The sequence below is a fragment of the Manacus vitellinus genome, unplaced genomic scaffold (assembly GCF_001715985.3).
Source record: "Manacus vitellinus isolate BGI_N305 unplaced genomic scaffold, ASM171598v3 scaffold_7_pilon, whole genome shotgun sequence".
In the NCBI taxonomy this organism is placed as follows: domain Eukaryota; kingdom Metazoa; phylum Chordata; class Aves; order Passeriformes; family Pipridae; genus Manacus; species Manacus vitellinus.
The window spans coordinates 28,417,786-28,561,964 of record NW_021940813.1 but is presented as its reverse complement, the minus strand read 5'-3'; the positions used below and the strand labels follow the sequence as shown (position 1 = coordinate 28,561,964).

General features: G+C 40.7%; 2 protein-coding genes and 1 long non-coding RNA gene across 8 annotated transcripts; 1 reads left to right on the top strand and 2 right to left on the bottom strand.

Moving 5' to 3' along the window:
• Positions 1–25,507: 25,507 nt before the first annotated feature.
• LOC108641589 lies at positions 25,508–33,295 on the bottom strand. Of its 4 annotated transcripts, none has more exons than XR_001922104.2 (4): positions 33,180–33,284; positions 30,594–30,671; positions 29,356–29,463; positions 25,508–25,609 (listed from the first exon to the last, which is right to left on the bottom strand). It is a non-coding gene; the product is annotated as an uncharacterized LOC108641589 (long non-coding RNA). The 4 variants fall into 4 exon arrangements; XR_001922105.2 differs by lacking the exon at positions 25,508–25,609 and adding an exon at positions 27,146–28,162 and having other exon boundaries at positions 29,356–29,466; positions 33,180–33,295; XR_001922102.2 differs by lacking the exon at positions 25,508–25,609 and adding an exon at positions 27,158–28,162.
• A 21,369-nt stretch (positions 33,296–54,664) lies between these two features.
• UBE3A (ubiquitin protein ligase E3A) lies at positions 54,665–104,482 on the top strand. Of its 3 annotated transcripts, XM_018084154.1 has the most exons (14): positions 54,665–54,776; positions 59,928–59,995; positions 67,627–67,773; positions 68,383–68,501; positions 71,904–71,948; positions 81,750–82,060; positions 85,912–87,167; positions 94,827–94,971; positions 98,312–98,517; positions 100,591–100,755; positions 101,641–101,796; positions 101,890–101,963; positions 102,452–102,595; positions 102,836–104,482. In XM_018084154.1, the coding sequence occupies exons 4-14, from the start codon at positions 68,482–68,484 to the stop codon at positions 102,954–102,956; spliced, it is 2,643 nt and encodes an 880-aa protein (XP_017939643.1). In that variant the 5' UTR covers positions 54,665–54,776; positions 59,928–59,995; positions 67,627–67,773; positions 68,383–68,481; the 3' UTR covers positions 102,957–104,482. The 3 variants fall into 3 exon arrangements, with proteins under 3 accessions (XP_017939643.1, XP_008930199.1, XP_017939644.1); XM_008931951.2 differs by lacking the exon at positions 67,627–67,773; XM_018084155.1 differs by lacking the exons at positions 54,665–54,776; positions 59,928–59,995; positions 67,627–67,773 and having other exon boundaries at positions 68,459–68,501; positions 81,946–82,060.
• Positions 104,483–114,188: 9,706 nt separating this feature from the next.
• CNGA3 (cyclic nucleotide gated channel subunit alpha 3) lies at positions 114,189–142,325 on the bottom strand. Its single transcript, XM_008931950.3, has 9 exons — positions 142,223–142,325; positions 132,949–133,080; positions 129,643–129,759; positions 128,026–128,205; positions 126,369–126,422; positions 121,989–122,120; positions 120,754–120,861; positions 119,910–120,016; positions 114,189–116,641 (listed from the first exon to the last, which is right to left on the bottom strand). The coding sequence occupies exons 2-9, from the start codon at positions 133,047–133,049 to the stop codon at positions 115,236–115,238; spliced, it is 2,205 nt and encodes a 734-aa protein (XP_008930198.1). The 5' UTR covers positions 133,050–133,080; positions 142,223–142,325; the 3' UTR covers positions 114,189–115,235.
• Between the last annotated feature and the right edge of the window lie 1,854 nt (positions 142,326–144,179).

Here is a 144,179-nt window from a genome sequence, read left to right as displayed (position 1 = left end):
TGGGTAAAACTGCAGAGTCCAAAGGAAATTATTAAAATCTCAGTCAAAATAAGATATTGCAGTTAACAGAGGATTTCTTTTTTTTCCAAGCTTAAGCAACCCAGATAAGCACCTGAGCATATAGGCTTTAGAAGAGGTAGAAGCCAGGTTTACCACTAGGTCTGGCAATACATCATCAAACTGAAAGAGGGCAGAATTAGATTAGATATTAGAAAGAAATTCTTTGCTACAAGGGTCGTGAGACACTGGAACAGGTTGCCCAGAGAAGTTGTGGAATCCCCATCCCTAGAAGTGTTCAAGGCCAGGTTGGATGGAGCTCTGAGCAGCCTAGTCTAGTGGAAAGTGTCCCTGCCCATGGCAGGGGGGTTGGAACTAGATGACCTTTAAGGTCCCTTCCAACCAAACCATTCTATGGTTCTGTGGTGTAGTGTAACTGAGTATGAAACTATGTGGGAGTAACTGAGTTACTGCAAATTGCACCTTCTACTTATGTGACACTTCATGTATCATCTGATACATAGGAAGTTTTCAGGAGAAATCATGGGATTATGTGGCTAATAAACCCTAGGAACAAAACAAAGATATGTATTTTTACTAGTCTTAAAAGCCTGAATAAAAATCACAGAATCTTATGATGTTAAATTAATGAAGCATTAAAGTGTCAAAACAGTTACCTGGGCAATACATTTATATACTATTTTAAGAAATTAAAAACCTTGGATATTCATCATATCATGAGGAAGAAAATCACATGAAAGACAATAAAGTGCTGACACTGCACACTTCTGTCAGTAGAATGGTACAAGAAAAATATAAAGCCCACTGAAAACTGACACTTTTTTGAGAAAAAAATACGGCCCCAAGGGTAGTACTCTGAGATAGCAGATAGAATGTGCCACCTGAGGTCAGCTTAATGAAGGTGAGAGTTGATTAGACCTGTAACTACTTCCATAGCTTTATACTTTTATATGACTCTTTCTTATTGGTTGAATATTCTTAAAATTCATATTGTACTTTATAAGTCTGAGAATTTGTTCTGATTTTCTTTCTTTTTTTTATCATCACAGTTTTTAGACTGGAAGCAGTTTTTAGACTGGAAGCAGTTTTTGTAGCTAACCAAGTGAATGCAAAACTTAGCTTTGAAAGTTGTACAAATATTGCTAATTTATTGCAGTTATGTTAGTATCTCCCTAAAGGATGGGGTATCAGGTTGTTTTCCCTCCTTTGGAAAACTAGCCCGTCTCTTATCTCCTAATCCCCATGGGAGGGTCCTTCTGGCACAGTGGTGTCCTGGAAGGGTCTCTTCACCACACCCTCTACTTTGCCTAAGAAAGATTCATCAGGAAGAGAGGTGACAGAAGAGGGTTTGACTTTATGTCCTAGCAGCTAGATGCTTATCTTGGACATGAAAGTCATAAGCCTGTTCCAGAAATAGGTAGATGATAGATAAATAGATAGATAGATAGATAGATAGATAGATAGATAGATAGATCCATGCTCCAGAACTATATGTATTTTTTTATACAGTCATTTCTTAAAAGCTTGAAATGCATAAAATCCATTAAAATAAAGGGAGCAGAAGTGCCTTATCTTGCCTTGCCTTGCCTTATACTGAATCCCTTACCCCAGGCTGTGGAGCCAGACTACTTTACAGTGTGTGTTTGAGGCAGGCAAGACCCCTAAACCTACAACACTCAAAAAAGGACATAGCAAAGCACAAGTCCTCATGCTAAGGGCATGGTCACCAACCAGCACTTCTCTCATCATAGCCAAGCGCCTGGACATGTGGCTTCTGCCTGCAGTGCTGAACAGCCTCACCTCCCCGCCTGACGCTGCTCGCAGCTCAGGAGCAGTGGTTGTCAGCTCCTCTGGCTCCCCTGGAGTAAGACCCTCCTGCAGGATCCGCTCCTGCAGCCCCTTTCAGCAGTAGTCTGGATACAGGGCACCTATGATCTCATCCTGTTCAGGAATTTTGCTAAATCCCCGAAGGCACTGGTGGCATGTTTAGACGCCTAAACAGCCTTATTAATCAGATCAATGACTAAGGACAGCTTGCTGTCTGTACTAGTAACATAAAGGAATCATGTCTATTAGCACATTAAGAACTGAGTGTACCTTGTCCTAACATATGAAATGCTCAATAAGAAAACCTGATGGGGACAGGTTCACCCAACCAATTCCAGCTCACGCAACCAATTCCAGCTATCTCTGGCCTTGTCCTGGAAAGGGACAAGGAAAAGACCAGGTTTCTGAGGTCAAACACAAGGGATGTTGGAGGAGGAAAATTTTCAAGTGAGTCACTGAGGTTCTGTGAAAACTAAGAAAAGAAAAAAAATGTAACAGCAAATCCCTTCAAGAATACGTTTAATGATCTCGTTTCTCAGGCTATTCATAGATTGTGTCATTAAAAAACCCTGCTTGAGGCTCTGCTCCCCCAGCTCTCTCCTGGAGGATCTCCTCTGCTTTCTGTTTTTTTGTGTAAGGAGTATATATTTTGGTCAGGGATAGTGCTGACACAGTGGCACCTACCAGCTGTCCAAATGCTGGCATGGCCAGCTGGGTAAGCCAAAAGCCCTCGAGCTGTGCAGCTTCATCTGGGGGTCTGGCAGTGGAGATGCAGAGTAACTAGCATTACTTTAAAGGAGAAAAAGTTCTTCTGTTGTTTTTCACAAACAGCATTTGCCTTTGTTTTTGCTTTCTCTGCCTTATCCCATTTTAAGGCTCATCCTGCTCTTACTGTCATCATGGCCCCCACCGAGACTCAGCATAGTTCACAGTAAAACTTAACCTTTCAATTTGTCACTGGCAATACAGTGGTTAAAATCTCAAACACCCAATTGGGAAGTCACACAAAAGCTGAAAGCTTTTGTAGTTGTTGGCAGAATGCTGTGCTGGTAAGATGTGGTGGGTTCACCTCAGCTGGCTGCCAGACACCGACCCAGATGCTGTCTCACTCCAGAGGGAGAAAATAAGATAGAGAAGCTCATGGGTTGAGTAAGAAAATCAAAATCTGTGCGTGGAAACAAAACAAAAAGACAATTTTATTCACTACTTCCCATCAGCAGGCAGAGGTCCATGCACTCCCTAGAAAACATGGCTTCAGTACATATAGCAGTTTCTTAGGAACATAAACATCATAACTCTGATGTCTCCTCATTCTCCCCCTTTATTTCCTCATTATCCCCCTTCTATTGCTGAGTACAATGTCATATGGTATGGAACATCCCTTTGGTCACCTGTCTCATCTAGCCCCTTGCCCAGACTAGGCTTTTTTGTGGTGAGAGGATTGTCAAGACAGCCTTGATGCTGTACAGTCATTGCTCAGCAGTAGCCAGAACACTGGTATCTTCTCAGTACTGTTCCAGCCACAAATGCAAAACCCAGGACTATACAGTGCCACGGTCCGAGGGGGGATGGGGCCGTGACACAGCACGGACAGGTCCGGAGACAAGGTAGAGGTGCAACTGGAATACTTTATTGAGGTGTCCAGAGGTATTGTGGGTTTCAGGCGGGGAAAGGGCTAGAACATGGGGTGGAGCATGAGACAGACAAATGGGGGAACAAATCGGGGTAGGGACACAGGCAAAGGGGAAGGAATGTGGGAGGAACTGGGGAAGGAGAGGGCGAATGGTAACTGTCTCCTCTCTGCAGCTTCTGCAGCCTATCAGAGAGGGGAGCAGGAAAGCAGGGAGCAGGCAAACTCGTGGCAAGCCCGAGTATGCCCAGGCTGTGCACTGTGTAGTGTGGATGCAATGAAACCACATAAAAACAGTAAAGTCCGTATAATAACTGTAAGATCCATATAATAAAGTCCTGTCAATTGCTGTATGTTTTTCTCTATGCCTGGAACCTCTCCCATCCTGAATCTTGTTCCTTCACAATACAGATTGGTGTGAAGAAAGCTAACTTCATCCCAAACAGAGCCAGTAAGAGCTGAAAGAATCTAATTGTCCATATTACGAAAGAAAAGGAAAAACAAACAAACAAACCCAAACCCTGACTACTTGTCTAGTACAGACAATGACTGTTCTACAACTAATCCAACTTCATAGATGGCTACGATTCCAGCACCAATTAGTTCACTTGCAATACAGAAGAACTAGCTCCAAAGTTGGGATTTATATATCCTCTGTCATGGACACATGGAAGTTCAAAAAGATTTTTATTTGTCTGTAGGATTATGGTTCTTCTTGTCTCACGTAGTACTCAAAAATAGGTGGATTGTTTTGTCATTTCTTTTTGCAACAATAATTGAAAGCTGATTATACATTCATTTTGGAAAGGATATTCAATCGGAGAAATTATATGGAAAGGCTTAAACCCTACAGACTAACTCTGATTCTTTCTTCACTCTGGAAGCATGAGTACCTGCAGAGCTGCATGAGCTGTGAAGGCGATCAGATGCTGTGCCTTGTTTGTAGTCAGCTTGCCAGACAAGACCTCAGGAGCACTACTTCTTCTTTGCATGCTCAGATGTGATTTTGCACTGAGAAGCCATAGGTAGGAAAAAATCCCCTGGAAAGGGGCAAAGAAAAAATCTCCTCTCAGATGTTGTAAAGCACTGAGGACTTTGGTCTTAGTATAAACTTAGCGAAGATTGGTTCTGTTTTCTAAACAGCAAAGCCTAGCTGAAGCCACATGGAGTACCAATAACCAGGAAAAAAGGCTGAAGAGGGAATGGGTCTGAAAACCATGGGAAGCAAGGCATGGTTTCACCTCACATAACATCATCATGCTGGAAACACAGCATGCCTAGGTCCCACTGCAGCCACCAGAGAGGCACTTTTGAAAACCATCACATTGGCTTATTTCCCTTTGGGTTTGCCTACCACTCTCCACTGACGCTGGAATCACTTTAGTACATAATTTTAAGGCGTGGAGAGCCAGAGCCAGTCCTCTGAGAAATTTTTTTTTCTCGTGCTTAATTTCATTTTGATGGCTAACAAGTGAAAGCATAAGAGTCTTAAATTATAGCTACTCTCCTTTGAACTTGGCTAATACTGGGCTCTTCAATGGAGCAAAGAAATTACACGTGGATTGGCAGAGGCAAAGCAGCAGATCAAATTGAGGGCACTGCACCGAAGGCACACTGCATTGCTACAACATTCACACACCAGAAGCTAATCATGAAAATTCATCATAATCATGTGTCTTTTGTGGTCCTCTCAAAGCTGAATAAATGTTCATTCACTACCTGGTAATAGCTGACAAAGTCCTGGATACTGGAACAAAGCATTCAGCCCTATTTAGTCGTATTCCGGAAAGCCATTTATGTCTTTTTTTTTAATTATTATTAACACTGCACCATTAAGAATCATGATCATCATTTGCAAACTAAAGAAGTGGTAAATATGTCTGGGTGTAAAATTTATTACTGAGAAGTTATTGCCTGATGTGAGAGAGGGTGCAGTAATTCCTGATTTTTCACACAAAACCTCACTTCCAACAGAGAATTGTTGAAAACGTTAATAAATCATTGCTATGATATATTTAAAGGCTCCTAGTGAACACTGCAAGACATAAATCACAGAAGGTGGCATTTTAAACTAGTAAATAAAAAGTAAATGAAAATATCATCACATAGATTTAGAGGGTGTTTGGCAACACGGACCTGTGAGTGATTTTTTTTTTTTTTTAAGTGCTCTAAATGGGAAGTAGCAAATACTGGGAGTCTACAGTATGACTCGGCATTTCTAAGGCAGCACCCTGTCACCAAAACTTGAATTATGACCATCTTCAACTGAGAAGAATGACAGAATCTAGCCCACCGTGTGTATCAGTATCAACTCTGCTCAATTGTAAAAGAATCTGGAGGACAAAGCACGAAGTGGTTTGGAGGAATGGAATCAAACAGACCCATTCATAGGGCTCAGAGTTTGTCCTAAGTAAGGGATAAATCTTACACCTGTGTTGGCAAAAAAACACAAAGCAAACGGATACAAAGTTGGGGATGTGCTGGCTGGAAAATGCCAGACTCAAGCTGCAGATAAAAATAATAAGCTGCAATCTGCCACTATCATTGAGTAGTGCCTATGTTATTTTTGAGTCTGCAGGGTGAAAATTATCTAATCTAGAATTTCCCCTCACACCAGTAAGATGTAGATAGTACTCCACATATATGACCCTCAGAACAAGCCAGGTATTTTTGCATGCATTGCAAGTTGGGATATAACAGCACAAAGTGCCCAAAGGTGACCTCCCACTCTTTTCTGTTATTGATGTTAAATGCTGGAGCGACATCGTTCTGAAGCCCCTCTCTAACACAGCTCCTCCCAGGGCACGGAGACGCTGGGAGAGGAAGACACTGGAATACATCCTCCTACCATCGCTCAGTCTGCACACGTGGCCATGGGAAGTGTGGTTACAGTTAGTGTACTGTCAACACCTATCAAGGAAGACAGCAATTTTTACTCTTTAAAGAGATGTAAGGCAGCTTTTTTGAACCATGTGCAACTGGATTTACAGTTTCTTACAGATACGTTCTGCTGGAATATATCCAATTCATTTCATAAATATCTTTACCATATGGACTATTTAAGATGTTTAGAAACTAATTCGAAATATAAAGCTTTTCTATCTTAAAGTCTGTTTTCAGGTCTGGTGCTGCCTGTACTAAGAAAGATGTTTCTCACTAGCAGGACTATCAGTAAACCTCTGGAAAAAGAATTAACTAGAACAACTTAGCTTTTTGGTTCAATAGTCCCATAAGCATTAGAGTAGGATTAGATTTTCTGCCACAAACACTCTTATCTGAGACATTGTGTATCATGATACATATATTACATTCTAGAGCCTACAATGAAAAACAAAGTTTGCCCTACTCTGTGGAAGAAGGTGGATTCCAGGCAAATTTCATGTTGTTGCAGTTGTGAAAGGGTAGTTTTCCCCACTTTTCTACTGCCATGCATTGAATCAAGCTTTTGTGTTTCAAAATCAAATTCTTTGCTTGGAGTGGTGAAGAACTGTATGAGTCTGTGTCCTAGTTAGAACAGCTGGGACCAATTCATCACTGGATGGGTTTAACCCAAAACTGTGTATTCTATAGCCTTCCATGCTGTTTCCCAGAAACTGTTATCAATAGACCATTTACACTATCTGCACATAGAGCCTGACTCCTCAGGCTATAAACTGGGTGTTAAGAGGCCTGTGAGATAGGAGGGTGCTCTTGTCCTCACACCCTTTGTGGAACTCCCCGCCCTGAGGGAGGTACTGGGCATTCCTGCCTGAACTGGAGAATATATAATCTTGGAGTCTTGGGACCTTTTTAACCACTCGTGGGATCAGAGGAAGACTGCAGACCACCGCTCTCGACTGGACTGCAACCACCACTTTTCAACCAGACTGCAACCATCACTCTCGACTGGACTGCAATCACCACTCTTGACCAGACTGCAACAGCACTCTCACCAACAGGTTTTCCCCTCTCCTTTTACTTTGGACTTAGGGGGCCCAATGAACACCACTCTGTTCATGCCCCAGGGTGCTGGGTTATATATTTGGGTTTTGTGGGTTAAAACCAACTGTTTGTCTGTATAATTGCACTTATTGTATTATTTTATTACATTGTTATTCTGACTTATAATCTCTCTTTTGAGTTGGGTTCATTTCCCCTGCTGGTTTACCTTTAAACCAGCAGAGTCTGGATTTCCCTGGTAGAAAAAAACTAACAAATCCCACATTTTCAGTAAATCAGCCCACATTTTTACTGCACTGTCCTTTAACAGCATCAAGGAAGGATATAAGGCAGTAGAGCTCTGTCTTCAGTTCTATTTTCTTCATTTGGTTTAAATGGTGTCACAAACATTTCTTTTTTTTTTAAATAAACACAGATAGGCTTTTTTATTAGCACCAAGTTTCTAGTTGAGGGAAAGGATGAGGGAAAGTTAAATTGAGTTTGCTTCATTAGAACATTAGTTGCATAATTGCTGAGATTACGCAGCTGTTACTGTCTGCAGGTGTTAAGTGCTGGGCAAGACTTTTGTGTCACTACTAGGAAAATTTTAAAATGCAAATTTTTAGTAGCAACACTGTGCATTTTTAATTATTTTAGGTAAGCTTCCATTTCTGATTATTTTGGTCCACTTATGGTTTCATATGTTTGTAAAACTGAGTATCACACACCAAAATGCTTCTTGTACTGTGATGCCACACTCACAGCAGGAGAGCAAGAACATTAACTGCCTCAGTGTGTCCTGAACAATGCATGACCTTTCTCTGTCTCTTCACATCCTTTGTAAAAGACACTTTTAAACTATCACCTCGAGAGGCTGTGACCTGTTTTGGCTACTTAACATCCACAAAGCAAGTTGAGGTCCATCTTAGTCCAGTGGGAGGCTCGGCGGGCCCATCTATTGATGTGAACATTATAGGTTTACTATTAGCCTGAAGGAAACAAGGCTAACACAATCGGATGGTTTTCCTGTATGTCCATTTTTTCTTAGCAAAGAATGTTCTTCTGAACATATTGACCAATTTCCTCTGGACTGAGGCAGCAGTAGTCTCTTCTGTGCTTCACACATACTTCATCAAGACAGGTGGTAAAGTAAAGGAGAGAACTCTTTTAATGATCCCTCCCACAGAGGAATGGCAGGAACAGTACAGCTGGTTTTTGTTTCACCTGGTAGCTGTGCCTTGATTTTCTCAGTCACCTTCACATATAGAGCTTTTAAAAAACCGTGTATATTCTCACAGAAAGTTCCTTTGTGAACCCTGTAATTCACTTTTCCAAGCCCCTCAAAGCCCATTTCTCCCCCCATTAGTTCATTTTATCTCTGCTTTCAGCCACCTATGAAAAGATGTTATCTTGTCTGCATGTAAGGCCAACCTCTGTGCTTCCCCCTCTGCCTGGTGTTTGTAAGTCTCCCCTGTAACTCCAGGTTGGATGCTGATGACCACTGCCATCTGAAACACATGACTGCTCCTGCCTTCTGCTTTGCTGAACACCAGCTGGAGTCCTTGCCTCTTCCAGGATGGTCCTCCCAAAGGCTGGCCACAAAACAAACTATTTTCTCAATCAAAATGTAAATAAATGAAAAGGTTTTATGGATATTTCCACAGAAATGTTCAGACAAAATATGAGCTTTCCTCTGAAATTTTGGCTGTGAGTATTGCTGTGTTTCACAACAGCACTGATTCAGGAGCCTCCTTTTTCTGCTGCTACTATGGTATGAGCAGCTAGCTAAGACGATCCACCCCACAAGACAACCCAGCATCCCACATGAAGAAATCCTTGTACCTTGTCTCTGTGCTCATTTTCTGTAACCTGGCTTTTGACAACAAAAATCTGCATTTTACTGTAAGAAGGTAGTATTTTTCATTAAACGGTACAATTTAGCAAAGCACAAGCTTTCCATCAAAAACAATTTACATACTTTTTTTTTACATTAGTTTGCTAGTCCAAAACCTTTCCCTTGGGTCATCCTCAGGATGTGCAGGAGCCCAGGGCATCCGCTGACAGACTTCTTCCACCTAAACCCACCAACGGAGCCTGCAGCACTTCAGGAGTGTTCAGCCGACCACAACTTGCTTTAATTGAGTAAATGTCCATACAGGAGTTTTTGAAGATGCAGCAGTGGCCTCATTTCACTGTATTTTGATTACAATGTGGGTGAGATTCCTCCATCCAGGTACCTCAATGTGAGTTAGGGTGGGGTTAGTGCCATTGCCAGGACCACTTCAGATGCCTTCAGCTGTCACTCCAGAAGGACCTGGGTCTACCATGGGTCCCAATACCTGTATTGAGAGGCCTGAATTTAGCGCTTGAACTCCAAGAGCAGAAGAGGACTTGGGCACCCATTTCACAGTTGGGTGTACACATGTACACGTCTAACTACAAATCACTGAACCTTAGAGCTGAGGCCCATACTATGTCTTTAGTGTGATGCTATTTAGATCCAGTCTGATAACACAGCTAAAGTCAGTGGGTTATGCTGTGCCTTATACCAAATCCTCTTTGGAAAGCCAAACTCTTCCTGGTGCTGCCAGAGGAGCACACACTGTACCAACATGATGTGCAGGTGCTGATCTTCCCCTCTCCACTGACTCCAGGTCTTCACTGCATTTAATTTACACCTCCAACACTGATAAATTCCTCTCCCAAACAAGGTGCTCTCCAGGGGCTGATTTATTCACTACAGTGTATTTTAGTCACAGCAAAACCCAAGGAACAGAATATGTCTTCTCTAGCTCTGCCAGACAAGCATTTTGCATTTGATGAGGGGCAATTTATGATGGTTCTTGGCTGAGCTGAGAGCCAGCAAGTGTGGCAATCTGATTTCAGGCAGGGTAAGACTCAGGTGATGAGGGAGTGCCTTATCACTTCACAGCCTCAGTAAAATAATCTGCCACTTTCTGAGAAAATGAGCTTTGAAGTGGTTCACCCACTATCCAGTGAGACACAGGCAGGAGGAGAGTTACCCTGGACCCCGAGAGCACCTGAAAATCACCCTGCTCCTCCTTCCTTCACCTTGGAGAGAACCAGCTCTGTCCTCTTCTCCTTCATCAGTATCTCACAGGCATCTCCTCCCTGCCCCCAAAATGATCTGCCTTCAATGTTTTCTGTAACAAACTCTTCCTGCTCCTGCCAGAGTTGATGGAAACCCCTTATGAGTTAGAGGGAAGGTCAGAGCCCATGGCAGGAATCCAGCCCTGTGGTTTACAGAGTTTGGGTACTCAATGACTCTTTTGCTTAACCAATTGTTTTTCTATTGAGGCTTCATGAACAATGAAAAAAATAGCAATGGTTGAGCCCATCCATGGTATGTTTTGCACGTCTCATCTTCCACACAGAGTCACCCTCATTGCTGTTGCATAATGTCAAAAATAGAGTTTACTGTCAGGACACGCCAAATAGATGAAGCACGATTTGGAGTGGAGAATGAAGCAGCTCCATAAGGAGAGCTCTCAGGCTAAGAGGGAATCACCAGTGCAGTTCCTCAAGGAAATCACATTTGAGGCAATCTCGTGGAGTGTCTTAGCAATGGCTTTCAGTCTGAATACAGATACTTGCTTTCAGACATCATCAACAGCTCAAACTTTTCCATCAAGAGCTCTTTAGAGGAATAAAATATGCCTGGTACAGGATACAGGTGAGCACAACATTCCACTTCTGCTCATCCCCCTTACAAGGAGGAACATGAAATACCCACATGAGCCTGCTAAGAGGGCCTGTGCTGGGGAGCCAGTCCAACAAGCAGAGACCGAGAGAGGCCAGGTTGTTTATCCTGTGGAGGAAAGGCAGAGGGGGATTCTATTGCTTTTCTAGAAATGTCTGCTGAAGGGCAGAGGAGTTCCTCACCTGAAAAGACAATGCTGACACAAGTTTAAATGACTATGAATAATTCAGTCTGGAAACTGAGATGAGAGGAGGGATTCAGCATCAAATTTCATGTAGGGCAGTGGGGGAAAGAGTCTAAACTTCTTCCCGGCTGGAGCCTGCTATGGTTATGAAAGTACAAGGGTGTCATTGGGGTGAGGAGACAAGGGAGTTTTGGCTGGAGGGAAAAGCCAGGATTTTGGAACTGAAAAAAATTGAACACTTTTTCAGGTAAAGAAGCCCTTCTTCAAGGCATTTTGTAGCATCAAGAGTGCTCTGCACCCAGGGGGGCTGAAATAAGCAGTGTAGCACACAGCTTTGCCCTTTGTCAGTCTGTGCTGTGTGCCCCTACACGTTAGAGGCTAATGATATCCCAGCAGTAAGATGATTGCTTTTCTCTTGATGCACGCCTTCTCGCCTGTTTTAAAATGCAAAATCGACAAGGCTGAAATTTGCAACTACAGGATTGTGAACATTTCTGATGTCCCATGTTGAACACACCCTTTATCCCATTTGCAGCCCCATCATTAGGCCAGCAAGATCCCGGCTACCCATCATCTCCTGTGTGCAGTGCAGCATTTCTGCTCATCTGTCACTCGGGAGTCTGAGCCTCTTTATTGTTGTATCTGCATATCTCTGCAGTGATACTTTGCTTGTGTGCCAGGCACAGCTCTGTCATACTGCATGGAAAACAAAGCTCTCCTAATAGCCTTTCTCGTGATGAGTACTGAACGGTATCCCTGAAAACCTTTAAAAGAGAATAAGGATGTAAGTTGCTTCTAGTAGAAATTGCCTAGTTTCAAATTGCTCATGGCTAATATATGTACTGAGGGAGAGTTCAGCTCCTCCAATACTGAATATGAATTTTGTATCTATATAATATCATAAGGACCTATATATTGAATAAATAAAGCGTGGTCAGGGCTAGTCATGATTTAATACTACAAAATTATGTCATGATTAAATCACTAAATTATTAGTCATTATTAAATCCTACTAAACCTTCCAGTGCAGGAACATTAGTGAGACCAGCTAAAACTTTCCTCATCCACCCTCCAAGGTGCCCATCCACCTCCCGTCACTCACCCTAAAGCTGTGTGCTAGGTATGGCAGTGCAGGGCTGGGGGCTGCTGCAGGCACAGCTCTCCCAGAAATGCTCTCCTCCAGGTTTACAGCAAATTTCCATCCCATACCATCTTTATAAAAATAAACTGCTCTCTCTCTTAGCCCCAAGTGGAAATGTTCTTCTAAGGCAGTGTATTTCATTTTTAAGTAATAGTCTGCAGTGGCTTTTTCCAAAGGTCCTTTACTGCCTGGGATTGGTTTTATTTGATGGGTGAACAGTGACATCTGCTGGGAAAAATCCCCGGGAGGCGGACTGGGTTCTCGAGGTGCCCAGCATCCATGCACTCCTCCATCCCCTGCACCCCCTGCATCCCTCCCTCCACTCCCCCTCCCCTGCCAGAGGGGGCAGACAGGGCTCTTCCACTGCCCATAGGGCTCATTAGCTGCACACCAATCATTCCAGTTTGGAACAATTAAGCCTATACCCGTCTGACTGTATAAGGAGCAATTGATAAAATTCAATAGGTTTGTATCTATTTTCTTATTGCTTTTTCAAGTGATAAAGGTTGCATGTGTGCATGGGGCATGGGGTCGTGGCACGCAGTGGCTGAGCGCTCAGAGCTTTTATCCACGTCTCTCTGAGCATTGCAGTCCTTTATCTCTCTCCCATCCTGCACTATGATTTCCTGCTGCCTTCCCTTTTATTAAATTATATCTACAAGAGTACTTATCTAAAAGTGAAATTCCCTGGCAGAATTGCAAGCAGTAACTGACAGCAAGGACTGTGTTACTACAGGCACTGGGGTGTCTCTTCAGCTGGAGTGAAGCATGTCTCTGATGTCCCATATAAATGACACAATATTATACTCTCTGTAAAATTCCCTCCCCTTCAAAAAAAAAATATAAAAAATCTTTACATTAGGAAAAATACAATCTGTCACTCCAAGTGAAGCACTGGACCTGTCATGTAACTAGCTGTGCACTTTCTTGGGTTGTTTGAGGCATTAGCAGTACACCTCTGGATCATGCAGGATCCAGACAATTTAAAGGACCCTCATTATGGTCAGGAGCCCTCTGACTGTATCATAGTGGTTAGGTGATTTTGCAAGAGCTCTGTCTTCCAGTTTCCCTGGGAGAGGTGTGTGGCTAAAAGCCCAGCAGCAGGCACCAGTGATATGTCTTGTACATATCATTTAACTCTTCTGCACGATTTTCTCATGTTATTGAACACAAGAGCTATTGCAACTTAAGAGTGTCAGCTCATGTTGATCATTATGTAACTGTAAAAAAGAAAATTACTAACATCTTGACCCTAAAGCACATCCTTTTGCAGGGAAACTGAGCTGCTCACCAAATCGAGCTGCTTCTTCTGGCCTAGAAATACAGTGGTGCAAGAAGTGCTTGCTTTTAGCTGAAGGAAGAGGAAAATACAGTGCATCTGAATTTGCTTCACTACACCTGAACTTGCTAGGCAACACATGGTACCAGGACCCAAGCCCAAATTTGCCTTCAGCTCAAGCTGTCTTCCTTCCACCACAGAGCCCTCATCATCCAGTCCTTCCTCCATGAAGGTCCCTACACTTCCTGTTCTCCCACCCCAAGGCTCAGACACCCCCATCTCAACCCCATCAGGGATTTCTGCTCTGAAGTTCCCATGACTCAGCCTCTTCTCCCTGAGAACCCTGCTAATATCACCACATTACTTGAAGAAAAGTACCAAGATCAGTGTTTACAGAGCCACAGTGCTGTCTACTCTCTTGTATGGTTCCGAATCATGGGTCATCTACGGCCACCACCTGCGTCTCCTAGAACGCTTCCATCAACGCTGTCTCCGAACAATCTTAAACATCCACTGGTCAGATTATGTGACCAATACATCTGTTCTAGAGCAAGCAGCAGTCACAAGTATAGAAGCCATGTTGATGAGAATGCAGCTGCGATGGGCAGGGCACGTCTCCAGGATGAAGGACCACCGCCTCCCTAAGATCTTGCTTTATGGTGAACTTACCACTGGCTGCTGCAAGAGAGGAGCCCCGAAGAAAAGATACAAGGACTCCCTGAAACAACATCTCAGCCTTGGTCATATTGATCACCATAACTGGTCTACTCTGGCCTCCAGTTGGGAGGTCTGGATACACACCATCTATAACGCAGCTGTCTCCTTTAAGAACACACGCAGGATCACTCTCGAGAAGAAAAGACAACGCAGAAAGAACCATGTTCTGCAGAATATACCATCTAAAGAGTCTTTCTACTGTGCCTTTTGCAATCGGATATGTCTGTCTCGTACTGGCCTCATAAGTCACCAACATGCCTGTAACAAATGTGGATAGAGCCTTCCCAAATCTTCGTTCGCGAAGCCCAGCCATGATGAAAATATTTCCAGGAATCATGTTTCTTTTCCTCTTCTGCATGTCCCTGCTGCCCAAGGAAACATGATCTAAAATAAATGCGCTGTTCAAAGATAAAAGAAGGTCTCACCAAGTGCATAACTCAGCCAGTAATTTATGTACTTCCCTCTGCAAATGTGAATAATACTTTACAAAACTCAGGTCATGAGGCTGGAGAAATTCACTGGTCCACAAATCACCAGAACAGAAGAGGAAGTAATGGCAAATTGTATGCACGTGCCACATAGGCAATTGCCACTCTGCAACTCCCTCCCACGCCTGAACACATTTGCTTTCAGAACCCCCAGCCGACAATGGATGGCATCCTCTGGCTCTTGGGCATTGAAGCAAGTGGCAGATGCTCCCTGATGCCAAGGAGGAAGAAAAAGGCAATCCCCCATGGACTGCCTGACAGAGGACTCAGGCAGCATGCTGCTGCCAGCCCAGGAGAAATAATGGCTTTCCCAGAACAAATATGATTTGTCCAAGCATGTATGTAGGTAATGCATCCAGAATGAGATTCTATCCCTATGCTGCTGTCCACTTCCTTCCCATGCTGGTTTTCTCTGGTCTTATGGAGGATACAGACAAAGCACAAATTTTGAATACAAGTTTTCTGTGGAGGGTAGCTCTGAATGACTCTTCCTACTGTATCCCCAAAAGCCTTCTGACTTGAAGATATCGTTACGTAAGACAACCTGCTTTCTTGCTTTGTTTAGCAAAGCCTAACCTACAGAAAGGTACAGAGATGTCTCAAGGTGAGAAACATCCCCAGAGAAACTACTAAGAGAGGTCTGCAGTGAGGCAAACACCACGAGGTGGGGTGAAATGTTCAGAGCCAGGAAGAAGCAGAATGGGAAGCAAGTGGAATCTTTGGGAGACTCTCCCCTTTTGGAGAGACAGAGAGATGACGAAGAGAGGAAGACCTTTGGGATGTTGGGGAAGAGAGAGACAGTGAAAGAAAGAAATACTGAAATAAGCACCACTATAAAAGCTCCTTTACTATTTTCCTAACTTGGAAGAGGGCTTTTCACCTGAAATTACACTTGAAACTATAATTTTTAAGCTAGTAAAAAAAATAATAAACACATCTAACTTTCTGTTTGTGATCTGGAGAAGGAAATAAAAGATTTTCAAAGAAATCAAAGTAAAACCTTGCAAAACATTCTTTGGGAAAAAAAATAACCTTCATTTTCATATTACTGATCTGTGACTCTTCCTACATAGCTGAGCATATTCATATGAATCACCAGTTTACTCAGAAGAGTCAATATCCAGCTCACAGCACTGAGAAGGAAAGCTGGGACAGCCAGAGCCACAGCCTTGCTTGTTTTAGACCACAGAGCTGGAGATGATATAGCAGGTGTCAGGAATCTCTTTTGCACTCATGCACTGATACAGGGGGAGACCTGACAGGGACCCACAAGGAAAAGACAACTGAATGAAGTGCTTAAGAAAGCACCAGAAAAATACTTGTTTTTGCACAGGCAGGACTAACTTCTCTTACTGTGAAGCAATCACCTTGCATCTGCTAGGCAAAAGCTGGAGTTGAAAGCAAGCAGAATGATTGCTAAACAACTCTGCACCAAGAAGGAGGCTGAGTAACTGAGCCCTGAAGAACTGTACATATATGCATATGTTTGGGTGTGTGTTCAAATTTAGCATACTGGCAATAACACTTCTGCAAAGCAGTCAAAATCTTGAAGTTAGCACCAAAAGAATGAGGTTCAAAAAACAGCCTGGGGAATCTTTCTGCTGTCTGTGCCATTATGGTATATACCTTCTTCACATTTCCAAGATTTTCCCATCAGCTAGACAGAGTTGACTCTCTTTCTTGAACTGAAACAAGAGATATTCTGGTGTTTGTTTTGATTGTAGCAGCTTTATAAAGACTGAGCACTGTAATCAGGTGACCAGAGGGTAAGAAATGGCAGGCTTTACTCCTTTTGACTGTATGAATAACTTCACCAAAGGACAAAAGAGAAACAAAAGCAATAAATAGCCTCCTCTGTCCAGGGACAAGAAAACCTAAAGCAACGTCATGAGGAAAGCAAAGCTGAAAGGTAAAATGCTGCACTTCTGAAACATGGTGTGAAACAGGGACTAAGTGTCTCTCCACTCTTTCATCTTAACCAGCAGCTTCTGAAGAGGACACCCTGGTCAGCCTCTCCAGGCTATGTTGTGAAAGGAGAAACCTCTAAGGATTTATGTGAGGCAGCTGTGCTATCTGTAGTATCCCAATTACATCTAACTTTCAATACAGCTTGGTCATGTTCTATTTTATGTTCTGCTTCAGAACATATGAAGTCTAGAAACTAGGAACAGAAGTATATATGCTGGGATTGTAACAGGCTTGCTCTCTACTCAAAATTTCAGAGCTACCCTACTGCTGACAAGCACTCAGGAGACTGCCTTGTAACGGTCTAATAAAGCTATCATGACTCCAGATACAGAGGCAAAAAACTGGAATGATTTATTGAACACGTGAGTGCTATTTAAGGGTCTTGGGGGCTTCCATGCTAATGAGGAGGCAGGGTTTTTCCAAACAGGGGATTCCACAATTTATTAGCATTTCCAGTAACAGGGATGACATAAGGGGAAAAATTGATTTACATTTCTTGGATACAGTATTTACATTTGGGGGAAAAGGATTTGATATTTCCAGTAAGCAAGATTATACTGGGGAAGGGTGGTCAGCTTTTCCCAAAATAAGGATTTACAGAGGGAGGGAGAAAACAAGGGGATAACTGATAGCATCATGCAAAGTCTCTCTACATCCTCCTGGAGTTGATCAGGACAATCCACACGACATGAATGTCAATTGCTCTTGTCTGGTCTTTTAGGTGATGTTTTTTTCCCCAGCCTCTGTGCTCCAAGGTTTCCAGCTTAAGCCCACCAAGCCTCCTCCTGATGACAGCTGAGGTTCGACTCTTACACTGCCTGGTTGAAGTGAAAGCTCAAAGCTTGTTTTAAATTCGTGAGCACTATCTGTACTCACTCCAAGCCTCCTTATCCATAGTTCACCACACTAAGAATACCTTGTCCCTCTAGTATTGTCCCTACACCTTCACTGCTCCCAAGGGATTGCATTCTCCCAGATTGTCAAGATAAACAGTGCAAAACAAGCCTTTAAAGTACTGAAAGAAAAGCTTCCCAGCATACCCAGCTAGCATAGAGAGAGCACAGACACAGTGCTTCTGCAATCTCCACAATTACAAGCATCTCAGCATTGCCTCTCAGTGTATTACACTTGACACTGCAGTCTTTTGAAATACAGGGATTTTATCCTTCTCACAAGGAGAGATTAAAAAACAAGCTGCAGTCTTACAGTGACTTACTCCTACTGCAACAACTGCTGTTAGAAATGTTAACCCTGCCTGAGCAGACTGGAAAAAGGGAAACAAGGTAAGTAACAGTGAGGCATGGAGTCAAACCTGGTTTTTGAACTAATAAGTTCATTTTCTCCCTCTCCTCTCTTCTGCAGTCTCCTTTTCATAAGGGAATGGTCAGACTGTGCCAGCTTTCTTCTCTTCTTCAATGTGAAGTTATTCTATTGTCAACCAAGCTGCCTTTTTTTCCCTTAAACTATGGGGCCAACTTGCAGAGGATGTACTAAAGGACTGGCAAACACTCTCCATTTTCTTCTTGATCTAACTGCAGAAAAAACAGCAGGCACAAGGAGCTGCCTTGGTATCACCTGATAACCTTCTGGAAACAGAGGGAAGGGAAGGGAAGGAAAGGGAAGGGAAGGGCTTCATTAAGCGTCATTCTATTTGAATTTGACAGGTATAGGAACACCTCATTGATTTTTCTGCCACTTTCAAACACCCACTTTATGTCTTCAAACTGTCCCAAATAAACAGGCAGGGTTGACTCTTTCTTAAAATTAAGTAAAAGGTACTGAGGCATTCACTTTGATTCTAGCAACTTCTAAGAAGATCAAACTTGTTTTTATTAAAACAACCAAGAGTAGACAGGGTCCTGTTTTCTTCAGCAGGATGGCATAGTTTCACCAAAGGACCAGAAAGAAGCAAAACCATCAAGAAGTCCTCTCTGATAATGTTTCTCTATCTTGTTTCTGCTGCATCCAAGCAGTTCAACTGGTGGATTCAACTTCCAGGGCTCATAAGCAGATTGTACTTAGGTGGGGAAACATTCCTGTGGTAACAGCCTATATGCTTTTCAGCAGTTTTCATAATATGTGATGCAAAGTGGCACGGAGCTGCACAGGGAAAAAGACTACCAAGCTAAAGGCAAGAGCATATGTATAAGTGTGAGTTGTGGCTATCTGTACATAATGAAACAACATGGGGTGTTATCCTCTCTCTTCCTCCACTCCAACTCAGTGGAGTGGAGTGCAGCTATATATGATGTGTCTAGATGTTCTCATGGCTTTCCAACTCTGGAGATATCTCCAGAATCATACCTAGGTGTGATTAATACATATCCTTAACACAGCTAGGAAAGGAGTAAGAAAGGACTGGCAGATATTCTTTAAGAATAAGAATGTCTTTCTTCTTTTCTCACTTAAGTAATGAAATATTAACTCACAATAATTAGAAATATACATGACAAGAGCTTGCCCCTTTTTAGTAGTCAGTCCTTCTGCAATAAAACAAAAAATCAAAATGCAGGAAGATTATATTTCAAGTGCACTATCAATGTGACAGAAATGGAAAATTCAGTCTATTCATTATATCATGCTTTTGGTGGATGAGGCAGCTACTTCATTTTAAGTAAAGAACTTCCTGTGTCTTTGACTATAGCTATTTCTGGGATAAATCCTTTTTAAAACTGTTAATCATGCACTGACAGTAGAAAAATAAAGGTCAACTTTGAGTAACATATAACCAAAATATGTCACCTGTCATTCCCCTTTTCAGCCTGGAGTTTCATAACAAGAGTTAGTTCTGTTTGTCTGCTCCTGTTTGGATATATAACTCACTGCAAACTCCATGACTTCTTACTGGTTGTACAACTAGTGCAACTAATATGCCTCTTTTAATGACAGTACAGATGGTTTTACTGTGTGTTTCAAAAAATATTACTTTTATGAATCACAAAAGAGCATATTGTCTCTTTAAAAAACCTGAAAAAAAATCTTTTAAAATCTTTGAAAAATATATTGGCATTGCAATACTTAGAGCCTAGTCTTTCCTTGAAGAAGTGTTTTTTAACACCAGATTCCATGTCAACTAACTACTGACACTAGGTTAGCTATCCCTGCCTGATCTAAATCCTAAAACTTCTGAGCTAACATATCCAACATGTTTTTAAAAGCACAATTTTATCCTTATTTGGACAATCCTGAAGAAAAAGTGTATTACTAAAGCAACAAAGAACACTAGGAAATTCAGCAATGTTATTCATAATTGGTTCTGGAGTTATGCTCCCATGAGCTCCAGTTCTTCAAGTGTGGGAATGAAGCTAACCATGAAATAATTTCACTGGGTTTAGTTCCAGTAAAAACATCAGGAGTGTGACTAATATATAAACGTACAAGTTCCTAACTCATTCCATGCTCAGATGATGTGTTAGCACAAGTATAAAACAGAAGATATATATACAATGGCAAGGAAAATACAGCTGTTCTAGCCATGCTTTTTTATGCTAAATTATAATAATATCAAAGTCATAGCAATATCCTGGGAAGCAGTGCATCATTTTCAGGCCTGAATTCCTCTTCCACTTTAAGGTCTAGTCATTCAGCATGGCACCAACTTGAAAGTGCTAAAGTGTACAACACGAGAACTGTCTTTGCCATCAGTTAAAGAAGATTCACCGTGGAAAGGTTTATCCCCTCTTTTGAATGGATCAGTTATTTATGCTTAAGAACTATTTTAGATTTAGTTTTGCAGGCTTCCAGAATACTTCTTATTCAGATGCATGTAGCATGTTCTGAAAATTCCTTGGTTTTAATTAAAAGGAGAAATTCCACCAGGACTGTGAGACTAGTGATTCTGGAAAAACATATCTCTGAAGTTTTTGTTCGCTGATCCAAGATGACTGTTTTATTCCCAAACTTTGTTTCCTCATCCCTTAAAGAAATAATTTCTTTAAATTACCAAATTATTTGAAAAAAAAATATGTTCTTTTGGGGAAAAGGAATTTCCACATGTTTCTTGCACACTGAATTAGAAGAAGCTACTCTGAGTTTTCACAAATACTACTGGGGTGCAAGTGTGTCATTTGACATCCCACAAGAAGAGAAAATACTCATATTTGCAACATGGGGATTTGCAACATCAGTCAAGGGGAGGAAATTTAGAAATATCTGCTTGCTACTGTCCTCGTTTACTGCCATTGACAGTCCATGACTCCTGAGAAGCTACTGAAAGGCATGTCAGGACAACTGTCATTATTTGAGGAAGTCTCCAGCACACTTGGGACAAATTCTGGGGACTGATGGCACAGTGATGCCCCACTCTGGGACAGCAGACCATAAGAAGTTGCAGAGCTGGGGCTTCCTAACTGCTGGTTCGAACTATTAGGGTATGTCTGCTCTCAAATAACACAGTTTAAGCCCTGGCCTTTGATGATCTTCTACACTGGATAAATGTTTGTTTGCTCTCTGCTTTGGGTGACAGCAGGCTCCTGGAGCAGCTCCCACCAGGCAGTTTGAAAGTAGTGACACCAGCTTTGTGTCTGTCTACCCACCACCACCCTCCAGCATGACCCCAGCCCATTCTTGATCTCCCTGTGGTCCTGAAAGCTTTGATGCCCCAACTTGGGGCATGAATCTTGCATCTACAATTTCTTGCCATTAAAGTGTGCTGTGGTATGTTAGAGCAGAGTCTTAAGATTGTTTTGAAGGTTGGAAGCTCAGAAAGTCACACATCATCATCATCATCACCACAATAACAGTAACAGCGGCAGCAGCAACAATCACAGAGGCAAAAGGGCAGCACGTTGTGCCCAGCTGTTCCACAGGGCAGGCTTCTATAGAGGCAGTCAGCTCTGAGCCATCTGAACAGGACTGTTTTATGTGCCCTTTATACTTCTTTGGGAGCATCCTGCCCTAGAGCAGCCAGAGCACATTTGATCTCTTAGCAGTCACCTACTGGTTTGTCTGGACTGGTAAAATGGGCTGTGCTCTGGCACTGTGGACAAATGGCAGTCCCCGGTTCTCCCCTGCATGGCAGACACTTCTCCCAAAATCAAGGTGGTCATATCCAGACTGCCTGGCAGGAAAGGTCCTTGGTATCTGCTGCTCTCCTCACAGTGCCCAGTACCAGCAGCCGGTAGTCAGTACCACCCTCAAAACCACGCCAGCAGCCAGGATAACCCAGCCAAACAATGTGGGAAACCACAGGGCAGTGCTCAAACATATGCCCCAACCCTTACAAACCGCAAATGGAGCTCAGATGCTCCGCTGATGGGCACATCCTGCAGTGTAGCAATCCAAAATTCAGATATCAGCAGAAAAGGAACTGTTAGGATTATGTAGCAGGCCGTGGACAACAGGAGCTGAGGGAAATTTCATCATCTAAGGGCCAGACAAGACCCACTGATATTCAACCGTGTGGACTGTCCTATCTCCTGCAGCAGGATATGGAAAGACTTTGTGATGATGCTATCAGTCCATGCAGAAGCCCATTTGTTTTCTCTCCTCCCTTGTAATCCTCGTTTCAGGAAATGTTAACCAATGTTAACCACAGTGTAATCCTGGTTACTGGAAATATTAATCCTCTTCCCCCCACATGTAATCCTGGATATGGGAAATGTTAATCATTTTTCCCCCCTATGTAATCCTTGTTACTGGAAATGCTAATCAATTGCGTAGTTCCCTAGTTGGCATAACCCGGCCTCCTCATTAGTGTGTTCTGCCCCTGAGACCCCTAAATAGCATTTCATGTGTTCAATAAAGATTCCAGTTTTCACCCCCAAAACCTGAGATCGTTTAGTTTTTGGACCTTTACACTGCAGTGCCCCCTTGTCTGGTTCCTGCCAGGGAACCTTGGACACATTTTCTAAGAATATAAAACTTGAAAGCTATCAGAAGTGCAGGACCACTGGCCAGAAGCCTGAGCTTGAGAGCTGGTGGGAAACCAGGCATATTGTCATTGGAGCTAGGCTTTCCAACAGCTTAACAGTCCAGGAATTGCAAGCACCTGGCATTGCTAAAATATACATCAAAAATAGCCAGGCATTGCCTATACCTCTCCCCATAGGTGTATGTTCCTATGGAGAGAGTGCTCCAGAGGGGAATGCAATGGGAAAGGAAATAATCTGATGGCTTTGTAGGCAGAAAAATAGATTGACCTTGAAGCTCCAGAGAGGTAAGGGAAACAATTAAGAAAGTTCTCCAGGTACCTTGAATCAACCTCCATAAATTTTTATAACGAAATGCTGTGGCACTGCTCTTGATGTAAAATCTGGTAGCCTATTGCCGTATCAACACAGTACAGGAAGCTCAGAGGGAACAGCTTGAGCCACCAGAAAAGGCTGAATGTGTTGCTTGTGAAAAGTACCCGGACTGACAGCTCCGGAAGCTAAAGGGCTTTACCTCTCTTTTCCCGTACGTGGCATTAACAACAGTGGGACACGTGTTGAACAGCCCACCCCAACCTCATAAAAGAAGGGAACTCTGAACTGGGACCCATATGCTATGATAAGTCTTGAGCTGAATAGCAGTGAGGTTAAGAAAAGTCAGAGGGAAAGGTCAGAGAGGAAAGACAAATCCCTGAGAGTCTTTGAAGCTGCTCATCCCAACACTTGGGAATAGCAGAGCTGAACCTAAATTTTTCAAGAACTGTTACGTTCATCCCAAGTCCCTCAAAGGGCAAACTACTCTTACACATATTACCCTAGAAAATGTTATTCATGTTGTTCCAAAGGAATGCCCAAAAAAACAAAGCAGGAATTAGATCTCCAAGCCTACACAGATATTACTCATTTTTTTACTCTTATTTTTTTCTGATGTCTTAGACGAGCCAACAATAAGTGACTTTTTGTGATGTAGACTACAAAACTGGCTGTAATCACATACTTGGAGTAAAAAGTAAAGAAGTGTTTTTAAAGAAAAACAGACATTTTTTTTATCTAAATAACGTGACAGCCCTGAGGTAGAAGGGATCTTAGTCCACCTGCCCTACTACTTTCATTCTCAGGTGTTCAGGTATTCCCCATATCCCTCCTCCATGTCAGGACCCCCGGTGGTCTAGTGGTTAGGATGCAGCGCTCTCACCGCCGCGGCCCAGGGTTCGATTCCTGGTCGGGGAACTCCTCCAGGCAGATGGAGCTCATCAGCCCTGTAAGGCCATCCATCTAAGAGAAGGTCACTCTAAAACATAAAACCTACATCCTGAGGACCTCGCTGCCACCGTCTGAGCTCACTTGGCCCCAGCAGATGAACCTTAGGATTAAAGGGTGGGCTCAGTTCAGCGCACACTGTGTCTCACCTAAAAAATCCACTGTGCAGGCTCAAAGGGTAAAGACCCTTCCCAAATCTTCGTTCGTGAAGACTGGCCTCCATGTCAAAACTGCCATAAGCTGGAACACCAGCAGCTGTTGTATCCCATAAAAAATATTCTCCTAGCATTGGTCATTTCACCTATACTAGTCAGTGCTGTGTAGCCACAAAACCAGCTAACATTGGCAGTTTTTTTCCCTTAGCCAAGAGCCTTTCAGGGGGGCTACTTCCAAGCTTTGCTATGGCTGAGAGATTCCTACCTGTGAATACTGAAAGACCATGAACCCTTAGATGTGTCCATGAAATATTCTGGGTTCAAATAACTATTTTTTATCAGTAGCATGCTTCACTGGAAAATGTCTGGTTAGCTAAAGGGAAGCACATTGACTGATGTTATTAGTTGTCCAGTCACCCTAAGCTACCCCTTTAGTGCTTCCATCTTAAAAGCCCAAATGTGCTATGCTTTTCTTTTCCCACTCTTCAATCTTATGTATGACATCAGCCAATGATACACAGATAAATTAGTTTTAAAATAATATGGTGTATACTCATCCCATTATAATCACATTATAACTGACACTGAATCATTGCTCCACAAAGAGGTAAGCATAGGAAGGAGCAGGGCCTCAAATAGTCCCAACATTTCATAACTTAAAATTCCAGAAGTCTGAGTCACCCCATGTCTTACCAGAGGACCAACACTGGAACGTCCAAGAGTTGCCTGTTTGACCTCATACGCTAAGTATCTAACATCATCTTAACACAGGACTTCAGCTAGAGAGTGAGAAAAGCTGTTATTTAAATTATTTTAAAATTAAAGATGATTTAATGACTAAAGATTTTGATTGGTGTCAAGAATTAACTCCAGAAGTAACCACCAAAGCCTACTTCTTGTGTTGAAAGGTGGCATGTTTTGAGCACCAGACCCACCCAGCTCCTGGTTATGGCGAAGCAAAGCATTTGCAAATGTCCTCATGGCCTCAGGGGGCAACTGAGTTCTGGCACAAGTTTTGTGCTAGGGGAAAGTGGTTTTACAATTTAGAAAATAAAGCTGCTCCAACAAAAGGTGGTTATTTAATTATAATACTTTAATAGAGATGCTTTATCTGTAATAAACAAAGCGTGTGCATGCAATTACATTATTTAGAATATCGACTACCTGTGCAGTGCAAAAATATTGCTCTCAGTTGCTTTGTTAAAATACAGCTCAGCTCCATGCATGTGGTTTTTCTGCTCTCCAGGGTGTGGAACTACTCCCTGAAAACTGAAATAAATATTCACAGGAGATAGGACCAAATTGCCTCAAGTGTTTCACAGGGATATACTGGCATCTCTCCAATGCTAAGTGAAGTCTCTAAGGGCTTCCTGGTGAATTCAGTGAGCTCCATGTAGAGTTGCTTACCCACTCCTCTGTGAGTAACCACATCTCTAAACCAGAGACAGTAAGAGACAGTAAGAAAATGTTGCTTATCTGTATAAAGAAGAACATCTTTAAGCTATGACAAAACATATAATTATATTTATCCAATATTGATGTTTCTATTTACCAGAGCAGAGAGGATGAGGCACAAAGTTTCAGTGAGTTACCAGGGCTCACCTAAAGCTACAGTTTCTAACCAATAATGTGGGCTTCAGAGATGAGGAACGAGCATATTTTATCTGAACCATAGCCCAGTTCCCAAGCTAGCAGTCCCACAAGCCCAGTGTGGGCTCCACACAGACTTGTTGGGCTCAGGGACATGGTAGTGAAAGCTGGGAGTCACTGCTCCAGTGGAGTGTATGTACCTGAAGGTCCTTGTATCAGAAGACCTAAGGTATAAGGGGGTTATTTTGGTTTAAAAAACCATCATTTATTTACCACACTAAAAAACCCACGGGTATTTCAAGAAGTTATTATGTAAAGTTAGATACGTATTTTTTTTCTTGTAACTCAAAATCTTCTCTCTTTTGACACCAGAGCAAGGGACAATGTGTGTTATGGTATTTTGGATCTACGCATGGCCAAAAAGGACATGTATATTGACCAGTCATCTGCCATCTACAAGCATGGATAATGGTCCACTTCTCTCATGCATTATTTGTGGATTTTCTGCCCTCCCCAACCAAAAAACAACAGACTGATTGACAAACAGACTTTTCACTGAGAAATCAGATTAAAAAATATTTCACCAAACTCTGTGTAGTCTAAAACTCCAAAGAGAGCTTGGGGCTGCCACACTACATTTTCAGAATATCTGACAGCCAGGGCCAATCATAGCCTAAAATTACAGAAAAGAACAACAATTTCAGAAATTAGCAAGCAAAGAGCTGCCCTGGACACCCAAAAGGAAATACCAACTAGACACAGGCTACCGGATCCTTATCCCCAAAAGTATTTGAACCCTTCTCTCTGATCAGTATTCCCAGCAAAGATATTTCTGCCGGACTTATGCTTATAACCAGGTTGGCTTTTTCCCATGAAAAAAACAGGGAGGAAAAAGGACTTTTTTCCAATCCTATTTAGCAAATACGCAAGTGGCCTTTCTTCTAATCTGTTTAGTTTTGGGTGTCTCTCTTATTGACATAACACAAAGGATGAAATCTTCATTAGAAGAAAGGTTCAAAACTGGCTGGCACAGACCTGAGGTTTGCAACACAAGCCAAAGGCAGAGGCAGACTCACCTCTCTTCCCTCACCTCCCTCTCTCCCTTCCTCCCTCATCTGGGAGCACAACTGAGGCAGAATTTATCCCATATTAATCTGCTGGTTCTCACCTAATGAATCAGTAGGCACAAGGATTTTGAATTAAGCAAATGAAGCAGAACACAGATTTTAAAACAACAAAATGCCCTGACTGCTCACGGGTGCAAGAGGGTACTTGGGTAAGTCAGTTCTTGCCCTTTCATGGCTCTTTTTTTTTGCATGAGACTGATGTGGCAGAGTCAGACCCAACTGTTGTGGGAAGACCCAGAAACTGGAGTGACTTGGTTTGCAGGAATGTCTACTCTGAGAATCCCCTGGGCCTTGGAGAGGACTGAGAGCCCGATTAGCTCAGCAGACTCCCCATGATGTACCTTATCCCGAAGTAGCTCCAGGCAATCCCGGGATACTACGGGCAGGTACAGACAAACCTGGACTTGTTCCACTTGGCGGGGCGCTGGGATGGGAAGGACAGGAGCATGGTGTGGATGGGAGCTGGCTCAGACATGCCAGATCAGTGCATTAACCCAGGGTTGAACCCGAGCTCTGCTCCAAAAATACTTGGCTTTACTCTGTACTAACACAGGTTTATGGCTTCCAGAGCTAAGCCTGTAAATCCATATGGAGAGGGACGCTTCACAGATTGACAAACTCAGGTCTCTGGCAGTTTGGGAATCCTTTTGCTATCTTCTGTCTCACACTGCAAATGACTAAAACCTGAGACAAGGTTTAGAGCAATGCCTAAATTGTGAAAGTAACCCAGAAAATTACCAGCTGAGTAACAACTGTGCAGTGGAACTGACATTTCACAGGAGTATATGTAGGGAACAGAGGTTTTAAGGCAAGTCCAAGAGAGCAGCTGTTTTCATCCTGTTACTGCTCAACTCTGGGGCTGCTGAGCATTTTCTATAACATTACCTGAGCAGAGGCCAGGATCCATCAAGATTAATATGGCTTGTTTCTTGGCTTTTCTGAGCCATGGCTTAATGAAATAAACTGGAATAGATTGGACAGAGTTGGCTAAGTGCCCAACACAAGCCTCGTTGTCACTTGGGAAGAGTAGCAGGCATCAGTATGAGAGGCTACAGGCTTTTGCTGCCAAGGGTTTTATTCTATCGTTCCTGATTTACCGGGTCAGGCTTGGGAGGTAGCCTGACTCTGCAGCTCCATCTCTTGGCAAACATCAGGTATCAAAGATACTGCACAGGCTCCACGTACTTCAGGCAGAGATGCGCAGTAAATACTTTTCAGTGCAAGATACTCCTCATTTCCTTAGTGATAATGGAGGGACACAACTCTCACCTAAAGTAGAAGAGGGAATTATCTCGTGTACTTCCTTCAGTGTTTGTTATATTATCAACTGTTGCTCTGGAAACAGTCCCCAAGTCAGAAACCAGCAACTGACAAAGAAACTGGGCTTTGTGTGGAGTTTTTTTGTATTTTTTTTAAAAAATACCTAACTAAATTTTTTTAACTGCGACTATTTTTCAGTCATGAGAAAAGATTTAGCAATTCTTGAATAAGCATTTTTATCTAAAAAAGAATTTTGTCATCTTCTCCGATCAGCCAATTTGGCCCTATGATGGCTGATGTAATCATGATATACATATCTACACTGTTCTCCTTGTTTGTAGGTCACTATGTCTCATGAAAAAAAAAGCCTACAAATTTGCAAACAATTATTATTTGCTGCACCGTGGCCTTCTGCAGCCTGTACAACTGATGATCTGATTGACATCTGTGCTTCCGAGTGAACCTTAATGATTTATCCTAGTTGATAAAGTGGTTTCGTCATAAGTACAGGCTAGTCAAGACTAGTCAGACTTTTTCAGACCTGCTAATAAATCATAGTAATGCCTTAATCTGACCTGGATTAAAAGTATTTTAAAAATGGACAATACAAAAAAGTACAAAATTACTCAAGTTATGTTGTAACAAGTACAGATAAACTCAGGCTCTGGGAATGGAGAGAAACAACATGCAGATACAAAACAATCTTGGACAATCAAGTGACAAAAGATTTTTTTTCTGGGGGTTTGAAAATTAACAAAGAAATGGGAGAGTGAAAATGGTGGAAAGCAAAAAAAATTTAAGTAAATCAAGAGAGAAGCTTGCATGAGATACCAGCAAAGCAAGATGCCATCACAGCTGAATGCAGCATTTTCAAACAGAAGATGATGCTTTCTGAGAGGAAGAATATGAACTACATCTTCTAGGTTCTAAATTTAACTGTCAAGAGTCAGAAAAACACTTGGTTGTCACTGTAGGTATTTTGCCATAGATGTCTCGTAGTGCTAAAAAGAGGAAGAGTTAGGAAAGAAAAAGAATGAAACAGGGAGGCAATTCTGAAAATACTTTTTATTACCCAAACCAAGTGCTTCTGGATCAGTTCTGGACACCTTGAGAAGGACAAAGCAGACATGAAAGGAGTTCAGAAATGACAATGAAAATAATTAGAGGCATGAAAAGCTTATAGATTAATAGTAAAATCAAACCTTTTTGCTTCAGAGAAGGGAAAAGATGAAGGTGTTCAAAATAATGAATGGCACCAAAGAATATGGGTCCTGTTCATCATTTCCCATCATACAGGAGCAGGAGGGCATCTGCTGAAAATGAAAGACAAAGGGTGAAGAGCAATCCTTTCCCACAGCATATGACTGCCTGGTGAAGTTCCTTCCCACTGGAGGCAACCGAGGCCGGCAGTTTGCAAATTAAAAGGGAATGGAAATGTGCATGGAAAAAAAGACAATATATCAAGTGCTAAAAATAAAGATGTGATTTGATTTTAATGGAGGCTACCTTCCAGCATAGGCTGCAAGACATAAAGTGGTCTTTGAGGGTAGGCAAGAGCAAACTTTTTCCCCTCCAAGGAGATTAATTTCATCTATGTTGCTCCAACATTTCTCAGACCTTTCACTGCCAGATCTGGCCCTTTCCATTGTCCCAAAGAGGATGCTGGAGCAGACACGGGAGTGCCTGTTTATGAATTAGCAGGTCCTGTTCTACTGCACTAGCAAATAGGAAAAAGCTGGGAGAAGCTAAATGTGGCCACAGGGAGACAAAACCAGACAGAATTCACAAGACTGCAAAAATGAAAACCAGATCCACAGTTCAGCTGAGTTCCCAAACAGCCAAGTTTCAAGAGAGTGGTGTTCCCACTTTGAAACCAGCAGGGGAAAACAGAGAGAAGCCCTGAGCACAGTGCTCTTCAGAAAAGATTAATAAACTGACACAAGACACTGAGAGAAAATGTCACTGTCTGTGCAAGAGAGAAGAGCCATGAGCAACCCAGGAAGTACGAGGGCAGCAAGAGATGGCAGTTGTCCAAGAAAAGATTGGAAATGGTGTCTTTGCTCTAAAGAGGAACAAAGATACCTCAAATTTCCCTAACTGGTCTTATTTTCATCCCTGCATGCTCAAACATGCTCAAACATGCTCAAACATGCTCAAACATGCTCAAAAACTCATACTCAATTTATAGCTTTTGTTGACAGTTTCCCTGTGTTGTTGCCATAGTTGAAACACACCGTATGATGATTTCATTTTTTTCTTAGTGGCTTGGCTAAAACTAAATCTTTTTTGGCTTTATTTTTAAGATATGAAATAGAAAAATGGGACCAATTTTGGCATATCTGCCATATTGAATATCTTTCAGCATACTCTGTGTTGAAATATTTGTTAAGGTCCACTGTGTTGCTCTCAGGGATTTCACAACCAAGCAGGGGTGCTTTACCACTTTTGCAGATTCCAGCCAGGAGTCCCTCTCTCTTCATTGCCTATTCAGGGACTTGGGGTGGGCCAAACCTCTAACCTACAAACAAAGGTTTGCGAACAAAAAAAAGATGGTATAACGCACACACGAGTTTTCAGTATTTCATTATTTCACTATTTCAGAAATCCTAGTTTCAGCATGTTTCTCTTCAAAAGTAGCAGAGGCTCTGAAGTCTGCTATGACTGGAATATGAAATGCAACGACTATTCCTTTGCATGTGTGGATGGCAGTCACTAACATCAGTTCTTCTCCACAGTTCTTTTGTTGTGCTATTTTAACTCCACTTCTCTCAGCTGATCTTCTAACACAGCATCCTCCCCGGATAGTGTGGTTAATTATACAGCCACTCTGCTTGCAGAGTTAAGCATATCATAGCTTTTTACACAACTAATTTTTTTCTTGGGTAGCATTTTCCAAGAGTCCTGATGAAAAGATTCACTTGACGCCTCTATCCATGCATTATGTGTTCCTTTTTGCTTATTGATTTGAAATTCCATTGCATATAAAATCATTCATTTGCAAGTAGTGTTCCTTTCCCTTAAAGATACATAAAATATTACTTGCTATTTCTTTCTTCTATAAAGGACAAGCTGCTCTTTTTGAGGGCTGTGCAATTATTCTGAGATTTTCCCCATTTCTGTACAGGAGTTCATCTCTGAGTACGGCCTAAGGGGAAAGTCAGGCAGAGCAGCAAGGAAAAACAGCCAATTACAGCCTGGGAAGAATTTCACACACCTCTTTCCTTCAGTCCCTCAGCACACACTGACAGAAAGAAATACAGCTGAGAACATCATCAACCTGATCTGCTCTTTGATTTTTAATTTTTGTATAGACGGGCTGTTCCAGTGCACAGATAATGATCAGTAAGTTGATGAAGTTTTGCAATAACTAATATAAGTTTTGAACCAGTGCTTAGAATGGTTAGCATTTTAATACATGCAGAGTTAATTTGCTATTCAGCACCGGGCAGGGAATATTAACCAGCCAAAATACTTATTCACAGATTTTTCACAATACAGTTCTCAGTCTGCATAAGACTTCAAGCCAGAGATAGGTACAAGGATTTCAGTGAAAAAAAAAAGTAAAGTCAAAAGTCTGTGAGTGTAAGCGGCTTAGAGTACATAAAATTTTTGGGACAGATGATGATTGCCAATGAAATAGAAAGGACAAGCTTGTCTAGATTATCGTCTAGAGCTTAAGCTTCTCTGATGACACCAGTGCAATAAAGTATAAATATAAAACAAAAAAAATGAAATTAGTATGATATCTTCAGCCTCTGCACTAGCATCAGCTGGTACTGCAGAGGTGCTCTCATATCACTTGGTTCTGCATCCCTGCTCCCTATAAAACAGATGATGTGCTTTCCTGGGTTTTCTGAAGTTCAGTTGAGACAGGCATCTTGAGTTAAAAATTTAACCCAGGGAAGACCAAAGTGATTGTGGCAGAGTGTGAGTATGTGCGTGAAACCTGAAAGAAAAAGCAGAGGTAAGATCCTTTCCATTTCTGCTCATCCGTAGGCTTATCCTGCAGGCACCCCACCCAAAGACTTGGCCTTGGCCTTGGATATACAGGTAACACAGGGTGGGGTGGGGGGAACAACTTTCTTTCCTACTCATGCCTTTACAAGTAGCAACTCCTCCAGCTGGACAACTTTGCATCTGCATCAATTAATACAGTTCACCAGTCAGGGAACTTTGCATTTTGTGAACTAACACTTTAGCGAAACCCCTCTCATCTGAAGGAAAATAATTTACTTAGCCAAGCCAACTTGTCTTTTCTAAAATAGAAAAATAGACCGGCCAAGCCAGAATGTAAATTTACAAAGTGATTTGGAGAAACTGAAAAGTACTTTAGAAAATCAGAAGGAAAAAAGAAGAGGGAAAATTATAATGTATCAATTAGAGCGGAATGTGAGCTGTCCATGCTAATGCAGGATTATTCCTAATTTGTTTTCCAGGAGAGTCTTCAAAAAGATTGAAATTTAGCATTAGCACATCAGACTGGCCACAAGAATGACAGCAATAATAATAAACCACCATATTTCAAGTAGTCAAGAGAAAAGTTAGGTCTTATAGGTTTTATTCACTGTCTTAATAGCTCATATCCATTAAAATTCATAGAAATGTCAATGGGATCACAATTTCATTGCATTTTTGAAAATCAACAACCAGTAGTCCTGTGACTACTGGTCAGGCTCATGAAAAGGTCTGACAAAAGTAAAAAAGAATGTGCTTGCATTTTTTGTCTTAGTTGCCATCAATTCCATTTCTGAATCCAAACAAGCATATGTGCACACATGCACACATCGATATACATACTTACAACTTTTTCATAATGGTATCCTTGCTTCCACAAAAAAATAAAGAAAAAAAAAGTGGTTTGTGTTGTTTTACCAATGCAGAATATTAGTAAACACTGAATTGCTTCACCCCTGGTAAGGTCCATTATAAGCCAGTGGCCCCTCACCTGCTCCTTTACCTCACTGCACCCTTCAGACCCGCTGCAGCAAGCCAGCCCCCAGCAAAAGTTCAAAGTCTTATCACCTACCTGCATCGCTGAAAATCTGCAGCCCCGTGGCTTTGGGGGAGTTGGAGCAGCCAAGGGAAATGGAGGGACAGGGGAAAAGCTGCTGTGTCACTGTGGAATGCTTGGCACCCCATTGCAGGGAGTGAGACAGCAAAATCAGCTGCAGTCAAGCCTAATCCTCACTGACAAGGGGGAGAGCAGCAAAGAGAAAGCTGAGGAGGAAACAGTAGTGATTTTTCCCTTAGCAACAGTGATATTTGAAAGCATAAAGATAAAAATTATTTTGGGGTTGCCTGGACACTTAGCAAGAGTTGGGGATTATTTGTGCAGAGGAGTTCAGAAGAGGCTGCAAGCTCTTTGGGAGGATCCTAAACTGAGTGTAAACTGAGTAAATCTCTGGTCACCTGTGAGAGGGAAGCTGCAGTGATTTATTTTAGCTGAAAAGGGGTTTTATATACTTACAGGTTACTTGGGACCTCTGCTAACCCTGGTGACCATCTTTGCAGTAGCATTCAAGGCACCTGCTGTTTTCACCTCCTGCTTCTCTCCAAAGACACTTTTATTTTCAATGTTCATGGTTGTTTTGCCTGTGAAATTCAGTGCAAGGGTACTTAAATCTTCTTTGTGATCCTCTCAGCTCAAAAGAAACACAAATAATAACAAAATACCCCAACTGAAGCTATCAGAAAGGCCTCTATCATTTGTACCTGTACCTTCTGGGGGTCCAAGGCACATTGTTCCTGCTCATTTTGTGGGATAGCCAAGCCCCAAAGTCAGGACCCAGTTGGTGACTGTCAGCAAACAAGGGAAACAGAAATAACAGGCTCTAAGAGAGTAATCTAGAGCAGGGGCCCCAAAACATTCACATATTGCCTGTTCCATTGCAAAGATGACCAGCAAAGGCCACCAGCAGAAACTCTGCCCAGATGTGTTAGGTAACTCCCTACCGATATGGATTACATTAGCTTTCCACATACAGCTAAATTTTTTTTGCTGTCCTTGAAACTCATTAAAATACACATTAAAAGTGTTTTCCTTTTAATTTTTTAGCCATTTTAAAAATTAGATTGCTCCATATGTATTATATTTTCAGGTAATTTCCTGGGATGGAGAACAACTTTGGGTAAAGTCTTTGTTTCCTTAAACTTAACCCAGCTGTACTATCCATACAGATGAACGGTTTTCAGAAATAAGGTACAGATAAGTCCAGCAGTAAGTACAGATCACAGTTTCTTTGCCACGCAGAGGATGTCTTTCCTTGTGTAGTTTTTCAGTTTCAGTGTGCTTTGTCCTCAGCTTATGCACCATTTCCCTGTTTCTTCAGCCTTCCTTGAGCAACCTCAAAATTTAGGTTAGGCAGCAACTAAGCTGGAAGATGGCTCTGACCAACCCTGCCTGCACACATTGCTGCAAATAATCTCCTGTGTTGAAAAATCTCTCCCCCTTGAAGGGCAGCTTCCCTCCAGCAGCAGTTCATGTAAAGGGATTTTGTGAAAGGCCAAAGCATCCTTTATGCAACCCCACAAAATCCTAGCCGGATCATGCCACCATGCATCAAAAAAAGAGAGTAGGATCAAAACAGCACCTGCCTCATGCTGCCTTTCTGCCTGGAGAGAGGAGACAGCCCTGTGCATGAAGGGTGTGGGTGGGAGAGAGTGAAGGAGGCAGGTGCCGCTGGATGGGTCAGGCAGGCATGCCAAGGGCTTTGGCCACATCCAGCTGCCTCCATTTACTTTAACTCTTGCTCCTTCAGAGGGGATGGGAAAAGCAAACCCTGGAGAGGAGCGCTGGCAGTAACAAGGCTGTCTAAAAGGCCACCTTGGAGGAACTGGGCAGTCTCCACCTCAACCCCCTGCCTTCCACCCACAATCCCTTCCCTCTGCCCCCCACATCCTCCCCAGGTCTGCTAAAGGATCCTGATTTATACATCTTGTTTGTCCATGAGCAGCCTTATTGATGTCCACACCCCTCCGTCCTCAGAAAGGTCTCCTCAAAGTGACTGACAGTGTTGTCACATGCTATCCCTTTTGCCTGGAGCTGCGCTTCCATGGCTCTGAGATGCTTCAGCCTGAGCAGTGGCTGAAAGTGAAGAGCAATACCCCATCTAAGCATCATGTAAAAGACATCTGATTCAGATATGGAGAGAATGGGGACAATCAGTCTGAAGGGTTTTGGAGAGGCAGGGGGCAGAGGACCAGCAGCTGGAGGGAGAAAAGGCAAAGAAGATCAGGAGGGCAAAATGGAAGACACAGGTTTGGAGAATAACAAGAAAATGAGGAAAACAACATTCAGGGGGAGTAGAACTGAAAAACTGGGACTGGCTGAGTAGTGAGAGCATGAAAGAGCAAAGCAGGGGTTGGTGTTCAGCAAAGGAATAGGAAGAATAATGTATAAATAAAACATAGCACGAGAAGTACAGAAGTCTGGGGAGAGCCAGGAATGCAGAGCAAGCATGCGGCAACAGGAGAGAGCAAGAAGTGCAAAGCAGCAAGCAAAGAAAAAGTAGAAAGATTAAAGCAAAAGTTTTGGGACCTGAGAGGTATTGAGGCTCTCCTTTTTTTTTTTTTTCAATTTTCTGTCCAGAAATGCCTATGGGAGTTTCTGACAAAGCATCCCATATCTCCCAAAAGCCACCCCACAAAAGGCAGCAGGCAGCTGCTCTCCGCCACCTACTTCATTTCACACCCAGCACCAGTTCTGCAGGGAAATTCACATTTTTGTCCTGGCTGTTAGCATGTCCACAGGTATCAATAATATTATAAATCTATGGGTTCTCTTCGCTTTTTAGAAAGCCAGGCTCCCAGTCTTGATTCCATCTGCCACAGCTGGTAGCATAACGTAACCCTATAGAGAGAATATACGCTAGGAGACACAATCTGCAAAGGACTCTGCTCCACTTACCGAGTTCACTTCTTTTTAAGATACAAGATTTCAAATTAAATATTTGAGCCAGTGCAAAAAATCCCAAATGTGTTCCTCTTAAATTCAAACGTGGAAGGAAAATATTTTGATTTTATTCTTCTGGAGGAAAAAACAGAAGTATTACACTTCCAGAGTGACACAATTACACTTCCCAGAGGGGTTTCCAGCTAAAAACAAAACCCATCAATGAACAATTTAATTTTCTTTAAATGGCATTTTCCCTCAGTAAATGAATAAACTTACTTCATTTTTTTACCTCAAACTTTCTATTGTTAAACTGTAAAGCACAGTAATGCTATCCATTCATCTTTTTGAGATGTTATGAAAATAAAGCCATGGGAAGCACTCGGTTGCTATAGTAATTTAACATCATAGGAAAAGGCCAATAAGGAAACAAAGGATTTTGGGTTAAAATCAAGCATGAATTGTATGGTAACCTTAAAAACCACATAAAAAGATGAGGGGAAAAAACATGCTGAGGCAAAAATTCTGCAAGAATAAATATACCATGTGTTGGCATAATTAAAGGCTCTATGGCTCACACATATACTTCCTTTCTGACATTTTCTGAGAGATTTTTAGGTGACTTGGCAACCAGAAGAATGTTTTTATTAGTTGATGGTTTGTGTGTCAAACTCTATTTGATTTGCTTTATATGAGTAATTTAGTCTCTTGTCTGGATACTTGAGGAAATTACGAAATTGCAAGTTCTTTTTCCATTAGACTAGGTACCTCATAAATATATCTAAACTATACTATATACCTATATTTAAAAACACTTAGGATAAAACCCTTGCATTTCTAACCTTCGTCAGCAATCTATTTCTTCTGCTCTGGAAGTCTTTCTTTTTATCACCATTTTATTCCACTCTATCTTCAATAAAAAAGAAATGCTTCCTAATCACAAGACGTGATGGAGCTTGCTCCATTTTGAAACAGCCGTATGCTTGGGTGCTTAAGAGCATTTGGCTTTGTGCTTTGCATCTAACAACGCACCTAGGTGAGCTGCTATTGGACAGGGACTTAATCCCTGTCATGTTTAATCACTACATTAAAAGATTTAAAGACTAATGTTAAAGACCATTCAGTTTGGGCACCATAGACCTACAGGATGCAGTTGGGAAAAACCACTCGGTTTATCCTGGCAAAATCTATTATAAATCTTTAAGAACAAAAGCCAGAAGAGCTGAGAAGGAAACTCCTTTTCTGTGACACCCCCTCCCTGTGACTCAGACATCCACCCAGAAGCCCTGGGACTTCCTGCAAGTTTCACATATGACGTGTTACTTGCACCATTTACTTAAATAGTTGCACTAAATGGTTAGCTCTGGTGTGCTTCTGTTCTGCATAACACCAATAAGAATGTTATTAGGTCAATACTGAAAAAAACATCCCTGCTCAGTGCATAACTGTGCAGTGAGGATGAGTCATCTGCTCCCCAGTGCAGAAAACATGAGGGAACCATTTTACATCCCCTCAAGAATTTGACCCCCAAATATAAAATCTCCTGCTTGGATCCCACAGTGTTGCAACGTGATTGCTAGCAGCAGTAGCTGGGGATGTTTCTGCCTGTCCAGTTGGCTAAGGAATTAGAAGTCCCTCTTGGAGGTGTGAACGTTTCTGCAATTCCCCAAGTGCTGTTACTCTGTGCAACTCAGATCTCAGGCAGCTGCACATCTAGGTTTACCCCCCTGGGCCACACGACTTCGATGTTGCATAAACTCCACTGGCTTCCAAATTCGGTTCTCTGGTCCAAATCCAGTACTGAGTATTTTTAGCCTAGTAATTCATCAGCTCAAGGACTCGGATGCTACACAAGAACTATGGGGCAAATGCAGTGCCTTCTGCACTGTGCCCCAAAGTCTGGGTCCCTCAAAGTCCAGATGAGGGGGCTGATGGAGGCCACCATAGATTCTTCCTTGAGTTTCTTACAGGTTTTCTTCCCGTGGAAAGCAGGGCAGGCAGTGTGGAGGGACTGATGCATGCTGGCTCACTCCCTAATGTGCTGTCAGGGTGCAGGTATCACAGTTCAGAGCCATCCTCATAGCTACCCAGATAGAGGCCTCATGTCTCAGAGGATATACCATTCAAACTCACTTTCTCTGTCAAAGACCAAGTCTAAACAACTTTAGAGGATGCTTTGAGGATAATTAGTTTTTTAACTAGACCATTTCTAAGAGTGTTATTTAGAAGGCCAGAGAGCTTGAAGGGTATTTTGGTCCTTTAGCCTGTACTTGCTTATATGTGGTACTTAACTTTGCTACTCCTTTTATATCTGTGTTAAGTGTACCTGGAGGTGTTCTATAGATGCATCAAGTAAAAAAACAAAGTAATAAAACTAATCATCATATTGATTTTAACCACATTCCTACAAAATAAATGGAAGCTGAAATTCCAGCAGCTGAGAGGGACACCTGAGATGACTTACATTGAGCAGGGGGAAAATACAATGTTACAAGATCATTACAAGGAACACTACTGAAGAGACAAGATCTTTTCAATTGTATTAATCAATTCATATATGAAAAGTCAGATTTCAGAACTCAAGTAACAAGATGGTTGAAAGGGAATTTGGATCTACAGAAAGATTTCCCTACATTACAATCTCTCTTCTTGCAAAGAACTGTACAAAGAACCGAACCTGCAAAACCCACCTCATATGACCTTCTCTGTAACAACAGAGGCTGTCCAAAGCCTCTCACTTTATCCTCCCAAGTGGATAAGAAATTAGTATAGTGATAGCAGTGCATACAGTACCTTTATGACTACTTTATCTAAAGATAAAATTTAGTTTTTCACAGACAGCCCTATAGCAATCATCACTCTTTGCAGCTACCAGAACCTGGCACAAACTTCTAGGGAGCAACTCTGTTAAAATAATCAGCTTCTGCCAGCACCCATGGAGCACAGATATCGCTCTCTGATGCTTTCCCTGCAGCCCTTTTATCTGTGCTGCCTTGACTGAAAACATTTTCACAGCCACAAAGCTAACAATATCACACATCTTTTCAAACACAAGTCTTCCTCAAATGGTAAAAGAAAGAAATTGTAACACAGAAGACTACACAGTGATAACATAACCATTGACGGAGAATCTACATCATATAAGGGTCTCATCAGTCATGTCATTCCTCATGAATACTCATTTAGATTTACAATGCATCTATATAAGTAATTAGCAATTTTTTCCAGTTATCCCCATTTTACTTTAGCAGTATGTGTATTAATTCAAATCCTGTAATTTTTTTTCAAAAATAAGCCACTGTTGTTTTCCTACCAATTCATCATCAGGATAATAAACATTGTCTATGTGTAGGTGTATGATAGTCCAATACAGGTATGTTTTAACACTCCAAAACAACCTTTTCAAATTTTAGCCTTTATCATATGTTTGATTTTTTTTTCCTGCATCAGTATGCACATACACATAAATACAAACAGAAAAGCTAGGGAAAACAAAATCAATCACTGCTGGCAACAGACACTTAAAAATCAGACAAATCATGATCTCTATACGCAAGAGAATTATTTGCTCGAGTAGGTCAGGAAAGACTTCATCTAGGGTGTTGTTTAATGTAAATGTATTGTGAAAGATCTTGTAGTTCAAATATTCCATCATTCACATGACTTCCATGTAGTCAGCAGCATAAACACCATGGAAAGTGAGCTTCTCTTGTGCTAGGTATATATTTATTTATTTATAATATAAATGAGTGGAAACTGAAATATGAGTACAGAGGAATCATCAATGGATGTCAGTCTGTGGTGTGGTCTCTTCGCTTCTCACTCACCATAAATACGTGTCTGCACAAGGAAGGTAAAGGTCACAAGCCCTCTGTGTCTGAGATGACATCTCAAGATGTCCTCTGCGAGACAGCATGAGAGGTGTTTTCTTCTTGTAAGGTGTCATGGTTTAACCTCAGCCAGCAGCCAAGCCCCACACAGCCACTAGCTCGCTCCCCCACCAGCAGAATCAGGGAGAGAATGGGAAACTCATAGGTTGAGATAAAGTCATTTTAATAGGGAAAGCAAAAGCTGTACATGCAAGCAAAACAAAATAAAGAATTAACTCACTGCTTCCCATAGACAAGCAGGTGTTCAGCCAACTCCAGGAGAGCAGGGTCCCATCAAACATAACAGTGACTTGGGAAGACAAACGCCATCACTCCTCTTTCTTCCCCCCACTTTATGTACTGAGAATGATGTTGTATGGTTTGGAATATCCCTTTGGTCAGTTAGGGTCAGCTGTCCTGGCTGTGTCTCCTCCCAACTTGCCATGCAACTCCAACTTCCTTGCCAGCGTGGCAATACGGAAAGCAGAAGAGGTCTTGGCACTGTGTGAAAACTGCTCAGCAATAATAAACACCTCTATATCTTCATCACTGTGTTAGCACAAATCCAAAACACAGCCCCACACTAGCCACCATGGAGAAAATTAGCTCTACTCCAGCCAAAAGCGGAACATAAGGAAAGTTCAACGTGAAGTATAGAGCTGTTGATCCTTATGTATTCCTTACCCATATTTGCATATTGTTACAGTAGGACTAAGGATCAAAACTTCACTTAGTGTTAAGCTTCAGAGTTCATATCTAACCCTGAGTTTTTTGACACTAACTTTGATATTATTTTCAACTACTTTCACTTCACAAATTTGGCATCATATTCTTAAGACAAAAAAAATTATTTAAGCATGCTAGTTAGTGTTTTAGTAAGCTATGCCTTAATTAGCAATTAAGTATATGACACTGTATGAAGATACTATTTCCAGCATTACAAGGATTATAGTATTAGAAATAACTCTACAACTCTAATTCCAGTTCATAAATTATTGTAAGCACTTACTATGCTATATAACTTAGCTGAGGTTTCTAGATGCTTATAACTAGGTTTTGAGAAACCTGGAGCCTTGGCAGAGAAATCAAACCACACTATTTACTCCCAGGGCAAAGATTTTCTTGTGTAAATCTTGCTTTCAGGATCAGTAGGAGTGTTTTTATGGAGAAGGGAAAGAAAGAAAACAGGGGGGTGTTACTTGCTACATTTAGGAGGTCATTTATTTAGTTGAAGCGTGGAGAGCATAACAGTGTCTGTAAGCATGGAGTTAACAAAAATTATAAGATGGAAACTGAAGGGTATTCCTTCTGGGGTGTAACATGCCAGTCTTAGTAAAATCAGTGCAGGTACTTTAATAAAAGATAAATTTCCCATCCTACACAATGCATCTCACCATATTTCCACCCATTCTGAGGGACAGATTCTTCAGTTATTTCCAGCTGTTCACTTCAAGCTCGAGAAGGTAATTTGTGCCTTGAAGGAAAATTTTCCATTCTAACACAGAAGTTCATGATTGAATCTCAAAAATGCAATTCTTATAACTTTGGCTCCAACAGCACACCAATTTAAAATTAACTGTACCTTTTCAACTCCTTTATGGTCATTACAGATAAGATGTCTTAAATAACAAACAAGCATCCAGTCTTGTTCATACAGTAAGAATAAGAAACTGAACCCCAGCAGATGACACCATGATATCTGCTGTTATAGAATCCACACTGAATAACGGTCTTGTCTTGTGATTACTTATTCAACTTTACAACACTTTTAAGTCTGCAGTGACATCAATTCTGATCAATTTTCACAAGCATGAGACTGTATTCATTTTCAAAATCCTCTCTAGAATGGTGAGGATACAAGGTGAGGTACTTCTTAAATCAGATGTCACTTGTGGAAAAGCATAAAAGCACTCACTCACGGATTCCCTCTGTAAAAGCAGTGTTTGTTCAACCTTTCAGGGTTATAGAATAATCCCTGGGCACAGAATCACATCTGCTCTGTGATTGTTTTTTATATTTTTTCCCGCAATTGCAAGGCTTTAGGGGAACTTTTAGGCTTACAAAGGAAACATTTATTGTATATGTTTGAATCTGATTCTCATGTGCATAAAGAGCTCTATATTTCTTCTTCAGTGTCTCTAAATAATGTGAAGTAGCTGGGTTTTATTTTCAGGTACCTACAATAAATAAGTACTGTAGGTTACTAAAGGAACTAGTTCAAAGAAGCTTATCAGATCTTTAGCAACACAATCATTCACTCACAGGCTTGGCCTTTAGTAAAGTAAAAACAGCATTTCAGAGTTCGCACAGATTAAACCACAGGCTAGAAAATCAGCACCAAAAGCAATACTCCATTTCATATGTCAGCAGACTTTCTAAGAGACCAGAGAATGAAGATCCTGTTTTAAAAGATACTTATTTTTAGTTCAAATGAGTCCTGATTCTAGACAGCTCCAGTCATATTTGAAAGAGAAAAGCAATGGGAACAAGGATCTCTGAAGCACCTTGGTAAAACTCCAAGGTCTATTTCCATCCCAAGGGCCAAACATTTCAGTGCTTATTGAGGAAAAATTCCCACCTATTTCAAGTGGATTTTCCTCTGCCACATAGGATTTCACTTGCTCAGTGAAAATAGCTCTATTTCTTCAGAAAGTATTATGTTCTAATATTATAACATGTAAAATTACGAAAGGAAAACTGAAAGCAAAAGCACTAATGCAAAGAAGATCCCTTACCATAGATCTATGTTTCAGCAGTGGTAGATTGACAGGAATCAGATAGATGCTCAGTGCTTTTTCAGACCAAGCACTTACTGATTGCAATTTCTGGGTACATAACAGCCTGGTGATCTCTTCTGCAATATGGGTATTATCAGTCCAAAGTACATTTCAGTTCTGGGGTCAAGAGGTGTGACATGGCCACATGCCAATGTCACATGGGGCTGAGACAGGGCTGAGACAGTAGTTTCCATAGAAAGGCAATTCAGGCACATAGGTCAGATTCCAACATGCTCTAGCAGGACTCCAAGCACAAAACTTTATCTGTATAGTGTCTCTCAATCCTACCCTTCTGTGATGAGCTCAGCACTGTTGATAGCGCTTGTCTCAGGAGGCAAACAATCTATAGTATTTTTAACCTCTGGGTTCAAACACAATTCTCCCCCACTTTGACGATAAATTAACATTTTCATCTCCTTGTCCCCAGCTACATTCTTCTTCAAGGATCAATGCCTCCCACATCCTTGTCCTTCTTCCCCCTCTGATGTTCTTTGAAAATAAGGCGGGGACCGAGACGCAAACACAGGAATTAAATTTTCCCCTAATACTGAAACCAGGCAATTCACTATGAGAAAGCATGTGAGGCAGTTCCAACCCTTCATCTTCTCCCCAGTCTCCTCTTGTTTTCCTGAAAGGGGCAGCCAGCCAAGAATATAGTGTTTATACACTGATGAAGAAATGTTGTGAGTTGTATATTCTACCTTTTGAGTAAGGTCATACTGCAGGGTAGGTCTTAATAGCTACAGGAGGTTGAACTTGGTGTAACTGTCTCTGCAGCAGCAACATGTACAGTAAAATGAGTGCTGCTGCTGAGGACAGGAGCGGAGATGGGCTTCTCTTCTAATACCTTGCACCCAAGACAAGGGACCTTGGAGCTGTGGCTGATGCTTTTTCTTCTCAAGCTAAATAAGGTCTCATTTTCATGCAGGCACCCCTCAGGAGTGCCCTCCTTTTCAAATTGAAACCTCTCCAGACAACAGTATTAGTAAAGCAGATGTATAAAATGCTGGGTCTGGAAAGCTGTATATTGATGCTAATTATCTGAGCCTTCAACTTTTCAATTATGTCATGATGAACTATTAAAAATCATTTATTGACTGGGAAAAATATGGAGAGCTGGTTGAACCTGATTTCACCAAGGTGCCACTGCAGTGCTAATAACCAAACCATACTTTGCATTCAAGGAATGAGCTGTTTAAATAGGAAAGTAATTATGAAATTAAAATGCCAAAGAAGAAAAAAAAGTCGTAAATTGAATTTGTCACTGTGTAGGATAACCCAAGGATAAAGTAAGTTTCTGGCATGACATAAGTTTCTCTTGGAAATACAGAGTGTTTCATCTCAAAAGCAATTTTATAACTGGGCACTGTGCTGTCCCTTTTTTAGAAAAACATGTGCTGTGTTTGCACTGGGATTGCTTGTCAGATTTTTTTTTTTTTTTGGCTGTAGCAGGTTTATAAATGCAGATGCCTGCACCCTTCCAAGCATTATTAAGCATGTCACATTAATTGCACAAAGCCGTTTTGCTCTGCTCAGCAAGTCAGACTTCTATATATATCTAGGAAAAATAACGTAGGCATGTGGTCAGAAAAAACAGCTGTCAGTGAGGCTCCTCTTCTACAACCAAAACAACGGCTAGCCCAAACCTGCACAGCTATGTAATGTAAGGCAGTTTTAGGAGTGCTGCGTGCTGCAGAATATACCAAGATGTCCCCATGAAATCTCTGAGTAAACAAAAGCATCATTCCTAAATATCTTTCACAGATACAGCAACTGTTTGAGACTTCTTTCTGAAACCAGACACGTCAGAAACCAGGGTCAGGTTTTGAATGTAGAAAAGTGCATTGATACAGGACAGCAGAGAGCAGGAAGGTGGAAAAAAATGGTTTGAAAACGCCTGCAGTGCTGGCAACCTAAAGGCACAGAACTGGAAAGAATGCACAATGGCCAAAAAAAGAGAGTATTCCCAGTTTATCTGCACAGGTGAGCAAAGCAAACATCATGAAGACCTGCAGCAGACCACAAACTCCCCACCCCACAGGAAAGAACAAAATTATCTATATTCTGCTCCTTCAAGAAGACTGGAGGAGGTAAATGCAAGGCTAGCAGAAAGATGGTACACGAGACTTGGAGGCGAAGGGATGCATGTGAGCTGCTTCTCTTTTCACCCTATTTCCTTCCAGAGGCCACTGGGCTGGGCAAAGCACTCAGGGAAACAAGACTTTACCCGACAATCCTCTTTCAGCAAAATGCATCGTGAAACCTCCTTCAGCTTGCAGGGAGGAACTGAAACAACCTCACTCAGTTGAGATAAGTCTTCAGGCCAGAAATGAGAGCCACTTCAAGACAACATGAACCTCCACATCACAGCTTAACCAAGAAACCAATTCCTCTCTTTATCTGGAGAAAAGGGAGAACAAGTATGCTTCTCAGGACTCAGAAGCACAGCCCTTCAGAAATGCCTACAGAAGAGGAACAACTAACTCAGAACTTCAGTATTTCATTCTATTGCTGATGAACTTTTTGCCTCCCTTATCTTTTTATCTGCAAAAGGATGCATAAAGGCTTCAGCTACCAGCAAGCTGAAGCATTTGGTTTGGCTCAAAAAGGCTCAGAACACTTCAGTGTACCTTTATCATTTAAGGGGTTACACTTACAGAGCTTCACTATGTAACTTTCACTCACATAATTATTTAAAAGCAATATCAAAAACATAGTATTATCAGGTCATTTGTATTGGGGTTTTCAAATTAAATGAGAACAGGACACACACAGTGCTTTGTGTGTGTTTACAAAGACTTCTCCAGAGGAAATTATTTGCTACAAATCTCTGAAGTGAAACATCAACATTACCGAAATGAATATGCAGCAGACTTGGTTAACAATGGCATTTCTCCAGCATCACAAGCAAGTGGTGAATGAGTTTGGGGTTCTATTTTTAATGTCCTTTTCCTCCTGCTGGAAAACACTGACTATTCCATACAACTTGTGTATCAGGAAGTTACATTTGTTCCCTTCAGCAGTTAAAAAAACCTTGCTTGCTTCCAAGTGTTAAAATGCTGAGACTAGATTTTCTGCGGGACTTCTACTTAGTGACCAGATTATTAGCTTTAATTGTTGATTTTTACTTTTTTAACAAACGTTGCTTCAGTCATGTAATTGGAGCATCTCACCACAGTCTGCTCTGTTGAGGGGATCACTGCAAAATACAGTCAAACAGTTTGTTCCCCTCAGCTGCAGTCCATACTCAGGCCCTGAATCTGCAGGGATTAGCAAGGAAGTAGGGAGAGAGTGGTGGTTTTTCCATTGGGAATTCCAATCAGATTTTTCCAAATTCAGAACCTGTTCCACTGGGCAGATTCAGTTGCTTTCCAGTAGCTGACTATACCAGTGTAAAGTAGGTGAAAGCAATCATGGCAGCAAAAGCGTTTCTGTACCCTAATATCTAAGCACTTCAGAATAGGCAACATACTTAAATGAGGCAGGAAAGTACAATTATCCCCGTTGTAAGAGAAGCAACTTGGGCCCATCAATGGCCAGAGTTAAGCCGTGGCTAGTCAAGCTTTCTTAAAGTAAAATAAAGTACCAAGCACATGCTATAGAACCTAAAAGTGATTTAGTATTTCCCCCCAAAATAGGAACTTATCCCTAGCAGAATCAAAGTGAAATCCATCTTGCAGTTTGGTAATCCATAAAACACTGCTATGTTGCAATTTGTTCTGGGTATATTCCTTAATGGGAATATTGCATGTCCCCTGAAAATGTGATTTGTCCCATAGATTCTTAAAACAGAAGGAAGGCTGAGTCTTTTCATACCTGCGTCATATTCAGAGAAGTTTCCTTCCCATACCTCTGCATCCAGTCAGTGCGATAAATAAACCCTAGCATACATATCACCTTAATCCATCCTGCATATCTTCTCCATCTGCTGTCATCTGCCTCTTCCTCACAATTGCATTGGTTTGTTCAGAGGAAAAGCTGAGAAACATCTAAACAATATTACCTCAGTGCCGTGACGGGTAGTGAACTGTTCATTACTAAGCAGGGACAAGATCTCAGGATTGCAATCCATGGAAAAAAAATACACTTCATGTTCTGTGAGGGCCAAAAAACCCAAGTCCAGTCAAGTGTCAGCTATTTGGAAAGACAGGGGTAAAAAAGACCATCATCATATAAATCCACGGTGTCCCTACCCTGGATAGGATTTTGAGCAGTCCGCGTTCCTTCTGCTATAAGAAAACAAGATGAATTAATGTCTTGATAAAAGTTATGGAGACAGCTTCCAGCAACGATTGACTGGGACATATTCCAGGAAGTGCTTTAGGAGAACCATTTGAGCATGCAGGGATAAGATTGTGAAGGCTAAAGCTAGACCAGAGTTAAAACAATTGAGGGATGTGAAGGACAGTAAGAGGATTTATAGGTACATCAGAAGCAAAAGGAGGACTAAGGAAATTGTGGCATTGCTGCTACATGAGGCAGAGCATTAGTGGCACAGGACATAGAAAAGAATGCCTACTGGCATGGTGTGGTCTTGGAGCTCCCAGATTCCTATGAGTAGTAGCAAAGCCTGAGGGAGAAAGATGATGTTTTCAGAAGAGGAGGAAGCTATGGATACTTGGATAAACTGCACATATGTAAACTCACAGCATCAGCTGGAAAGCAACAAAGAACACTGAGAGCTGGCCAATGTCATTGTGAGGACACCTTCTGCCATCTCTGAATGATCATGGCATTTGTGAGAGATCCCTAAGGGACAGAGGCCCCTGGGGTATGGAGATCATGGAAGGTATGGTTGAGCAGCTTCACCTGAAACTCTGGAAGATTATTTCCAGACTCAATAATAGCAAGAATGTGACTGGAAACAGCCAGCATGGATATACCAAAAGCAAATAATGACTGACCAGCAATGAGAAGACTGGCTGTGTAAGTAAAAGGGGACCAGGTGATGTTGTTTACTTGGGTTTATACTGTGACATGCTTCCCATAGCATCCACAGAGTCAAGCAGGAGATAAGGACTGGACATGTGGGATCTGCAACAGAGAAAGGGAAAAGCAGTAAGACAGTGCATATTCCAGATCCAGTTTTCTCAATATTATTATTTCTGAGGTAACAGGAAAGCTCATGGCACAATAAACTGTGGCCTGAATCTGAAATTTTAATACATGAAAGTTGGCAGTTTTTGCTACTGTGTGGGAGTGAGCCTCCAGATGCAGAAGGGCTGTGCTCATTCCAGTGATTATTTTTAGATGATTACCAATGTCCATCTGAGCACAACAATGTAGCCTGCTTTCAGATCACACTGAAGGACAAGAATACTTCATTCAGTCCTAATATTTCAATTATACATCTGTCCACCATGTTCCCTCTGAGTATTAGGACTCTGCACTGATGCATAATGATGTTAAGTCCACTGGTCTTACCAGCTATTAGCCTGCAACATACATATTAGGACTTCCATAATTGTGCTAAAAACTGTTATACATTCATGTGTTCTTAAACTCATTTCCTGACCCAGACCTTGGCTTCAGTATCATGTTTTTGAGAATTTATGTTTATGGTTTTAACAGCTTATTCTAACATTTGAGAACTTCTCATATTTCTAGTTTACACTTTTAAAAACAAAACAAAAAAATATACTTTCTGCCACAATAAAACCACCTCTGTTTAATTCCCCTTATTAGGGGATAATGTAAAAAACATACAGATCGGTTTTCCTTTTTTTCTTTCTACTTGCTCCTTCTCCCCTTCAATGCTTGCAGATCCACATATTTAAAGCTTAAAAATTCAATATCCAAAAAAAGTCATATTTCGCATGCGTTTGTCAATTTTGAAATTATTTGATCAACCTGCTTTCAGCACTGACCTGCCAAAATGCAACTTTTACTTACGTTTTTAAAATCCCACAAAAAGAGTACTTGCAACACATAGACCTAGTTGTAGGTAGGGGAGGGAAAGGAATTACCCAGGAGGCAATGGAAAAACTATTCATAAGAGCAGAGGAGCGAGCCAGGCCTCAGGCAGGGCTGATCAGAGGATCAGAGGGTTTCTTGCCCAACCTACAGGCTGCATCCCTGAGCCTCACTCCCGACCCTTCCCAGCCCGTTGGTCAGCTCTGCCCTTTGTGCACCCCAGGGTGTTGGGTTTGAGTATCGCCAGGCTCGGTGACCTAAATTTACACTATGGTGGCCCTCTGCCCACTGCTGCAGGCTGGGACAGCAGGCCTGCTCCCACGTTAAGGAAACTTCCCCGTTTTTGGTCTCTCCATCCTCTCCTTGCTTGCATGCCAAGGGGTTGGACAGGGCAGGATTGGCCAGGCCTGGCACTGCCTGTCCTCTTGTGCTTAGACCAGCATATGGCTTCAGCATGGGCTCCCCTCCAGAGGTCACTGACCGTTCCCCTTCCAGCATTCCCTCCTGACGGCCAGCCCTGGCTGCCTGCCCAGATTAAACCCGATAAACCCTGGGCGGGCTGCCATGGGGCCCACCAGTCGGGCTAGAGTCTGTGGTGGGGCTCAGTGGGGACCTGCCAAAGGCATGGAGTTGGTGGCGGCCACTCTCCTTGTACGCAGCAGTGATGGCCCCTTGCTGTGCTGGCAATCCCTGGGCTGTGCCCTGGCCTCCATGGCTGCAAGCGCAGTTGGATGTGTGTGTATGTGTGTGTGTACATGTGTGTGTGTGTGTGTACGTGTGTGTGTGTGTACATGTGTGTGTGTGTGTGTGTGCATACAAGGGTCTGTACATATGTGTGTGCATCCATGTGCACCCACATGCCTGTCGTGTTTCAGCATGCATGCACGTATATGTGCATGTGTGTGACGTGTGCATGCGCATTCACATACGCAAGAGCACCTGTGTGTGCTCATGGGCATGTGCAACCCTGCATACATGCCTCCTACATATGTGTCTTTATGTGCGTGTCCCAGGGTACGTGTGCCTGCATGTGGGTGTGTATGTACGTATGTGTACCTGTCAACCCACACATGTGTAATGCATGTGTCTATGTGTGACATGTGTGTTCGTATACGTAAATGTCTGTATGTGCATGGTTATGTACATGTATATGTGCGTCTATGTCTGTATATGTATGTGCGTAAATATGTGTCTATGTATGACTGTGTGCAGGCACGCATGTGTATATTTGGGTGTATGTGTGTGTGTATGTATATGTGTGTATGTGTGCATATATATGTGTATGTCTGTATATGTGTGTCTGTAAATGTGTCTGCATATGTGCGTATGGGTGTGTGGGTGTGTACGTATATGTTTGCATGTGTGTGCATGTGTGTGGATATGCCTGTGTACGTGTATGTGTACGTGTGTGTCTATATATGTGCCTGTATACATGTGTATGTGCCTGTATATGTGTGCGCGCCTGCAGTGCACGTGTACGTGTGCGCGTGTACGTGTGCGCGTGTACGTGTGCGCGTGTACGTGTGCGCGCTGCCGACCAGCCGCGCACCCCCAGAGCCTCTCCGCGCCCTCGTCCCGCCCGCGAGGTTCGCACCTACCCCCCCCCCGGTGTTGCCGACTGCGCACGCAGGCGTCCCGCGGCCCCGCCCCGCCCCGCCTCGCTCGCCTCGCGCGCCAGGCTGACAGCCGCTCACTGACGCGGGAGGAGCCCCGGCCCACCCCACACCTCCCCTTGCCCTCTTCCAACATTGGCGGCCTTCGCCTCGAATGCGTGAGTGCGCAGGCGCCGCCCCGCCCTCGCCCTTTTCCGCGGGCGCCCCGCAAGCGCACAGGCCGGAAGGCGCCGTCTGGCGCTCTCTATGGTTCCCCGCGTGGGGTTGTAGCGCGCCGCCGCCTCGCCTCGCCTCGCCCCCGCCCGCGCTGCACAAGCCGGCGACACAGCCGGTCCTCCCTGCCTCCCTCCCGCCACCCCGCCCTCCCCCCCGCGCCCCGAGCCCTGCGCCGCGCCGACATCCGCAAACTGTTACTTGTCCCAAGATGGTAGGCCGCGGGGCTCGCGCTGAGCGCGGCTCGGCCCGGCACAGCAGCAGAGCAGCAGGGAGAACAGGAGGAGGAGACGCGCCCGCCCGGCCCGGCCGCCTCTCCTCTCCCGCCCCGGCCATGTGCCGCGGCTCGGCGGCACCGGCAGCAGCGGCGGCCGCCTCCTCCTCGCCCGGGCCCGGCCCGAGCGCGGCGCGGCCCCGCATGAGCCGGGCGGCGGCGGCGGCGGGAGCGCCCCGGAGCAGCGCCGCGGCGCCCAGGTCCGTGTGGGTACCAGCGCAGGGTGGAGCGGGGATGGCGCCTGGTTTTCACGCCAGCCTGGAGGGGAGGGAGAAAAATAATAAAACGTATAAGATCGCGGGAGAGCGGCCTTGCCCGCTCTCCGCCGCCGGGGTGGGGAGGGCGGACGGGAGGCAGCGACCCCGGGGTCCTCTCCCGCTCCCCGGGAGGCACACGGGTGTGGAGCCGCCCCGGCGCTCCCCAGGAGCGGGAAGGCCGGCCGGGCGGGTGGCTCCGGGCTTCCCCCGCCCCCCCGGGAAACCGGGTTCGCCGGGCGACCTTGGATGAACCCGCCTGCCCCTGCCCTCCGCTGCCCGGGCCGGGGCTGCTCCCGCGGGATGCCCCTGAGCCAGTAGCCGGCTCGTTTACCGTCGGCGCGGCCGCTGCGGTAACGGGAAGTGCTGCGAGGGTCTCTGACCGGTGTGCAGGGCCTGCTTCACAAAGTGGCTCCGCTCACTTGCTCGTGTTACCTCTTGCGCAGCCTGAGGAGTTGGATCTGCTCACCTGTGCGCAGGCAGCCTTGATGATGCATGTGATCGGTCGCTCCTGATTGCGGGTCTTTCTGGGTTTCAGTTTTTAAGCAGTATTTCTCTTAAAGGATGTTATGGTTCACTGTTGATTTGTAAATCAGATGTCTAAGACGATGTGTTGTGGTCGTTCAGAAGTTATTACTGCTTAGGAAACAAAACATGTTCCACGACTCTCCTTTAAGTGGCAGGAACCTGTAATCTATAAACTTGCAGTTATTCCTTTTTTGTTTTCCCTCCAGTTAATGAAAATACTTGTTTGTATTTCCTTCTGTGTAATGTGTCTGATGTTCTAACTCTGAGACAAACCACGTGTCTTACACATCAGTTCAGGGATGCTCCCTCTGTCTGTATTGAAACTTACCTGCCTCAGTAGGAGTCTGCAGACCTGAAGCCCTGTGAGAACTTGGCTTCTCAGATTGGCTCTGTCGAGCATCTTGCACGTCTAGCAAAAAGTTGCTCAGTGGAAAATTGTACCCAATTTTCACTTTGATTTCCTAACAAAGTAAGACCTATGTGGTTGTATTGTCAGTTTATCTTTTGTTTTTTTGACTGGCTGACTGGTTTGAAAGGGAGAGGTCTAAAAGATAAGATTAAGTTCCTAATTCATGCAAATAGCATCCACTTGGAGAGAGATTCCCTGCTAAGGGAGAAGCTACACTCTTAGAGGTTGTACTGTGTTGTTAAACATCTATGACTGGTGGGGGAGAATAATGCAGGTGGTGAGAGGTACCTCTTGATAAGAATGAAAACTGCTGGGAAACGGGCTTTACACTTTTCACAAACTGCTTGGTTTGGATGGTGGCACTGAATACTCTGTGCCCTTTTATCATGGAAGCAGTTTAAGGTACTTTTGAGAAATTGGAAAACATGGTAAAACTCGTTTAATGAGTGTGTTGAATTGAAAATATTAAATGTGCATTGCTAAACTGCTGTGGATATGTGAAGAAAACTATCACTTATGTTTGTCTTTTAAAACAGATGTAGTTTGCAGTGCTTATGACTTGTCTTCCTTATAGTAATATTCTGTCAACTCAATACAGAAAAACATTCAAAGAAGACCTAGTCCACCGCTTAGGTTTACAAAGCTGAAAAATACCTTTAATTGAAATTATTTCTGTGCAATATTATAGATGCTTCATCTCTTTTACAAATACCTTCCATTCTGGTGTAAATGTTTGCTTTTTAATGTAACATCTTTCCTAATGGAATTAACAATTTAATTTTATCAGAGTTCTTTGCTATTTCTCTTCACTGGAGTGTCCCGAGTTTATCCTAGGAATTTAGAAACAAAACCACCAATTTGGCAATATCAGCGGTTGATTTGTTTGGTTTTGTTTTGGGATATGGTTCTGTGACCGTGTAGAAAAAGCCAGGCTTGAAAAAGCAGAGACTTTTTCACAGGAGTGTGCTTCAACGCCTGGATTTCTCAGTCCAAGTCCTCCTCAGAACTCTGAAGTTGTGTGTGTTTAATCCTTTTTTTTCAATACCAAACAAAACTTAGTCTTTTTTTTTAATTGCTGCTGTTGCTTAAAAACATGCAAACAATGATTCTTTTGTGAATGGATTTGAAATTAGCTGTATATGTTAAATACATATAGGGATGTTCTCAGCTTGTTAGAGCACCTTGAGGTTGTCCCTATTCTAATTGACTTGAGAAAATAAAACAGGTTCTTTTTCATATAATTTTACTTCTCTTTCAAAAATATGAAATGACATATGTACCACAGTATCAAATTATTATGTTTCATTATGATTATGTCCCTTGTTGACATTTTCTTCACTAGTTCTCTGAATTCACAGGTTCTATTTACTGAATAAATAATAGGGGTAGAAATATCTTTAAGTAATAAACATGCTTAATTGTGAACATATTTAAGTATATAACATTTTAATAAACAATAATTAGTGTAGTACATGATATGACACTTATGATGAAATTAATTTAGTGATTACCATTTGTAAATGTGCATCATCTTAATTTTGGCTGTACAGGAAAGAATTTTCTTCCACCCTCTGCTACTTTTAGTTTCAGTTTACTTAGTGACTGTCCAGAGAGAATTCATCTTTTTTAAGCACAGGAAATGTCTTTCTCCCTCCCCACACTGATATATTCATACACCTGAAGATAAAAGCCACTAATTTTTAAAAATAGAACATGCAATTGAGGGAAAAGGGGACAGAATTCATGAAGTATGTAGGCATATATCTCATTTCCAGCATCAGTCTTCATTTCTGGTACTGTGGGCTGGGTCTTCACTCTAATTAATGAACTGATATTGATTTTTAAACAAAGGAAGCGTGTTTTACAATTTTTCTGAATTATCCTGTATATTTAAGGTAGTTTTATAGTTCCATAGAGAAGCAGTGTTGAAAAGTTTCCTGTCATTAATCAAATTCTGATTTGTACATGGAAGGAGAGGGTTAATAAAGTTGTTACCAGGGTCTGTAACAAAAAAATCTAGAGTATGTTGTTTACTTAAAAAAAAAATTACTCCTTCCCCCCTCCCAGAAATGTGCTGTAAGCATTGCTAAATAGCTGGTTCCCAGAGACAGCAGCAATGAGCAAATCTCTTGTTTGAAGTTAATTTTGTCACCTTAGATACTTTGACCTCAGCGTTTACTGCATTAACTTCTGGTATTTGCAGGCAGTACCTGACAGCCTCATAAGGTTGTGTTGTCCATGAATAAAAGTTTGGGAAAAAGCTGGTTCGTATGAATACTAATGTGTCTGACATATCTGGTTGGTTAGCAGAAGGCCAGCAAATACAATCTAGAGGTAACATTTTGTAAGGAAGCCACACTTCAGTAGCTGCACCAGCTGGTGACACATTTCTTCAGAAAATAACCTCATAGGAGAAACATGAAAAAGAAAATGAAACAATGTTGAGATCCAGGTTTGGCAATATAACACGTGACTAAATAGCACTTTAAATTGCTATTTTTGAATAGTTCCACCTTGCTGTGGCTAGGAGTGACGGAACTTATGGACAAAATAACTTACTGGGTGAAAAATTACATTATAAATTAAATATTACCATGGTGTTCTGTCTCAGAAAATACTCTTATGAGTGAATCTCTTAAAGGAAGCATTAACTACTTCTTACTTACCTTAATAGGTTGAGCCTGCTTCCCTGTATTATGCAAACTGATGAATGGAGGAAGGGGGTGGAAGTCAGTCTTTACCAATACTCTTTCCATGCTCATCCTGCATGGCTCTTTGCCCATGTTTTACAGAGTGGTGAAGAATTAGGAGAAACTGCAGTTGTTCAGCTGAGTGGAACTAAATGGGTGGCTTCCCTCTGGACCCTCACTTCACTGTTTTAGGTAAGAGGGGTGATTTGCTTCTTTTGAAGCAACTTGCATTTTCTTAGAGCAGAAGTGTATGTGTTTTAACAGAAACTTCTGGTTAGCAAAGCAGAGGTTTGAACTTTTTTTTTCAGTCTGGTGGCTTTAAAGGGGTGTTCATAGCATGTAGCTGTCCCAGTACTTTCATTGAAAAGTGTTGCTGTTTGCATCCATTCAAATAACTTTAAAAACATGCTTCATATACTAACATGATTTCATTTTGAGGATCATGCTTGCCTTATGTAGTATGTCAAAAGTGGGACTGTCACCAGAGGTGTATCACAGCAGTGATGATTTAGGACAAACTTGAACTGATGTACCAGTTGACTGCTTAATATGGAGTGTACTACTTTTTTTTTCCATAGACTTGGAATAGTTTGGGTTGGAAGCGACCTTTAAATGTCATCTAGTCCAACCTCCCTGCAATAAGAAGGAACATTTTCAGCTAGGTCAGGTTGCTCACAGCCCCGTCCAGCTTGACCTTGAACGTTTCCAGGGATGGGGCATCTCCCACCTCTCTGGGCAACCTGTTCCAGTGTTTTACCACCCTGATTGTAAAAATTTCCTTTCTTATATCTAGTCCTCATCTACCATCTTTTAGTTAAAAATCATTACCTTGTCCTGTCATAGCAGGCCCTTTTAAAATGTTTGCCCTTATCTTTCCTATAAACTCCCCGTAAGTACTGAATGGCTGCAGTCAGGCTTCTCCAGATCCTTCTCTTCTCCAGGATGAACAACGCCAGCTCTCTCAACCTTTCCTCACAGGAGAGGTACTCCAGCCTTGTGATCATTTTTGTGGCCCTGCTCCGGACTTGCTCCAACAGATCCATGTCTTTCCTGTGCTGAGAACTCCAGAACTGGATGCAGTACTCCAGGTGGGGTCTCAGAAGAGTGAAGTAGAGGGGCAGACTCACCTTCTTCAACCTACTGGTTCTGCTGCTTCTGATGCAACCCAGGATACATTCTGGTCCACAAGCCATCAGTATCTCCAAGTCCTTCTCTGCACAACTGTCAATTCCCTCATCCCTCAGCCTGTATTGACACCAGAGGTTGTCCTGACCCAAGTTCAGGACCTTGCACTTGGACTTGTTGAATGAGATTCCCATTGGCCCACTTTTCAAGGTTGTCCAGTTTCCTCCTGGTGGCATTCCATTCCTCAGGCCTGTCAGCCACATCACACAGCTTGGTGTCATCTGCAGGTTTGCTGAGGGAGCACTAAAATCCCGCTGTCTGTCAGTGAAGATACTAAACAGTGCTGGTCCCAGTATGGACCCCTGAGGGATACCAGCTGCCATTGACATCCATCTGAACATTGAGCCACTGACCTTCTGCATGCAACCATCCAGTCAATTCCTCATCCGCCAAGAGTCCCACCATTAAATCCACATCTCTCCGATTTAGGGTGAAGGGTGTTGTGGGGGACCAAGTCAAAGGTCTTACACAAGTCCAGCTAGACAACATCAATAGCCCTTCCCTTGTCCACTGGTGCAGTCACTCTATCATAGAACAGCACTAGGTTGGTCAGGCAAGACTTGCCCTTGGTGAAGCTGTGGTGGCTGTCTCAAATCGCCTCCCTGTCCTCCATATGCCTTCATGTTCAGTCCTTTTGTGACAAAATGTCAAAGCTGTGACCTAAATAATTAAAGATTAAATTTATGTGTAAACTGTAGGATAGTTTGAAACCCAAAGGGAATTTGATCTTGATGGGTTGTGCATCATCCAGTAGGATCGCAAGCAGAAAATCATGGAACGTGTATTTGAGGTTTGTAGTTGCTGCATAACTATCTGGCAACAGTTAGTCCATACAGTTTGCTTTTCATTCTGGTGTCATGTGAAAACTGTGACAGAACTTCTGTCTTGACTGAGATAGAGTTCTAGAGGTGAAGCTAGTTCATCTCTACTTCACAGAGAAGACCACCATCTTTGTTTCCTTTGACAGACTCCTTTTAGGACTTGTTAATACTTTCTTGATAGTCATTACACCAAAGAAGTTGATGAAATGAGGAGATTAGGATGACAAACACTCCTCTCCCTTACCTTTAGGAGCTGTGCACAGAGGAGGCACAAGAGCGATCAATATTGTGTTGCCAAGCTTGCACAGTGCTGAGAGATGCCAGGCTTGTCCAGGCAGCCAGGCTCTGGCATTACTTGTGTGCTCCTGCTCTGGTATGCTCTGTGGGACCCAGGCTGGAGCAGCTGCCGTTCAGCAGACTTGGGGTGTTAGAGGGTGGTGGAGTGGCTCTTCTGAAGAAGTTTACCACTACCGTAGAATTTCTGTTTCTAGTACAATGTTTCATCTTTCTTATTTGTATAACCATATTCAGGTAATGCTTGCTTTTTTTTTTCATGTCCAAAGTCTTGGTGATGAATATTATGGTTTACTATGTGGATACACCCTACTTTATTTTTAGAAAGTCCAAGGTATACCAGTGTACACTGGCTGAGTAGCTAAATCCAGGCATGTTTCAGCTGTTGTAGGAAAATTTGCTCGTTGTAGATAATAGAAATACGTACTTAAGAGTCCACACAACCTGCAAATCCCATCAGAATTCCAGGACAAGGGAATTCCTGAGAGAGTATACCACTTCTGTGAAACACTGGTATTTTTTGGTTGTGAAGGTTGAGCCCTTTACATAGTAAGGTTGTGATAAATACTCCATTTGCAGGATTTCTATAACCTGAATATCTTATTGAAAGAAAGATGTTTGTGAATACTTGTTTTTTATTTGGCTAACGTGATTTTGGTTAAATTTTATTTTGGTTAACATTAAAATGTCAGTTGTGGAAGAAAATTATTATTAATTGAATTTAAATATTTGAAATTGTATTAGAAAATCTATAATACTGGGTAACATACCTACCATTTTCTTTAGGGTAATGCTCTCAGAATTTTTTCTTCTATTCCTGTTGTATGACAGTTATTGAAAAAAAAAAACTAGGCAAACAACCCAAATACACAAGTGGAAAATATCATTTAAGGACTAATAGAGGTGATTTTATGATATCTTTTATCAAACCAGATATGAGAGTTGCAAAGCATTTTTTGTAATTTATAATTAATTTCTTAAATATTTTGCAATTCTGTTTAGTACCGTGTGGTTAATTCAGTAGTTTACAAGTCTGTGTTATTATAATCCAGTGTGCCTTGAAGTTTCTTTTTCTTATTGAAAATGTATGACATAGTTGTAAACAAGCAGCTCTCTTGGCTCTGGTCATGTGACAGATCAAGATTTTTTTTTTTTAATGTTGAGTGGACACAATAGTGTTGGCCAAGAATTTAGTCACACTGGCCATTTACATTTTTTTAGGCAGATGTGGCTTAGTGCTAATTAAGAAGTATTCTAAAGGTGAATGTGAAAGCGTGTCTGACTTCATGAAATCATTTGCATTCCTTTTGGACAAGCATTACAGATCATATTTCATTTTGTTGTTGGCCATGTAATCTTTGAGCAAATGTTTTTAGTAGACTGCTGAACTCTCTGTTCTGCCTTAGTGGTGGCTGGTGGGTTGAGACTGAAGAAGGAGAAGTGGAAGTCCAGGAATTTCAGTTTTGTGTTGCTGGAATTATTTGCTCTTCTGCTAACTGCATGTTATTATGCAAATCCCCTGTCTGCATCTCCTCCTTCGTGGTCTTGTTTGCTCTATCAGTGGTACTGTCCTACACTACTCCCTAGCTTCAGTTATGTTGGGAAACATTGTTTCCTCCTATTGCTGAGCAATATTCATAAGATCCCTGGTAGATGTATTTGTGATACTTCTTCATGCTGTACTTGGTGCTCTCCTCCTACTCTGTGCACGCTGAAAATTGGTGCTTTTGTACCTTAGAAGAGAATGAGAGAATTTTATACAGATGACATTGCTCTGTGTATGTACAGGAACAAATATATACATTGAAGTTTAAGGTGGAAGTCCTGCTATGCAAGGTGTGAAAATATTGGTCGCATTTCTTAGAATACTTTTAACTGAATGTCTAATGGAGTTACTGTAAGTAAAGAATTATTCTTCAGTAGAATATAAAGGGTTCTGGATTTCTGTTGTTGATATGGAGTGGAAGTGCTACCTCCAAACAGGAAAATCATTAGTTACTCTTTCATATTGTTCAAATAAATTTTTCTTTTTTTCTTCTGACTGACAGTAAAGTTTTCTTGATACAGTTGTGTATCATTAATCCTAACTCTACAGAAAGCTACCGTAATTATTAGAATTTTCTGTCAAAATAGCAGCCTTGTTTCATGAAACAGGTAGGGTGCCCTGTATAACTTTTTTTTATTACAAAAAATTGTGTATAAACTGTTAGTGTTTAGAGCCTTACTGGCAAGACTCTCTTGGTCCAGGATCACCCCATTTCACTTTTCTCATAAAGGAATGGGCCCTTGGCACTAAATGAGGTTTGACGTATTTAAAGATAAACCTGAATCTACGCTTAAAGTAACCAGATCGGGATTTCCTTCATGAGAACTCTGATCTGTGTTGGAGATCAGACTAAAATAAGCTCTGTTGTATTTTTTTGTTCTTAATAGAGTTTTTAAACCAAGAAATTATGTATCAAATCTTCACGGTACTGAAAATGTATTACTCTGTGCCAAATGACTAACTTTTTGGAAAGTAATTGCTAGATTTCATAGAATCAGGGAGTGATTAGGGTTGGAAGGGACGTTAAAGATCACCTAGTTCCAACCCCCCTGCCATGGGCAGGGGTACCTTCCACTAGACCAGGTTACTGAGAGCCCCATTCAACCTGGTCTTGGAAGACCTCCAGGGATGGGAAGTCCTGTAGTATCACTACAGGGGAAAGAATAGGGAACACTGTTTGTATGAACTTTCTGCTTTTGTAGCTTCGTTAACATAGTAAGTATTTTCTATTGTGTTTTTTTTATAGGAAGTATGATTTAGTTTGGTAAGTTATATGGTTTAGTTTTAGGTATCCTGTGAGGAGCAAGGAGTTGGGTGCAATGATCCTTGTTAGGTTCCTTCCAAGTTGACATATTGTACAGTTCTGTGTTTCCTTTCTTTGCAGACTTGTGACTAATTGAATAGCCATTCTTGAATGTATTGTCTTAAAGTCGTATTGAGCTTCAGATCAATATGGAGCACGGTGCAAAAACTGAACTGTAATGTTTTGCATTATAGGTACAAGAACTGTAGAAGTCCATTTTGGAATTTGAAAGAGCAAGATTGTTCAGCTCTTGAAAGATATGGTATGTTTATGTTTTCACTTATATTATTTGTATTCTAGTAATTATAAAAGCAAATAGTTACACTTTTGTTTCCTGATTTTAAAAAGAAAAACAAAGTTGAAAATAAATTCAGGAAGAAACACACATTCATTTGCCTCTTATTTTTTGATGATGTTAACTATTACTTAGTTGTAATTCTCTAGAAAACTGAGTTATTTGATTTTTCTTGGAGAAAATAAATACTCGTGATATAACATTGATGAATTCCCTTTTGATTTAAGAAACTCAGCATCATGCTGCTACCATTCATTTATTTCTCCATGGATTAGATAAGAATTGGTGTTTTTCTGAAAGCTATGTGGGTTGATTTTATTTGCTGCTGAGCATATTTATAGTCAGGCTTGTACACCCTTTAGATATGACTCGAAAAGTAAGTTCAGAACTACTAAAAACTTATGCAATCATCAGTGTAAGTCAAATTTACAGATAGGAATGCTGTGAATTACAGAAATATAATCTTTTCTAGCAGTGTTAACATAAACCCATGGTACATGTATCTCTTTTTGTTTAGGCTCCTAAGTGTCCAACCAGTTTAAAAATATGTACGTATATTGCAGCAGGGTTGGAACTTGAACTTGTAGTTATTTTGATTTCCATTTCCTGACTTTATTCTGGTGTAGTTCTGTGGAGATACCTGGTATTCCTGTGTACCTGGAGATGCACCACTTTGCAGTGTCTTTTAAGTCCTATAGTTCTGCAACTTGGTATATAAAGAATTTTTTAAACTGTTTGCATCACTGCATTCAAAAAACCAATTATTGTTTAAGTTAATTTTTCTACCATATTAAATAAGTCTATTAATGCATATATAAGATTGTATGTAGTTACTTCAACAACAGCTTCTAAGCTATGTATATACTTCCTCTTTTAACCTCTTAAAATGTGGGGAAGAGCTCAGTAACTGCTGACAGGAGTTTTCTGTGCCATGGGTTTATGTCTGGATTTTTCTTTTGAAGGTAATTTACATAGGAATGTACTTAAAGTTTTGAAGTCTCAAGTTAGCAGAAAAGTTGTTGGATGTTTTTAAGTTGTTTTGTAGGAAGCTATAGATAGGTGATAATAATATGATTAATTCTAAGCTGGAACTTTAGCTGTAGTGTATACTAATTAAAAATTGTAAATCTGTCAAAAAACTACAATGTTACATTATCACAATCCAGATGTTCCTGAGAGAATTGTGTAGATTGGTCCTTTACTCTAGCAGGCATCTGGCAGGTAGTGTATATTCATTTTTGCACCCACAGCACCACTGGGACCACCCACCTGCTTCTTGCTCTCCAGTTCAATATCAGTTGTGTGTGTGATGGCTCTTCAAACCTAAGCCATTGTTTATTTATTGCCATTATTCCTGCTGGCTGCTTTTTTTCTGGATGTTTAACTGCTTGCCACTGTATGTACGTGTAGAGTCTTTGTAATGATATGTGCTTCATAAAGTGATGAAGAATTCCCCTCTAGTCCCCCACAAGTGGTGAGTAGTGAATACTGCTGGAACATCAGAAAAGCTGAATGTCATGCTATACAATTGCATGGTTGCTTGGTCTTAATATAAACTGTATTTAAACAAACATGCTGGTGACACTGAAGACTTGGTGAACAGAAAGGTGCTTTACATGGAAGGCAGCATGAAAACTGGGTGGCAAAAGAAATCAAAATAACAGACCATAAGCAAAAGGACAGACAGAATGAAAGTGTAAATATTAAAGCTGAAGCAAAGCTGTAAAACTTACCTGAAAGTAACTGAACTTGATAATTAACCAGTAAAAGAAGAGATACTAAAAGAAATTTAAATAGATGATTGGATTTCACCTACTGATGTAGGAGGGGCTTTCTATTCATAACTTTATATCATTTTGGAGGGAGCCTGGAGTAACAGGTATAACTGAAATAGAAACAAATGGTTCTGCTGCAAAAAAATTAGGAGTGTGTGTAGTGGAAGAAAAATCAGCTGTAGTCTAAGTGAAAAATGCAGAAGCTAAAGATAATTTTGAGTCTCTCCTTCTTTTACAAAGGTGAATAAAATATATCTATGATCTTACTGAAATAGCAAGCCAAAACTAAATGTTGAAGGCAAAATCTAGGGTCCAGAGTTGCAGGGTCAGTTGTAGAAAATGAAAATAACACACAGGCCTTTAACTTTGACTTGGGGGGAGGGAACGAGGGCAAACATTAGATATTTTTCTGTTATTCTGTGCTTTGTGGATATCATGGTTTAACCCCAGCTGGCAACTGAACACCATGCAGCCACTGTCTTACTCCCCCCAGCAGTGGGATGTGGAAGAGAATGGGAAGAGTAAAAGTGAGAAAACTCATGGGTTGAGATAAAGACAGTCTGTTAGATAAAGCAAAAGCTACACACACAAGCAAAGCAAAACAGAGAGATTGTTCACCACTTCCCATGGTCAGGCAGGTGTTCTGCCATCTCCAAGAAAGCAGGGAACATGTGGCAGTTACATGTGTTCTGTCACATGAAACAATGACTTGGGAAGACAAATGCCATGACTCCGAACATTATCCGTGTTCTTCCTTTTTCCCTCAGCTTTATATGCTAAGCATGACACCATATGATAGGGAAATGTCTCTTTGGTCAACTGGGGTCAGCTGTCCTGGCTGTGTCCCCTTCCAACTCCTTGTGCCTGCTCGTGGGTGGGGTGAAGAGCAGGAAAGGCCTTGACTCTGTGCAAGCACTGCTCAACAGTAACAAAAACGTCCCTATGTTACCTATGCTGTTCCCTGCACAAATCCAAAACACAGCTCCACACTAGCTACTGTGAAGAAAACGGACTCTATCCCAGCCAAAACCAGCACAGTAGAGTATTGACATAAAAGCAAAGTAAGTATACAGATATTATAGGATGGAGATTTATATAAATCGATGCTCGATCTCTTTGTATTGAGATGCACAAAATTCTACCTTTATTAAACTCATAACTTGTATATTTACTGAAGTGTAAATTGCAAAATGGCACCAACTTTAATTTGAAGATAGTAGCAAATTCAGATCCCCACCCCAAATAATTTCTTCAAGTATTACTTGTCCTCATTATCCTGCATTCTTCAGTTTCTAGTCATGGGGTGTTTGTGCTTTCTTTTAGTTGGAAGATATTTTTGTTCTTTCTGTGCTATGAGAAGACTTAGTTTCTTCCAGTGTCCATAATTATTAGCTTGATTAACTTTGAATTCTTTTCATTGTCTAATCACAGCGCATTTTCCTCCATCTTCACGTTGTCTTTGTAGCTCTTTTCTACTACACTTTTGAAGAATATTGAATAATTGGAGAACTGGGTTTAAGTTTTGAAGGTGTCTGAAATACTTTGTGCAGATGAATAGACACTTTTCCATGAATCCTTCATGAGTCATATCTGTCATTCTTGTGATACTCGGAGCGTGTGTACGTTTGCTCATTGGTTGTGACTGCCTTAGTCACTTCAGGTTGGCATTTTCCAGGATAGAACCCAATTCTTTGGGTCTTCTAACAAATGTGATTTTGCATTTGTTGTCATTAGTTGAATTGTTTCGTTTACTGGACAGTGGAAAAAAACCCAACATATAGATGCCTTATTACTGTTTGGTTGGGGTTTTTTGTGGCTCCATTAGGATTTATATGATCAGATTGTATTAGTACTGGTTTATTTTACCGTAGGATCATTAATAATTTGACCTTCTAATTAGATGCATGAAGACAACTTCTGGAATCTTATGACTTTTTATGTTTTGTGTGTTGGAAGCAGCATGCAGGCAGCCAAAGTAAATGATATTTCCAACCTTATCAAGAAATTAAGGCTTAAATGTGCCTATTACATTATTTATTTGGTTTTTCTCTGCAGATGACAATTAAGATTGAACGTAGGGATTTGGTAAATATTCTTCAAGACACTTGAATCAATCTCAAGTTATAAAAGGCCAACTTTTCTATCAGTTGTCAGTTCCTTACTGTACAGAGATGACTGTTTCGTTGTGGTGTTCAAAGTCATTCTGGGAACATACCAAATTCATTCTCGGAGGATTCAGAGGGATTCTTCAGAAAACATACAAAAGCTATCTTTAGTGGTATCTTCTTGAGATGATTAATTAAGCAACTCAGATTCTGATGCTGGATGGTAAGGTAGATCATGGCACTTCTTTGTATTCAACATAGATCAAAAAGAGAATAATAAAAAATAATTGTATCAAAGATTACTTGGATAGCTACTTCTGTAAAGGAAACCTAAATTCTTACACATACCACCTCCCAAGGCACCCACCTTTTAATAAGGTCAGTAAGAAGTTATAGTATACAAAAGCGTTCCTTCTCTAAGGGATCTTTGTAGATGTCAGATACTGTGTGTCAGCTGCCAGATTGCTGTGCTTTCACAGAAAATAAACATCAAATAACCCAGGGAAAGTAGTAGGTTTAGGAAATCCATATAAGTAACAACTTTTAATTTAGTGATTTGTACCTGGAAGTTATTTGTCTTTATTTTTCATTGCTGACAAATAAGTACTTAAACTCTTCATGCTGTTGGCTTTAGGTTCTGTATGTTGCAACTGGGGACCTCTTCTTGGCTCACGTTTGTGATGGCAGACTTTTCAACAGTAAATGAAATGTACAAAGAGAAGATCTCATCAAGCTATGCAACTAAGTTGCTTTTAGCCCCTTCTGATGCATCTGAACTTGCTTTCTGACATCTTTTTCTTTCACTCATTTATTATTTATTTCCTCCCTCTTCTTGAGCTGACAGGAACGTTCTTTTCAGAAGATATTCACCTATGCTACCTTGGAGAAATAGGTGGTGTTCCAAATCACTGTATAAACATTATTTATCCTGTTCCCTCTTGATGAGGGCTAGCCCAAAACACACAAGGTTCTTCAGACATGTGGCTTGAAGACATGGAACTTGTGTATTGTCTTCCTAATTGCAGTAGGGGTTGTTGTAGTCCTAGTTGATTCTACCCCTCATAACTATTCACGAGGCAGATATGGCCTGCCCAGTCCCAAAGAGCCTAGCGACCTTCTTGGGTTTCTTGGACATACTCCACAGGCACAGACTTCGTTTCATACCTTCAGCTGCTCTGTGTGTCTGTGAAAACCTAAACCGTAAGCCATGATGATCAGAACAACAAAGACCAGTGAAATTCATTTGAGTACAAAGAATAAATATCTGCTCTGGGGCTGCCGTTCCTACCTTCTAAAAGTTAAGTTAGAAACAGGGTTTTTTTGTAAGGGAATTCCTGTGACAAAAAAAGCAGTTGGTTTAGGTCAGTTTCCTATTCTTCATAATACCCTTATCCAAGATGTTAGTGTATTCCTCAGTGTGGTTTCCCTTTCCTGATCAAGTAGTGTCCTTTTACTCTCTTACCAGTTGATTTTTTTCTGCCTCGTTTGTGTCAGGTAGTCAAAATGTCCTTTGTTCAAACTAGATTCAAAATAAGTGATCTTTGATGGTAAGTCTCCTTCACCACCCACCCCATGTTTCAACATGCTGGTTTCTTTGCCAGCAGGCACTACTCTCCTGATGCATGAATGAAGAAGGTTTAGAAAAATTAGTTCTTTCATCTGTTCTAGGGAATCCTTGCCAATCATGTTCTGTCCCACAGGAGTGACAGCAAGAATAGGTGGGGAAGGTAGGATGAGGAGGAGGTAGATGGGAAAAATTATTAATTTAGATTTTTTGCATCTAGATTGTTGAAAAGTAAGTAACTTGAGATTTTTAGATCCCAGTACAGTAAGTCTAGTTTTAAGATATCATGCAACAAATCAGAAATGCTGAAACTACCGTATTCAAAGCTCTGACCCATGATAAATTCAATTTGTAGATACAAATTTCACAACAAAACTTAGATGAGTTAACTTTGGCTCAGTGAGATTTGTGACAGTTCAGATACTGCCTCTCTTCATGGAACTGCTGTAGATCCTATGTTCAGTGGTGTGGTAAATCTGACTAACAGAGTTGGATCTGTGTCAGGCCTTGGCACAAACTTTTCTTGGCTATGCTTGTAGAACTGCCACCTTAATGTATGTTTTTAACGTTCCAAAATCTGGTGGTGTTTGAATCCAGCACTGTATTTGCTCCTTCACTGTTGTCAGTCATGTTCATGACTTCTCCCATATGAAACAGTCTCAGGAAGACCTTGTTTTACTAAGGTTGCTATCAGCCTGCTGTTCTAACAGGCTTCCATTTGAATGGAAGACTGCTGTAAGGAACCTTTGCACCTAGTCTGGGTGATATAGGACCAAGTCTAGGTAGGGAGCAATTGATCACACCCTCTTCAGAAAGGAGCTGATACTTCCAGCAGTCAGACAGAATACAGGTTTTCCAACCAACAAGGCTTTAGAGATTATATGTCTGTCCTCTGACCAGCACACTGAAAGTCACTTGGGCAAAGTGCTAGAATCAGTGTTAGAATAGGCATCTGTTTCTTTAGAGCTAAGACTTGCCTGAAAGTTGACATTTTCAGGTCTTAAACAATCAGAATGCCTAAGCAGTGTTTTACACCTTATTAGTTTTGCATCACCATCTTAATTTTTGCTTTTCTGCTCAGCAAACATTAATTTGAAAATTTGTCCTTTAATGTTGACAAATGAGGAACCTTTTCAACTGACTTTTAATCGTTGTACTGCATTCCTGGCATTGACTCAGTTAAACTTTGACAATTTACACCTGCAAAACATAGGTAGTAAAGAACCTCTGTTTTGTTTTGGAGATTTTTGCTAGCCAGCTTGGTTTTCACTTTCCTTATGTCAACTGCACTTGTGTTAAGGTGACAACACTCAAATATTACTGATGTTAAAATCATTAAATGGTACTTTTTCTATCTCAAGGAGTGTTCATGGTAAAACCAATAAGCTTAATTCTGAAACCAACACAAATTTCATTCTGTTCGGAGTTTGTATCAGAATAGCAAACTGTAGAATGACAAAACTTGGCAGCTTTCCTGACAAACTTTAGAAAATCATAACCCTTGCTTACTGGTCGGTGATTTCATATCTCTGACAAATTGACAGATACAAAGTAGCATTGAGAATCAAATCTAAGATCTCACTGAAAGACTTGTAATAGGTTGGACTGAAGCACAAAAGAAGGTGCAGTAAAGAAACAAATGTTTTTTACTGAGACATTTAAAGCTACCTGATGTGCTCTCTTAGTATTTGCACCAGATTGCTTTGACTGCGGGTGTTGCAAAAAGCTGCTGGTGTGCCCTCAATAGCTTTGTGCACCTTGGTGTTCTGTATGAGGCGCTTGCTGCATGGCAACTGGCAAATGTGGGGCTTCATCTGGGTTACCACAGGAATGAACTTCTCAGGGTACAGAGGTCTGTCTTCATAGCTACTGCTGTTTAGAGGAAGTAAGATAACTTTTTATTTACTAAATACACTAATAACTCCAATTCTTATCAAAACTTTATATTAGCAGAAAGTGAATAATGCTGTTTGTCATCTGACTCTCCATCAAAGGCCTTTTTGCTTTACAGGCTTTGTCCAGTGCACTTAGGAGCTTGGGTGGGAGAGAGAATGGGATGAATTGAGTGTTGAGTATTGTGTTTGGAAATATTTTATCAGTTAACTTTAGAGTAGATAATAGCAGTAGGTAAGAGACTAACTGGTTCCTTTTCAGCCATGGAAGTAATCAGCTGGGGTGGTCCCAGGGCGCTCTGGGCACGAGTATTGCTGAGTGATCATTGGCTGCCACCTGCGTGACAAAGTAAAGGACCAACCCTTCAATTTATACCAGTGGAGCCAGATCACGGGAAACAATTGACAGGTAAAATACATTTTTGAAAATTTAAGGGAGAGGAGAGAGGACACATGATATAAATGGACCAAAGAATCTAAAGATTTGTCACAGATAGCAAAGGTTGCTCTTCTGAAAGTTTTACATAGCTGTAGCTTACTTCATTCTGGGGAGAGGCACACAACAAAGTGCAGGTTACTTTTTGTTCCCCTGGGAACAGAGCCTTGCTAAGAAACAATGATAATTGAGTTGTATCAGGGAAACACATAATGAAATTTTATTTTAGTTAGAAATTGTAGTTCATATTTACACAGATGCGTCCAGATCTTTGAATGCTTGTTGTATTAATGTTGGGTGCTTTCCACTGGTCCCAAAGATGGGTTTGGATTTTGGTTTTTTAGAAAGACTAAAAGTAAGTTACTGAATTTTCAAGTCACTAGTTGATAGCACTGTACTAAGTTACTCTAGAAGTTGTAGAATGCCTTGCAAAAAATGATTGTAAGTCGGTCTTAATCTTGGTGATAAAACAATGCTTAGTATCAATATTTTTCTTCTGTTCTATGTTGGTTTTTTTATTTAGAGGACTGGCTGAAAATAATTTTTAAGGGCTTTTTAACTACATTATTTTTACTTATTTAGAGTTGTTAAGCTTATGCTTAGCCCAGCGTGATACAGGACTGGTGTGACAACTCGGTTTTGATCAGTGACTGAAAATTGTGATCACCCTGATGTCACCGAATGGCCACAGCTTGTAAAAGGTAAGTATAAAGCATAGCAGGTTGTTTCTCAGGACTTTCTTACTTATCATGTTTATTTTAAAGTATTTAATTTGTATGGCTTAAAGTTAATTTTATAAATAGTAGTAAGTTATATTGTTTGTTTAAGATAAGTCAGCTGGCAAAGTTGACTTACACTCTTGCTAACAGTGATTTCAAAGCTCACATCGTTTGCCTTTGGAGCTGTAGTGCTCCATGAAAACCTTCTTAGGAACAATACTATCACTTAAAACTCTCTGGTGGTTTTTACTGTCATACTGAATTTCTGTATAAATTGTTTAGCATACTTATCTAAGCAGTTTGTTCATTTTTCTTTTTTTAAAGTATTTGTCCAGGAGGCTTGATGATGTTAAAAATGCGTAAGCATGCATACCATTACTTTCCTCTCCTGAAGAGGTATACTGAAGGTAAAAGGATTGGCTTGCAGAATGGGGAAGTTGCTCCCTGTGTTGTTGGAAATGAGCCACCATTTTAATTTGCTAGCTCATACTGCAGTATTCAGATTAGTTGATGTCTTGTGATCAGTATCTACAATTTAATTCAAAGCTGAAATTTTTAAGAGCATTTGCTCTGAGATTTTCTCTGAACAGAACTCTTGTTTCAGATTTTAAACATAATGAAAGGACATCTTGCTGTACTATATAGTTGTTTTTCAGTACTATTGCCTGCTCAGAGAAAATAACAAGGTATCTTGTTTGTAAACAATTGGGTATTGCAGAATAAATAGCTTCTTAGCAAACAGGTACAACTTTTGTAATTAGATTGATCTTCCACTTCATTTAATGAGTACTGAAAGCTCATTTTATTTGGTGCTTACATTGCCATTTGAAACCTTTTAAAATCGAGATAATATTTGCATTAATAGTTCTGCAAATCCGAATTATGGCAGGTCTGCTCGTGTTTTAGAAAACAATAAGCCGAAGGAATTTGATCCCTGTTTTCTGTAGAACCACTTATCTTAGAGGACCAAACCTTTTTCGACTCAACTACATTGAAGTTCTTCTGAACTTTGCTGAAATGTTTTTATTGTTTTGGGGGTTTTGTTGGGTTTTTAATTGTTTCTCTTATAGAATAATTTTTTTTTTCACAGTAACATGTACTGAACAGTACTGTCTCTTTACAGCCCAGATAAAATACTTACAAATTATGAGGATAGGAAAGGATTTTGGATATACTGATAACTGTGTTTACATATCTGTACTGCAAATCACCAGGCTACCTTTTTTACCTGCGAAGTTTGGATACCAAACTGCTCTTTTTCTCTAATTCTTCATACTGCTGTTTATTTTAAAGGCTCAAAGTGATTAGTACTCTTGATGTTTTTCTTTTAATGCCACTACTTCACTCATATTTTCATAGCAACTGGAAGCACTACTCTTTCCCAAAGCTTCAATGTGTTGTATTTCCCAATACTGAATTAAAGATAGCAACACCTCAAACATCCAGACTTTTTGCTATAATTTTCTGAAGTCCTGGAAGTAAATAGGAGCTAGCCAGTATGGATATACACGTGCTTCTCAGATTGTATGGCTTTAATGCTTTGGTGAATAATTGGAAAAGAAAAACTGAGATTGTTTTTTTTAAGTATTTAGTGGCTTGTTTTGGTCACTGGAGTTGAAGGGAAATTAATTTTTTATTTGTTTTGCTGCTGAGCATTATTTTTGTCAACAACTATCTTGTCCTGAACTTAAGGAGTAAGGGAAACATAATTGGAGGGAATAAATAGAGGCCAAATTTTGAGATTGGGTGATTTTTATGTTATTTTCCAGTTAGAGAACATTTACATTTTAAGCATGAGTATAAAGGTAGCTGAATAGGAAGTTCGGAATTTTGTCCTTATGTCAGGTAAATTTTAAAAGTTAATGAAATAGAAACAAATAGTGTACTGTGTTCTGCATCGTCTGTCACTGCATAGTATCCAGCTAGCCTAGGAATTATAAGTTGTCTGCCAGAAATGCTTTCTAGGCACTGGGTCTGTTTGGTAAAATGCAGAAAGTTGTTAAGGTACAGAATTTTAATAAAGGAACTAAAATTTTAGTAGAGAATTTGGAGAACAATCCAAGCTTTAGAGACCATCCAGTAATATAGCACAGTTAAACATGGGAAAAAAAGAATGTATCAGGCTACAGATGGAGATTTCCAATATCATTTAGAATATTATAGATAGTCATGTAGTAAATATTAGAAATTCCATTTCTATAAACAAAGTTTTTTTTTCCTGAAAAAGCTATGGGAAAACCTGCTTAGCTGTCCTAACTGAAGTCCTCCAGCAGACTCTGGTGAAACCTACAAAGTGAGTTCTATTTTAGCTCACTTCTGGTTTGAGAGCTGTCATGAAAGGGACTTTTGTTCATGTAAGCTGCAGAGTTTTACTGTAGTGGCTGTGCTCTACACTCTGAGGAGTGACTGTTTCCACTCCTCAGAATATTTCCAGGGTGGCAGTTCTGGTCAAGTGTACCAAAATCCATATCCAAGTAAAGATTTGATAAGGTCCTTTAGGGTGTGATTTCAAGGCATTGTAAGGCAATGAAAATCAAAACTGCTGCATTTATACTGCCTTGTCTTCTGGCTTGTCTAGTTACAAATTCACTGACTAAGGGGAAGTCCCAAAGGGAAGAAAAAAATATTGCCTAAAAAAAGTTAACTTTTTAAATCAGTACTTCCTTAAGGAAGAAGATGGGAGTAAGGAGGAGCTAAATAGATATAATGTAACCTACTTAAGTTAGTATGAAGCTATACCCCTTAAATTATTCTGTAAATTAAGTCAAAGGGGTTGCTAAGCTAAACACAGGTACTGCTTGTGTATTCAAAAATGCCAGACAATAACACCTAATTCTGAATATTACTGTCTGATCTCTTGGCTGGAATGAAGAAACAAAAAGCTATCTGAGATTACGTCTACAAATTCAGGTGGAGAGAGATATGAAATTTGTTATGAGATTCTGTTGGAACCTGCTTCTGAGCTGCTACTTTTTAGAGTCCAACTGTGTAGAGAATCTGTTTGTTGCAGTTGATCACTGATAAACTTTGAGTATACATTTTGGTTACAGAAGTGATTATGAAGAACTAGCCCAGAACTGGTGCCCTATGCAGCCTGAATACAGAAGTACTGCCAGCAGATCTCTGCTCTAATGGCTACTGTTGCATAAGCAGTGGGGGAAAAGCACTGTCCTCCTTAAAGAAATCTGGCTTAATTATACTGTCAGGTTTTATGTTACAAGCTGTATTCTAGAGTTTGGTAAAATAAATTAAATCTGTAAGTGTCAAAAAGTTGATGGCGTTAGTGGCAATAGTACACTACCATTACTTTCCACCTTTCATAACTTTTCATATTGTAATGACTTAAAAGAACAAAAGGTTAAGGTTTTCTATCTGGTTTTGCAGATCACCAGGAGAACCTCACTCTGAGAACATTGAAACTAGCCGAATGTAAGTAAATGAGTGGATGAGTTTGGTGTATCTTGTTTAAAAATCTTTTGAACTTATGTAACAACTACTCTTGCATCTGCTTCATAAAAAGAAGACAAAAGCTGAGTAGAACTGCAGAATTACCTTAGAAAGTTTCAAGTTAATATTTTGCTATAGAAAAATAATTTCAAGCCTCTGTATAAACTGATGATTTTTTTTGGAGAGTGAATGAGTTGAAGGGAAAGTTTAGAGGTTTAACTTAACGTGAACCAGTAGATGGTAGCATAATACAGTGTCAGAAATCTGAGGGCCTACATTCAGACTTGACAGTAAGGGTGTAATTTCTACCTGCTGTTCACTAACATCTTGCATGGGTTTGAAGACACTTCAGTACTAAGGCACAACACTTGCTGATATCTGTTGTGGCATGGATTGTTGAACTAAGAAAAAAAAAAGTCTGACTTAATTTGGTGAATTCATATACTAGTTAATTCTAGAAACAACAAATTGGCTCTCTTTCACTAAACAGTGAATCTTGCATAGCATCATGCTGACAGTTCTGAGTCTTGTTTTTCTCTGCCTTTAGCATAGAAGCCAAGATCAACTAGAAGCAGATTGCGATGGGCTGAAATGTTCATTTGTATTAAAAATTCAAAAGGGTTGCAGGAATGAGAGGGCCATTTTTTAAAAAAAAAGGTTATTTGACACTTTATTCTTCTGTGAGTTAGCAAACAAAGATTCTTTCCTAGCTATTCAAACAGTCCTGTCATAGAACTCAAATAGGGAAACCACAAACTCTGCTTTTCTGGCTTACAGCAAAGTTCCAAAATAATAGAGGGAGTGTAAGCGCAATGGTTAGTGTACTGTCTAAAGCTTCAAAGGATCTGGGTTTGTTTTTCTTCTGCCACAAACTTCCTCTCTGACCTTAAACTGTCTCCTCCACGCCTGCCCCCCAAGTGGTCTAGTATTTTACACACCATGGGCTGGATGCCAGTTTCTGGATATTTTGTAGGCTAGGGACATAGTGTGAATTGCTCAAGGACTTCTCTACTGTAGCTGCCCAACTTGGGGAGGAGCAAAACTGAGGTTGAGCCCACACACACATTGGGCTGCATACCTAATTTTAAAAGTGATGGGAAGGAAACAAGAACGCTTTTCTGATGTGTGTTTAGCAATTCACTGCAGTGATGCCTTTTCTTGCACTAGGAGTAGCATTTCTCCTGGGATGACAAATTTCTTTTCCCTCTCTCATGCCATCTGTTGCAGAAGTGCTGTCTGGCTGCTTCCTTAGGAGTACAGGCTAATAGGGATCCAGACCTGAGAGATGACTGGCTGTCACTACGTGGACACACGTTAGAGGTTGCAGGGCTAAAGCCCTGCCATAGTCTCTTATTTCTACTCCAGTAGTGGCCTGTGCTGCATTGTCTTTTATTGTTCCTGCAACAAGTTGAGTTGTGTTCTTTTGTTTCCCTGGCCTAGCCAAACGGGGGAAATCAGGCTGCAGGCTGGCTGTAGTCCACTCTGGATATTGTCAGTTGGACTACTGTTTTTTACACATTGGAAGGAAAGATGTATCAGGAGCAGTCATCTAGAGTGGTGTGAAACAAAGACTCTGTAAGGACTTATGATAAATCAGAAGGAAAAGGCAGTAAAAGTCTTTTTTTCCTTCTAGAATTTTGACAATTCTTTTGTGTATGTTGTTTGTCCTCCTTAAAACTGAACCTGAAAAAATAATCTACAGTAGTAAGCTTTTCTGCGTGATAGCTGAGTACTTTGTTTTGTGCAGAACAATAATCAGAGTTGTCCTGACTTCATAGATTTCAGGTATTTGTCTGTAATGGATGTAAGCCAGTGAAGCCACAGGAATTCACATATTTGAGTAGTACCTATACAGTATACTTGTGAAACTCAATTGTTTAAAATTGTATCGCAATTTGATGTGTACGGCACCTATTACTGAGAATTTTTGCAATCCTGCTGCATAGTTGTTCTTGCTACATAAGGTGGAATGGCAGGCTGAATGTGTAGCTAAAATATGTTATTTACATGCCTATAAGTCATTAGTAAGTGCAGGGACTTAGGCAAGTGTTTTGTTATTTCCACAATGAATGGTTAAGTTGTTTTTGCTCTGGTTGGCTGATATAATTGCTTTATTTATTTCTGTGGTTTGCATTGCAAAGCTTTATACCAAGAGCATAATCACATGTTTCACACGTGTGAATGAATATTAATTAAAAAAGAAATACTCTTGGATTCTTACACAGCAAAATCTTCCATGGGTAAGTCTTGCTTATCCCAAGCTTTTCAAATTCTGGCTCTACATGTGGTGAACATTGTGGTGCTAGCTCAGAGTTAGGAGTCTTTTTACCTTAACATTCATTCAAGTCTTTGAATTTTTAGGTGTCTTCTATCTGCTCCTGTCACACTTCTCCATTGATTTTCAGCTTTGATTAGTATAATTTTTTTAAAACCTCTTTAGCACTAAATTACATCATTTAATTGTTTACCAGTAACAACTTCTTGTTCATGTGTTTTCACTCTCCATTGTATGTAGTCACATATCAAGACAAAGTTTTGGGTGTGTTGATATGGCTTTTTGTGCATTCATCTTTCCTCTCTCTGCTTTTGAGGATGGGATGCCTTGCAATTTTGAAACTCCTCTCTGCTTTTCTAATAGGGCTGTAGCAAGGTAATTTTTCTGAGAGACAAGTTTACGAGATAGATGCTTACTGTTTTCTTCATTCCCCCTCTCTCAGTCTTCCTGCATTGCTCCATATAGCCAGGAGAGATCTGTTCTCAGGTTCACCCTTCCTGAGGAAGTGCCATGCCTGACTTTGTCAGCACATAATGTGTTCCTAGAGGCACAGTGGATCTAGAATATATGGTGGGGAGGGAGGTCCCTTGGGTGAAGCCAGTATGGTCCAGGGGGGTTCACGGTCTGCACCCCAGCTATTGGGGTCCACTACACTGGAAAGAACGAGGTTTGGCAAATGTGAGTTCCACGCGCGTGCACATTTGCTGTGGTGTCTGTGGCTGAGGTGGGGAAAAGGTGTTACAAAACTGCTGGAACAGCAGGCTTGGTTCCAACTCTGGGTGCAGTGTTTGGCAGTTTGGTGTGCAGGACACTTCAAAAGGGTCTCTTTGGGCAGTGCTATTACTGGAAGCTTGTCTTCTCTAGCACTGCTGCTCTTACTCTAACTAAACAGAAGCAGGAAACCAACATGCAAGGTTTGAAACTGAAACTCTCAGAAAGCAGTATTTAACTTCACAGATATCCATCCACAATCCACACTTTTTTTAACAGTTTTTGATCCACTGGTCATCTAGTTTCCAAAGGGTAGTAGAACTGTTGCAGATGCATAAGTCTCTTTCTGCCTCTGTCTGTTAATGCATATACTGAAAGTTATTTTGCTATAAGTAGTAAAAAAACCGTTCCCTGTTTTGTTTTTCCTATCCAAATGGCAAACATAGATTTTCTTCTAGTTTTCATGGATATTAATAGTTTTGTTGTTTGTTGTTTTTTTTTTTCTGTTAAGAAAATAGCTTATGAAGATTTTGACACTTCCAAATTCCTAATTGCCATTGTAAAACAGGCTGTTGTAAATTTCCACTTACTAAAATCAGCTATTTTGGAGCAATTATAGAATCATCAAGACTGGAAAAGAACTTCAAGATCATGAAATCCAACCCTTGACAAATCACCGCCTTATCAACTAGACCATAGCACCAAGTGCCATGTCCAGTTGTTTATTGAACACTTGCAGGGATGGTGACTCCACCACCTCTGTGAGCAGCCTGTTCCAAAGCTTGACAACTCTTTCAGCAAAGAAATTTTTCCTGATGTCCAACCTGAACCTCCCCTGGTGCAGCTTGTCCTCTTGTCCTGGGAGAAGAGGCCAACCCCCACCTGGCTACAGCCTGCTTTCAGGTGGTCATAGAGAGTGATAAGGTCACGCCTGAGCCTCCTTTTCAGAGCTCCTCTGGGCTAAACAACCCCAGGTCCCTCAGCCACTCCTTGCATGACTTACTCTCTAAACCCTTTGCCAGTTCTGTTGCCCTTCTCTGGACATTCTCCAGCACCTCAATGTCTTTCTTGTAGTGAGGGGCCCAGAACTGGACAGAGCACTTGAGGTGCAGCCTCACTAGTGTGGAGTACAGGGGGGTGATCACTGACTGGTCCTGCTGGCCACACTATTGATACATACTGTGGTACAGACCAGGGTGCCATTGGCCTTCTTGGCCACCTAGGCACACTGCTGTTTCATGTTCAGCTGCTGTTGACCAGCACCCCCAGGTTCCTTTTCCACTGGGCCACTTTCCAGCCACCCTGCCCACAGCCTGAAGCACTGTGTGAGGTCATTGTGACTGAAGTGCAGGACCTGACACTCCACCTTATTGAACCTCATACCATAGGCCTTGGCCTTGGCCTAGGCCTAGTTGATCCAGCCTGTCCAGATCTCTCCACAGAGCCTTCCTGCCCTCCAGTAGATCAACACTCCCACCCAGTGTGAGACTTCTGTGTAAAACTAATATAAAAGTTGTTATGTCCCAAGCAGAAACCATTCAGAAGTATGTAATTTTGTGCTGGTATTTCCAGACAAGTTTGAAACATTCATGCGTATTTCTGAAATTTAGGTAAACTTGAAAGCAAAACATGATGCAATTATGCAGATATTTTAAACTTCCTTTACATAGTATTGCTCTGTATTTAGTTTAAAATATTTGAGAAATGCAAATTAAATTCTGTTTCATAGGAACTTTTGAGCAAGTACACTCAATATCTTATTTCCTTTAGATTTTAGACATTCAAAAATTACTACCCAAATTCAGCCCAGTTCACCTTTGCCAAAGAATCTACAAACACAGAGGATCAGTGGTGTATGTTTCTAGTAATACTCCACAGTTTTAGCAGCATTTAAATTACAAATGTGAAGTACTTTTTATCTGGCTTTTTACTAGTTAAAAAAAAAACAAATGAAAAACCTAAAGGCATTCTTTTTTCTTTAAGTACTGCAAAAGTAAGTCAGTGAATACTAATTTCATGCTAAATGGAGTAATGTGCTTACAAAATTATTGGACATTGGGGAAGGAAGTTGATGTCTATTTTAGGTGCCTCTTCTCCTCACTGAAGCAGTGTATATTGCTTGAGGAGGTTATGCCAGGCCCACTGTGTGGGGAGTTACCCTTAAGGCATAAGGAGATGCCTGTGATATATCTGTGAAATGTTCACAACTGCATCTGCACCAGTGCAGTTTCATACTTGGATGTGCAAGAACAATATGAGTATTCTGAAACGTATATGCAGGTCAGTCACTGCAGCTTTAGCTACAATAGTAACTGTGTGCTAATGTACAGTGAACTAGTCCTTGAGTTTATAAGGGAAGAGTTAGATCCCCTTATGGGAACTTAAAGGGAGCTGTGGTCTTCACGGGTGTAGCATGAGCTAAGAATAGAGAGTGGTTTTATGTTACCTCACTTGATCAACCAGTTTTAATCCCTCAGGTCAAGAATTTAAGTTTTCTGCATGCTAAATGAGCAAGGGAATGTAGAAAGTGATCAGGTTTTCACTTCTGGAGAACACAGAAGGTATGATATGGGGGTTTTTGCTGAATAATGTGGGAATAGGAAATGTGGGCTGTTGTCAATGAGCAGTGATAATAATTCCTGAAGTACCCCAGTGGGAATGTGATGTGGAATATCTTACTGTTCTGTAAAATCACACATTGACTTATTGGAACTGCATTTTCTGTGTAAGTAATTCCAACAATGGACCTCAGTAAGGGGTAGCTCTTATGGAAGGCTCGGTAAATTTATTCTACCTTCTTAGGTTTGTATCCTCCCTTTGTCTCCACCATTTTTTGTATTCTTAAATAATTTGTCTGAGCTTATGTCCAAAGTCTGTGGGATAGTTGCCCAGGGAGAGGTGGGGGGGTCCAGCTGGATTGCTATAGGTTTATAGGGCTTATGGGATTTATCTGGGAACACTTGAAGAGGTGACTGATGTCATCACAAGGCCTTTCTCAATGATTTTTGAGTGATCTTGGGAATCTGGAGAGGTCCCAGTAGATTGGAAGCTGGCAAACATTGGCCTAGTATTCAAGAAGGGTAGGAAGGATGACCCTGGAAACCACAGGCTTGTCAATCTCACTTCTGTGAAGATGATTCAGGGAGTTACTGAAAAACACCTGAAAGACAAAGCAGTCATCAGTCACAGCCAGCACAGCTTCATAAGGGGGAAGTCATGCTCATCAGACTTAATTTTCTTTTTTGATGACAAGGCAACCCACCTAGCTGATCAAGGGAAACCAGTTGATGTAATCTTTTTGGATTTCAGTAAAGCTTTCGATACTGTCTCTCACAGGATCCTTCTGGACAAACTGTCCATCACACAGCTGGGTAAACACATCATGTGGTGGATGAGCAATTGGCTCACCGGTCAAGCACAGGGGGTAATAGTGAATGGGGTAACATAAGACTGGCAACCTGTCACTAGTGGGGTTCCACAGGGCTCCATCTTGGGCCCTGTGCTCTTCAACATCTTCATAAATGACTCGGACACAGGATTCAAAGGGATACTAAGTTTACCAATGATACTAAACTGGGAGGAGCTGTTGGCTCCCTCAGAGGCAGGGAGGCCCTACAGAGAGACCTCAACAAGTTAGAGGGCTGGGCAATCACCAGCCACATGAAGTTTAACAAGGGCAAGTGCCAGATTCTGCACCTGGCATGGGGCAACCCTGGGTGTACCTACAGACCGGGCAATAAGAATGCTGGAAAGCAGTGCCATGGAAAGGGACCTGGGTGTCCTGGTTGACGGCAAGTTGAATATGAGTCAACAGTGCCCTGGCAGCCAAGAGGGCCAGCCGTGTCCTTGGGGGAGGCATCAGGAAAAGCATCAACATCCAGTTGAGGGAGGGGATTGTCCTGCTTTGCTCTGCACTAGAGCGGTCTCACCTTGAATACTGAGTGCAGTTTTGGGCACTGCAATATAAGAAAGGTACAAAGCTATTAGAGGGCATCCAAAGGAGGACTATGAAGATGGTGAAGGGCCTTGACGGGAAGCCGTATGAGGAGTGGCTGAGGTCACTTGGTCTGTTCAGCCTGGAGGAGGCTGAGGGGAGACCTCATTGCAGTCTACAACTTCCTCGTGAGGGGAAGCAGAAAGGCAGACACTGATCTCTTCTCTGTGGGGGCCAGTGACAGAACTCAAGGGAACAAAATGAAGCCATGTCAGGGGATGTTTACCAAGACGGTGGTTGGGCACTGGAAAAAGCTCCAGGGAAGTGGTCACACCACCAAACCTGACAGAGTTCAAGAAGCATTTGGACAACACTCTCAGGCACATGATGTAATTCTTGGGGTTGTCCTGTGCAATGCTAGGAATTGGACTTTGATAATCCCTGTGGGTCCCTTCCAGTTTAGGACATTCTATGAAATTCTAATACTGCTGTATTCTGGTACTGTTGTACACTGTATTGTTTCCTTCCATATTTGATTTAAAAAATAAATAAATAAAAAATCTAACCTTCAGTCAGAGCTTCTGTCTCTAATGAAGTTTCACCAGAACTTGAGCCAGTGAGTCTGCAGCCATGAGTCAAAATGAAAGTATTTGAACAAACACCATTATTGTAGGCTTGGCAAAGTTTGAAAAGTAATTGGTAGCTAAATATTAGAAACGAAAACATATTGAGTCCCTCAGAAGTTGACTGTTAGAGCCAAATCTAAGCTTATCTTTATCTCCTGGCATCTCAGATATGACCTAATTAAAGGGAAGTGTTGTTTAATATGTTAAAATGTGGTGTTAATATACCAGTGTTTATACATTTAGATAACTTTATTCAAACTAGATATGTGGGCTAAAAAGGTGTGCATGTTGGTGAGATGTGGCCATAGCTCAGGTGTAAAAATTCAGCTTTTTCATGTGATAGACTTACCTGCTTACAAACGACAATATTTCATACTCTAAATCTGAAGGTCTGGAATGATCAAAGGTCAGGAATGATCAAAGCATGAAATCTTGGTATTCACAAACAGATGTCTGTGAAATTCTGTACTGGTCTAAGTTGTATTAAAACACTGGTGTTTTTAAGCATCTATGCTAATGGCTGAAGTACGAAAGACAAGATTAAAAACCACTTACTTTTAGAGGTACATGGAGAGAGGCAGATTTTCCTAAGTATACATATAAAAATTTGAGAGAATAGAACTCTTTCATTGGATTAGAATATAGCTATTCCCTGTTTATACAGTGGTGGCTTTGATGATATTGCTCATGCTGCCTAATTTTTTTTTATGGTCCTTTACCTCCATCTCGAGGTGGCAGGGAAACATTTCTCCTCAATTGTTTTTTTTTTGTCTTGTAGTGCACTGGAGCATTTGGAAGGTCAGGTAGACATCGAGGTCATGGTTTTCTTTCTAAGGCATATTTTCTTCTCTAGGATAATGAGATCTTGAAGGGTGAACAGAAAGGAGCAAAGGTGTTATTGCTGAGTAATACACACCTCAGTAGTCACAGTCAGAACATTTTCCCTTCTAAAGCAGCTGGATTGAAACTGATACTTAGCCAACCAGTGTTAATAGCTAGGTGCAGCAAGTGCTGAGTAGTACCAGTGGGTCTAGCACTTAAGTTCTGAAGTACTTGTTCTGTGCAGAATCTGTGCATGCATCAACATCAGGAAAGGCAACTTTAAGTTAATATCACAATTTCTGATGAAAATCTTGCTTCCTATGTTCTAATCTTTATAGTACTGTATCACTAAAGTTACATAAAAGGCCTGCATGTTACACCTATTCAAAATGTTTGAATTGTTTCCTGGTTGATAATTTTCATTAATAACTTGTTTTCATTAAATGAAGTCAAGGTTTGGGGGTTTCTTTCCAAAATGCAGTCAATTATGGTGCTCTTAGTACTGCATGCAGCTGCTTCTGTCCTGATTACATGCAGCTTTCCAGTAATTTCTTTACTATTTGCAAATTTCTGTAGAAGTCTGTGACCTTATTAATAAGGCAGTTAAATTTTCTTCTGTGTGTATATATAGTACTGAGCACATGGACTTGTATAGCAATACAGCTCTGATTTTTCAGATGTTTGCTTGCCACCTGTAATGGCAGGAGAAAGGGAAGGATTTGGCAAATAGCTTTTTTTTTAGAGAATTTATTTAAGCTGAGGAGAAATATATTTAGCCTTTAGGTCATCTGTAATTGTGGTTTTGGCATCAGTGTAATTAATCAAGGAATATTTTTCATATGAATTTAAATAGACTAAATATATGATAATTTAGTCATCTAGAATCTTGCTAAAATGGCTTAGATTTTTAAAGGCTTTATATCTTATTAGTGTACTATTGATAGTATGCTAAATAAATGTCTGAATTGTTTGTATTTCATGCCTCTTCCCTCTGTCAGTGGCAACTGTGCATCAGTACTATATATTAGATTCAAAAACTGTATGAGATCCAGTTCTGTTTCACTTGCAGCCTTGTTTTGCATCCAAATTGCTCTTTTTCAGTGACAGTTGAGATTGTTCAGAACTGTAGAAGATTGTCTCCACTATAGCACAACAGTGTAAAGCTGCAAGCTGTGCATAAATAGGATTTATCTTGCTCTTACATAGAACCCATAAATTAAATTGTGTGTTAAATATATTTACATTTGTCAAAATGAGAATCCTGCGTTTAAAAAAAATCTCCTGATGTGTCCTCTCTGACAGAAATCTTGTGTTTCAGTGCCTGACTAATCTCTGCCTTGCTGATGCTATTGAATGAGCTTTGTATGTGAAAGCTCTACTAATCCTTGTACTTGCTGTTTGAATGTTTGCTACAGGAAGCGAGCAGCTGCAAAGCATCTAATAGAGCGCTACTACCACCAGTTAACCGAGGGCTGTGGAAATGAAGCCTGCACGAATGAATTTTGTGCTTCCTGTCCAACTTTTCTCCGTATGGATAACAATGCAGCAGCCATTAAGGCCCTCGAGCTTTATAAGATTAATGCAAAACTCTGTGATCCTCATCCCTCCAAGAAAGGAACGAGCTCAGCTTACCTAGAAAACAATTCCAAAGGTGCCCATAACAATTCCTGCACTGACAGAAAAATGAACAAGAGGGAAATGCAAGGCCCAAGAGATGACTTTAAAGGTAAGATGTTTAGAATTTTCCTATAATAAACCACATTTCATATGCAAGAGTACAAGCCAACAGAATTCACTGTGGTGGGGTTCTGCTGACTTCTTAAGTAAAATACAATGTTGGGCGAGTATTTTACTACAGATTCTGAAAAATGGCTGGATTAATGCTGAATACTGATTCTGAATGTGGATCTTTACCACCTGTCTGTTAAAATCAACATGCATTTGTTGTCTTGTGACAATAGTGATTTTGCAAGTATGGAAAGGCTTTTTTAGGTGCTGTTGTATGACTGTTTTAGTTTCACTAGTTTCATAACTCTTCTGCAATTAATGGGTTATAAAAGTTATGCTTTAACTAATTCCAGATTCTATGTTAAGAAACTTAACAGATGAAAAAAATGATACAGTGGATGATAGGCAATACATGTACTAAGCTAAAAAATGTTTAAGCAAAGTTATTTCTAAACCAGTGTACAAAAATGAAATGATGTTCTGTATATCTTTTCTAACTTTTATGTAGCTTTTCAAACTCTCAAATAGTAAGTACATACTAACAGAATAATGCTAGTTGTTGCCAAAAACCTGTGATGCTAACAGAAATCAGGTCAAATGTAATTAAAGCCATTAACCTTTGAGCAGATCTTTTTAAGGATTATGACAATAAGTGGTATAAACACAGAAGTTCAGATTCATTCATTTTAGCTAAAGAAAGTGAAATTGTTTACAGCAAAGAATTAAAGAGGCATATAGAGTCAGCAATAAAGCATAGTACGGTGTTATAGGGGACCTAAGATGTTCCAGTCAATAGCTGCATCAGTTTGTTCTTTGTCTGATGCAAGGATAAAATTGTCCCCGAATTATTTATGATCCAAATAAACAGAGGATAACAGTAGGGAGGAGAAAGGGGGGGCAGTGTAGTATTAGGTGGCTGAAAGGCACATAAGGTCTGTTTTGTGATTCGTCTCTTGATTGTGTGTATTTTTAATGGAGCTGTGCATATACAGAATTTTCCTCATTCTCTCTAACCATCCCCTCTCCTAAGGGTAGATGCCTCAGAGTCTTCTCAACCTACCTTCAGAGACAGTCTGTTGGCTACAGCAGTGACTCAGACTTCCTCTATCGGAACATCACAAGTATTGACCTCTCTTTGTGGCAGTATAGACAGAGAACAGTAATGCTCTCTGAGACCTAGTTACTTTTGGAACTGGATGATGTCTAAGGAATCTAACGCTCTGAAATTTTTTAAGGTCCATCTGCTGCAACACTTACTGGGAAAACTGCAGTTGTGTTTAAGAAAGCCAAGGAAAAGGATGTGTAGCTTGCCTTTATGCTTGACATAGGATTTAAAGTTCTAAATAAACTGAAAGAAATACCCTTCAGAAGTAATTATTTACTTTACTTTTCTGGAGTGCTAAGCCCTAGAACTTTTACCTTTTGGGAAGAAACTACATGGAAGCCATTGTAAGCATCTCAGTAATATCTTAGATGGCAGTTTAAAAGGAAGGAAATAGAGAAATCACAAATATATAAAAAACATAGGTTACAATTGTCAGAGAGAGGGGAGGCACCATTTAAAGATCTCTGTAATTACCCGGGAAACTATTTTCAATTTCGATCACCAAAATATTAAATTGGAAAGAGAGAAGGTTAGGCAGCAAGCACACAATTTTAAAAAGGTTCCATAAGAGATAAAATAAAATTAATAAATTTGCTAATTAGGGAGCGTGTTGTTGGCAATATTTAGATCACAGGTAGTCTTTTTCACATCAAGGATCACTGCTAGAGCTTGACTTCATGTACAGATTTGTTATGGAGTGTTACTGAGAACAAGGTCTGGGAGGAGTTGCATTTACTTCACTGGATTGCTTCTTTGAAATAGAAGAGATGAGAGGAGAAGGCATGTAAAAGCTCAGAGATTGAGACATAAGTAAGCCAAAATTGGCTTGTGTTAGAAGGAAGCTTCACTTACATTTGTTTTCCTCCAGCTGTTCTCACTGCTGTAAAGTAAAAATGAGGCAGACTCTTATGGCAACTCCTTTACATACTAGTCACAGGATATGACTTTTAAAGCTGCTATGAAACTGCTGATGGTAATATTAAATACTTTAACTGGAACTTGCACATGGTTAGTTCCTGAAATACTAAAACCTTTAGAAGAATGACTGAGAATCCTTGCTGTAAGTATGAAAATCTGAAATGTGTTATATTGTTAAGTTACCAACTTGTGCTGCTAATTTTTATGTTATGAATGACCTTGGTGGTCCAGAGTCAGTGAACTTGAGACTGTGGTCCTCATTTAGAGGAGCCATGTCATGGAACAACATCTGTATCAGCAGTTAAATTTCTTTTAGATGAGTTTTGCTTCTTGAGCGTGCACTGCAGCAGATAAAAATAGGAGGTGTCACTCTAAGCTTTTCATAATGTTGTCAGTACTGCTGTTTTTTGAACAGGACAGATTTTAGTTTTGAGCTTTTTCACTGTCTTCAGATTGGTTGGAAATGAATCTAAGAAGCATGACATAATCTTAACCTTTCCTGTGTTACGTGTGCTTTAAGAGTGGCATGGGGCTCTGTGGAAGTCAATAGATTGTCTGTCTTTGGATCATCTAGTTTGAATTTTTAATTTAATGACTGCTTGGAATGAATATTAGTGTAGATAATCACATTTCAAAATACTTTAACATATAGTGTCTTTATTAAAAATGTCTATTACAATGATGCACTTCCTTCTTTCTGCAGAGGTAGTTAGTTATTCTAGCATGGTTGATGAATACAGTTCTGAGATATGTGTTTTCTAGATCTCTAGAGATGCTATTAAACAGATTCAGTTTTAGGTCTAAATTGTGTCAGTTCAGAAGAATCTGCATAAACTAGAATATCTTTTCAGGGTCTGATTGTGGTAATCCTACTCTAAAGCATCACCTCATGTGAAAACATCTATGGGTTCTGTTTTAAGAATAACATAGAAAGCTAGAAATAATGTTTTCTCTTTTTGTTTTCTAAAGAGAAAGAGATTTCAAATAACAAATGGTCCTCCCAGATTACTTATTTTGTATCAGGAGTTTGGGGAGAGGGAGAACAGATAGGTATTTGGAGCAGATGATGTTTGTAAACCAGCTTGTTCATCTGAATAGCGTGTTGATGAGTATACCCAAGTTGTTTATCTCAGTGAGGTCTAATGTACAAAGAAATAACCCACATGCCTCCCTGTGTGTGTAATTTAGAAGGCAGCATACATTGCTGAGCATACACTGTGGTTTTTGGGAGGATTTTCAGGCACAATTTTAGTATAAAAACAGTTGCAGAAAGCACTAAAAATAGAAATAAGAAATCTTATATTCCCATTAACATACAACAACAAAACAAATATATTGAATCTTTTCTTCAAGATCTGTTTTTAAGGGAGAAAGAATGTGTGAAGTCCATAGGCATGCTACATTTGAAAGAAAGAGGTTGATAAAATCTAGTTTGTTTAGTTGAATGATTTATACATTACCTGTGCAGATCTACCAGAAGACTGTATTGTTGCAGTTTAAACCTCTTACTGATTGCTTTTGTTTAGACAATATAGTACTGTTAACTACCAAATATAGTTAACTGGCTGAAAAACAGTTTCAGCATTGTGCGCATTCTGATTGACATCCATGAATAAAGTATTTTACATTTACAAAATCAGTGAATGAAATTGTGATTCTTCATGCTAATAAAATTATAAAGTATCTGTTTTGAAACTATCCAGCACTGATACTGTTTTTCCAGTGTTTGTGATATGACACACAGATTTCTTCAGAAGAGCAAATAAGAAATATTTTATCTTTTTAATATTTATCTAAATAAAATTAATAACTTTATCTTTTTATAGATGTGACTTTTCTAACGGAAGACAAGATATATGAAATTCTTGAACTATGTCGAGAAAAAGAGGATTATTCCCCTTTAATCCGGGTGATTGGGAGAGTGTTTTCTAGTGCTGAAGCACTGGTACAGAGTTTTCGAAAAGCCAAGCAGCACACCAAGGAGGAGCTCAAGTCCCTTCAAGGAAAGGATGAAGACAAAGATGAAGATGAAAAGGAAAAAGCTGCCTGTTCAGCTGCAGCTATGGAAGAAGATTCTGGCGCATCGTCGTCTTCGTCATCAAGAATAGGTGATAACACACAGGGAGATAATAACCTCCAAAAACTAGGCCCAGATGAAGTGTCTGTAGATATTGAAGCAGTCAGACGGGTCTATGATAGGTTACTTTCTAATGAAAAAATAGAAACTGCCTTTTTAAATGCACTTGTGTACTTGTCACCTAATGTGGAATGTGACTTGACTTACCATAATGTGTACTCTCGGGATCCTAACTATCTGAATTTGTTTATTATCGTTATGGAGAATGGCAATCTTCATAGCCCAGAATATCTGGAAATGGCTCTACCGTTGTTTTGCAAAGCAATGAGCAAACTACCCCTTGCAGCTCAAGCAAAACTGGTCAGATTGTGGTCAAAGTACAGAGCAGACCAAATTCGGAGAATGATGGAAACATTTCAGCAGCTTATTACCTACAAAGTCATAAGCAACGAGTTCAATAGTCGTAACCTAGTGAATGATGATGATGCTGTTGTTGCTGCTTCAAAGTGCTTGAAAATGGTTTACTATGCAAATGTAGTAGGAGGGGATGTGGATACAGATCATAATGAAGAGGAAGATGAGGAACCCATCCCTGAATCAAGTGAACTAACTCTTCAAGAGCTGTTGGGTGAGGAAAGAAGAAATAAAAAAGGTCCTCGAGTGGACCCACTGGAAACTGAACTTGGTGTTAAAACTATAGATTGCAGAAAACCACTTATCCCTTTTGAAGAATTTATTAATGAACCACTGAATGATGTTCTAGAAATGGACAAGGACTACACTTTCTTCAAAGTAGAAACAGAAAATAAATTCTCATTTATGACCTGTCCCTTCATATTGAATGCTGTTACCAAGAACCTGGGATTGTATTATGACAATAGAATCCGGATGTACAGTGAAAGACGCATAACTGTACTCTACAGCTTAGTTCAAGGACAGCAGCTCAACCCATATTTGCGACTTAAAGTGAGACGTGATCACATCATAGATGATGCGCTTGTCCGGGTAAGTCATACAGCAACATGGAACTTAGGTTTGTTGGTTCTGACTAGTGCAACCTACATGGGCCTTAACTAACTGAAAAGGACTTTGTGTGAGTGGATATATATTGATTTCCTCTAGGAGAATCTCAAATACCTTTACCAGACTGTTTGAATTCTAAGTGTGATGCTGAAGATTTGTATGTTCAGCAGAACTACTACTCAGAGTGGTTGCAGACTTAGATGTTTTAAAGTGTCATATAGTTCTTATTCTCCCTTGTCAGACTCTGCATTGTTACAGCTCTTAACAGTGAGAGTGACCAGCTTCTGTTTCAATACTTCTCTGTCCTCTGGACTGTCCTGGATCATCTTTTGATAGTAGGGTTTTTCAGATGGAAGTTGGAATTAAAACCTTTCAGTTGTGTACTCTTCTTGTGGACTTCTGAACTTCTAGAAGTGAAGTGTTGTTGCAATTTGGTGCAAATACTGACATGACTGAGAAAGGAGAAGACAGACAATTGAGAAATATACTGTTTTAAGATTAAAACCTACTCTCTACCAGGTTTTTAATTTAAGAATACTCTTTGTAATTTCACTTCCTATCAGACATACAGTTGTATCCAGTTATGTTTTGTCCACTGATGTAATGGGAGTTTTTCCTTTACTGTTCAACTGAGGGATATGTAAATACTGGAAAAAAGGGAGGGACAGTACTACCTCTTAAGGAGAGGATGGGCTAGAAGAGCATAAGAGCTAGTTTTAGGGAGATGTTCTTTTTAATGTCAATTACAGCAGACGGAAAGCAGAGCTTCCTCCTTATGATGATAATTGGAAGGAAAATACATAAATATCAGGAAAGGCATTCTTCCATATACAACTTGTTGGGAAAGAAGTTGAAATCTTTGGGGACAAAAAAAATGTTTAATGTTGCTTAGAAAGCTCGTGGGCAACATCAGTATCATGGTTGCTGCAGCAACTATGTTGCAATCAGGCCGCAGCAGTCACTGTAGTGCACACTTTTGGTCGTTAGGAAATTTAGGAAATTTAAATCAGATTCAGCTCAAACATACTGATTTGAATTGTGATGCCCTTGCAGCAGCCCTTGCACAGCCTAGCAGTCTGGAGTTATGTGCCTAGGCAGTTGCCATGGATCCTTGTATGACTGTTAATTTAAGCTGCCAGAACATGCTAAATTATGGTGACCTGACTCTGTCAAAGCCCTGAGGAAAGTAAGAATTTTAAACTGTTTATTCTGGGACAGAAAATTAAAGGAAAACATAAAATTGTTCTAAATTCAAGAAGTCTGAACTGTAGTGGTAATCATCAAGACCAAGTGCAGCCCAGCCATTTCTCAGAAGTGGAAAGTAGATTATATTCGGTAAAATGGAGATGAGCGCAGACTCACCATCCTGGCTGGAGGAAGGGTCCCTGTCGTTTCAAACAGATTCTACAAGGTAGCTGTTGTGGGATGTTGTGAACCTGGGGAAAATTGTATCCATAAATGTATGTAGTGGGTACAGAATCCACCTTTTAATTATTGATACGTCTTAACTGATGATATGGAGTATCAGTGCTCAAAGAATAGATTTTAAATATTCCTCAGGAAGTGTTCAGAGTTAAAAAAGAAGTGAATGGAACAATACAGTGTCACTGTTGACCATAGTGTACCTACGTCTCTTTCATTTGTTTCTTTTAATTTTAATAGAATGCAATAGCAATACATTTCAAGAGCCCAGAGTCTCTTCAAAGAAATTGTAAAGTCCTCTTAAGGGTAAAAAAGATGATGATGAGGACCTAAAAGATGGAATGGAGAAGTTGAATGGGAAATCTGATTTTCTCAACCTGGTAACACCTAGCCTTATTATCAGGAAGTAGGCTTAGCATAAGCAAAGGGGCATATTTTTTTCCACACTATACCTTAAAATGGTGAGTGTCTTTGCCCGGAACTTGTAACTGTTCATGAAAGAAAGATCCATCAAAAACTAATGGACATTAAAGGCATTCTGATGCAACCCACACACAAACCTCAGGGAGTCCCTAAGCTGCAGGTGTGTTGGTGGCTGGAAAAGTATTGCAGGGAAAGTGCTGTTCTACACTGTCCTGCAGTTCCTTCAGCGAGTGCCTGATCTGTTCAAGAATTCCATGCTGTTGTTATGGGCACTTTCTGCAACTGGTTGAGAAGTGATTTTAGTAATTTTCACAATTTGTTTCCACTTCCTAATTGGTATGAAATAGGTGTGGAGGAAGCTCTTAGTCTTATGTCTTAAGCTTTAAAGCAGCTGGCTATATTTCTGATAATAGTCAAAGATGGGCACTGAGTGCACCAGACCTGTGTCTTTACAGAACAGTCGGTGTAGACATTTTTGAGATATACTCAACTCAGTTGTATCAGATAACTGATAACTTCCTGATAAAAGCATTTTCAGGAATATTGACTAAAATGAGGTTAAGATGGTCTTATTCATATTTTCCTTATTGATGCTGGATATTTTTCAAACAAATATAACTATCAGCCTTCATAATTTCTTGCAAATGGACTAAGCACTGACCTTTTCACGCTAATTAGTTGAGCTAATTAAGTTATTTCCAAGCTGTTTTTCACCTATTGATACTTAATATTTAAGCTTTTATAATTCAGTATATATATTTTCTCACTTTTTGGACTTCATTAAAGCAAATGCGAGTACTGGTAAGTGATTATTTTTTTTTTGTTACTATTATTACTGTTGTACTTCTTTCTTTTAGCAAGAATTTGAAGCAATACCTTTTAAATACTTTTGAAGCAATAACTTGTTTCAAGTTGCTTATTAAGAGACTTTTAGTTCACCCTGAAACACATACATCTAAGGAAAAAATCTCTTTACAGATTCATTGTTCAATTTCTTTTCATGTATGAAACTTGCCTTAGAAACTTATTTTTCCTTTTTTTATTGAAAATTATTTAATGAAACAACATGCTTTCCTTGTATTATATACTTACTCTATGCTTACTTGTATGTATGTTATTCTGAAAAGTCACTTGGGGACAGGAGTGGAACGTTGGAATTTGTAACATCTTAGTCCCCACTTTTTTAAGGAACCCTTACATTTGGGAATTGGTAGCTCAGTTTGCAATTCTTGAAAGCAGTTAACATGCTTTTTTCTGTCTAACAGGTTTAATAGGTTAGCTGTACTCCTGCTGAGTCACAGTACATGCACGTGGTAGTAATGAAAGGAAATATATCCTTTAATGCCTTCTTCTACCTTTTCATCCCCCAGCAGTTATTTCTTTCATCCCCTTCTTCTGAGTTTATTCTTCCCCCACCCCCATGGCCCACGTTAGATGTGGCTTTATTCTCAGGCAGCAGTAATTTAAAGGGGGTGAGTTATGACACACAAGTTCTGCAAGTGAAAATGTGGTGGATTCCTTCAGCAGAGTCTGGCTTGTACTTGCTTGAAAATTAGAGACTAGCTTTGACAAATTTCACATGTAATGTGGACAGCTAGCAGGCAGCAAACCTCTCCTGCGTGTAAATGACTGTGACAACTGAAACCAATAGGCAGATTCTCTCATATATTAGCAACCAAGTACTTCAGGAGCTTTGATGTTCTTTTAGACTGTCAGTGTTTCTGTGTCCAGATGAAAATGTCAGCACTAGTCTGCCTTGGATGCAGAGTATGTGTGACTGCTGATGTGTTCAAGCTCTGAAGTACAGCTGGAGAGGACACTACTTTGTCACTGTAACTATTGCTTCACATGCCATTTTTTAGAAAAATGTATTGACTGACTTATGCCATGATGTGTCACTGATATTTTCAAACTTTAATAAGCACTGTTTCTGTCATTTTTACCATCTAGCGTGGAAAATATTCCTACCACTGCCGTAAAGAGAGCATTTATGCTACATGGCTAGAACTTGAGGTGGTTTATAATAATTTTCAACCATTTTTAATTGAATAGAAATTAGTTGAGCTACTATCAGTTTTAAGCAGGTAGGCAAACTCTGGTGTTACATTAAGCTTTTAAATGTTATTATGTTTCTGCCATTCAGTGAAGAATCCCATAATTCAGGAAAGCACAGTGTTATTCTGTAAGCAAAGTAGAATCACACCATCTCTTAAGTTGTGGTACAGTGTCATGTTTCAACAAACAAAATACAGATGTTCTTCATGACATGGTCTCTCAACTTTCAGCTTTCGGATTCACAGATACTCAATTTTTGATGCTCTTGCTTTAGACCTGCTACACATGTGCTTTTTAGGAAGTCCCTGCAAAATGTAATGATGATTTCAATGACTTGGCCAGTCAAACCATCGTGATATAAAACTTTGGTAATTCACACACATAGATTATGTTTATCCAGCAATATCTGTGTTGACAAGATTGAGGTAGCTCTGATTATTATAAACAAGAGGGGAAAAAACAACCAAGAGCCAAATAACTATAACTGAAGGTCATAATTCCTTGCTACAGAAACACTGCTGCAGTTCTGCTAAAATCCAGTGCCTCTGTACTACTGTGTGTAATTGCTGAATTCAGTTTTTCTTGTGAAGCATCAGTGTTGACACAGATGTTCGAAGGAGCAGCTAAACCCACAACTGTCAGTTGAGCAGCTTAGCAACATTGTCCTGCTTATAGAATCTACTTCAAGGAGCATCAGGCTTTGCTCAAAATACTGGCTTTTGGGTAATCCTGTATCTGACTCCCTTGCACACAAGCAGCACACTTGTTCCAATCTGCCTAGCCAACGTTTCTCAAGAGTGTTTCCTTCCCCTTTTTTTTAATGCTGTTTTTCTCAGTAAAAAAAAAAAAATCATTGACGTTTCTTCAGTTGCTCTATATGTAAAAAATATGAACTGGGTAGAGCCCTTCCCAAATCTTCGTTCACGAAGCCTAACCATGATGATGATGATGGTAAATATGAACACTTTCCTAGGTATAAGTGCATTTTCATGACACAAGAGAGTCTTCACACTGTGACAGAGGGTTGCTGTCCCAAAAGAAATGCAGAGGCAACACTTGCTTTCTCAGAACCCATCCAAATTCATAAAACTTGCAGTATACTAAATTACTGGTAGTAAATACTACCAAGCCAATTGGGGAGAAAAAACCAAAGCTTTATTAGTGCTGGTTTTAAGTGGAAGGAATTCAGACAGGAGAACTTGTGTCTCTCCAGCTTGAGCATATAACCTGTAATTACAGTTTTAAAATAACTGCTAGTTCTCTGCTTTTAAAAAGTCACAGTTGTACTTGGAACATGACTTAAGCTCCATTGTTATCATAGTCATGAAAATAAATCTTTTACACATCTGTAAGGTGCACAATTTTAAGACTTACATAAAAGGCAAGGTGCTAAACTGCACTGTTATGGAAAGCATGGGATGAGAATACCAGTGACGGGGGAATTGCAGCAGAAGTATTGTTGATAAAATACAGTGAATTTCAAAGAATAAATGTTATTTGGTCTTCTTAGGGGTAAAAATATTTTATTGCAAATGATATACAATAGAATACCAAACACATTAGGTAGTACATAACTAAATTTTTCAGAAAATCTTGTCGTTTACCTGATTGAGATGTAGACTGATCTCACTTGCTCTCATTATTGGGGTCTTCATGGCTTGCCTTCGTGCTTTTTTAACTGAGTTTTATATGCTATGAAGTCAGTACTCCCTCTCTTTCTGAGTCTAGTTTTCAGTACCAGATAGTGCAATTTTTTCTCCACATGCTCCTTTTGCATGAGGTGCTGCAGAGTCTTCAAACCCATTATGATAACCACCCTGGCTCTGTCACCCATCCAGCCCTGCTGTGCTGCTTGGAACACGGATGGCTGACTTGGCAGTTAGTAGGAGAAAATGTGTCTTGCTGGTGGTGTAATTTTATGACTTGATGGCGTCATTATTGCTGCCTTTACCTTCTCTGTTCTGTTCCTGTTTTACTTTACACTTCTGTAATAAATTTCTGGGCTGTAAAGAGTGTGTCAGCATGTGTGTGTGCATAAGGTAGGGTAGCGAAATAAAAAGAAATGGTTCAGCGTGTTAAGGACACTTGGTAAGTACAATTTGCACTGGCCCAAATGAGAGGCAAATCTCACCAGTAATATTGTCTTGGTAGAGGAGTGTACAGGTCCATCTGTGCTGTAATTAACTTTTGAGTTTTTTACTCAAAATTACTTTTGAGTTTTCTTTGCCACATAGGTATGTTTAGTGTAATCGTGCTGCATAACTTTAACCACTGTGTTTATGCTTTTAAGTATAAACTTTTAAGCAGCATACTTCTAATCAGCTGCAAAATATTCTTGCTTAACTTTTGATTTACTGAAAGAATACTTTTTTGTTGTAAAAACATGAAAGACCTGGCAATGTGCACTCACAACCCAGAAGGCCAACTGTACCCTGGGCTGCATAAAAAACATTGTGGCCAGCAGGTCGAGGGAGGTGACTGTCCTCTTCTACCCTGCTCTGGTGAGACCCCACCTGGAGTGCTGCTTCCAGCTCTGGGCCCCCAACATAAGAATGACATGGGCTTGTTGGAGCAAGTCCAGAGGAGGGACACAAAAATTATCAGAGTGCTGGAGCACCTCACCTTACAGGCTGTGTGTGTTGTGTTTGTTCAGCCTAGAGAAGAGAAGGCTCCAGGGAGACTTCATAGCACCTTACAGTACCTAAAGGGGGCTGACAAGAGCTGTAGAGGAATTTTTTATGAGGGCACATAGTGACAGGACAAAGAGGAATGGCTTCAAATGACAGGAGGATAGGTTTAGATTAGATGTTCAGAAATTCTTTACTCTGAGAGGGGTGAGGCGCTGAAACAGGTTGCCCAGAGAAGTTGTGGATGCCCCTTCCCTGGAACTGTTCAAGGCCATGCTAGATGGGGCTTTGAGGAAACTGGTTTACTGGGAAGTGTCCCCACCCATGGCAAGGGAGTTGGAACTAGATGGTCTTTCAGGTCACTTCCAACCTAAACCATTTTGTGATTCTATGACCTGTAATGGCCGTTATCTAGACTTGAAACCCTTTATTATGAAATGTCAGAACTTCTGTTTGGCCTTAACTGAACTTCCATTTTCATAGAAGCAATGCAGTAGATCTATTTAAAGGCACTGAAGAAATGAGAGCAAGAGATTTTTGAGACTTTCTCACAAAGGTTGAGGACAGGGGATCACTTTGACTATAATATTAGTGTCTTTTTTATTTCTGGGGTTTTTTTCTCAGCTCTTTGTTTGAGAGATGCAACTACTCATCAAAGGCTTGTTTTCTGTTTTCCACTCTGAAAACATATCTGTGTAATCCCTTCAGAAAACCATTTATTGTCAAACATGTAGATCAGATTGTAGACTCTTTTCATTGTCAGATGAATTTAATTATCCCAGTAATATATCTTGTTTTCTTCCTGTTTTCTCTGAATTGTGTGCAACACAATGATAACTTATTTAAAATAAGTGCTTAGAAGAATAGAAATAAAGAAGGCTAACAGACTGTGAACCTTAATGAGCTCACAGATCAGATCTGTGGAAAGTTTCTTGCTGCATTAATCCCCAGATTCTAAAACGTGTTTAGAGTAGTTTAGCATTACTGTTGGTTTCTATGTTGTTTTACTGTTTTGATTTATGCTTGCTTTCTTCTTAAGTTTGGAGGGTAGTTTTGACTAAATTCTTCTAGTAAACAGATTTACTAATGAAATATTTCTCTATTCACTCAATAGCTAGAGATGATTGCCATGGAAAATCCTGCAGACTTGAAGAAGCAATTGTATGTTGAATTTGAAGGAGAGCAAGGGGTAGATGAAGGAGGTGTTTCCAAAGAATTTTTTCAACTGGTTGTAGAAGAAATCTTCAATCCAGATATTGGTATGTGTTCTAATAATTTACTGATTTAACGGATTGTTCTCACAAAAGGTTTGCCTGGATGATCTTTGAAGGTCCCTTCCAATATGGATTGTTCTGTGTTTATACATTGCCTTTCTGTATCCCCTGCTGCTTCTCTCTGAAGCTCTTCAGATTCACTGGTGATCATGAGAGTATTTGACACACATTGAGGCTCATTGTCATCATCAGTCATCCTCCTAAGGAGGAATGATGAAAGGAGTAACTGTGTGTAGTTAGTGAGAGCTGTCATTGCTTGTTTAGATACAAGTCAGTAGTACAGGGTTTCTTTGGAGGGTTCCTTTGTTGTTCTCTCACCTTTCTCCTCACTTTGCTTTGTGATTAGCTTCTAGAATTAGTAATCAAACCAAAGAGGAAGAGCTTCTGCAATAAAGCAAAAGTAGGACTATGGTGAGTTTTTGAGTTATTTCCTCCCCTTCCTCCAGCTTAATAAATCTGGTAGTCTCAATTCTACAGATCCAAAGTGTGGCCGTAATGTCAAATTTGATTGTAGTTAGTTAAGAACCAAAAATTAACATTTCTATTGTAGCAGTCACATCTCCATCTTACCCTGTTTTCCCTTGCTTCCTGCACCAGTCTTTTATGCTTCTGTCTTTATACATGCAAGGACATGCTGCTTTTGGTATGCAGCTTGTCTGCTATTCTGAAAAGATTAAAATGTTATGAAATTATACAAATACTTTGTACAGAACCATAGGCAAGTCTTACTCTGAAAACTATTAACTCGGAGAGATTTGGAATCTGAGATAGCAAGCTTACTTGAAATAAATTAAAGTATTGCAAAATAAGGAAGTCTTAGTACTTTGACTGATGAAGTTATCTTTCCAATGCTAAATAAATAGATTTTTAACCCAAGTTTATCTTAACAGAACTTGTATGGGTGCCTATATTGAAATACTCTTTTTTAATAATGCTAAAGTCTGCTTCAGCTAAGATCCAGCCAATGTATATATACTTACTGTGTTTGTAGACTAGATGTGCATGCACATTTTAAATTTTACTTCCATATTCAAAATACAAAAAAGTATGTACGCTTTTTGTATTCGTAGTAACTTGGGGGTAGGGGGAAAGGACATTTATTGGCTTTTGGCATAAATATGTAAAAGCAGAAAATGTAGCTTGCATTCACAGTCGTCTTTTCTTTGGCACCTATTAATATGCATTGCAGCATAACAGTTTATGTATGCACCATATGTACCAAGTGTGCCTTTTGTTGATTTTTAAACACTTATTTACCTGAGAAAACAAAGGAGATCCTTTAAATGGAATTTAAAATTTCTGTCCTCTAATAGGTAGGTATGGAGTGATGTATATTGTTGTAATAGTTTTTTTTTCAAGTGTTTCCATATTAGACTACCTTAAAGTTTTTCTCAGAGGAGGCAGTAACTCAGAAAAAATATTGGATTTATGAGCAACAGTCACTATGGAAAAAGGGAAGAAGTGATAACTTCATATAATATCCCTAGCAACACTATACACTTGTTTTCCTCTTACTGAAGATTCCAGTTTCTTCTGGTGTTTCATTATTATTTTAATGTACTGTAGTATTAATTTTGGTCAGGGAATAAAATATTGTATTTCACATTAAAGTGTTTCCAGATGTGGATCTGAGTAAACTCTTAATCCATTGTGATTAGACATTTGGTGGATTTGTGTGTTTTGTGTTTTAACAGTTTAACTCTTCTGTCATCTTCCAGAAAGTACAAGTCATATTGCTTTTATATGCCAGTAATCCAGAAGTTACTTCAGTCAATTCAGAAAATGGAACACAGGATTCTATATAATTCTATATAATGTTTCTCCTATATATACCTGAGTTGCTTATCTGTTTCTGATTTTCCAGTTGCCTTATCTAATGTGTCAGTCTGTTATTTGTGTGCTTCCTGAATAGCTGACCCTGTCCTAGTACCTTACTGAGATAAATAATCAATTTTGGGGAAAAGCCAGAGTCTCTGAATGAGCTTGCAGTTCATATCCTGACATTGAATGAGAAATCAGTCTTTATCTCTTGGCTGAAGGTGACATTTTCAGTCGTTAAGAGTGATTTTGTGGCTCTGTTCTTGTGGCTTACTAATCAATTTGTACATCTACATAGCTTGTAAATAAGCATATCTTTTACGAGCTGCAAGATAAATCCCTGTGGCAAATGTAGTCGATATTCCTTGACCACATGGATCTGACTTGTAGTGTGTTGGGAATAAGGAGCCTGGGGAACTTTTTCTTAGGTTCTACCTGGGAATCATGAGACTTAGCTGTACAAGCAACAGGTCACTGGGACTATACTTGTCCAGGGCAGTCTCTCTCTCCCCTTAAGTCTATGGGGTTTGCATTTATCTTGTTTCAGTATCTAGTCAGGTAAGAATGGATTAATTGTAGGATTCATTTAAATAATTTATAGCCTGTATACAAACTCTGGTTTCATGAAGAGCTATGTTGTGTCTTGATACAACCAAAAGGGTAAGAGACTCTTTGCCTATCTCTTGTCCGCACAGTCATATCCTCTCCCTGCAACTTCTGTCATGTGCCGGTTCAGGTGTTTGTTGCAGACTTCAGCACTCAGCTCATGAGTTGGGCAGAAATTGGTCACCTGAAATAGTGAGCTGAATGAAGAGAGGGAGACAAAGCAAAATGACTCCCTTTGAACAGTGACAGGCTGTAAAATTGCAGCTCCTCCTGTGGTCCCATTGTCCCTTTTCCCCTCAAGTTCAGATGTATGTAATAGCTGCAGAAACAATGGTCCTTGAAACAAGCAAACAAATCTGTTGGGCATCTAACTCTAAAATCATGTGTGATAGTCAATCCCTGCTCCATCTTCGTAGTTTCTAATGCGGTCATAGGGCTGCATCTAGTCCTGTTCATTTGCTGGAACTGGCCTGAAAAAGCCTTTGAGGAAAGGCTGTCACTTTTTAGTAATTGGAATCCTTCAGGATTGTTTCATCCACATGGTTTTTGATTGTGTTCTTTTCTTGCCCTGTTGTATTTGTCAAAGTTACAATCGATGTTGACAATGTGTTGCTGGTTCCTCAGAAATGGAGGGGATGAAAGCTTGCACAGGTGCAGCTTGGTGGGTGTTGCAGATGTATCACAGGTCTCTTGCATATTTTTAGTGGTGATGTGAGTAACAGTGTTTTGAGCAGCTCCAGTTTACCCTAAGGTAAATAGTTTCTCTTTGCCATTAAATTCAGTATAATGTTAAGTTAAACATGTTTTCAAGGCTAATGCAAATGGGTTAATAACGATAAGTTTTACATGCTGTTTTTATTGAATTGTAACAGATATTGTTCAACTTTTTTTTTTTTAATAGGTATGTTCACATACGATGAATCTACAAAACTCTTCTGGTTTAATCCGTCCTCTTTTGAAACTGAGGGTCAGTTTACCCTGATTGGCATAGTACTGGGTCTGGCTATTTACAACAACTGTATACTGGATGTACATTTTCCCATGGTTGTCTACAGGAAGCTAATGGGCAAAAAAGGAACTTTCCGTGATCTGGCAGACTCTCATCCTGTAAGTTCCTTATGTTCTTTGAGTTAATTAATATATTTTCCATGCAATAACTTAATGTAGATTTAAATTAAACGCAAGATCACTGTCAGAAGTGGAAGTGAAATAACCAGTGACTCATGTGAAGAGTCTGTATTTGTTAAAATAAATTCATAAGCAATAAAGCCTCTGGTTTGGAGGAGGCAGAACTGTAAAGTCAACAAATAAGGCTGGGTATCAGTAAAGCTTCGTTTTATTTTTTTACTGCATGAATTGCTAAATATCGTTAAGCACTATTAAGCATAAACAAATATTAATGGTATCTTCCCAAAGAGACTTCTAAAATTAGGCTTCTTATAGCTATTTGTAGAAGTAGATTTCTAGGAAAAAAATGTCAAAGTAATAGTAGACATACAAAGGTGTGATGCTCCTATTTTTTGTCTAAAGCAAAAGATAGATGTGGCAGTTAATGAATATCCCTACAGTCTGGGAGCAGTGATCAGCATCCATCTTCCCCACCCCTTCCCAGCTAGCGGCTGTACAAAAGCACTGAGCTGTACGTGAGCTTTGGTAGGTAGAGCATACAAGTGTCTGTGCAGGATGTCTTGGCCGTGCTCCACCTGCAATCAGAGATCACCGGTAGCTTCCCCTCATCTTGGCTGGTGTGATTTGTTAGTAAGCTTCATTTAATTTCAAATGGTGAGACATTCCCCTTTTATGAGCAGTTATGCAAAATCTTAGGCTATTCAAAGAAGATGAATAATGATACTGTTTAAAAAGAACTAACTTTTCAGTTTTGAAATTGAGGCATATGTGATCAACAAATACATTATCCAGTTTGCTTTGGATGACTACATACAACAGTGTACCAGATTCAACCAGTTTTTCTGTATAATATTGAGAAACAGACAGTGCCCTGAGTTTCCTTTGATTTTTATTATATACTCAAAAGCTTTTGTGACAGAAAAAGTGGATTTATTTCTACGGAACAAGGCAGTCAGGGCATTTCCTAATCTTTCTCCTGTGCTCCTCTGACACCTACACTGACTTTTAAAATAATCCTTTTTTAACTCTTTGTATTCTAATATGACTTAAACACTTCAGAGCTTTTCAAACCAAAATGAAATTCTCAGTAGTCAAGCCGCACAATGTTTTTTCTAATGCTATACAGCATGAACAATAGGGTTTTCACCAGCCTTCACCAACAGTTCCAAGTCCAGTCATTTTCAATGCAAGTTATTTTTAACGGTCCTGTGGAAGAATCAAAAAGACACAGATAGTGAGAGGTTGAGACTTACTTTCATTTATTACTTCTTGCACACAGTTGTTGCTTTTACCTTCCCTTTGCATTTTCTAGCTCTGTACATCTGTCTCAGCCAAATAATTGTTCCTTTTCTGCATAGCCTTTGGTTTCCAAGAGAGTCTTGGGCTTTTCCTAAGGCATAGCAGGGAGGAAGGCTGGTTGCTCCTTTGAATAGAGCAAACTCTTCCAGGTAATTTCAGATTCCACTTGGTAAATTCTGACCTAACTTGTGATTTATTTTTTGTTGTTTGTAAATGTCTTCTTATGTTAAAGATTGCCCCCCAAGATTGCCTGTTGCTTCAGGATTACTTCCTATGTGGTTTGCGTTTTAAATCAAGATGTAGGAAATAAAAGCCTGGTGCCTGAACTTTATATGATATAAAATACAGCATTTTCTTTGATTTTAACACATAAATGTTCCAGTTACTAGTGTAACGTGTTCTGGATGCCAAAAGTAAATATCGTCTCAAAAGAGTTAAGAAGAGGCAATTAATGGCTCTTAAGCTGCAGGTTTGATCATTGCATTTAGGAATATTGCTGGGTACTATAGGCTCTTTTAAGAGTTATATTCATTGCCATGTTTCTTTTTTATCTTAATATCTGCTGTTTTTCATTTTTACAAATGCTGAGCTTAATAAACCATTGTTTGGACTGCCATGGGAGATTTCAGGTGACTTGTGTCATAGAATATAACAACCCTTTTTTGAGGCAGGTGATTTCATGTCCTCTGATATTACTTGGTGAAATCTATTGAAGCTCATTTTTTGACAGAGATGTATTTCTTATTCTGTTAGGTTCTTTACCAGAGCTTGAGAGACTTGCTAGAGTATGAAGGAAGTGTGGAAGATGATATGATGATAACGTTTCAAATATCTCACACGGATCTCTTTGGCAATCCAATGATGCATGATTTAAAGGAAAACGGTGATAAAATTCCTATTACAAATGAAAACAGAAAGGTACGCTCAACTTTTTAAGCAGAATCTGTCATCATGGTCATGGGTCATGGCTAGGCTTCGCGAACAAAGATTTGGGATGGGCTTTGCCCACGTTTGTTACAAGCGCGCTGGTAAGATGTCGCTACAGGGCTTTGCAAATGTGGGTAAGGCCTTCGAGCCTGCACAATGGATTTTTTAGGTGAGACACAGTGTGCGCTGAACTGAGCCCACCCTTTAATCCTGAGGTTCATCTGCCAGGGCCGAGCGAGCTTGGACAGTGGCAGCGAGGTCCTCAGGATGTAGGTTTGTTTAGAGTGACCTTCTCTTAGATGGATGGCCTTACAGGGCTAATCGAGCTCCATCTGCCCAGGTTTAGAGTTGTCCTTCTCCTCTGTGTGCTCCGAGGCTCCCCCTCTCATCTCCCATGAGATGAGTCCTTGCCAGCGAAGCTCCCCCCTCTCTCTCCTTTCCGCGCCTGGGGCTGGACCCGAGCGCCAGGGGCCGGACCACGCCGTGCACCTATGTGCCAGGCCAGGGGCCATGAAACAGGATCTGTAGTTCTTAGATATGCTTACTATGTGTAGAATTATGTAGTGCTCTATAAAGGTTTGGTCTCACTTATAATGTAAATTTAAAAGCCTTTTAAAATTGGCATACCACAGGGTAGTTGTGAATGGAAAAGGCTCCTCTTAAAGAAAGCATCAATACATGCATGTGTAGCTTCTGGGTGTGGTGTTCAGCCTGTTTGAGCAACATTGAGACTCATTCTTTATTGTTGCTGAATAAAAACTGAGCCCAGATAATCCATGTAGAATTATAGAATTACACATATTTTGGGGTCTTGTATTTTTGGGAGGTACTTCAAGTGGCATGTGTTGAAGCACTAAGGGATTTATTTCCTTGCAGGAATTTGTCAATCTGTACGCTGACTACATACTCAATAAGTCGGTAGAAAAGCAGTTCAAGGCCTTTCGGAGAGGATTCCACATGGTGACCAATGAATCTCCTTTGAAATATTTATTTAGACCAGAGGAAATTGAATTACTTATTTGTGGAAGTAGGGTAAGAATTCTGAATGTACACCAGAGAGTGGAGCTTTTTTTGATCCTAAATATATAATTAGTGGTCATCTTTAAAAATATCATCTTCTTACAGAATTTAGATTTTCAAGCACTAGAAGAAACCACAGAATATGATGGTGGCTATACAAGAGACTCTCTTATTATTAGGTAATTTTTTTCTAATTTTTAAAGATAAAAAAGCACTTTATCTACCTGTGTCTTAATAATGAATTTAATATTGTAATTTTTGGTATTTTTCTAGTACTGGAGATGCAAATGTCTTATGTATAATTTCACTTTACTCAAGTATTGTTATTAGGAAAGAGGAGATGATATAAGCATTGTTGAATCAGTATTTCCTTAGGAAATAGGAATAATAAAATAAAGTAAGAATATCTGCAGAACACTTCCTAGCTAAGTTAATGTTTTAAAGACAGTTAAACTGCGGTGTTTGGATAATATTTCTGATTTCTACTTCTGAATCTCATTGATTGGTAAATGTATTCTGTTAGTTTTGGTTTATGAATACAACTTGTAAACTTGATGTTAAACCTAATTAGAATTACTACACCTTCAAAGCTCAATTACTTTTGAAAGTCTCATTTATACCAAAGAAAATTTACAGTTTACTTACTTTTTGATTTCTTCCTTGGTAGGGAATTCTGGGAAATAGTCCATTCATTTACGGATGAACAGAAAAGACTATTCTTGCAGTTTACAACAGGCACAGACAGAGCCCCTGTGGGAGGACTTGGAAAGTTAAAGATGATCATAGCCAAAAATGGCCCAGATACAGAGAGGTAAATAAAAAGAAAAAAAAAAAACCTACATTTTTTGTGTTTGTTCATAAATGGAAGGGAATTCTGTGCTTTTAAGTTATTAACCTAGTTAAATCTGAAAGTTGAATCTATAAGAAGAGTAAATTTCCTTTAAATGTATTATTTTGTACTTGTGAAATAGCGATGTATTTCTTTTGCATGTACTGCATGTTCCCAGATCTGAATTAGTATCTTGTTTGTTTGTTTTTGTTTTCCCCCCAGGTTACCTACATCTCACACATGCTTTAATGTACTTTTGCTTCCGGAGTACTCAAGCAAAGAAAAGCTTAAAGAAAGATTATTGAAGGCCATCACGTATGCCAAAGGATTTGGCATGCTGTAATAAATATAACAAAAGGGATTAAAAAATGATGGTGATGATGTCCCTGTCCAAAAAGGCCATAAGATAGTGAGCTACAGTAGTCACCTGTGTTTGTGCCTCCCTTCTTTACTGGGGACATTGGGCTGGAACAGCAGATTTCAGCTGCTTATATGAACAAAATCTTTATTTTTTCTTTTAGCGTGAAAGTGTTACATATTCTTTCACTTGTATGTACAGAGAGGTTTTCCTGAATATTTATTTTAAGGGTTAAATCACTTTTGCTTGTGTTTATTACTGCTTGAAGTTGAGCCTTTTTGAGTATTTACAAGAAAACAAACTGTACTCTCCCAAGGAAAATATTGCCATCATTTGTAGACCATGTAACCTTCAAGTATGTGCTATATTTTTGTCCCTGTATCTAATCAAATCAAGAACTGTACTTTTTGAGAAGTTTGCTTTTGAAACTTGAAGTCTTGGAAAACAGTGTGATGCAATTACTGCTGTTCTAGCCCCCAAAGAGTTTCTGTGCAAAATCTTAAGAATCAATAAAGATGGAAGGGAGAACTTGGAATGTTAAATTGCAGCCTTGAGAACTTTACTTTAGTCACAGCACAACAATTAAAATTCATTTCACTATATGTTGTCTTCACATGTCTTGTAATAAACTGTGTTTTTAATTAGGAAACATTTCTTAGCATATGAAAGGATAGAAATTTTAGTTACTTTTTTAAAAAAAGAAGTTTACTGGGGAAAGTGCATTTTCAATGAACAGCTTTAGAGTAGGGAGTGAAGTGTCTCAAAAAAAAGATAGGAAGTTTTTGCTATATTATAAAAAAAGCATGTGGAAGTGCACTTAAAATGAAGTTTTATTCTTAATTGCCTATTATGTTGACATTTTAAATAGACAATCCAAAGTCTTCCCTACATGTTATGTCATCATCATTTATTTAATGAATCATTTTTCCTACCTATCAAGGCACATGATCAGTGTTGCGCCATAATCTAAAGGGATGGCTACTGTATTTTAATCTCATCTAACAATAAGCAAAATTGAACAATATTAAACATGAGGCCTGCTTCATGTTGTACACTTCCAACCATTAAACTGTTAGAAAGTAAGTACTAAGGTTATGTTCATCTACTACATAAAGTATTCAGTAGGTTTTTAATTTAACTCTACAAATCATATCAGAAATAAATCCTTTACCTTTCGTAGTCTGTGTTTAATGTTAATTTCTCCTGTTGCAATATACAATGAAGGGATTATGCATTTTTAAGTGGCGACACAACTGGCATATCTCTTTTGCAATACAAGCTGCAGCGGGTGTGCAGAGCTGAGCTTGTGCCTTGACAATTTGCTATAACTGGCTACTACTGATCAAACCCGTGACTGTGTGGAATTGGCATTAAGAGGCATAGTTTTGAAATCATTGCAGAAAGAAAAGATGTCTTTCAGGACTATTTTAATAAATTCTTTCTAGTAATAGAAACAGACAACTGTTATGTAACTATGATGCTGAATAAAACAATGACCTTTTTTCACCACGGTTCAGTGAAAAAAAAAACAAGTGACTTCCTTACTTTGATAAATTGGATATTAAATTATTTGGTTAGAAAATGTTCTAGTACGGCATAATTTGAGGGTTGCAGCTACAGAAACTCCAGAAGCGAACTGTAGTGATGTGGGGTCCAGCCATGTTCCCCTGTCAAATCTAAGCCAATGCCAGATGGCCTGGACATGGGGACTGGAACTTGTTGGGGAGGGCGAGGTGCTGTCTGTCTTCTGGCCTTTGATCTCAAGGTGGACCTTAGGACATGCCTTCTTGAATGTCCACCTTGTTGCATGTCCCTGAAGAGGAAAACACAACATATCCTACCTCTCAGTAGTGTGGCTGACAACAGATCTTTGCTGAGCCCTTCAGGTCTGGAGCATCTTTTGCTGTAGGTGGTGAGAACAAGATTTGCCGAGTGCCTTGAGGTGCTTCGTTACAAGTATGAGAACATCTTGATACTGCTGTGTGGTATGTACTGCATCAACAGTCCAATACTGTAAGCTGTATCCCTACAACTTGTTTTATTCTGATGTGGGTATGCCCAGCTGACAGGTACACATGATTCATGTTGGGGTTCTTTATGTAGGTCTAAAAGCTATGCAGATAGCATAATTGGATAGCGACACAAAGTCTTCTAACTGAGGTGTTGACATTGTAAATATGCTTTTTCTGTTTTCCTTTAGCATTAAGATTAAAATATTACGTAATTGTATTGGCCTTTAAAAGCGTAAGCTGTTTGTCAAGGAGTCATTTTCAGGTAAGATATAAATACTTCATATTTGACTGATTTCTCATTTAAATATATACTGCCTCCCCCAAAATACCACTAAGGAGATAGTTTCGATATCTCCTTAGTGGTGTTATAAACGTCCAGCAGCAGCAGTTGATAAAGTGTAAAATAAGTAAGTCTTGAAGTGTTGTAGCTGCAGGCTGCATTCCTGCCCTGCAGAAGTACCAGTCAACCTTCTGTTACTTGAAAGTGAACATGCCATTTTAAGTTTTTTGGGGTTTGTTTTTTTTTTGGGGGGGTGGCAGCTCTAGGCACACACAAAATGTCTTGCATCCTCACTTAGTCCTTCAACAGCATTTAGCATATTTTAGGTCTACAAAGCTTACCTTGGAAACTTAAGTGTACTTATGTGTCGCTGAAATAACTCTCGTGAGTGAGACAGAAGATTCCTCTTCCGAGGGAGGAGTCTGATGCCAGTGTGCTGGTGCTCTCTCCACAGGGTGTCCTTAATAGTTAACAAGAAAACGTGTTGGATGCCTCAGCATTGCCTCATTTGACATGAGAAATGCCTCTTCAAGTATCTCCTTCTGCACCCCAATAGAAAGCTTTTGCTTCTTGCTAAAAAGATTTCCGGAATGGCCGTCGGGAGTGAGCACAGTTCAGTTAACTAAGGAACAGCATGTTGTGAATTTCTGACTTCGTTTATCTTCCATTTGGCAGGCAGCAGCCTGAGACGGGACTGTGGCAGCCAAGGGGACCCCTCCAACCCTGCAATTTGAGGAAAGCTGATGCTGGAATGGGCTGGCAATAGGCCCAGGGCTCCAAGCAACTGTGTTTCAGCAGTCAGTCTGTGCCTCTCACCCAACAGTGGGTTTCGCTGCTGAAGCAGGAGCTTCATACCACATGCAATAACACACAGGTGTGATGGACCTGGTGGGCTGAGCCTCCAGGTAGCCTGCAGTGTGGGCTACCCAGATGCTTTCCTGGGTTTCTGCTCTGTGGAGCAGGGAGTTGGACACAGGTTTCCACACTGCTGATGTTCTGCAAGAGGACAACCCCCACATCATCAGCTTTAAGGTGTTTCCTTGGCACTGTTGTAGCCAGTTACCTGCAGGTAAATTTTTAATCTCACTAGAGGATTAAAAATTTCCTGGTTGCCTCAAGAATTTTCAGGATGAAGATGTTTCAGTTGGATGGAATGTTGAGTTGTGCCTTATTTATTCTGCAGAAAAACTCCAGTGTTTCAGCATGCAAGATGGAGCAGGAATTTCTTCCAAGTTTAGCTATGCAAAATCAAGCCTTTCCTGACAAGAGTCAAGTTTATTATGTTTAATCTCAGTCACAAGGGTCTGTGAGGTTACCTACACTTCTTGTTTATACTTAAAAGTTTAATTAAAGTTGTCACCAAATTTGTAAGACCATCAAGGACTTCATTTTATTTTAAAATTTAGTTTTGTAGCATATCATGGAAGGGATGCTGCTTTGGAAATAAGAGTTAATACTGCCATTTGTCTTTAGACAGGTCACTTCTCACCCAGAAAACCCATGAAATAATGTCATTGTATTTTTCTCTAGTGCTGCATCTAAAGGTGTTTTCAGCTGTTGATTTGTTTTATTTTTCATTAACAAAATTAAAATGTGTGTGTGAAGGTGGTTTTAATTGCAGATGTGCATCTTTCCAATATGCAACTATAGTTTTGTTCTATTCTGCAGTAGGATACATCAAGAAAGTGATCCTGATATATAATTGAAGTTTACCTACTGTGCTTGTGTTTATGGATGTCTTTTCTCAGTATTATATCCTGCTTTGGGATTTCTGTGTGGGGAAATGTCTAAGAGTCAAGGACATTGGAGGTGCAAGTAAAATGATGCGAATCATCATTCTATTTTAGGACAATAAAGTAGCATTAGGAACTGCTTATGTTATCTTGCTGCATAGGTTTGTGCAGAGTTTTGAGATTAAAAGAGTGAGAGCAGAGCTGGCTCTGAAAGTCAGACAGCGATTGCTGGAGTTAGGCTTCTGCCTTTGGAAGGACATGCAGCACAGCTCAGCTATAAACAACTGTGTGTGCAGGGATGCTGCTGCTCCTATGGCCTTGGCTCGCAGCTGGTACTGAGCAATGTCAGGTGAAGGTAAAAACTGCAGCAGCCTGAAGATTTGTGACTGAACTATTGTCATGTGCAAAGCTGACATGAAGCCTTTTTTAACTTCACAAAAAGCTCTGGTGTATCTGCTGTGCCAGTGGGTTCATGTACAGAGAAAATCCCTCAAATCTACCTTCCCACGGCATTCATCTGCTTCCAGACCTGTGTAGTACAGCAGTGCAAGCAACGATGCTCAGGAGAAACTGTCTGTAACATGGCAACTAGTTGAACTTTTCTGTTCCAAGTTTTGAGCTGCCGTACATTGTGTGCTGCTACATTTAATTTAGTTATTTCCCCTTGCAAGCACTCAGTGTTTGAGCAGCAAGGATAAAGATCAGGTGAGCCAATGTTACAAATAAAGGGGGTTTATTTCCTAATGCTATTGATTTTTAACAAAAAATGGGAAATTCGGCACAAGCATGTTTCCTAAATGAAAAGGAATTTTCAAATTTTCAAAGAATAATCTCCCTGTGCCATGCACACTGATTTTTAATTTTCTTTAACTGCCATCTATGCATGAATCCTGTGAATTTTGTAGCAAGTCACCTGAAACAAAGCAGGTGACATTCTGGCCTCACCAATACCAGTACATTCTTTTCAAAGCCCAACACAGACTTACTTCTTTATGAGCATCTGATAAGGGTTTCTTATCTTGCGCTAGTTCTTTACACCTTGAATCTCTGTGGAGGGTCTCTTATTCCCAAACTAAAATCCACAGGAAGATACCCTTTCTAACAAAATTCCTGTGACTGCTTTGGGGCTGCAGCCACCAGGCTCTGCTTTCTGCCCCAGTTGGAACATCCAGCAAACAGCCCGGGTGAGAGCATTGCTTCTGCACTGGAGTTGTTCCAGACAGCGTCCTCAGGCCTTTGAGGCAATCCTGCTCCAGACTTGCAGCTTTTTGGACAGTTTTATCATCCAAGCCAGTTTCCTTGCTGGCTTTGACTTTGGAGAAGAGAGGCCTTCTCAGTGTCTCAGGCCTAGGAAAGGTTTCCTGGATTTGGGATTCTGTTTCTGGGACCACCCACTGCAGCTGTTCCCACCTTAAGAAGATGTACTTAGTCCCTTCTTTCTCTTTTGTGCTCTTGGCTTCTCCTGCAGGACAGGGGATGGCCTGGAGCCAGCGCTCTTGGCTGCCACGTGCTGCTGCAGACCAGCAGTGGCAATGGGGGCAGCTGGTGGTGCTGAAGTGGCAGCAGTCGTTTGCCTGCTGCCTCCAAGCGTTCCTGCTGCTGAGCTGTGGGTAGTAAAAATGGACTCTTTCAGCAGTTTCTTCATAGAATCTGTAAGGTGAAAGCCTCCAGCAGCTATACTCTGCTGTTTTTCACCTTTCCTGTGGGAATCTCTCATCCCAAAGATGGTTGTGGTCTCTGGAGTTTCCTAGGGGCTGATGGCAATGTCAGTTGATCTCATCATCTCCTGAGTTTGCTCTGCAATTTTCCCTTCCCCCTACTGAGGTGAGAGTGAAGCTCTGTAAGACTGAAACCTGTATGGAGTAGGCAGCTCTGCTGTGCTGCACTTCTGTCCTTGGCACTGGCAGTAGCTGGAGGGGGGGAGTGTGCTGCAGCGGAGTCGTCCTTGTCACTTATTGATCTGGCTTGGGCCCCTTCTGACCACCAAACTTCAAGTGTAAATCAGAAAACTGGTTGATAGAAAGGGGCTTCCCTGTCTGCTTTCTTGGGCTGCAGATTGCAGCATCTCTTCTCTAACAGCCTTCCTTCCCCAGTGGCAGTAAGCTGAGCTGCTTGGTGCTTCTCCCTTGCCCAGCATGTCTGTCACCCCTGCTCTCGGCTGTGGTTTTGAACTGCTACCAGCTGTCCTGAGGTGCTGCATGGCTCTTTTGCTCCTCTCCTTCCTCATCCCACCCCTCCTCCTTTGGCTGCCACTGCTAATGGCATTTGGGTTATGGCAGGTGAAACAGTGAGCCTTGAATCGCTGAACTGAAAGTGTTCTGGTTGGGGCAGCTCCTCTGTCAATCTGCCTGGTAGCTGTGAGCCTCATCTGTACTGTCAGCACTTGGGACTGAACCAGGCATGGAGGAGCCTGGCTGTGGCTGACAGGATAAATCAGCTGTGGTGGCAACTGATGTGTTTGGAAGGGTTCTTTCCTAGAAAAGCTCTGCAGCTTTGTGTTGGTAGACATAAGCTTTCTTCCTAGCCTTCATTCAAGTGTGGTCAGAGGCAGCTGTGCTATTGCAAAGAGGTGGAGCATTGGCTTTTCAGTAGTCAGAACTATTACAAATCCCACCTCTGGATCATTTCCTTCACCAAGAGTGCCCAAAGTTGCTGCTCTAAGGGAGGCTTCCCTGTGCCACACATCGGAGGAGTACCTGTGAACAAGCAGCCCTGAGGACTTGCTAAACAGCCTAAATTTGCAAGTAATTTGAAAATAGTGGGAATCCCACTGAAGTAAATTGGGTGAATTATCTATGCTATTCTGCAATTAAAATACTTCAGTGAGTAACTGCCAATCTGTTCTCCTAAAAAGAGTAGATCTTTACAGTACAGTTGGTTTGATTCATCAGCCCTGGAAACAGGCTATGCCAAAATAAAACCCTTTTGTGCTTCTCTGTCTCCTTCTCTGGAAAGGCAGGTAGTGCCCATGGGTTCTTGCCATGCTGTACACCTGGATGAGCTGCTCAGGTATTGTGACTGCTGTGGGCAGGCTCCACTTCCAGAGCAATGGGGGGAATAACTGTTGGCAATAAGAACGGAATGGTCTGGGGTTTTTTTTGTCTTGCCAGGAAAATGAAGAAATGACATTGTAAAATAGACAAAAAGCTGAGAAATTAATAGCTAATCATCAAGCTCCCCATCATTTCTGCTTTCTGATTTTCCATGTTCTTCAGTTGCCTATTACAGAAACGTTGGTACCAGCCACCACAAATGCTAAGGAAAGAAAAATGGAATAGCAGACAGTAGTAATTCCTTTCATGCATCTCTATTTCTGGTGTTAATAACTTGCCCCTGATTTACCTGTATAAATAAGACAGGTCTCTGTTAGAGCTGGACAGTGTCCTCCTTGGTCTGTTGGGAAGACAGCCCATGGAAGTTGAGCCATTGGCATCGCAGCCTGTGCTCTCCCTGCAGGAGCATAGCAGAATCAGTAGAGCTGATGAAGGAAATCTCTGTGTGAGAATTGCTGGTGTGTCTGCAGTAAAGCTGATGTTTGTGTTCATCCTTAAATAATTACTTAAATAATACAAGTCCTTCCTCCTTACTCCATTCCTAGGGTATGAAAGGGGGAGGATTACAAACACAGAACAGCAGAACTGTATTTTCCACAGTGAAGCTGCAAGGGCAGTTGGCAGCAACAGGCCTCAGCCATTGATCTGTGAGATGGAAATTGCTGCAAAATCTGAATTTCAGAAACAAAAAGGCCTGACCATTTTTAGCCCCAGAGCTTGTTCCTCAGGGCTTGTGTGTTTTCCTCCCCATCCACCCAAGGCAGAGTGTAAGGGAGCAAGGCTTCCCCATCCTCCTTGTAAGGACTTCCCAGGCACCATTCTCCTCCTGCTTTGGACTGTGAATGGGGCTAAGGGGTGAGAGTGGAAGTCTAGGATTGATGGCTTCGCTCAGGAAAGCTGCCACAGCTGAAATCCTGTGCTTTAACTGCCTATATGGTTGCCAGATCCACTTAGTGCATAATTCATTTTGCTCTCAGGGATACACACAGGGCTTTTACAAATGTTGAATTACATAAACAAGGGTTTGAGTCTTTCTGTTTGTTCCAGGTTGGAAACATTAACAGAAGAGCTGGGACCCTTTGAAGCCAAGTGCAGATGCTGTCATCTTGCAAATCTTCAGGGTGAAGAGCAGCTCTCCTTTAGTCCGCCTGACTAGTTTGGCCTATGAACCTCTCTCTCATCCTTGGTGTCAGCAGTGATACAGACAGGAATGTGTTTTCCAAGCCAGCAACATACAGACCAGCTCAGAGAAAGCACTGATGCTTTTGTGGGGGAAAAGAAAACGAGCAGTTTATTTTTTAATGTAAAGCAGAACCCTCTTGTAGGTTAATAAATATTTGGCAGGAATAAAACTGTAAAGCAGATGCCTAAGAGAAAAGAATTAAAAGCAGGGTTGTACTTTCTCTGGGCTGTTCCCGAAGACAGAGCTGCACAGTCAAGTTAACCTCAACCCTCAGCTGTACAAATACAGGAGCTGTTTTGCTGTCAGTGCCCCTTCTGTTGTCCAGTACATTGAATTTTCCAGAGTAGTTTTCTACTGCAAAAACTGTAAAGTAAATAATAGTAGGGGATGAGGGTAAAAGGATTTGAGAGCATTTCCAAGAGTAGCAAGGCTTTAATCATTTGCTGTTGGGGCACAGGGTCCATGACTGGAGGCCTTTTCCCTAGAAAAGTTAGCTCTGAGCAGCAGTTGGAGCATGGTGTGCCGCTCCACCACTTTTACTCTCCTTTTGCATGTGGAGCAGATGTTTAAACATCTCCTTTGCCCATCTGGTGTTTCACTCAGAACACACAGTTTGGAGCAGCAATACCCCCCAGTTGGCCCAGGTACAGTGGCCGTTACCCCCCACTTGTAGTTTCGGGGCCTATATTCAAACACTCTGTAAGTGCTGTCCCATTCCTTGCTTTCTCTCGTGGTGGGTTGAAGGCCCAGCCCAGCCCCTGCCAGGTAATTTTTGGTAGGTGATGTGTGTGCAAGTAGCAGAAAGCTGTTAATACTTATTTCTGCTAGACAAAGCACTGTCCCTGCTGTGCCGCCCTGCATGGAGCTGGGGAAGGGGAGGACAGGAGACAGGTGGCAGCAACATGAAGAGCCCGTCAGGCTCTGTGCCTCACAGACCCGACACCCCTCGGGCAGTGGGGTGGGGGTCGGGTTCATGTGCCTGAGTGGTATCTGCAAACACAGTGATGGTGTCAAAACTGGGCACCAGACCAAAGCTGTGTGCCAGCTGCCCTGCAGTGAGGGGAGAACACCATTCCCACTTAGCTTTCTGTCACTTCAGATCTCTGTTCCAGCTAATGATTTTCCAGGCCATGTAATGTTGAAATGATCAAAGTCTGTCATGAAATACTAAAATATGTAGTGATATGGGTAAGAGAAAACACAGAGTTGCTTGAACATTACTCAAAATATTTTAATGTTCATGCTGTAGCCACATTAAAGAAGGGGAAAAAACATCTTACAGAGAGAAACTGATATCAAAGGATGTGATGTCGTCATGCCAGAAGCTGTATGTTTCAAAGTGACTGAAACCAGTAGCATCACAATGCTCTTTTTCTGGCATATGAAAACCAGACCAAGAGGCATGGAAAGGGAATAGCAAATATGTATTTAACTGGTAGATTAGGCTGTTCTGATCCATCAGGTAAAGAAGCAGTCTTGTGTTTGTAAGGTTTTTAAACAGGTATAAACAGTACTTTAAACAGCCTTACTTGTATATAACTATTGGACTGGAACAGCTGTACTATGTTGGGTAGATAGACAGATATTTACAGAGGATAATGACCGATGTAGAACATGTCAATAAGTACAAAACACCTACCAGATGTGGTGTAGGAGTAACACAGCAGTGAACATCAGCCACAGGTGAGTGCAGTACCTGCCTCTCACGAGGTGCAGCAGCCTGTGACTGCCCCATCTGTGCTTGCCGTGGTCCACTGCCACGAGCCCACACCCAGCTCCACCTCAGCCCTGCTTTCCTCAGGGGTAGCAAGGGCACTAGACCCTGCCAAAAGCAGCCTCTCTGACCTCCCCATTGGTCTCAAATCCTTAAAGAAAATAAGGACAAAATTCAGCTGACAGACCAATACTCCCCAATGCCACTGGCCACATACAGGTCTCAGCTACTTTCCAAACCACTTGTTACCGTCAGTGGAAATTTTGATAATAGAGGTTAAGACCAGTCTACAGTAGATACCTAAGTGTAGTTGTCTTCTAGGCCAATGAAACAGGAGTTTAGACATGGGCCATGTGTGGACATTACTACCCAATGGTCCCTTTGCCAGTGTTGCTGGCAAAGCCCTGTTCCTTAGTCACTGACAGATTTATCTCCATCACTAGGCTCAAAAGTGTCAATAGAAAGGGGACAGCTGCTTGCCCAGAGATAAGTGTGTACTCTGAGCAGTTGTATTCAGTTTAGCAAAACCACCTCTTTTTATTCCACTACCATGCAGTTAAACCACCCTCAGTGGATTTCTCACCAATTCTCCCACATGCCATCAATCCCACATGCTGTTAGGGCTCCTCAGTCAGGACTGAGGACAATTGAAAAGTCAGAGCAGTGCCCATGGTAATACCTAATGCCATTGGAGAATCCAGCTCCTGTGCCATGGGTTCTGAACAGGCTCTCCTAGTCCATACTTTTCAAAAAGCAGTGCGGTAAGGGAGGATAGTAACATAGGGAAAGTTACATGACAGAAAAATACTGTACAGCAAAAAATGAAAGCTAGTATCTTCCCAGCAGGAGAATACTAAAAAAATCCCCTCAATGGGAGGGAGAGAGGCCTAGAAAGAAACTGGGAGCAGGAGGGTGGAGAAAGCTAAGAGGGGTGTGCAGGACACAAATCCTGAGGTTGCAGTGTGACAGAGCAAGAAACCTCAGTGCCAACCTGAATATCACAACAGGCTGAGTGGACCAGACGTGTATTCAACTCAGAGCCAGACAACTACTCTGCAGCAAGCAGAAAATCAACCAACACAACCTGAGCAAATGTGGCCTGCATTCTCCCTAACTAGCAGAAAGGTGGTAGTGTGACAACTACTTTGGAGAAAGGATGGCAGTAAATAGGAAAGAGAGGTGGAGTAGGCACCTGTTCGTAAAAGAAGAAAAAGGAAGAAAACATAGGCCTAGTGACTGGAATGACTTTGCAACATGGTGCTCGTTCCCTGCCTCACAGAAACCCTGTTGTGGGAGAAAGCTGGCTGGCAGGCAGGGACAGCCTACCCTGCCAGTCCACACAGTTTCTCCATAGCCTCCCTCTGGGACTGCCTGCTTGCTGACAGGGAATTCACTCAGCATCCCACATGCAGGAACTGCATGCACCAGGGCCCTCTTTTCTCTTCCCAGGTTTGGTGAAGCCATACTGCCCCAGCTGCCTTCCGCCAGTGAGCTTTTGGGGACTCCCTTCCAAGTGAGTGTTTTACCAGTGGGGATGGAACTGTGCTAAGAAAAACAAAAGGGGGGATTTCACACTCTGCCCCCTAGTGAAGCAGTTGCAGAGCAGCAAAGGCCGTCACAGACCATGCCAGAAAGGACATGAATAAGCACTGCTACTCTCTCAGCATGGTCCTTTGTGCAGAGCCCAGCTCATTAGAAAGAATTAGGCTAACACATCCAGATGCATGGCTGTTTCATACACGTGCAGGGCTGCACTGCAATGGCCAGGTAAGTGATGCTGCTTTGCTGTCGGACAACTGTTTGCACAGACTCTACACTGCGAAAGAACAAAGATTTTGAGAAACCTGGATTCTGTCCATGCATTTAATCAGCTACTAAGGTAGCAAAGTACAGCAGGTACCCTATAAATATTTTTTAAGCCCTTAAAAAAGAAAAAACCCAATTCCTTCTACTTCAAATACAATGCCTTCTTAACACAAGATGTATGGGAAGAGACAGTGTGTCAAGGCCTACAGGTACCAAACAAAACAGACATTCTGAGCATAACTTGTAAGAAACCCACTCCCAGTACAAAAAAGTACCCAAGTGCCAGTCCAAATTTCCCCCTAAGAAGATGGTGACAGTGTTCTATTTGCAAAGAAATACTGCTTCAGTTAAAAGTGCTAAAAACCATTCTCTTGAGTTCATATAAAAATAATCATGTCTATGTATGCACACACATATTTACATACATTTATGGCTTTCAGTGCTTCAACTTTCTCGAATAAATGAGGAAATATAAATGCTCCATTACTGCTTTTTCTCCTCAGGTTTTTCAGCCTCTGCTTCTGCAACTGATAAGCTGCCACTACCATATTTTTTCACTCGGGTTTCTACTTTGGAAAGTCTCTGCTTCACCTTTTGTTGAGATGCGGTGTATTCTGCCATGAGCCTCGCAAACCTAGTCTGCAGCGTATCCAGAGCTGTTTCAAGTCTTCCTACTTTTTCTTCCAAGTCTTTTGGGTCAGCTCCTGCTTTTGCTGCCTCCTCATCTATTAAATTGTCTTTCATCAGAATTTGACGCCCTTTCTCTTCCAGAGCCTTTTTGGCTTCTGGATACTCTGTGAGGGCTTCCATTAAATCATCTTTAGACAAGCAGAACAAATCAGAATAACCAATACTCCTAATGTTGGCTGTCCTCCTATTGCCAGATTTGCTACCTTTGATGTTTAAGATGCTGATTTCACCAAAGTAGCTGCCATCGCTTAGGACTACAAATTGGGTTATGCCATCATCTGCCACCACAGCCAATTTCCCCTCTTTAATAATGTACATTTCTCTTCCAATATCTCCTTTTTTACAAATGTAGTCCCCAGGACTGAAGACGGTAGGTTTCAGTTTCAGTACCAGCTCAATGAGAAGTCCAGCTTCACAATCTTGGAATATACGCACTTTCTTTAGCGTGTCCAAATGGACATTGATGGCAATTTCAGCCTTCAGCTTGTCAGGCAGATTTTTGAGAACTTCCTTCTCATCCACTGTTTTCTTGTTGGTCCAGAGGTAATCAAACCATTTAATAACCCTGGCTTCCAAATCCTTAGTCACTTTTCGGAATTGCATGTACTGTTTAATAGAATCCACTTTGGCCTGGAACTCTGCCCTGGAAGCATTCATGTTAGAAATCATGGAGCCGACGTTACCAACAATGGTAGCAAAGATCAGCACACCCACCAGGAAGTCAATGACCACAAAGAGATACTCTTCGTCTTTCACTGGGGGAGGTGTTTCTCCAATGGTCGTCAGCGTGAGCGTCGACCAGTACAGACTGTAAATGTACTTCCTAGACAGGCGCGCGTACTCTGGAATGGAAATGTTGGGATAGACCCAAGTGTCGGTTCCAAATCCAATGACCTTCGAAATCGCAAAGTATATACACGCATTCCAGTGGATGATGATAAGGATGTATAACACGAGATTTCCAATACGAAACATGTTTGGATAATTTGTCCTGGTCTCAGTACGGTCAAAAAACTCAAACAGTCGAGCAATCCTCAGCAAGCGGTTAAACCGTAGTTCGGGGTAGTTCAGACCAAGCTTCAAATAAGCCAGGTCTGTTGGCAGAAGAGACAGCACATCCAGTTTGAACTGCAACGTTTTGGTATAATGTTCTCGTAATTTCTTTTCATCCTTAACTAGCAAGCCTTGTTCAAGGAAGCCTTCAAAGAACAAAAATACAGATTTTGCTTGTTAGAATAAAAATACCATCAACAGTACTGAGTGACTTACATTTCAGATAGCTGAGAACATTAAAATTTTTACTGTTACATATACAGACATTCATATATTATGAGGTCATTTAACTAAAAATTTAAATATTTCAATCAAGTTTCAAAGCTGATATATAATGATTAAGGATAATGGCTCTATTATTACCACAGTTCTCTCTGAAGTTTTCTACTCTATTCTGGGACAGCTGTATTTTTTTCCTCTAAATATCTTTGCAAAAGGAGATGGGAGATTCAAATGTCTCATTTTTTATGAATCATTGGCATGAGTCATAAATAAAGTTAAGCAAGTGTTAAGCAATTGTGTATAAAATCAGAGAGAAATATTTTTAAATAAATACCAAGAATGAGTAGGTATAATGGATCGTTGGAAACTTTTTTCCAAACAATATAGATACCCAGTGACCCGCTCCCTGAGCCATGTTTTCCTCTTGTATCCAATGTAAAACTGACGGGATTTTCCTTGGTTTGCACTTTTTAGTGTTTCCAGTGAGAGAGCTAGAATTTTGCACATTGATATTCATTCAAATGATTTTGAAAATATTAGATTTAAAAAGATGACAAGGAGATATAAACTTAGTTAGAGACCTTTACTGCAGACAGTACAGCCACAGTGCTCTTTGGTAACTCTGAAAGCTCAAGGCATTGAAAATTTTCCACAAGGAACAGCCTATGCACTGCAAAATACTTGCTGCAATTGCTAGTGGAGATATCCAACTGTCTGCCCACTGGGCCACTCAGGAGGAAAAGTCCACTGAGAAAAAAACAAAACATTCCCCCTATGTGAGGGATTTTCACATTTTACTAATCCCTTAGCAATCTACAAGCAACCTACAGCTTTTTCAGGGAAGAATCTGCTGAGGAAGACCAAGCTTCATTTTTTTGTGCTCTACACAGCACAGCTATATTTCTGGAATGTATAGTAGATCTGTAGAGATGCCTCATGTGTGTATCTGGCTTTGGATATCTGCAAACTGATGGTGCCTACAAATGGAAGTATTTCCTGTGCCATTAATGTGTTACATCCCAGAAAACTGCTGAAAAAGCTGGTCAGATATGCCCTTACTAACAGTTATGCAACTAAACAGAAAAGTTGGCCAGGCAGATGAATTTCTAACTCAAAGTTATGAAAAATAACTTTGAAAATGCCTTCCTCCTGAAGGGAGATAAACCCCCTCAGCTCTCTTTGTCCCCTCATGGAACTGAAGTCTTACAGTAAAACCTTTTGAAAACATCAAAACATAGAGTATGCTAAACACAACCAGCTGCTGAGACATGAATCTTTTCTGTTTCACAGTGCAGTCACCAAATAGGTGAAACACAGTGAAACTGGCCCTGCAGTTAGACAGAAATGCCCCACAGAGAAGCTGACGTGGATTAGAGTACTCATGGGGCTACCTAGATCCCAGTTCAAAGCCAGGCCCTGCCCTCAGACAGCAGGAAGTCAGACTCTTCCCCAAAGGCTTCCAGGACCTCTGTCCCCAGGGCAGATGGACCCTGCAGACTTAGAGAAAAAGGCAGCAGGCAAAGGCAGAGCCAGGAGGGGTTGTTATGAGAAAGATTTTGGCACCTAAAAGAAGTGAATTCTTTATTGGAGTGCACGAAACTGCAGCAGACACCTGCACTGAGGTGTTCAGGAGATCACTGCTGTGATTCTGCGGTTCCATTCCACACCCGCAAATTCAACCTAACCACGCTTTAAGACATATAATTATCAGGGCAGCCCATGGAAATTTATAACTTGTATTGCCTGGAGATGCCCAATTTCTGCTCGATTCTTTCCCATTACAATAACAGATATAACTGCAGAAGGTAAATTTAGTTGGCACAGTTGGTATTCTAAGTACACAAAGAAGATGAAGCCCTCCTCCCCCTGCCCCAAATACAGCAGTCTTGTGATTTAGGCTGGTATCTGAAATTTGCTTTTCTTTTGAACAAGGTACTTGCTAAGTTTAAGAATTTGGCTTGCCATGAGTTGTGTGCTTCCCCCATGACAGCATTTTTAGCCCCTGTCTTGTAATTATGTTTATAACTTTTCACAAGCCATAATTATTGTCAAGCTGTCAGCACAGTTTTAAATAAATAAATAAACAAATAAATGTATATAAATAGATAACATGTTAAAATGAAAGATTTAAAAGGACTCTCGTTTTAATGATCAGTGTGGGTTTGGACCCTTTCAAGGCATTTTGAGGCTTTGTCTGTACCAGTCAATAGAACAAGACAGGAAACGCTTTCTGGCTCTGAGACCAGCTACCATGACAGCTTGTATTCACATGTAAGTTCTTTCAGGCAGCTCCAACAACAACACCATGAACAACACCCACCCCCTGCTGTCCTCCTAGCATGCCCAGGCACTGCCTGAGTGGACCAAAGTGCAAGCATCAAAGTGTATCAAGGAGTACTACAGCAATTTAATGTTATGGATCACTGTATGTCCTTGCTTAGGCCTATATTATGACCTCATTTAGCTAAAACCAGATATCCCTATAAGGTTAGAATCTGTATCAGCTGGGCATGCTCAAATAGGAACTCTTCTCAGCCTGCCAGGATTACAGAACCACGAATGGGAAGCTGAAGAGAACCACTTAGCATGACATGGCACAGTCCTCATAGATCCTTTAAGTTCGCACTTCCTCCAGGAAGGAAAGACCTAAACAAAGGGGCCACGGTTAACCCTAACCTAACACCAGGCAGTGGCAGATCTGGCCAGGACCTCACAGAGGCTGCAGAAAATACAGCAGGAGGCACTGCTGGTTCCAGGCAGAAGATCACAGACTGAAGGCTGACATTGGTGCCAGGCTCTTGCGCTTGAGCAATTCAGCTGACGCTTCTGACCAGGATGCTGCACAACTTGGTTAAGAAAACAGCACTTGTGTGGTACAGTTCATTTCTTGCCCAAAATGCCCTATTGCCCCTTCCCCACACAGCCTCTTACAGTGGCTATTCAGTCAGCTTCTGGCATGCCTATTCAGCAGTGATAGAACCGAATTTAGAGACAAATGAAGAACAAGTGCTGGAATGTTCAGCCTTAAAAAAAATCCAAACTGCTCAGCCACTTCATCTTTCCAAAGCCTCCACTGTTGGGGTCTGCCAGAGACAGGATATTACACTGGTCAGACCTTACAGGGAAATTTCTGTTTCCAGCCTTTATATACATGTAGTATTTGAAAACACCCAAAATCCCAGAAAGACTCACCTGTTCTGAATCTGACAAACATGTCAAAAAAATAGATGATATCAGAGCAATAATCCAGGAACAGCCATAATTTAACATGGTCCATTTGTAGCTCATCAAAGCAGGCTCTAAAGAAACAAAGATAAAAAAAAAAATACACCGACTGCACAGAGTATTTGCAGTATGTGTCCTAGCAGCATGTTAGCACACATTGTTAGAACTGAAATATTACAGGAACCATATCTAAATGGCTAGAGCCATGTCTGAACAGATATTAAGATCTTTCAGAATTCAAAGGTGTTCAGGCCAGGAACAAAACTCAAACACATACATGCCACACAAGTGCACTTATGGAGGATTAAACATATCCCTAAACATATCCCATTAAAAATGCATCGGGTTTCGTGGGCTACACATCTCCATTAGGACAGTGCCCAAATACAAGGTTTGTTTCTCAGTTGCAAGCCGTCCTCATCTCTAGAGATGCATTATATTAATTTAAGACACCCCACCACTGCCCCCACCGCTCCCTTCTGTTCTCTCCTGTGAGATGAGAAGCCCTCATCCCTGGCAGTGGCCAGAACACACCTCAGCCGCCAGCCAGCAGGTGGCACACAAAGGCCACATCAGTGCTCACAAGGACACTTATTGCAAGTTACAACCACCTGTTTTTAGAGTAAAAGATAAAAAAAGAAACACTGGCCATCTATTCCCAGTGGTAGACATACCGTATATCCCTAAGGGTATATGAATGGTAAATCTTCTAAGTAAGCCACCCGAAAGATACTGCAGGGAGGTAAGGGGGTGATTTACATGGGAAACATAATGATTGAAACATAGAATTATGATTAACTGAAATCCATACCTGCACACTAGCATACACCAGTTATAGAACACGGGTGCAGCAATTATGGTCAGCCAGTTGTAGTACAGATTGCTTGAAGGATCTATCACAAAGACTTCTTTTTTTGGCCTGGAAAGGAAAACATGCAGGTTTACACTGGAAATGTAAACAAGCAACCTGCTGGATCTCCCTCTTCTGGAGGCTGCTCATCTTGTGAGGAACTCACAGCTGCCTGAGAAGACAAACTATCCATGCAGGCAGCCCAGATTGGATACCAAGCATTAGCTGCATCCCATCTGACAAGCAATATTTCTTTGTTTGACCCGACTTCAGAAAAAGTAAGTAAGAGTGGGAAGAAAAACCCGGACATTCACATCATCCAGGCTGAAACCCATAGCCTTTATGTATAAGCCCCCCACTGAAAAAGGTCTTGAGATCAAGCAGATTCCTTTTGGAAATGATTCCTAACTACATGTCCCCATGACTACATAGCATATGCCACTATATACACACATACATATAAATTCACAGTATATTACTGTAACATACTCCTTAACTGTGAAGTCCAACCAAATGCATTCTCTTTTTTCATCTGCTTCCATTGTTGCTTTTAATAACTGCTAATACTAAATTGTACTATGTTTGTGTCAGCTTTAGGGCGACAAAGCAAGAGCAAAGCATTCAAATGATCTCATTTTGTTGCAGAAATACGTCATCCCCTAACAAACAGAAGCAAACTTCAGTGATCACTAGCCATCAACTGCACCACATTAAGTAATTAAATATACTAGTCAGTGAAATAACTAAGCTTACTAGCAAATCTTTAATTTTCTACATGTAAGATTCTTGGTAAGATGAACCAGAGTTTTGGTTCATCTGCTCTGAGTCATTATGGACTCTGAGTCATTTTGGAACAATGAAAAGTCTGTGCAGCTCTGCAAAGCAGGCTGCTGTCCTAAGATGTCCTTATAGTAAAAAAGTGATCTTCAAATCAAAGTGACCAAAGGCAGCTCAATTCCCTTTTATTGACATAGGAAGCTGATCATGACACAGGTCTAAACACAGATCTTCAAGACGTAACAACTTTGCCAAGCAGTTGAAACCTTTCCAAAGTGGAAAATGTATTAAAGACTTGACAGGCTAAGGTTCTGCAGTCCACAGAACAGTAACAGTGAAAGTGTTATGATGAAATGCCATACCATGTTTTGTAGTGCAGGGAGGTATGTTACAAGCACATATTTGTTCTTTATACTTACTCTTCCTTTTTTTTATCATCTTTTTTGTCATCTTTTTTGTCATCTTTCTTTTCCTCTTTCTTTTCCTCTTTCTTTTCCTCTTTTTTCTCCTCTTTTTTCTCCTCTTTAACCTCTTTCTTTTCTTCCTTTTTGCTGTACAACATAATGCAAAGCTTAGCAATATTACCAATATTGAAGCAGTTTAGGGAGAGGGTGGATGTTGAGGTAGAGGAAACTAGACTACTCTCCAGACAGAGTAGGACGGGGATCCAGCTGAGACCTCTCACCCTGGCAGCACCACACTCTCACATCAGGTAACCAGCTGGCTGATTCTCTGCATTAGTCACCCACACTTTCACGACCTTTTCAGACATCAGTGTACCAGGATGATTTTAAGTAAACACTCTCAATTTGTTTCATTCTTTAGAACCCAGGCATTTAAAAAGAAATCTATCAAATGATGACAAAACTTGAAATGGCTTAACAAACTGTCAACATTCTTTGCATAGCTAAAACCTCACTGTGACTGTCTGAAGCTTTAATAGTAATTAAACAAAATGACACTCAATTTCCTCTCATGGTTCTTTGAAATCAGCAAAGCTATAATTAATTAATTAATTACCTCTGGTTTTAACAATTGCCTAGAAGAGTTCCAGACAATACCTGAACAAAATCAGCAAATGTAGAGAAAAGAAGTGTGTCTCACTTAACTATACAGTAGTCATTTTATAAATGCTTTATAGTCAACATGATTAAGCCATCCTATTTTAGTTGCATGTAAGAGATAGAGATCTACTATATCTATGAGATATTCCATGTGGCATAGTCCATGAGTCCACAAGATGACTTGTGCTCCAAAAGGATTTCTTTGCTTTCCATCAGCTATAATAGAAGAACGGGTTGCCCGGCTCAGATGCAAGTGTCTGTGGTTGGTCAGAGGAGCTATGCTCAAATTGCTCTGCCCATTTTCCATTGCCACAGTATTCAAAGGCTGAGCATTAAGCATGAAGTTCCAACCTTTCCTAAAATCAATGGGAATTTTGCCTAGACTTGATGGAATCATGATAGTCTCCAAGTTAATTAATCATTTTCCATTCAATAAAGTAAAATAGGGACCATTTAACACGATATATTCTAACATTCCAAAGTATCCAGCACTGACTCAGGCTTCAAAATTTAACTCCGAACATGGATTTTCATACTGTTCAGGCTCATTAGAATGTGATAAGCCAGATATAAAGATAGTTCAAGACTCTTCTGTTCAGACAAACCTAAGAATGGGGCAAGCCAGATCTATGTTAACTTATAGCAGATAGGTCCACAAATCCTTTTCAAAACTGCAGAAAGTTAACATCTCTCTTAAGATTCTGCCAATACATAATCTTAAAGCTAATTTTTTTACATGCCTTGGTCAAGAATCATGTAATGCATTGCCTGAGATCTCCTTCTTTTTACTTGAAATTTGTCTAGTCCTTGAAGAAGAAAGTGTCCCCATTAGACAGAAAAGCCTAAAACTGTTCCTAACACTACAGTATATGTGGATAATGCATATTTAAACATAACTCCCCACAGATAATGTCTGGTTTGGATGAAAGCCAGGGACTCTAGCTCCCATGGGAGCTTCATGTTCTCTGAATTGCCGAGACTGGGTCTGAGTCTCCCTTTGCACTGGTGTCAAGAAAGGATACATTAGTTCAATGACAGCCACATCCCACAGCAAAGGCAGAGTATGGAATAACAGGTGAAAAACAGGACTTGTGCTTTTCACGCATACCTGCTCATACTGCTCAGATCAGAAAGGTCTAGTCTGTGAATGGCAGTCATGTCTAGGAATGTGCTTGTTACAGGGAGAAAGAAGCACTCCAAAGGAGAAGACAGCAGGCACCAATTTTAAGATAGTAGCAGCTTTCACCTGTTAGCAATGAGCACCTGTTCTAATTCTTACCCTTAGACATTTCCATAAGTGATGGAGCAACACAGTGTAATTTGGAAAGCCCAGGCTCATTTGGTAAAAAATGCTGAGATCCTACACTTTGCCACATCCAGGGAAATATCTACCAAGCTGACCAACACCACTGAAACTTTCAAAATTATACACCGCAAGGGAGTACGACTGGAGGAAAAAAGAACCTTTAGCTTGACTGATCTTCTATTTATGCATGCATCTCAAATCAAAGAATCAGCTTTTCATTTACCAAGGCTGCTTCTTACACAGCAGTGGGAACTGCTGCTCAAGTATCTATTTCTCTGCTTACTGACTGCCCTGGACTTTATGGCTTCATTTTCAAATCTGGCCCCAAAACTCCTTCCTGTTTAAAAAACATGTCAGGATTTCACTGCAGTGTCTGATCTTAAAGGCAATTCACAGTTGCTGTTATCAACATCAATGTAGCTCCTCAAGATTTCAAATGTCTGTCATTCTTACCAAAAGTTATAAGTAAACAGAATTTGCAAAGGGTAGGGCTATACATTTGTGGATCTTGTTATGCAGGGAAAAGTAGGTTGAGATAGAGAATCAATCAAAAAGTCTTGGTGGTGGTGAACTTTGGAGGGAATATTTTGACCATGCCAGCTCCCTCCTATGTTTATGGTTTATTTTTAAAAAGTGAAAAAACATTATTTTACACAGCATCTCATGCCAATAATTATTTTTCTCTGGCCTGAGATCTTCTACAAACTCATCTGTCCTCTACAGGTATCTTTCATAATTGAGTTTCTTCCATTTATGTGGCCTCTGTGCATCTTTCTATTGTCATACCTCCCACCTTACTACACTCCCACCTATTTGCAGTCTGCCCATGGAAGTCACTTGGACGAAAAGACTGGTCATAATCAAAGACTTGAAAGCATCACCAACAGTTCCTCAAGACCTGGCACACTTAGGTCTTTAACATAATAAAAAACCTAAAGCTTAAAAAAGACATTCATTTTTCTTTATCAGTGCCACTGAGGAAACTGGAACGCAGTAACTAATGAAACAGTTGTTTGTGTCTGCCATTTTTGACCCCAACAGAGCAGCACCCATTCTGTGTTTCCGCAGTTTTAGACTTGGAAAACATCTTCGTCAGCCTCATAAAAACGCTGTCACAGTCTTTGAATTAGTCAAATATTTGCATTTCTCATGGGTCAAGTACTTTGAAAATCAAGTATATTTCAGACTGTTGGGCAGGTAGACAGACAGGTATTGTATTTATTTAAAAATGACGAAAAATTGGAAGGATGAAAGTCTTGCCCAAGGTACATGAGTCATTGTCAGAAACAGAGAAAGACAGAAGTATTTCCATCCTAATCAATCCTTTGGGTCCCATCTAGAAGGCTAAGCTGCAGGCTTATAGCACTTCTTTTATACCAGTCTGAATAAAAATCTACACATTTCTCTCACTATTCACTGCACACAGATTTTCCTTTTTAATAAAAGTTATGCAAACAAAACCAAAAAGTTGCTCTAGGAGGAGGAAAACTTCTTGTCCACATATGTGCACAAAGGTTTTGCAGCATCATTTAAAATGTACAGTTTGAACTTGCCCATGACAAAATTATTTCGAGAAAATAAACCCCAAGAGTTTTCTAAAAGTATTTCTGACACAATTAGAAGCTGTCTTGATTAATTTTTTTTTTTGCTTTCATTTGGAAAACAATGAAAAAAATTTACTATCATCATGCGTGAGAACAGATCTGCTGCTGGATACTAAAGAGCAGATATGTCCTCCAACAGCTGAGCAAGAAACAAACATTGGTGTTGGGTGATTTTAAATTACAGGAGCTGGTCACACTGTTCAATAAATTTCTCTTTGGTGTAACACTGTGAAATAGCTTGTCAATTATATAAAACAGACAAAACAAAAGGACAGCTTCTGTTACAATACCAGGCCTAATATGGTGCCTTTCACTCTCTCTAAAACAACAATATCTGCTGAACTGAAACACACTTTAAAAGGATGCACGCAGAAGTGTTTTCTTGGTACCTTGGCCAGTATCCACTTCTCATTTGACAATCTGAAATTTTTGGGGCACTTGATTTGCAAAAACGGACCAGTATGTTAAAAGAGGAAAATCACTATTAGAAAATTAATACATGAATCTCATTTAAAAACTGAAGAATTAGTAAATCAATTGGTGATGCAGTAAAATCAGCCAGCTGAACAACAGGAGGTAGCGACTGAATTCTTGATCAAATTCAGTCCTTGAGAAGAAATGGTAACTTCAGACAAAAAGAAGTTCACAGGGAGCACGAAGAATGTTTTTCATACTAAGAAAACTAGACCTTTCTCTATATTCCTAGGAAAGGCTTAGTGAGAGCTAAGGAGTAACTACAGTAACTACAAATGTTACTAGGCTGGAAAGGGAAAAAGACAAGGTGCCAGTAGTATAGAAAGATGTTTAGAAGTTATCAGTACTTACTCTTCATTGGTGTTGTTGCTATAGTTGACATTAAATCTGGCCAAAGGCCAGTGACTGAAAGCAAGTTAAATAAAACACATTAAAGAGTGTAAAGACTGTTGGTATTTCATGCACGTGTTCACAGACATGACAGACTAATTTACTAGCACCTCACATATGCACTGATAAGATTAGGAAGGTCAACTTTGACTGCTGTGATAAGCCTCTTTGCATAACTGCTTCAAGGCACCAGTTTCTCTTTACCATGAGCTTCACATACCCATTTGTGACCACATTTGATGCCTGAAGCTTGTTCTTAGGTGTATCAGTGCATGGCAATATGCACCTCACTATTTTTAGCCTTTTACTCATGGGGCTGCTATTTTAAGCTTTCTTCAGTCCTTTCAACTCATCTTCACGAATGCAGCGTCAAGGCTTGTGGATAAGTAATGAGCATACCTACCACTGCTGCAGAATTAAGCCTTCAGGATATAACAACTGGGAGTTACTGTCAAGCAGCAACAATGTAAAACTGAGAAGGCAAGGATGAATACTCTCAAATTCACTTTGAATAGCCTCCTGTAGAGGTCTGTTGGCCCGGGATCAATGCTGTCCTCTCTAATTACTTCAAATCTGAAGTTGCTGCTGATCAATTGCTACCGATCCAGGCACCTGAGAAATGAGACAATAGTCTGGCTAATTCAATTCAATATGTGCTTTTGAGCTGAATTTCCAAGGAGTAGATCAAGTGAAGATAATAAGGCTGTGCTGGACCACAATAAATCAAGGTAACCTGTACCATGCACAGCCTTTCAAAGACTTTTGCTTTAATCTGAATGACTAGCTGAGATTTTGAAACTGTCTCATTACTTGCTTACCTACCAATCTTTAACTATGCAGAAAAAAACAAATTTAAGAAATGGGAGTCTCTGCTTCAAAGCATAATAAACAGAAAGTCAGCTTTTGTTTTGGGACTTCATTTTTGCCTCTTCTACCTGGAGTTAAACTTAAAACACTGTATCATATGTCTATAAAGCAATAATAATCCAGCAAGTCAAAAAATATAAAGTTTTCTCTTGCAAGCCTCTGTTGCTCTATTGGAAAAAAAAAATTAAGATAACACTGAACCTGTCTTTCATACCAAAGAATGAGTATGTAGTAATAAGTTAAGTCAGCAGCCAAAAGATTTTGTCATTTCTGCATCAGAAGCCTTCTGTAACGTTAGCAGATGAATTCCTGAGTAGGTATAACAACACAACTGCTTGTTTGAAGTTTCCTAATACTTGCAGATAATGTGCATTAATATTAATGTCCTGAAAAGCCATAGCTAGCAATATTCTGGATTCTTGAAATAAAAATCACATTCATCCTCAGTAGAGATGAGTTTAGCAACATCAAGTTGCACAGCTTGCCTATGATAAAATTCCAGTTCTGAGAAATCATTCTGCCTGAAGCAGTATGACCGGAATCCTTTACTTCAAGATCTCTGCCACAGTGCATTTGAGGGGGAAAGAGAAAGTCTGCTGAAAGCTGTAATACTTCAGTTATATGAAGATTCCCAGGCAGCATTTCCCATGCTAAGCTCCTTACCCTCTTCTTAAAATAAAACTTAGATCCTAATTACCAAGAAAATACCATAACCTCAGTCATCTTCATTTAAAGTATAAACACATCTTACCTGTTTACTGCCCCAGGCCGCTCACGGCTACCCAGAAAGGAGCGGATGTTACTTTGCCTACTGGACACCTCTACGAGCTCCGGCCCTCTGATACGCTCCAGGAAAGAATCAGGCCTTTGGTCTTCATGATGGGAATGTCTTGTGGCCCATGACCTTACGGATAAGACAAATCGTGACAGCCTGCATGGAACAGACACACAAAATTGACTGAACCACACAAGAACATAAGATGCCTTAAAACATTCTCACAAACAGCAGCCCAGGAGGATTTTTCTCCACTTCTCCACCTGCCATGAAATTAAACTTGATGGATCAACTGTAAACCCAGTCACTTCCCTCAATTTCATAGATTATCTTTTGCAGTGGATCACAAAAATATCTGACACATTAGTTCCTAGTCCACAGTATCAGCATTGCAGGAGCAATACCATATTCTTGTCAATGAGGGCCTTTCCATCTCAATGTGAGATACTCAGTGAAGTCCATCAGAGGCACTTGTTTTAGGTCCTTGAGAATTTGCAGTCAGGAGTCACGTTATGATACCATAACATTTAAATTGCTTATTAGCATTTATGTTTTCATCAGAAACTACCTTGTATATTCAGAGCATACCTAACGCTAGCCAGACACACGTAATTCAAACTATTCTGAAAAAGGGTAAACAATATAAAGACTAAAAAGGAAGTTCTCAGTATGAATTTAAATATTCATGTGCTTTATGTTTACACAAAATGCACACCTATAAACATTTTTCATCTAAAGTCAACTTTTTGCACACTTTTCAATCTACACGTGGTGGTGTCACTATCTGACAACCAGAGAAGTTTATTTTCCCCATTCAAAAGGCTTAAGTGTAAACAACACTCTTTAAATGACCTTAGCTTTGTAAAAATTTTTTTCTTTGCTCTTTGGAATACACTATGCTTAAACTGAGCATGGTCTGTATTGTGTGTAATAATGGTATCCAAAGGCAGAGCTCTGCAGTCTCAGACAAAAACATTTAAAGCAGACACAATAAGTTTTTGAAGCTCCACTTTAGGTTTATGTTTAAGTCCTGGTAATGTGAACAGTTTAAGCCAATGGTTGACTTCAATTTTTCTGACTAAGGTTCCAAATCCATTATAAACATAATTGGATTCTAAAAACTGAGAGAAACTCTTGCACTCTCAACACAAGATCCCCTGTCTCCTCCCTTGCCAGAGCCATCTACCAAAAGGGAACCATCGTTATGTTTTATTTGATAGCACAGTAACATTGCACCTGCTATCAGCCAGAATCAAACACTTACCCATTTACTTCACAGTTTGGCCTCACTTCATGCATTTCCACAGCATTCAACATATTTTCAGATCTGATTATGTAAAAATAATTTATTTTTTTATATTTGACAACTTTGTGTGGGCTTATTCAGCATCTCTCAGATTCTAAGATTTTTACTAGCAATAAGTGAAGAGTTGAGAATCAAGGTCAAAAGCAACCTCTGTTACTTCTTAATAGACTTTCTTCATCCATTTTCTTTGGAAAGTGATGGCTCTTCTTTCTTTGACTCCAAATTGTGAGTGGTCTCTTTCAACAAATTAAATTTAATGCTGGAAGTTCTACTAGTCAGCATGTTACCTTGCCATTGCTCCCCTGCCTGTGAATGAGCTCGTCTGGGATTCAGATACATGTCTTCCCTCCACAGAAATGACTCCCTGCAGTTCTGAAGACGCATCCTCACACAGTGAATGGGTTCTGCAAAGGCAATTTTTTTTTTAAGAATTCCATATAGCACTCATCAGACTTACCCCTAACCAGTTCTTTCTACCTACTACATCAGGAAACAGGGCAGCAAATTGTCTTCTTAGTAACACAGCATATGTTTGATAACCCTATGTTCCAACTTTCCTGGAGCCATCCAATGTGAATTAAAGTCAGGGGAGGCTCTGTCATACGTTCCAGCAAGCTCAGAAGCTAGAGACTATTCATGAGCACTTGAAAAAATAGCATTTGAGAAAAAGAGATGAAAATTTAGCCTCATCTTTCAGTAATGGAGTTTTGAAATTCCGGACTTTATGAGGGTTCACTCTGAATTTTCTCTATGTCTTCCAGTCTTTTGTATTCACTTTTACAAGACTTTATCACAACCACTAAGGATGGGGTTTTTTCCCCTTTGTAATGCAGACATGAACTCTCACGAGTCTGTTCATCTGTATTGCCAGGAAAATATTGACAATAATGATAGTTGCAGTATCTTCAAAAGAACTGGCAACAGCACTTTCAATGCCCACAAAAAGATAATTAGCAGCTCAGTTTTGTGGGGTGCACTTACAGTTGAGAAACTGACAAACATAGAATTAAAATTTTATTATTTCTACACAAAGAATACTAAAATAGATCCTGAAAGTCCCAGGATTCTCAACTTGTTAACTGTTTTCTACTTCTCTTCTAATTACAAAACACCAACAGACACTGCCTAGAACTGAAATACTTTTATAGCCTAGTTCATGTTGTCAGTGCTGAGAGTATTGTGGCTGCCAAAGTTAACATGGCTTCTAGGGGAAAATCAATGAATTCATGGAATAGAAATTCATTATGGATTACCAGATACACAGAGCCTGCATTCATCTCAAGAAGTCTCTTGAGTTGGATGTAGTAGAGTTTGCCCACCTTTTTTACTATTTCCTAGAGCACTGGCCTACAGACCTGTTGGCAAAAGGATGCTGGACTAGTCCATCTTTGAGACTGCACTACCATGGCTATTTTTAAGTACTTCCATTCCTGTTTACAGACAAATATACATTTTGTGTGATCTTAGCAATAAATTCTAATACTGCTGCTGGGCAGTGCCTAATAAGTATCTAAGTTCTCATTATAGTCAGTGGCTATCTTCGGCTTGATTCAGCTGCCTCAATATAGGAGTCTAGTACCATTTGGAATACTTCAAAATACTTTATCAGACCTCTCCAGAGCACACAGGTCTCTCCTCACATCCACTAGCACCACCTGAATGCTTCAAATACCCTATGGTATCTCAAATAGCATTAGATGCCTATTTTAGTCAACTAAATACCTCTCTCATAATCAACAGAGCCAAATGAGCCTGAAGAGTTATTCAGCTCCAGGGTAAGCTGAACAGTTTCCCAGGTGCTGCTGACTGTGAGTACTGACTACATCTCCACTCATGACAGCAGGAACATAGACACCTTCTCACACAAAGGCACCGAAATCCAGATGTCTACAGGGCCCAGCTGAACCCCAACTTTTAGACAGGCAGTCTGTGTCTATAGACTATTGTGCTGCCTCTCCTATTTGAGCTGTTTGCAGAGGCTGGATTTTTAAAATGGAGATTCATTTGTTATTTTTTGTTTTGTCAACTTATTATTTTAACAAAATGAACCAACTTCATAACATGCTACAGAACTAAAAATATGGGCACAAGAATCACTTACTCCCGCATATATGAGAATGACAGCTTAAAGATCAGGAGCAGCTCTCTGTTAACTATTGCAGTGAATTCTTTTTCTTGATAATGCCTCATTTCATAGCAGAAAAGGGTTTAAGCATATCCTTAGCATTAGGCATAAATATAACACCCACTAACTTTAGTGAGAACTAAGTAATGTGTTTAATTGCTTTGCTGAACTATAGCCAACAGGAGCTGAAGGAAGACAATGGCAAAGAAGAAACATATTTCAGTCCCCTTATCTGTCAAAAGCAAGACATTGCCTCTGAAATTGCAGATGACCAAAGAGATTCAATCCTACAGTTAAACCTTTATGACCCCACTCTCACATTCCCATCAGTAATTCCATTTGTGAGCTGCCAATCACTAGGACATAAAAAAAAGGAAAGGAAGATGCTTATTTCTGTGTTTTCCCTGTTTCTGAGATATCACTGTAAACAGAGACAAAGGGACATGGCTCTTCCAAATCTAAATAAGTCAAGCAAGACATACTGTGCAGAATAGAAGCAGCTCCATTTTCCCTAGTATAGGTACACTCACATGACAAAAGGTATCATGTAAGCAAAGCAAAAAGGAAAAAAGAACCAATTCAAATAGGGCAGGAATCACATCCATACTAGACACTAGGGGCATGCAATTCAAAAATCCTCATAAAGCAGGCAGTCCTATCAGCCCAGCAGGAGTTTGAGTGCTCCAGTCTGGGTATACGTTTGAACAGCAAGAAACACTCTGACAAGGTCCACATAGATGAGGTGGTTGACTGTAACAAGACAAAAGCAGAACATTTTTTCCAGCCTGTACAAATGCTGTGGATCATCAGACACCTTCCTGCATGCCCAGCAGAGTTTGCCCAGTTTAGAGAAATGACTGGTACTGTGCAAAATGTAAGTGCAAGCTCACTGGCACAGTTTAAACAGCCGCTTTAAAACTATTAAAACAGGAAGGCAAATGTAAAGGAACTATTACATTTCCTCTGTACAGTGATGGTCTCTGAAAATCCAATACAAAAATGTTGATATTCTTTATACATCACATACGTTCCCTATCATATGAACTAGGCAATTTGCAGAGGCTACATTTAAAAAAACTTCCCAAGGCTTTTCACTGGTGCTGAAAGGATCTTTTTTTTTTTTTCACCAAATTCCAAATACTCTGTTGGGAGCACACACCCTGCTATCTGTGTGGTGACTTCAGAAAGATGTTTCTCCTTAATGAGTTAGTATAACTTCAAGTGAGGTGAAAATGGGCTTTATTCCTGAGGTAGTACAGCTTCTGGTTCCAAAACTGCAAGCCATGGCAACCTCCCTGCATCTGTCTCTTCAGTACTTTGGATATGCATTGCTAAGTCAGTTCAGTGCACAGGGTCAACAAGATGACACAACGTTCCCATAACTCCAGCTCCTATTCCTCGTGCTAGAGGAGTTCCACAAATTATGCAGCAATCTGTCCTCTTGACTCTGATGAAAGGAATGTATTACCTGATATAGCCATTTTCAATCCTTTCAATATCTTCATCAGTCGTTCTGACAGACAGTCTGTGCATACCAGGGTAGGAGTGCTGGGTGTTGATTTTTGCCATTTTGCTTTACATATCAACATCTAAATGACAGCTGAAATGGGAAAAAAAATATGAAGACTGCAAAAGAAATGTGCTCAGTACTAAAAAGAGTGCTTTATTAAAACAGAAGAACAGTAAAAAGCAATTTCAACCATTTGAATAACAGCCAGTGATATTTACACATACATGTGACATGTTTCTTGATTTACTTGTAGTAGATAGAAAAAAAAAAGTGCTAGTAAAAGTGTAACAAAGAAGATTCATCATGACCTAAAAAAAGGGTTACATGACACCGTATTCTTTTTAGTCTCTGGGCTTTATGAATACCTACACTGTCATAATTATTATCCATTGAAATTGCATATAAAATCTCATTAAAAAAAGATTACAGTTAGAAAGTCAACCAAAAACAGCTAGATAATACATGTGCTAGGACAACCCATTCCATTTTACATTGATTCCCTTGCGCTAATTTTATCTATTTTGTGACTAAACTGTTTATTCCAAAAATACATATTAACCAAGCAGATAACTAATGAAACCTACCCCTCAGCTTATTATACACCATGCAGTAATTCTATATTATTAAAACTCTGCACTAAACATATACTCAGATTTTTTATTATACTGCTTCAAGACAATCTCTGTTAAGATATTTAGCTGCTCACCTCCTACAAGTTTTAGGATATTGATCCGAATCCCTTTCCAGATTTGACCTTCAATGCCTTTCCAAATTCAAATCACATCTATCCTCACAAAACAAGTTTTAAGGCTCAAGACAAGTGTCTTACAAATAAGGAACTGAGAGACTTTCAGTGAAAATTATGAATTTTTAAAACAGAAAAATTAAGTTTTGAAACTCCCTTCAGGAAACTTTTTTGTTTGAGATATGACTAGAATGAAATTCTCTTAGGATCAGTTAACTCCCTCAGACTACCTACTGTCTCTTTTTCACCTGAAATCCTCTGTCTCACTGACTACACAATATTCACCTTAAGAGGAAATGAAACACAGATCTTTCAGAAACTAACTTTCTGTCCCAAATTATTCCTGAAGCAAAGCTCATAATCCATGATTAGAACTATATTATGTATCCACTTTCTTAAAAAACAGACACCCAACTTACCCTGCACTCAACTTCCAGACAACTAAAGAAAATCACATACAACTTTTAAAATTATTTAATATATTTCAAAATATAAAATAGGTTATTTTTTTTATCCAGAAATAATAAAATTAGTTTAGAAATAGCACTTGCGTATCATTTAACACCTGAAATTTTGATTAGTATTTCCCATTACTAATTTTGCCTCAGTGTAAGTCAGTTAATGTCTGTGTCTCACCTTAAGCTGAGCCCTGTTCATGCTGGTTAACTGAAGTTTTACTGGGGAAAAATGGGCATTTTTATTACACATCGATATAAAAAAATGAGTTCTCCCAACCCAGCCTCAGATTGGAATGTTCACTCAGAAGAATTAATTTCTAAACTGCAGATATTTTATGCTAAAAACATAACTCAAGGTTTTAAAAGCTTGGTGGTGGGAAAAGAAGAATGATTCATAAGTAACAAAGCATTAACCTTTTTTCTGAAGATGTATTTTCAGCACAAAGTTAGTACTGAGTTAAGATCTTGATGACCTAACACAACAGTAACACTCATCAGTTCTGATGATTCACAATCAGATTGATGTCTACCTCTGGCAGTTCTTAAGCAAGGGTCACCTGGTTTATAATATCCAACAAATAAATAACTCTGCTAAAACACTAAAACTGTTGAAACAATAAAATCATGAGCTAATACAACCCTTCTGAAGTCTTGGGATGATGTCGATAATTTGTTACCAACAACGTGTATTCTCTCACTGAGAAGATGCATTGCCCCTGAACCTGGAGATTAGTGAACAATGCCTTCCTGTATTTCAAATGCTGTAGGTGTGAATATGGATTTCCAGACACTTGTGCATCAGCTCCCGAAAGTCTGGTTAAAAAAAAACATTAAGTATAGTATTTCTTTAAACTTAAAACTGAAATGGCTTCTCTAGATGTTACTAATCTCCTGAAATTAGATATTACTAGTCTGGACTTAAACACTATTAATAGATACTGGAATTAGATATTCCAAATCTCCTCGAAAGGCTTGAGTATGCCAGTGGAAGCGCTGAATACAGAAAACACTCGTAAACCTCATTTAGACTTCCAAAAACTATGCCACTATAGAAACAAAACAAGTCATAGGATATGAAGCCAAATACTATTTTGGATTAAAAATGAGAAGACAGAAAGCAAGAACAGGATTAAACAGCCCCCCTCACCACTGCAGAAGTTTAAGAACAGTATTCCTCAGAGCTCCACAGGAAAATCTGTCATTAATGATGCTGATGAAAAGAAGGAGTGGTGATACAAGAAGATCTCAGTATGGCAAAAAATACTATAGGCAGGAGTAACAAAAGGAGTGCAAGGAACTTCAGGGTGACCCCCAACAACTATATCAATTTCTCAATTTGATGACAAGTGATGTGCAACATAGGCAAATGGAAACCAATGAACGCAGGTGAACAGCATGTAAGCTACTGCCTCACATGCTTCCAAATGGGCCATATGCTCTCAGAAAGGGAACCTGAGAGTAGTTTTAGATTAAGTATGAGAAAGAAATTCTTCACTATGATGGTGGTGAAACACTGGAACAGGTTGCCCAGAGCAGCTGTGGATGCCACATCCCTGGAAGTGTTCAAGGCCAGGTTAGATGGGGCTGGGACCAATTTGGTCTAGTGGAAGGTGTCCCTGCCCATGGCAGGGGAGTTGGAACTACATGGTCCTTAAGGTCCCTTTCAGCTCAGACCATCCTATGAACTTATGGTACATGTACAGCTCACTGCAGGCTTGCTGATGCAATAACTGACAATATATACATGGAAAATGTTAATGACACAAAGAACACTAAAACTGTTCCACAAAACAACAGTGCAGAGTTATTTAGAACACTATTAGTCCTTCTCTTGAACAGAAAGATAAAGCAGCATAAAAGCATGGCAAGAATGATTAGGGACATAGAGAAGGGAGAGAAATAAAAATGGTCTTGCTCACCCTAGAAAGATGAAGAATAAAATAAAATTATGTAGGTAAAATTGGAGCTCATTTCAGATCCGTTACAATAATTTCAGCTGTAAAGTTCACACTCAATATACAATGTGTTCTGAACTCTTATTCTACACTATACTGGAGGAAAGGAGGGGGGGAACATTTCACGGAAATACAACTCTACTATTAAGCAATAAAATACAATCATGCATTTTTGGAAGGAGGTAGGGACAGTGGATGAAGGTGTGTTTTGTGTGCCCAGCTGTGGTGGAGGGAAACTGAACACAGGAGTGATAGAAATAAATAATGCAGCAATTTGAGTACAGAGCAGGTGGCGAGACCTCCTGAAGTAACATGGTTTGGCACTGCATGAACCCCATAAAATTCTGAAAAATTACTGGCTATCTGATAAAGGAGAAATATTTGTTCTTTCTAGGCCTCCAAGAATCCTAATGATAAATGTGTTCAATGGTCTAGGGAGGAGATCAGCATTTCAACATTGGATCCAAAATCTGGCAAGTGACTGACTAGGGAGCAGCTTATCATGAGCTATCAGGAGGAACCAGCAGGAAAGTCCTGAAGAGCCGTCAGGCTCCGCAAACACCTTTTGCAGGGCCACAGAGAGACAGCTCCAATTGTCTGGGATCTGCAGTTCCAAAATTGCTACTAAATACTGGTTCTTATCAGGGAGTTTTAAGAAGTGAGTAGAGCTCGGCTTTGTATTTAAAAACATAGTTGTTACAGTAGTGTGGTGGGTTGGCCTTGGCTGGCTGCCAGATGCCAACCCAGCTGCTCTCTCACTACCCCTCCTCAGCAGTCCAGCAGGAAAAAGTAAGATGCAAAAGCTCATGGGTAGAGAAGGACAGGAATATCACTTAGCAATTATCATCGCAGGCAAAACAGGCTCAAACTGGGGAAAATTCAATTAACTTATTGCAAATTAAAATAGAGTTGGATGGTGAGAAACAAAAAGAACTCTATCCTTCATTTTTTCCCCAAATTCAATTTCACCCCTACATTCCCAATTCCTCAACCTCCCACCCTACCCAGCAGCACAGTGGGTGGGGAATGAGGGGTTGCAGTCAGTCCACAATGCTTCCTCACTGCCGCTTCTTCCTCCTCACACTGCCCCTGCTCCAGTGTGGGTCCCTGCTGCAGGCTGCAGTCCTTCACAAACCGCCCCAGTGTGGGTCCTCCATGGGCCACAGTTCCTGGCAGGAGAACCTGTTCACACATGGGCTCCTCTTCACTGGCTGCAGTTTCCTTCAGGAAATAGCTACTGGCTCCACTGTAGGGTCCTCCACAGTGGATATCTGCTCCAGTATGGTCCCCTCCATGGGCTGCAGGGGAATCTCTGCTCCAGTGCATAGAGAACATCACCTCTGCTCCTTCTTCTCTGCCCTTGGTGTCAGCAGAACTGTTTTCACCCTTTTTTCCTCCCCTCATTCCCAACACACTGTTTTCATAGCATTATACTCATTCTTAAGTGCTTTTCCCCAGAGTGCCACCATCTTGGCTGCAGGGGATCAGCTGGAGACATCTGTGTCCAGCACAGGCAGCCCTGGCTGCTCCTCAGAGAGGGCCCCACAGCACCCTGCCAGCCCCTGGGGGCCTGCACCCACCACACATTGGTATTTGCCTTCTATAAAATCTGTATTATCTCAGAACTACACTCTCTACTCTGAATATTTAAAGGTAGTAATTACATTGAGAGTAAAACTTGATTACCTAAAGGCTGACAAGCCTGATAAATCCACATTAGGTCCTCAGAACAGGTATTTAGCCTACAAGCGACTGAACAAGAGAAACAGACAGACAAACAGAAGGATAGTTCTCTGACCCTCAATCTAGTCATCCAGCAAAATAAAACTTAGCTGAAACCCTCCTAGCTCTTGAAAGATTGACATCTTTACCAATGTCTTAAGCAGAATTTTAACATGCTTTCTCACTTAGTCTTTCTGTCCTTGCTACCAATTGTACTAACCTGAAAAAGATGAATAATAAATAATTCCGCACTCAAGAATATTGCTTTTCAGTACTTAAATCACTGAGACTGAAACTAGAGCTAAATGACAAAGATGTATTATTCTACTAAAAATGCAACAAATCATACATTACTGATAGCACTGCCTACTCCAAATGCAAATAGTTCATGTACTCTTTTATCCTCTTGGATTCAATAGAAACTGATCTTTTGTGTCAAATTATTTTATATGCACTATCTGGTATAAAAGACCTGTTTTATCAAGACAGTAAGTTGTTTGACAACAAATATGAGTTCAAATAACACATGAAAACTTCAGATTCACATAAGCCTTTACTAGTTTGGAAAATCAGGTTCTACTTATCTCTTTAGAACCATATCTGTATAGACTTAGGACAAGAGGTATGAAGGCTGCAGTATCTAAATTTAAGGAGCTGTGCCATCCAGTGGATATCTTAAAGCAGGCATAAAGAAATTCAGGTACCCAGGAACAAGGCTCTAAGAGGGGAGCTACATGTGCTAGCCAATATGAAAAGACTGAAGCTAAAATGGGAGACTGAAAATAACTGAGCATCTAACTCCAGGCCAAAAAGAGGTGGCACCCAACTGACAGACATTAACTCCCCTCTTTCTCAAATCTGTTCGCTCATGTGCAGCAAATTGTATTGTGCTGAGCAGCTGCACCTCAAAAATGAGAAGCTTTTTGAGTCTGCTTCAAGTTAAGCAAGCCAAAACATTTTTACTCCTTTCTCCAGAGCCTGCTACCAATAGATTATGGGATATATTCACACATAACTCTCTCATGTGTTTTCAGTGCTCTGAGGACATATACTGGAGCACCAGCAGGAATGTCTGTTTTCAGCACCCACGGCTATTTGGACACTGTCAAGGCCTCTGAGCAGCTTTTTGTCCTATGTTTCAGACAATTTTGCACATACTCAGTAGGACAAAAACCCAGGCACACACTTTAATATTATAAATTATATAAAATTTAGGAAGTTGATGGCCATCAGCTAAGCCACGAAAATGAATTGTACAGCTTGTCAAACATCTGTGAAAGAACTTTGAATTACTATAGTGTCCTTCTCAAGAGCATTGAGAGTTCACATTTGGGCTATTCTACTAGTTCCCCTTTGGGGTAGAATATGTTAATTCACCCTAACTTAATTCAAAATCATTATCCAACCAAGAATTAATTCACCTGATACAAAATAAATGTAGTTGTTTATCAAGCAGTGATGGTAGATCAAGCTATTTATATTGCCACTTAATATTCTCAAAGCTTATTTATTTAGACGGAGGGAAAATATGACAGAATTCAAAAACCAGCTTTCCAAGGTGAAATATGTTTCACCATCACAAAGTAAAGGATGACCTTACATACAGTTTTGTAATGGATCTTATGTGTTTGTCTAGTTGGTAAAATACTGTAGTTCTTGAGGCTTTCAACATTTCATTTATTGCTATGGAAGCAGTAATAAGCTGCATAGGATCACTTACATCATTTCAGTTAAGACACGTTCTAAATCCTCACACAGCCGCTCAGGTTCAACCCTGCTAAGACTTTGGGATTTATTTCGGGATTTGACCTCCACCTACATGATCCTTGTTATATCACTTGGTAATAGTTGTAGCTCAGCTGTATATTCTGTATCTTGTGTATGTTACGTGTGACAGCCTGCAGCACCAATGATATGACCAGAACAGGCAACAAATGGACATCAAAGACTAGACACTGGATCTTTAAGTAACTACACAGTGTGAAGACAAGGCACAACCACTTGGAGGTTTGTAAATTAACCCGCAGATAGGACTCTGGCATGTTGTCATGGACATCAACTTTGTATAAAGGCTACTAGATCAAACCCAAGGGGCTGAAAAAATAATCAGCAAGCTGCACCACCTTACCTTCATGAATCATTATGCATAACAGTTTGAATCAACAATTCTTAAATCCTAGGACCTCTTTTAAAAGCACACTTTTCAAATTTTATTACTCTCTGCTGCAACATATTGCATTTACCACAGTCTATGGGCACTGACATCTCCTGAAAATGAACATAGTTTACATGCATAGCCTAGTAGCCTCAGTACCAAAGATCTGTCAAATACCTTTTACAGGTACTCTAGGATGTGTGTATACTCCACACAACACTGCATATGCTTGTATGTAAAATTTAGAGTTTTAGAATGAAATGCACACGATTAGCCTTGCTCAATCTGATGGCTGAGTCCCTGGCACCTTGTAGTACCAAAATAACCTTTAGAATAAATGGTTATTTGAACTGAGTTTCCCTTCTGTATTTATGAATTATTAGTAGTGCAGTTCAATTTTCTAAGATCTGCTAAACTTTTTTGCAGACCATTTTCTGTGAATATATTATTTTTTAGACTGGAAACTATTTAAGAGAAACTAGCCATGAATATTGAACATAATGTTGTAAATTAAAACACAATAAATTACAAATTACAGCTGACTAGACAACCAAGCTACATCATGTTGTTTCTGTTGCTGGTACGGGCTAACAAGATGCAGGTACTCAGTACCCATGTTTCTATACAGCAAATAAGCTCTGTGCAAGGCTTCTGTAGCCACTGTCTGAAAACCACCAGTTCTGACAATGTCTCTGTCAGTGCATTCATTTATCAAGATAACTCTTAAAAGGGAACATAACAGGGGCATGAATACAGCTAAAACACAGCAAGTTTATACTTCTGGATGCGTGTCTATAAAATATATATGTAAGTTTCCATGCATGCACGTGCATACATGTGAATATTACCCCTTCAAATTCACTCCCTGCCCACATTAAGTAAACCTTTGGAGCTATTCCACTTGGCTAGGGAAGGAGAGCTTGAGAGGTAAATTCTGTCACGTTTCACAAGCAGTAACAAGACATTCGACAGAAGAGGATTTAAGAGATGCTAATGAAAAGAGATGGCAACATCAGAGAAGGCTGCAGGACAACATGCTGCACCAAAATGACTGAGCTTGGGTGCAAATTAGATGACAAGAGCTGGGATACACAGAAGGCAAAGCTGAGAGATGCTAACATGGAAGGATGCTGTATACTTTTTTAACACTGATGTGCTCTTCCCTCAAGTTGTTCACAGCATGTTTACTATGACTACCCTTGCTAATTAGACATCCTTACAGTCCCATTATCATCTGCACCTGTATTTTTCTAATCAGATGGTTTTAGCATACATAACTCAAAGAAAATTACATAAACAATACCAGAGGGGAAAAAAAACCTGGTAACTGAAGGCAAAGTTATGCTATTTCAAAACCTGTAGCATCTGAAACTACACTTTACTTATTTGTAACAACGAAAATTACAGATTTTAAATACAACATTCCTCTAATACTTGCTTTGAATGCAACAATTATAAATCTGGAAAACAAAATACAGTTAAAAGTGTCCACACTCAACAGGTACCAACATTTACATTAACATCGTTTCTTCAGAGAACTGTAACGCTCAGGTCATTTTTTCTTGTCTTCTTTTGACTTTTTTCTCTCAGCAAGTGAGTGGACCTCTCATTAGAGAAAGACTCTGATTATAGTTATTATTGTATCTTGCATATTCTTAGGCACACTATGGCCTGGATTACACTACAGGAGTTTTGCAAAAGATGTCATACGGCTAGAACCAAGGTCAATTTATTGGGAGCACTGAGAATCACTGGAAAATTATTCCCTTTCACTACTTGCATTATTTGCTAGCATTTCCTTTATACAGGAAACAACATATACAAACAACCTCCTGCTTACACCACAGCAACCAGAGAGCAGAGAAGTTAAGAGACACATCGATCAAACTGGCAAAATTAAGTATCGGTCAACAGGAATGGTGTAAGTGCCCCTCGGCCTCACTTTTGTATGGATTCGTGTCCTGAATCCAATTTGATTGTGAGTATGCAGAACTCTGTGTCAATTAACCAAATGAACACTTTCATTTAAAACTAACTAACTAACTAACTAAATAAATAAATAAATAAATATTGTAAGTTACGTTTTCATTTCAAGCTTCTGAGTTAAGGTTTGGAACTGAAGTCCCATGCAGGACACGATCCCGCTCTCACGGGCATGACAGAAAGGGAGGCTTATTGCCTCCTCTTCCAGACTCACCTGCCCACGCCTTCCTCCGCAGCACCCGAACTCTGGAGCTCCGTCCGACCGTCCGCCTGCCTGTGGGATGCGGATGCCCCGGGGCCGCGATCCTCGAGCGACGCTGGCGGTCAGCGCTGCCCTTCCCGGCGCGGTTCCAGCGCGGAAACCTTTCCCGGCCGCGGCAGCCGGCAAGCCCCGGCAGCGCAGCCCGGCCCGGCGCGGCCCGGCGGGGGCGGCGGGGCAGGGCAGGGCCCCGCCGGCCCGCCCCCGCGCGGCGCGGGCGGATTACGGCAGAGCCCCAGCGCCTAACCGGCTCACGGAAAAGCCGCTCGAAGGGCTTTGCGATCCTGTTTAAGTTCTCGGAGAGGATCAAGACGTCAAAGCGGCTCGGCGGCGCCCCGGCACATTTCGTGCCACGCCGAGGAAAGTTGGAGCCCGGCGCGGGTAGGCGCAGGGGCAGGGCCGGCCCGGGGCCGCTGGCGGAGCGAGGACCCGCAGCCCCGGGCGGCGACACGAGAAGGGACGGCACCGGGCGAGGCGGCCTCCGGCAGCGGCACACGCTCCGGCGCCCGCGGCGCTCTCTCCCTGCGGGGCGGAGCTCATCCCGCCTCACCGGGCGGGGGCCGGAGCATCGATGCCTGTGGGCCAGGCAGAGTCCCGCCGCCGCCCCCTCCGCCTCCCGGCCGCGCTCAACCGCGCCAGCTGCTGCCTCGGCCGCCGCCCCGCGGCCGTGCCGAGGGGAGAACCTGGGAAGGAAGCAGGGATGCTCGGCGGCGTCCCCAGAGGGGCCGGCGGCTCTCAGGAGGAGATCTCCGGGCCGGCTCCTCGCCGCCCTCCCTCGCACACGCTGCCCCTGCGCCTTCCTCTCGGCCGGCGGCGGCGCGAGGGGCCGAGCGGGGCGGCGGCGGGGGCCGGCGGGAGCGGGGATGGGCAGGATGGCGGGTGGGGACGTGCCTCTGCCGGCCTGAAAGCGCGTCCCCATCGGCAGCCGGCGCGGCGCGGATTTCCCGGGACTCTGCCCCTCCGTCCCTGCCCGAGGCGAACCTGAGGGGATGGTACCCCACAGCCGGTCTCCCCGCTGGGGCCGACACCTTCTCCCTCATGAGAGGCGTTTCTCTTCGATGTACCGCTGAACAGGTTTCTTTTCAGTGCTCTGGCCCTCACTCCCTGACCTCCTGGAGGGAGCTGACGCTCATTTTCATATGCTGAGGCTCCCTCGAGGCTTTTGCATTCCCTCGAACTTCACCTGTTCACCTCTGATTCTGCTTTTCACAGGGTTCAGAAAAGCTGAAAACAAAGAGTGTGTATTATATATGAAGTGATTCTTCAGCTGGAAAATGTCAGCAGAAGCCATGTCATTCCTAAAGGAAAGGCTGCTGCTTTTTTCTGCATGTCATTGAACGCAATGCGACATTAGAAATTCATTTGAAGTGCTCAGGTTTGTGGAGTTACTCACTGCTTTCCCCTCACTGAGAATCATTTTACATGGGAAAGATGAACCACATGACACAACAAGGCCTGAGGAGAAGAAAAGACCATGTCTAAAACTCTTAAAACCCCATCAGAAACTCAAGCTGTCTGTCTCATATAGCTATCACATCAGTCTTCAGAATAACAGAGTTTTTGAGGATCAGAACAGAAAACTTGGGAAGGCAGAAAGCATTTGAAGAGCATCTTTTTTCATTCCTTTTCTGCTGGACTGACCCCTAAGGAGTACTCCAGGCAGTGCTGTGGAAGCACTGGTAGGGGAGCTAGCTGAACAGGTGTGCACCAAGTGCCAGACTGCTCTGCTATTGTTCCTCAGAACACTCAAGCACTGGTTGCACTTCCCAGGTGTTTCATCTAGATACACACCCTTTGCAGGTCCTGGCTTCCTACTACAACAAGGCACAGAGAATGGGGGGTTATGGTCAGTTTATCACATGTTGTCTCTGCCACTCCTTCTTCCTTGCTGTCCACCCCTGCTCCAGCCTGA

Bases quoted from the DNA above. Each gene is read 5' to 3' on its own strand.
- CNGA3 (XM_008931950.3), bottom strand. From the start codon at position 133,049: ATGGCAAAAATCAACACCCAGCACTCCTACCCTGGTATGCACAGACTG. The intron at 120,862-121,988 runs GTAAGTATAAAG...TTTCCTTTCCAG, and splicing joins GATGATAAAAAAAAGGAAGA to GCCAAAAAAAGAAGTCTTTG. The intron at 120,017-120,753 runs GTATGGATTTCA...TTGTTTCTTTAG, and splicing joins TGGTGTATGCTAGTGTGCAG to AGCCTGCTTTGATGAGCTAC.
- UBE3A (XM_008931951.2), top strand. From the start codon at position 68,482: ATGGCCACAGCTTGTAAAAG. The intron at 68,502-71,903 runs GTAAGTATAAAG...CTGGTTTTGCAG, and splicing joins ATGGCCACAGCTTGTAAAAG to ATCACCAGGAGAACCTCACT. The intron at 101,797-101,889 runs GTAAGAATTCTG...ATCTTCTTACAG, and splicing joins TACTTATTTGTGGAAGTAGG to AATTTAGATTTTCAAGCACT.